Source organism: Cinclus cinclus, chromosome 11, assembly GCF_963662255.1.
Source record: "Cinclus cinclus chromosome 11, bCinCin1.1, whole genome shotgun sequence".
Lineage (NCBI taxonomy): Eukaryota > Metazoa > Chordata > Aves > Passeriformes > Cinclidae > Cinclus > Cinclus cinclus.
The window spans coordinates 9,457,640-9,590,983 of record NC_085056.1 but is presented as its reverse complement, the minus strand read 5'-3'; the positions used below and the strand labels follow the sequence as shown (position 1 = coordinate 9,590,983).

At 40.2% G+C, this 133,344-nt stretch overlaps 3 protein-coding genes across 3 annotated transcripts; all 3 read left to right on the top strand.

Moving 5' to 3' along the window:
* Positions 1 to 21,445: 21,445 nt before the first annotated feature.
* Positions 21,446 to 51,284, top strand: LPCAT2 (lysophosphatidylcholine acyltransferase 2). The gene is made up of 14 exons (XM_062499915.1): positions 21,446 to 21,559; positions 27,026 to 27,165; positions 28,183 to 28,400; positions 29,679 to 29,791; positions 31,986 to 32,046; positions 32,705 to 32,763; positions 33,940 to 33,974; positions 35,950 to 36,004; positions 39,101 to 39,183; positions 39,727 to 39,852; positions 40,927 to 41,080; positions 47,622 to 47,720; positions 49,406 to 49,547; positions 49,809 to 51,284. Exons 1-14 carry the CDS (start codon positions 21,452 to 21,454, stop codon positions 50,051 to 50,053), a joined length of 1,638 nt encoding a protein of 545 aa, XP_062355899.1. The 5' UTR covers positions 21,446 to 21,451; the 3' UTR covers positions 50,054 to 51,284.
* CAPNS2 (calpain small subunit 2) lies at positions 42,466 to 43,328 on the top strand. The gene has a single exon (XM_062500141.1). The coding sequence runs from the start codon at positions 42,582 to 42,584 to the stop codon at positions 43,326 to 43,328; it is 747 nt and encodes a 248-aa protein (XP_062356125.1). The 5' UTR covers positions 42,466 to 42,581.
* Positions 51,285 to 70,041: 18,757 nt separating the features above from the next.
* Positions 70,042 to 126,417, top strand: SLC6A2 (solute carrier family 6 member 2). Its single transcript, XM_062499700.1, has 15 exons — positions 70,042 to 70,071; positions 72,215 to 72,521; positions 93,708 to 93,839; positions 97,563 to 97,800; positions 105,383 to 105,521; positions 106,258 to 106,392; positions 110,085 to 110,188; positions 110,869 to 110,993; positions 111,737 to 111,849; positions 114,397 to 114,525; positions 117,319 to 117,418; positions 120,795 to 120,895; positions 122,862 to 123,029; positions 124,743 to 124,814; positions 126,394 to 126,417. The coding sequence occupies exons 1-15, from the start codon at positions 70,042 to 70,044 to the stop codon at positions 126,415 to 126,417; spliced, it is 1,917 nt and encodes a 638-aa protein (XP_062355684.1).
* The last annotated feature ends 6,927 nt before the right edge of the window (positions 126,418 to 133,344 follow it).

Here is a 133,344-nt window from a genome sequence, read left to right as displayed (position 1 = left end):
AGTTATGAGCAGGATGGGCTGCAGGCCCCCAGCAGGGCAGCTCCAGTCCAGCAGGGCAAAGGGCAGTGGTTTAGCAACTGCTCTATCACAATACATAAAAAGCAGCCAGGGCTATAACGAGATGCCACTGCTTAAACATTCAATAGACAATGCAGCCTGAACTGTGAGTCATGCCTAACAGTTTGTGTCTCACTAACACTTTGCATTTGCTAAAAAAACTTTTTCTTCCTGCTACTCTGTCTTGATTTTACAAAGCAGCAGATACCCATAATTTTAGCCATTGACTAACTGTGCTGTTCTTAAAAGCCAGAGGAAATAGGCCCTTTGGGTCCATTTCAGACAAATTATTTCTGTTTACAAACTCAGACATGCAAGCTTTCAGCAGCAAAGACTAAGTAAATGAACATACTTCTGTTTTTTGGGAGCTGAAATCAGTAAACAAGCAGGCCTTGAGTTCTGTGGACTCACAGAGATTGGTACATGCAAGGGGAAACTCTTGTTCCGGATTGGTTATGTAAAACAATCAGAAGTATTAAGGTGCTTTCAGGTAGGAAACTGTAGTAAGAACAAAAACAAAATCAGAAAAAAAAACCTCAACAACTAAGCCAACAATTATGTCTTCAGTTCAAAACTCCTTGCCTCTTCAGATAATATCCTTCATCAGACATATTTTTCCTGGTGCTTTTTGGGAAAAAAATTCCTGGCCTGGATCAAGTAGGGAATGGATTAAGTCAACCAATAGCATCTTCTAGTCTTGAACTGCCTTAGGCCATGAAATTAATTTCTATAATTTAAGATGTATGTAACAGCTTTTTCTAAATTACATATTAAATATATGCCTGCCTGCATACATTCATATGCACAAGAAATAGCTCATGGCAACATTCTATATTAGAATATTTTATTTAATATAGATGTCAGAATACAATATTTGGTTTGAAGAGACCTATGACAATCAACTAGTCCAACTGTCTGAAGGCTAATTGACCTAAACCTGCTTAGCCCATAATATCAGTTCTTCCCTTCTCCAGAAAATATATCGCAGTCTGAGCAAACAACAACACAGTGAGATAGAGCACAAGTGTTCAGTCTGCATGGGTGTTCTTCCCTGGTAGCACTACTGGAGATAACAGCCAAGAAATCCAAGATAAACAGTAGTTCATTTGCTTTATTGCTGAAACTCTTTCTCCATAACTGCGATATCTGCATGAGAGGTCACACCAGCACTTGCAGGTTGGCCAGCCTAACCAGCACTGGGAAGGCTGTATCCACACTCCCTGCTTATGTCATCATTGGATCATTCTTTCACCTCATTTTGCAAATCCCCAAACTCCCAGGAGGCTTCTAAAGTTCAGCTTCAGCCAGATTCACCATACTCAAGCTCAGAATCTTCCAGACAACCAACAAGCCAGCCTGGAAGAGGGATACAAGAATAAAAGGCCTCGTGACACTACAGGTCTGCATTCCCCTTGCAAACCCTGCCACAGATGCTCTGCACAATGAGACAGAAGGTGACAAAACATAATCTGTTGAACTTTCAGCTGTCTTTTACTGCCCAGTCCTTTCCTCTGGGACTTCTCAGAATTACTCCCAAATGATTGACTTAGTTTGCTGTTAAGAATTTGTTAGCATTGCCAAAATAAACTAAAATTTTAAGAGGATAATTGTTTTAATTTAGATTAGCTTGGAGTTTGGCAGTCCTTCTCTGGAATTATGTGGAGGTGGTTTCCACTTTCTAAAAGAGGGGAATTCACAATATTTAGCTATCCAAGTGGCTAATTTTCCATGTCTTTTACCACTGCTTCAACCTTGGACTGCTTCATAACTATATTCTATGCCTCTTACAGCACAATACTGCTGCCAAAAGGGCTGAAGCCTGAAAGCAGCTTCACACTTTGCAGTTGGGTGCCAGACGATGCAGACCCAGAACTTCCTCTGCACAACATTTCCAATCTCCACTAGCCAAGGAATTGGGAAATTCAACCACGGGTCTCCCATCCGGTATCACATCATACAGTTACTTCAGCCATGGAGACATTATTTCTTCTGTGGTTGCACCTAAACAATTCTGGCCATGGCCACTCTCCACTGCTCTCCTTTCCAGCTCCCTGAATCTGACTCAGTGGAACCCCCACAGCAGAGTTCACTGCCTCAGAACAGCAGCAAAGGAGTGAATAAGGCAAACCAAGCCAAAGCACTTTACCAGAGAGGCGAGTCCTGCATGCAAAAGGAAGACAAGGGCTCTGCTTCCTCTCTGTGTTCAATGCATTGAGTGCTGAACCCAGGCCTCCAAAGAGAGAGTCATTTCTCATTAGGTGAAGTGGCAAGGCAAGGCCCATTAAATTCTAGCATTTTCATGCTTTTCTTTTCCATTAAGAAAATGTACTTTTCAAGACCACTCAGAATTTTATTCATCAGCAGCTCAAAAGAATGAAGTAGGAGGACCTACACTGAAAATCCTTTTTCTGATGTTTCTAATGTTGTCAAAGGGGCTTCTAAACTCCTCATTTCCAGGACTTTCAACCATTCTCACATTTAGATGCCTTTCTATGTAGCACTGCACAGCATTATATTTCCATATAAGATTTTTTGCCAATGCTAAATTTCTTAGGAATTATATTTAAATAATGAAGTATGATGTGAATAACTGTGACATGATCTAGGCTGCAGAACACTGTGAAAAGGCAAAAGGAGGCTCTGCAAAAATTATACATATAATTTGATGATAAAATACAACTAAAGTTTGTGAGCCTTAACTTCTCCAACGTTTGGAATAAACTGCATCCTCACTAGCGCTACAAACAATCCCAAAGTAGCCCACATACAGTCCCAAAAGTAGGCTAATAAAGGACATTTATGAAATGTGGATGTAAACTAGAACCATTCCTGGAGTTCAAGAGGATAAAAGCCACTGTAGAGCCAAGAAGTGGCTTTACAATAACTGACAGCTTTAAAGCAAACCGAGGGAGAGTTATTGCACTTGACACAGCACCGCTTCCAGTTGGATTTTCCTTCCAGAGTCAGCAGACGGGCTGTCACAGACAAACATTTGGGAAGGGGAGTTATTTTGCTGTTCCTCGCTGTGGGCGATTTCCGCCCTGCCCGGGCTTGGAGCGGCCCCTGCGGGCAGCGCGGTCGCACCGCACCCGCAAAGCATCCACACAGCATCCCGCAAAGTATCCGCAAAGCATCCCGCACAACATCCCCACAGCATCCACACAGCATCCCCACAGCACCCGCACAGCATCTGCAAAGCATCCACAAAGTATCCGCAAAGCATCCGCACAGCATCCCGCACAACATCTCCACAGCATCCCCACAGCACCCGCACAGCATCCGCAAAGCATCCCCACAGCATCCACAAAGTATCCGCAAAGCATCCGCACAGCATCCACACAGCATCCCCACAGCACCCGCACAGCATCTGCAAAGCATCCACAAAGCATCCACAAAGTATCCGCAAAGCATCCGCACAGCATCTGCACAGCATCTCCACAGCATCCCCACAGCACCCGCACAGCACCCGCACAGCATCCGCACAGCATCCGCAAAGCATCCGCAAAGCATCCCCACAGCATCCGCACAGCATCCCCACAGCATCCCCACAGCACCCGCACAACATCCCCACAGCATCCCCATAACATCCCCACAGCACCCGCACAGCATCTGCAAAGCATCCACAAAGTATCCCCACAGCATCCGCACAGCATCCGCAAAGCATCCGCACAGCATCCCCACAGCATCCCCACAGCATCCACACAGCATCCCCACAGCATCCCCACAGCATCCCCACAGCATCCACACAGCATCCCCACAGCATCCCCACAGCATCCCCACAGCATCCCCACAGCATCCCCACAGCATCCACACAGCATCCCCACAGCATCCGCACAGCATCCACACAGCATCCGCACAGCATCCCCACAGCATCCACACAGCATCCCCACAGCATCCCCACAGCATCCCCACAGCATCCCCACAGCATCCACACAGCATCCCCACAGCATCCCCACAGCATCCCCACAGCATCCCCACAGCATCCCCACAGCATCCACACAGCATCCCCACAGCATCCCCACAGCATCCCCACAGCATCCCCACAGCATCCCCACAGCATCCGCACAGCATCCACACAGCATCCCCATAACATCCACACAGCATCCGCACCCACAAAGCATCTGTACCCACAAAGCACCTGCACCCTCATCCGAATCGCATCCGCATTCACAAAGCACCCTCATCCTCACCCGCACCCGCCCCGCGGAGCGCCGGCACCGGGACAAGGCCCCCGGAGCCCTCAGACACTGCTCTTCCCCCTGCACCAAGGGCAGCATGGAATACAGCCCGACTGCCAAGCAGGAGGTTTGAAGGATTTTGCTCTTTGGGCCAGTTGTTTTGGGGTAGTACCAAGCTACTTAAAAAGATAAAGAGTGTTTAAACATCAAAAGGAAAGCACGCTTTGTTGGGAGTAAGTGTAAAAATCCTTTTACAGAAGCAATTCTGTAAAGAGAGGAAGACTGGTGCGTCGTGTTCCACAACTCCCATATACACTTTGCCACATGTACAATCCCTGCTCATTTAGGGAAAGCTTTTTCTCTGAGTTTCTCTGTCTCTCCTTCCTCATGTCCCTCAGGCTCTTCATTTAGTCACCATCCCTTCAAGCCAAATGAGGAAAGTCATCCAAAGCCACACAGCCTTCAGCCAGGACAGGCTGGGAAATGACTGAGCCAGGTTCAAGGAATTTCCTCATTGTAGGAGGTGAGTCCCCCACAGCAATTCCTGCCAGTCTGAAGAGCAAATATTGTCTTTATAGCAGCACAGTGTGCTGCCAGTAGACCTCTGGCCACATCTCAGCACTATCTCCACCATGCACTGTGGGTATTCCAACCTATTATCTATATTTTTTGTTGGTCTTTGTTCTTTAAACTGATACCACCTGAATGTAATTTTAACAGGTCACCTTGGTGCAATTCTCTGGTGTAATTAAACACCTGAAACTGTTTATTTAACTCTAAAATTTTCTTTTAAAAATAATTCTTTTTAGATCTTGGCATGTGACTAGTATGTCAACTTCCCCTTTCAGAGAATGGGAAATTATGCAGGCCTTGCCTCTGTGGATAAAAGGTATGGCAAAACTATGGTATCACAGTGAAAATATAGCCTGAAATATCTTGGTGTGCTTGAGAACACAGGAGATAGAATGAGAAACCTTGCCAATTAGGAGTGATGACTTCTGCACGTTCACACCCCTAAAAACACAACTTCGGGAGACAAACCAAGGAGGATGGGCACTGCCACCCAGACTCACATTAACTGTGCAAATACAGAGCTACCAGCCAGTAACTCCATGGGAGTTACTAATATGTGAGAATGGGCACAGCAAAGACCAAGGGAAGTGCTAAAGGAGTAGCTATGTAGCCACATGGTTCATCTTCACAGAGATTATTGTTTCACCCTTGGGAAGCCAGCACTGGCCTCACCTCCCCTGTGCCATCCCATCTGAACATCACTCAGCACTCACTTTTGGAGGGGCAGAACACAAAGATATACTTTGAATCCAAAAACTATTCTTCTTGACAATGCAGCTGTTACAACTGCTACTACTCTTAGGCCAAAACTCCAGGCATCATGGAAATATTAACAAAGTATTGACTTTGCATAAAATAAATATGGAAGCAGCTCAAAACTCTGAGATGAACTAACTTGTCATTAGAGGGGCAGTGGAGGTCTTCCTTCTGCTATTATTTACAGGGGGGAAGGTGAGGGATCACTAGAAGAGGAATAATCATATGCAAGGTAACAGATAAATTATTACTACAGACAGAACTACTGAATTCCATTCCAGCACCTGGGTATGTTTCACACAACTATGGAGAGTTATTGGGATATAAAATCAATTCAAACATAGACCATGCTCCTGGCAGGCTCTTTACTGCAGCAGATGTCTGTCAATAAACAGAAATTTAACTGTGCCTCAATGGGATTTCATTATCTGGAGGAGAAGAATACCAGTAAATACTTCACATTTATATAGATTAATCTATTCTCGCTTACTGTCTAATATCCATCACAATCTAATCTATGCTGGCAAGACCTCTCCATTTCCCTGATGGGATGGGTGTGTACCATTAACATGAACAGGTTTTATCTGTATCGCAGCACTGGTGGCTATTCATAAAAACACTTTCAGTTTACCAAAATGCAAGATGATCATATTATTACCATTATTAAAAAAAAAAAAAAAAGAAGAAAAACACTGACCTGGAGTTAAACACAACAGCACTGCATTGTGGATAAAGGAGGAATGTTCTTTCCTTCCTATTTGCAAGGCACTTTAAAACTGCTCAGCATTCAGGCTGAGTTTGGGGAAGGGAGGGTTAAAGTGAAGGCCCCTCCTCCCTCCTCAGAGCACTTTAGAACAGTAGATAGTCATTTCAACATAAATGTGGTACATAAAATTCTGACTGTGCGTATGCTCAGTAGTGCTTTTGTAGCTTTTACTTTTGAAGGAACATTGTGATAATTTAACTTGGTCTCCTTAAATGTCCCCTCAAATTCAACCACTGATTGCTACACTGATCAGTCACTTTTACCCTTGATTTAAGGGCTATAAACAACAGAAAATTTACCACATTTAATGACTGTCTTCTTAAGTAGTTCAGTTTTCACAATACCATGAATGACAGCTTATTTTTCATCCAACATAAAGGATATGAGGAAACCACAGGACACGACTGGGTTCCAGATCATGTTGTTTACGAGCTATGTGCAAACATACAAACCCTGCTAGCTGAGTGTCTCTCCAAAGCCCTGTATCAGACCTCCAAAGCACAGGAATTGTGCTGTTTATCCATGGGCACAAGAATTTCATATCCAGTATAGAATATGTTTTCAACAAATCTGTCCATAACACTTCTTACTCTTCAAAATTATTGACTGCAGATGTGTTTTTGAAAACATGATTCAGGTTAGTTCATTGATGGAAATTTTGTTTTATAATATTCACTAACTCAGGCTAACCCTACTGCCCTAAGCAGAAGCAAGAACTTGGTCTTCCTAGAAAAAAAGTGTTTAAGAAGGTTAAATTCACATTTTCAGAAGTTAAATTAGAAAAAATTAAATAAGACAACTATTTTTTTAAGTATTTCCATGATATTACTCTGCCTGTCTTTTCAGGACATGTATGTGGTCTGGACTTGTTAAGTTCCAGTAAGACTCAGAGCCCATGAAATGATTCCTCATTAGAGGAAGAAGAAAAAAGCTCTTGTTTTCGTCAACTTGCAGTGTTGCATGTCATCAACAGATCGTGGAATGCAGAACTTGAAAACAATCAGTTACTCCATATTAACAGAGGTTCATTTCACCAGTTACATCATTTGCCCACAGCAAAAACTACATCAAACCCATTCAAGGCTTCTGACACAAATCAACACAATGAATGAGAAATAATATATGGAAGTTCATTTTTACTTCTTTTTCCTTAGAATTATTTGTGAACGCAGGAGAGTTTTCTTTCCAAAGTTTTTATACCACATTTACACTAAAAAACAACAAAAAACATTTTCATTAAGTGCATTATTGCCAAGCAACAGAGACAGACAAGGAATTTCCTGAGGAACTGAGCAAAAATACAAATACAGCATATTGGCAAGGGTTTTCTCAGTCTAAATATTTTCAATCAAAGCAGTGCTGTATGCAATTAAAAATAAAATCAGAATAAATCCAAATATTTTAATGTCAGACAACTTCCATTCTAAATTTTTAAGAAACTCTTTAAAGATTGTATGTTCTTAAAAGTCAACTGAATGGTAACAGGAAGCCATGAAGAGAAAGTCACTGTAATTCAGACAATGGAATTGTTTTTCTCAGGATACACATTTTTTATAATTAAAGGTCTTCTATCCCTTTACCAAGAAGATGTTCAAGAGTATTAATACCAACACTTTCTACATCAAGGCACATTATAAACACGAACTAGCGAACCCATGGGACACTTCTGTAAGCTGGGGAGTTTGTTGTGGAGCTGGGGAGTCAGAGCTGGCACAGGAAGAGGCACCAGGTCCAGAACGTCACCTTCTCTGAAGACCTGCAGAGCAACCACAGGTACCTGCTAATCCCTCCCCCTTGCAAGATTTGTAGGGCCAATACCAGGCAAGGCAGAGTAGAAGAAAGCATGACTGTACTCATAATTATAGAGCTTCCTAATTTTGGTGTAATTATGGGCTGCTAGCTGGTTGCTCCTAGTGCCAGCCCAAAAGCCAGCAGCACCAAAGAATCTCACTGGGGTCCCAGCTGCCTTTGGAGGAGTAGGAACAACAGAACACAGCCTCCCTTTCAGAAAGACAAGATCAGAGTATCCAGCATACAGCATTATTGATAGAAATTACACAATTATTTCCTGGCCTTCTATCCAGAAAACACAATAGGAACTTGTGCACCTGCGGCAGTATGTTCCACCCTATTACATAAGACATTTCCAAATGAATAAATCAATCAACCCAGCAAGCAACTGTGCGGCCCAAAGTAGCAATTAGCTTTTCCTTCATTCCAGTAACACTTCAGCTCTTGCTGTACCAAGGCTGTGCCCAGTGGCATTGGATAGAACACCATGCCACAGGACATCCTTTACATTGCTTTATTGAAGCACAACAAGCTGCATGCTAAAACATTTGCTAAAATTTTATCTCAAAAACATGCTAAAAATTTTATCTCAAAATTCCTTAAACATGTTTATTCTCCCTTCAGGTACTTTTAAACTCAGCCACGAACTTTGTGTTCAACCATGCTATGACACAACCTGTTTGTTTTAAGCTATCCAAGGATATTCAGAGGTCTTAACATCCAATTGAGCTTACTCGTGCAAAGACAGAACACCTACTTTGGGACAGAGAACAGGAAGATGAAATTTCAGAAAACCCAAAGAACTCTCAAATGTTTCCATTCATCCTTCATTAAACTACTTTCTTCCATGACATTATCCCCATGGGAGATGTGACCTAGGTCTCTGTTAAAGCAAGCAACTTTGTTTTCATGGATAAGCATTGCAATTGGCAATTTTAGCCACAGCGTAACAGATCTAAACCAGCTTGAAGAGATGCAAAGGAAACTTGTTGAAATTTAATTTGCAGACATTTGTAAAAACAGTTACAGATACATCTTCAAACTTTCACGATTTTAAGCCTGGTATCTTGGGAGACTAAAAGTGGTGACTGGGAGAGTCAGTAGAGTTACTGAGGAACACTTCAGAACGAAGGAAGGCTGGTCTGGCACTTAGGGAAGGAAGTCCTTTGACACGAGAGACTGCCGCTCTGAAACACAACTGCCAGCAAAGCATTAACACCTCCAGCAGCCAACTTTAATGCACTGATGGTTACACTAACCCTGCCAACCTCTGAGCACCATTCCAAGTGATACCTCAGGGTAAAGTAAGTGGATAAAAATGCTGTCAAGGAAGATATGAATAGAAAGCATTCTTATGGAAAAACGTAAATGCTTTCTACTAAGGAGTGATAAGTGCTCAGAAATAAATCCTGTGCTATACCATCTCCGTTGGAAGTGAAGCTACAAAACCTGAGGCAAGGCATAAAACAACGAAGAGGCAACATGAGTTTATTAGCACCCTTTCATGGGTTTTGGCTTCCTCCCTTCTCTCTTATTTTCAAAACTTGAACATACATAAAAGTACTGTAAAATCAGTTGTGTAAGGCATTCTTGCCCTATAGCTGCAACTGGCAACTCAACAAGCACAGAGAGACATTTCAGTGATTTTATTTCATATCTGATGGCCTAAACTGTGTTTTAGTTTGCTTGGATTTACTACAGTGGAATACAGTTTTTAAAGAAAAGGCAAACACTGCTATTTACATAGAAAACACATCTCTGCCTACTAAAGCACAAGCTCTTAAAAAAAGTGTTTATTGAAATTTAAGTATAATAAAAGCAGTGGTTTGGTAGATTTCAGATATTCATGGCAGTACATTTTCTTTCAGAGGTTCTTGGTTTTGCTTTATAATTTCTGACATTTCATAGAGCACTTTATAAGCTTTTTGCAGGGGAACAGCACTTTTACTAGAGCAGCAAATTGCACAGGTGGGAGAGGTTGGATGCTAAACATTATTGAAAGATCTTCCTTTCCAAAACAAGAAATGAATGCAAAAGCATAAAATCATCTGGGAGCACAAATTCTTTAGAAAAACATGAGAAAGAGATAAGGGATATTCTGTTCTTTAATAAGAAAGTCACCTGTGCATCTGTCTGTTAACTTTGCTTACTATACACATCTTCAATGGTCAGATGAAACACTGCACTGTGATTTTACAAGACAGTACATATAGTTTAGAAAACTTTCCAGATTTCTGTCATTTATATGTCAAAAGACTCCAGCTGACATGGCTACAGGGCAATTTTCCAAGACCATTTCCATGAAGTTCTAAGGCCCCATAATAAAATCAGAATCAGATTTTATTTAAAATACAGACATTAATATTCACTTTTGTAACAACACTGAGATAACCACTACTTCTAAATTCTGACAATGGCAGTTTCTGGAAATGATTTGCTGTTCTGCCTCTCCAGCCCATTTGGTGACTGCTTTGATATATAAATTGTTTGCAGATCTATACACTGTAAAATTCTTCAGAGAAATATCTATCTTTCCTGCTTAAGTTCATTACTATCAGAGGCATCTCCCAAATATCAATACATTTTCAACTTGATTTACCTTGGGGTAAATATCCACAAGTATTTTTTTATTATTATTTTGTGTTTGTGGAGATTTTTCTGTTTCTTTTTCTGTTGGTTTCTCCCCATCTACTGTCTCTTTTCAGTTTCCACTACAGTGGTGCACTGTGTTTATTTCTAAGTTCTTTCATGGATCATATGATCCATTTTAATGGCACACATCTTTTTTAATTACTGTCCTCTGTTCAATTAACACATTTTGTGTTCACTTTCTGACAAAATGCCTAGGGTATACAAACTTTTTTCACTCTTCATGTTTTGTTTGCAGGCAGCAATGAAGCTAGCAGTTTCCTTAAAATTTCAAGTTAATAAATCCCTGAGTAATTAGTTGACATAAAGTGTCTACACTATACCATTGGACCACCAAGGCAAGGACTGACACTGCACAATTTAACCTTCCAAAAACCCCAGGTCCTTAGTCTTGGAAAGTCCTGTGTTTACCTAAGGCCTCTTGATAAAGCAGCCTGATCCTCTTCCTGCTGAAATCAGCAGTGGAATTGCCAGTGACCTCAATAAGAACAAGGTTCCAACACCACCACCCCAAGGCTTTATTATTTCACATTGTCTTGGTACACAACACAGGCATTAAGAAATGTGTCTCCACCTCAAAAGCAAATCCTTTGGGTGTGCAGCAGTAGATAAAACCACTTTGCACTGAGATAGCACTTTCTGTTTCAATACATTTTACAACTGATTGTGCCTTTCAATCCCTCCAGTAAATAATTACTTCATGCTACAGACAGGAAAACCAGCACAGAGTTACTGTCATTTGCCCAGTGAAGCATGGGTGAAACTCCAACACCCATCCCCTTTGGGTCCATGCCCTCTGCTGCTGGGAAGGGAGCTCACAAGTCTCTATAACTAATCACCATATCTCTTCATGAGAATTGAGCTACAGATTCATAATCCTTTGCTAACATCCACATCTGTGATCTGATTCCACAACAGAAAAAGAGTTATTTTACTATTCAAGGCCAAATCTCTGTTGAACCTGCCTTACATATCAGTGTCCAAAAGCTTCTCCAAGCCAGCTGGGTAGATCTTAGGCAGTGTTTCTAATCCCACAGCACATTTCCAGAGTCAAACCTTCTTTGAAATACAGAATGAAAAGCTTGGGCAAATCACCTGTAATCAGCATCTGAAATGTCCCTGTTAGACACATACACTTCTCAGAGCTTCCCTTGCCTTTTCACTGGCCACAAACTTTGGCTACAGTCAACAGAAAAGCAGAGTGTTTATTCTTCAGGCACAGCTAGAAGCACATCTCTGAAAACTGCCAAGTTACAGCAAGCCTGTTTCCTAGCATTCACTCCTCTTTTTGCAAGACTCATTGTTTCCACCCTTTCTGCCCTTTTCCTCTAGGAAAATATTTCTTTTAACCTGCATTCCAAAGCTTACAAGCGATCACTGCTTTGGACTTTACAGCAAATTTCTAGGCTGGTCCCTATGTCAGATCAACCTTATCTATGAGTACCTGTGCAGAAGAGACACTGCCGTGGTCTTCAAGGGTCCTGACTGCTAAATAGCAGGAATACTGGTCTTGCTTTAAATTACCCCATATCCTCACCCTCAGTATTTGAAAATGCAGTGTAGCTCAGGAAATATTATATTAGCATTAACTTAGCTCACACACCTGAATTTTGCTGCTCTCCTTACAATCTTGCAGTCTCACCTGTCATATTAACAGCATCAGAATGGCTTCAGTGTTAGCACTTAAAAAAGCAGCAACTGGTTTTAGCGAAGCAGATGCCTGTTAACACTACAGAAGAAAGAGGTAGGAGAAATCTTCATCCAGTTGCTAAATCAAAAAGAATTATTGTATGCCTCCCACTCCCCCCTTAATTCTAGTTACCAAGTTCTTGCTCTCATCAGATACCTCAGCTAAGTCACAGTTAGTGGGTTAGTTGGAAATGCCTCATACACTTGCTTGCTCACTCTCAACTCCTCTTAATTTCTTGAAATTACATAAAAAGTACTGACCCATCTGCATACTTACTCTCCTACTATTGTGGTGTACTTAAAACTCTAAATAATATGAGAAAAATATGACTTAAGTATCTTTCTGACATACAGATGGCGTTTTGGAGAGCGCATTTTTGTGGTAAGAAGAGTTTGTTTTCCTCAGCTGGAAACATACAAGTTATACATTACTGGGAGGCAGATCATATATTACTGAATGTGCCTGTTAACATTTTCATACCCCCAGACACACAGCAGAGCCAGGGCTGCATCTGCCAAGGCAGTCAGGAGACATTAAAGGAGTACATAGAACTCTGCTGCTGTCCAGAGGAGCACTGATAGTAAACCAACAGACAGTCACACGGTTTGTTATACAATTTTTGTCTTCACTAAACTAGCCAAAATGCCTGACCCCACTGAGAGAATCTCAGTGAAGGAGCTTGTGTTTACAGAGGTGCTCCCAACCTGGGAACTACTGACTGTAAGACACCCATTAAAACACTCCAGTTTTAGAGTTGCAAAAACCAGTGAAGAGGCCATAGACCTCATCCGGTGATTAGGAAAGGCATGGGCCAGACTCTAATTTCCCTTAAACAGGGTAAATTTTCCTCCCCAAAGCTCCAATCTGCACCTCTCCCCAGCTGTGTCTGCTGCCCAGTCCTGCTCCTGTTTGCATCACAGCTGCCAGAGCACACAACCAGCCCAAGGACAGGGGGCTGCTGCAGCCCCTGCAGGCACCACTGGAGGAGAGGGAGAGGTGATTTGTGAAGTTGTTACAGGCAGGATACTATCGAAATGAATAAGCTATTGGTAGCCCTGATTTCTAGCAGCTCCCTCCTACCGGAGGCCTGAGGTAATCAACAACTGGCAGAGGGGCCAGGCAAGACTGAGTGTCTGCAGCCAAACACAGCTGAAGTTGTTGAAAGACAATATGGAGGTGTTTTTGTCTCAGCTATCTGAGACAGCCCCAGAACTCCTCTGAGACTGTAGAAGGAACCTCAAGAGTCATGGACTCGTCTTATTATTCAAGGAAATCACATCACCTGAGGCATTGAGCAAATGCCTCAGGGTGTTGCTAGAGACTTTTAGCATGTATTTATTTTTCATATTAAGATAGAAAGTGAAAACATTCTTCAGAGGCCATACGACATTCTAAATTATTAAGAATTTTGTTCTATACTGACAGCTTAAAAACTGCATGGGCTGGGTCATGGAGATTTACAGCTGGAAGAAATCCAGTTCCTTCAAACACAGAAGCTGGAATGATCTTAGACAACATCAACAGAGACATAAAATTTAGGACACTGGACCAGTTGTTCTTTTCCTTATTCCATGTAAGACTCCTGAAACCATTCTTATTATACAATGTGAAACAGAAATTATTGAAAAGAGATAGTGAATGTAAAGAAATATAAATATTGGAAATATAATAGCAAGTTAATAAATTACAAAAATGTCAACAAAAATAGAGAAATCACAGTTCTTTATGGCAGCTGTCCATACTGATATTATCACCACAAAAAGGCTTGGCTTTTAGGTGCAATAACATTGTATTTAAAGGGAAGGTTCAAAACAAAACATACTTTAATTCAAGAAAAAGATTAATGTCAAGAAACTGAAGGTTCTGATTACCAAAGAAAATTTTACTATAAGGAAGAAATAAACATACTCAATGTTTAAGCTATGAGAAATTCTCCTGAATACTGTGCTCAAAACTGCTTTTTTATTATGGGCTTGACATTTGTCTGCATTTAATACCTGTCTGTATACCATGAAGAAAATATTTGCCATGTGTGGTGGGGGGATATTATATATAACTTTTCAACATCTAGTTTCTACTCATAGTAGGATCTGCAGTGGGATGAAATAAACAGAGCATAGCTTAAACTCCATGTAAACCAAAACAAAAGGCATCACAATACTTCATACAGATCATATACATATATATCAGTTTTCTGCCAGCAAGCTGGTCTTTATGACATTCTGGAGCGAGGTTCTGAACACTTTCTAGAGGCCGCATAAAGATGACTGGGGATTTATCGCCCTCTTGTGAATAGGGGAAGAGTTACAAGCCACCTGAAAGTGAACGTGCAGCTGCTGCTGCTGCAAAAGAATCCTGTAGTAAAATCACAGCTGTATAATTGATAAACAGAAATTCAGATTACTAAAAAGGTAGGCCTACTGGTTACTTTAATAATCTATAATAATTTTATCACAAAAGGATAAATTTCAAAATTAAAAAATAATTCTAATTCAAATCAGAACCAGCAAGATATTTTTCTATATAATCAGGAAGACAGTAATCGAAATTCCTCAAAATCACTGCCTAAAGCACTGATGTCAAATGCACAGACTAGCTCAAAGGTGTTTTAATCCCCCCTGATTGCAGTCCCAAAACATCCTTCAATTGCAAACAGAGCAGGAGAAAGAAAACACCTATTTTTGCCAGGCAGAAGATGTGGCCTTTTAACTGCAAAGAATAATTGTGGGTGTAAATCCAAATTTGTTTGCAGATGCCAGTGATGTTTGCAGACAGGAGCGGGTGTGTCTTGGTCCAGCAGTCCACAGCAGCTCCAAAGGAGACAAGCTAACTCAACACTGGGAAGCCATCACACTTCTGAGTTATTCTTATGGAATTCCTCTTTGTGGTACTCCTTTCTTCCCTGCTGCTCTGCACCCACTCAGGGTGCCACTGCTCCTTTCCTTCTCCATCTCTGTCTACTGTCCCTCTCATTTACCAAGAGACCGCTGAAATCAAAAGCCATAAAATGTTCAGGCAAAGTCACCATCCCTCATCTGACAAAACTCCAAGGCTGAGGAGCAGTTGGACCAGGATTTCCATTTCACACCTTGCCCAAAGGATGGGCAGCTACATCATCCACTCCTGCTACCACTCCCTTCTTCACGCACCCCTCACTAACTAAAGGAACAAAGGGACCCCTTCCAACCTAAAACAACTCTACAGCTGCTCGCTCCCACACACTTCCCTATGCCCCTCCCAGACAGAGTGCCCACCATGCCCTACCAGTTTCCTCTCAGGCTCAGCCTAGGATGTCAGCACATAATCACAGGCTTTCCTGGGCTGGCATGGGCTTTCCCGGGTGCGTGCACAGGACACCCAATGCGTTAACACAAATTCCTTCTGGTCTTCTGTCACCACACCTAGTAACAAGATGGCTCTCTCCTGTACATCTGAATAAAGAAACCTTAGCAAAACTCTCTCCTGAGATTATTATCATGGTATGATATCAAGAAGCTAAGTGTTATTTGATCACGACTAACAGAGGATCCTCATCCTGAGAAGTAATAATAACACTGCCTCAGAGGAATCCAAGAGCTTCTGTTTGTTTGTGCTGCCTTCCCTTATTTAAAATAAATAAAGCATAAATCCTATCCAAATGAAGATATCACCAAGCCCTACTAGCACAACATAATAACCATTTCCCTGAAAAAACTGCATTAATACCACTTAGCATAATAAATATTTAAAATTTTACTACAGTAAATGTAAAGTCACCTATGTCTTTCCTCTTCTTAGTAGTGACTGTTAATAAACAGCTTTATAGCTACTATATTTAAATGCAATTAGTTCCATACATTTCCAGCTTAATAAGAAATAATACATATTCATTTTTGCTCATTAACAGTCAGTATATAACTCTTAGCTAATGAACATTCAATTATGTTCTCTGAATACATTGTGGGATAAATTCTCTTTTTGTTGCTCAAATCAGTTCAATTCAGTTGCTGCTAATTAAAATTCTTTTGCTTCATGTAGACAAACCTGGGTTTTTTGGAGTCCCTGGAGACTTTTTTAAGAGTTCTGTTTTATCTTTATGTACAGTCAGCTCCCTAATTAATGTTTTAAATAGGGTAAACTTTACTGAGGCTCCTGGGTTCAGTTCAAAGGAAAAAAACCCCAACCAGTAATTTTATATCTCATTCTCATACAAATCACTGGAGTCTCTCTTTTTCTTGTAAATCTACTTTTTTCTTTTGTTTTCAAGTGATTTCAATAACCTGGGAAGGTGCCAGTTTGAGAGTACTGGGAGCTGGAGATGCCCCATCATTAGTCGAGAGCTTTCCTTACCCAGAGGAACAGAATTCTTGTCAAGGTGTCCAGTTCTGCAGCCAGCTCAGGTGAGAAAGGAGGAATCTCCAAGGGCACATACCAAATGGACTCCCTGAGATAATACCACCTTTATTTTCACTCAGCATCAGCAAGATTCAATGCTATTTTTTCTTAAATTATTATCAGATCTGGCTCAGCAATCTATCTGCCTATCTAGGATGAAAAGTCCAACCAAGTCCTACCTACTCCACTGAGACTAATACCATGCAAGCTAAGCATTTACTGAAGCATTTACTGATAATTTTATATTACTCCCTTTGCAGAGGTCATTATCAGGCATGACCTGCTAAATGAAGTGATTAGGTTCTTGCCTCTGATTTATTTGCCTTGTGTCTTGCCTTGTGTCTTTATGTGCCTAAGTCTTGCAAAGAGAAAGGAATTTAGCAGAAGAAGCTTCAGGGAACTTTCAGCATGAAGTTTTCCTCTTTGGTCCAGCATGCTAGGGCTCTTTTACCTGCACTTATGGGTTGGCATGGATAATAAACTGGGGACAACTTCTCTCTGACACAAACAGCTAGAAAAAGCTCACAAATTGAATGACCCATTTGAAAACTTACCAAACAAACACTGTGAACCTTATGTGCATCAATATAATGAATATAATACAAATACAGGAAGTCTAATATTTAGGGAAGATGGGACAGAGGCAGATAAACAAATGTCTGTAAGAGAAAACATCTAGGAATACCCAAAAGAAAGATTAGCTTTAGGGGTGTTTCAATTCTATTTAACATTAAATGAAAACTCCAAGATACATCTATCTCAGCACCTGTCTTGGAAGAAAAGGTATGTCTGGGTTTGTGTATACATGTATGCCCCCCTGTGTGCCTGCTTGGACAGGTGCATGCATGCAAGTCAGCACCTCCTCCAGTCCCCAAGTTCCTGAGCACTCTGAAATGAGCAGTCCAGAACTGCTTTCCTTGCTCGAAGTCTCAATAAACTAATGAATTCTACTGAGGGATGAGCAGAGCTGGATTCCCAGGAGACTGCAATTGATTGACAGAACCCTCAGGACTCACACACCCACAGTGCCATTTACGTGGCATCACACTGAGGTTGTGTGACCCTGGTGCATGGTCAAGTCATAAAGACCTTTGAGTATTCACAGCTTACCAGGATAACGTTGGAAGACTGTCCCAGGTGGAGAAAGACAAATTTCATGTGACTCATATCACGCTTTTTGGCTGCCCTGATGGCTGGAGAGAACATGCTGACAGCTGGGCCCAGATGGGCACTTTGAAGGTGTTAGCAGGCATTCTTCCAGGAGAGAGGCACAAACAGAAGCAGCATTAGGGGACCACGGCCCAGACAGCAAGCAAGCAAGAAAGCAAGAAAGCAAGCCAGAAAATAAGAAAAAAAGCAAGCAAGCAAGCAAGAAGGTGTTGAATTGAGAACAGAAACACATGGCATTCTACTGCTGTCCTCATACACATTTCTCACAAGTAGTTTGCATTTAGTACTACAGAAAGAAACTGGAAAATCAGAATGGCACTTTGCATGAAGTTTTTTAGCTAGTCCTTGAGAGGAGCTGTTTTTCTTACAAGCAGTGAAGTGATGCTCCCCAACTGCTGTGTGCAGCAGTGTTACACAGCTGGGCCAGGAGATGGCAGATTTTTGTCAGACAACAGCACGGAACAGGTCAAACATGAGCAGATTTTCAATTTCTGTATCAAAAAATGTCTCTGTACACATGTTTTTATAAAGGTAAAACAGCCCTGGTCAAAAGAATTAAACAGAAAAACGTTAAAAAGGGCACCTTCTTTTAGCCTCTGGTTCAGATTAGGAATTACTGACAGAAGAGTTTAAAAAAAAGTTTGCAAATATTTTATATTCTCCAGTATATGCTTTTGCCTACCTCAAATTTTATGATTGGAAGATAAATTAGAGTATATTTTTACAAAAATCAGGAAGAGTAAACTGTCCCAAAGGCAGCTACAATAAGGCAGATATCTTAGTTTTTTAGACTTTTTAGACTGTATATATACAATTTATATTAAACACTATAAAGCTGCTTACACTTAAAAAAAAAAAGCTGTGTTTATGAAAGAGAAAAATTCCTGTCTTAGGGAAATATGTGCTGGATTTTCATGTGCCACTAACATGATTCATTTGGATTGTATACAGAAGCTACACCTGCTCCAGAGCCACTTTTCTACAGTTTCTAGGCAGAATCAAGGTATAAAGTAAGCTCCTCAGGAAAAACATACATTCTCCTAGTGACCTGCAGAACCGAAGCTGTAGTTTCAACCAAGAAAAATAATGAGTAGCAAGCTAATGCTACCTATTCCCTTGATGTCCATCTTTAGCTTTTGTCCATATAAAGCTCTTGGTGCAAGGTTACAGATAGCAGCTTTGCAAAAGCTTGGTGGTGTTTTATGTTAGTAGGCCATTGATCAAGATTCAATTTACCACAGATTCATAGACAAAAACAGAATTATTATTCAAAAGAGATGCTGAGCCTAATTTAGCCAAAGAATTAAATATGATCGCACTGTCCCACGTGTTCTGAACATTAAAGGGTTTTTTGCACTGTGCTTGCATTTTGGTACTTGTGATGTTAAGCCTTTCAAATGGTGGTATAGCTAATCAGCCTGAGTAGAAACTTTATAACCAATATTATTGCTTTTAATAAATGTACAAGTCACCAGAAACACTAATCTATATATGAAAAGCACCATGTCTGCAAAGCCACAGTGTGAGTCACAGGATCAAGCTAATGGCAGAAGAAAAAAAGAAAAAAAAAGAAAAAAAAAGAAAAAAAAAAAGCAGACACTATTATATAGTGATACAATAATATAATTTGTCAGACACAAATTAATCCTTCCTGTCCACTCAGTTGCACTGGTCAGGCCTCCTAGCAGTAGTATTTCCTGTTTGGGAGCCTCAAGAAAGGTGTGGACTTATTGGAAAAAAAAACAGAGGAAAGATTTAAGAATGCTATCACGTGGGAGGGAAAATCTGAAAACATTCTCTTATAGAATCATAACACTACACAAGTGTGCAAAAACTAGCTGCAGAGAGGAAAGGGACCAGTTCTTGCATCCACTGAGGATGGATGTCATCTGCAATGAGAGAGATTCTTCACAGATACAGAAAAAAATAATTTCAAGACATTACCAGAAAAGTGCTGGAACGGTTCAGCTAGGGAAGTCATGGGCTTTTAAAAAGAGCTTGTAAAATCATCTGCCAAGAGTGGTGGAGGTAGAATTGATCATTTTCCTCTGGAGTTCCCGCCAGCCTTACTTTCTGTGATGATTGTGCTGATCCAGTTCGTTCACAGCTCTCCGCTTTTTCAGGGGACGGTGCTGGTTTCAAGGACTGGCACTCACAGGGAAATCCTGGAAACCAGCCAAGGGAAATCCTACACTCATCAAGCTTCCATTACAGGCAGGCTTCAGTTAGCCCAAGTATATGATTATGACTACTCCTTAAGGACATGCAGTTGCAAAACACAAATAATAATTTTATAATAATTAAGTTTTGTGAATGCTGATGGTATCTTTGTGGAAGCAGAGACGTCAAAGTGGGAACTGAACTACGAGATGTTTATAATTAGTTTCATTACAGCAACACGAACAGTCCAGCAGCATACAGACAGCTGTTGTGCCAGGAAGTACCAATAATTTCGTGTGAAGGAGAAACTGGAAAAGCACCATAGCAAAACAAAGCGTTTGAACCAATGTCACACAAGAGGCCAGCACTCACTGCACAGACAGACTGGCAGCTCAGCCCCACCACTGGACCGGATTCCTGTGAGAACCCAAAATCCTGCTTCCTAAATGTGGTCAGCGTGGAACTTCCCCTTGGGTTGAAAGCAGCAGCAGCAGGCAGGCAGGCCGGCAGAAGGTGCCGGAAGACAGTATTTTACTGCTCCTGGCGCATCCCTCCAGGCACGCGTGCGGGAAGGGATCCCACGGACATCCATCACCTCAGAAAGGCTGCAGCGGATCTGTAGACCTCACGTGTTCAAGAACCAGAACCACCGTACCGGCCTTGCGCAGTGGTGAAAATGCACCATTCTCCTAGAAACAACCTCTGCCGTGTGCCGTGACCGCGCTTGCCCCTCTCCTCTCTCAGACACCGGCCCGCGTTGCTCCCAGGGCTTGTGAACATCGCCCTGCGACCGACCCCGGCGAACGCGGCTCAGCTGCACAGCGCTGGTCGGCACGGGCAGGGCACGGGCAGGGCCGGGGGACACGGACCCCAGCACGGGGCAGAACACGGGCAGGGCCGGCGGACACGGACCCCAGCACGGGGCAGGGCACGGGCAGGGCCGGGAGACACGGACCCCAGCACGGGGCAGGGCACGGGCAGGGCCGGCTGACACGGACCCCAGCACGGGGCAGGGCACGGGCAGGGCCGGCTGACACGGACCCCAGCACGGGGCAGGGCACGGGCAGGGCCGGGAGACACGGACCCCAGCACGGGGCAGAACACGGGCAGGGCCGGCGGACACGGACCCCAGCGCTGCCGCTGGCACCGCCCGGCCCGGCCCGCCCGCAGGCCCGGCCGCCCTCACCTGCCCGAGGCGGGGCTCCCGCGGTGGGCAGGGCCGGCCGGAGCCGCTGGCCCCGGGCCCCGCCGCCGGCTCATGCGCAGCCGCCAGGGATCGCGGCGGCGATGGCGGCGCGGGTGCTGCCGCTGCCCAGGCAGCAGTCCTTCAGCCCGCCTACCGTCCCCAACCCCTTCGTGCACCCGGGCCGCCTCAGCGCCGGCGACAAGCTGCGGGTAAGGCCGGAGGGCGTGCGGAAGAGGCCGCCGGGCCGGGCCGGGATGCGCAGGGCAGCGCGGCGGGGCGGGCGCGGCACCCCCGGGCGCGGCACCCCCGGGCGCGGCACCCCCGGGCGCGGCACCCCCGGGCGCGGCACCCCCGGGCGCGGCACCCCCGGGCGCGGCACCCCCGGGCGCGGCTCTGGACCGGCGCTCCGTGCCTCGCCCCGGGCCCCCGCGGGGCTGCCAGCGGTGCGGGCCGCGGGGCGCTGGTCGCTTTCGAGCCCCCCTTGCCGGGGCAGGGCGCGGTGTGAGCGATCGAGGTTTGAAAGTGCCGCCGGCGGCCGGGGCTGCGGGCCCGGCTTGCCCAGCACCGCCCGCCGTTGAGCGCAGCAGCCCGGCTCTGCATCGCATCTACAGCTCCCGGCTTTGCCGGGAACGGGCTGCTCTTGAGAACGTTTCCTTCCCCTCTTCGGCATAGCTTGCCGCCTGATCTAATCTAGAGAGGAATAACCACGAGGAAGTTGTGTAGACGGTCCAAGATGCAAAGGGTGATCAGCGTAAAAAAGCCACTTTTTGAAATTAAGTTCTTCCATCTTTCAGAGTCCACGAGCTGCATGCATATGCAGAGGCTTACTGACTTCAAACTTAAAACGTTTAGCAGATGACTGAAAACAAGCTTTTGGAAACGTTTGTGCAATTATTGCTAATAACACATCACTTCTAGAGAAAACAGGGTCCTGTTTCAAGAATTAAATACTACTCATCAGTCAATCTTGTCAGGTCTAGAGTTAAGATGCCAACTTCTCTCTGATATGAAAAGATAAAACAGAAGATAACTTTTTCAGTCCTGCTGTTTCGGATGCTTAACTGGCTTTAAGCTGATTTCAAGCCTGGGTTGGGGAGGGAGGAGTGAATCTCTTGGCTTCATATTGTAGGGTGTACAACAGAAAATGGTACCCCATATTTCATGGATCACTTACTGGTGTCACTGTGTGAATTGACTCAGGCTCTGAGCTGAGTGCTGTCCCAGTATGACTTGTGTACAAGCACACACAAGACTTACAGGATACTCATGCAACTAAAAACGCTTTGATTCTTAAAAACATTATTTAAAAATTAGCTGATGAACCAAACATTAATATGTTATTGAGGACAATGAGGACATCAGCATTTTTTGCTGATGGCTATAAATATCTGAAGCTGACATACAACTAAATATGTTTCATATAGACCTTCCTCAAGTTATAAACAATGTTTGCCCTGAAGGTAGCTGCGTAGAGGAAACGTGAGAAACCTGGAAAACAATTTCAAGTCCTTTTATCCCCACTGTTTTGCTAGTAGCCTGGAACACATTTCAAATGCTTCTGAATCAGTAGCTTTAGGCATGAACCCTGAAGAAACCAGTTTCTTAGTGAGGTACCAGAAATGGACTGCTTTCTGTGCTGGCTGTCCTTTCTGGAGGATGCACAGATTAGTTTGAAAAACTTGCACTTTTAAGTTACTCCATAATGTACCTGGAAGGAAAAGCACCCATCTAGGTTAGGGTCTGGTGCTAGTGAGCTGAGGAGCAAAACAGTCACAGAATTGTAAAGCAGAAAAGCACACAAGAGAGAACCTTTTCTGTATTGTGGTTTGCTCCCTTCTGTTCTTTTCCCCCTGTGGTCATAAGGACCGGGATACTTCCTACTGATAGCTTTGTCCTGTAAACCTCTGCTCCTCTCTTGCTCAGCACTGCCAGTCAGCCCTGCTGGGAATCAAGGCCTTACCAGACAGTGTTGCTATAAACTTCAGAAAAGAGAAGTCTCCCTTCTCTTCCTATTCACGTCAATTGTAGTGTTTCTCCATTCTTGCATGTTAGGGATAGTCTTGTTATGTCTCCCCATTCTGCACTATTCCTTTAACGTGCACCAATACAAGCATAGGATTTCAAAACCCTCTTTCTCTGGGAGTCCACAGCAGGATTTCCATGTGTCAGTGACCTTGAATGTAAAGGCTGCTGTGTGCCTGATGAATGAAGCTTCAAAGAGAGACAGGGTAGCTGTTTGCATTTCCTTCAGCTTCAAATATAAAAACAGCCAGACTGAAAAGTGGAGCGAGAAAATTTTACAATTTCTTGCCATTCCTTGTTAATAGTTTACAAGCCATCCTTTATTTGTCATTTTTAGAACTTGCAAAGCAAGGATCAGTTGTGCTGTGTTAAACATCTTTATGTGCCAAACAGTTTTAAAAGAGTTGTCAAATACTTCTGATTTTCATCCTCTGACAGAAGTTGGCTGCAATTCATTGTTGAGCTTTTTCCTGCGTTTTAGTTTTAATTCTTTTGCTCCTGATATCTCACTTGCTGTCCTAACTTCTGAACTGCAAATACAAAGCACAGTTAAGTCATTACTAGTCACTAGTAATGACTAGTCATTACTGGATCCAGTCATTACTGGATTCCAGTTTATTCAGAAGAGATGCTCAGTGGACTGCTGCAATGGTGAGCTTTGCAATACCACAGCAAGCATGCTAAAAGCAGTATTTTTGGAAGCAAGCAGCTGGACTTGGAAGCAAGAAGTGTGACATCCTCTGGATGCTCGTGGAACACCATCTTGCCCTGTGTGCACTGCTGTGGGGGACCATCCATCTGATCACAGCTGCAGGTGTCAATGTGTTTCAGTGGGAGTGGGGCTTCATTCTGGTCCCCAGCACGCTCTGCTGCTGCTTCCTGGATAACTTGACAGCAGCTAAAGTTGAACAAAATTTCATATGCGGTTCTGTGGCTTTCTGATAGACCTGCTTTTCCACAGGTTCCTACCATCAGTGGAGGTATAATCCCATGTATTGATCAAGGATCAGTCAGCTATGGGAGTGGGACCTGGACTGCCAGGACTGCTGCAGTGACAGGACATGCAGTTACTGCAGACACAGTAAACAGAAAGTACATGGGTGATTCAGTATGTGGGAAAAGGTTCTTTGGATGACTCAGAATAATTCTATCTCGGTGATTACTGCACGGAAGCTGGAATGGTGCTGGTTCTACTGAGTAGTAACTAAACTTAGGATTTTTTCTCTGTATGTTTTTCTGCTATGCTTTCCCTTTTCTAGTCTACCTTGACCTTTCTCTTTTCTGTCCTTTTCTTACCCTACTCTGCAGCTGATGGAGCAGAAACCAACTCTGCCTCATTACACAGTGACCTAGAAAGCCAATAGCTTGCATCAGCAGATCAGTACCACCTGTGCATCTGCCTAAAATAGATTAATGAATTTATTAAAGTTTTGAAGAAGAGATTGTTTTGGTTTTGCTATTGCATCCTTTATTTTTCATTTTAGGTCAGTATATATATATTCCTTTTTTATGAAGAAAAACATTGTTTTAAGTCAAACCACACTGATTTATGCTTACACTGCCCATTTTGGAGAATTGAATGCAGCTGAAATGTTGAACTGGACTATAGATCATACTAAAAGAAGATGCATATAGAGAAAAAAAAATCTAATTTTGGGAGATAAGCAAGGAGTCTTTGTTGGTTTGTCTTCCTACTTGACTTTTTCAGATTTGCCACAGCTGGTACCAGAGTGTGTGGGAGCACTAGATCTCTAGGGTCAAACATGTTGTGCTCATTTCTGTGATCTAGAGCAGTCCTTTGCCTGTTGTCCATAAAGTTATGGTTAAAATTCCATAGCTAGTTACACAGAACTGTTAAATAAAAGAAAGAAACAATCAGACCTAAGTGTTCAGGTCTCTCCTGGAAACTCACTGTATGGCAGTGCTTGCAGAACATAAACATCAACAGAGTGTACCTGCTTATCATGCTTATTGTAATTTACTGTGTGTATCCACTGTCGTGTTTGGTCTGTTGTCACCGTGCCTGTGGTAACACAGAAGTGAGTCCTGAAAGCCCCAAATTCATCTTAATCCTCATCAGTGTCAGAGGGTTTAGAGCCAGATAGCAGAGCCTCTCCTGAGTATTGACAGGAGGAGGGTAAGAGGACAGTACATGAAGATGGAAGGGATTTGGGGGGAGGGAAAGGCCTGTATTGGTGAAAGGAAAATAAGAAGCAACTGACTGTATCAAAAAAATTGGATAAAGTATACACTGAGGTGCTTATTTTCAAATATACTACACTTGTTCCATTTAAAAAAAAAAATGTAAATTTATCATTCACTGTGATGTTAATAATCGCCAGCTCTAGGAGGTTCAAACTATTTTGTAAAATTAACTTACAAAAAGCCTTGCTTTTTCTGTACAGTAAGAGGCCATTGTTATAGAGCTGACTAGAAAGGTTGATTTTGAGAGAGGAGCAGTCTTGTTCAGTTGCAGATTTTCTTAAAAACTAGTAAAGCATAAAACATAGTAAGCTAACAAGGATAGGTTAAATTCTCTTAACTCTCCTTCAGTAACTTCCCTCATACCCTTGAACTGGTGGAGCTGTCAAAGTCTGTGATACGCTCTCAGATAAGACTTGAGGCACTTGAAGAAACAGCCCAAATAAATTTTCAAAAATCACTATTACAGTTCTTTTGGGAGGTGTTTTGTTTTGTGCATAGGTTTGCACACAAACTGGTCCTCATCAGTGAATGGCAGCTGAGCTGGATTAGTGCCAAAGGGAGTTGAACCCTTTACTGGTTTCCCAGGAATGCTGGGTTCTGCTCACACAGCTCCCAGCCCCAGCCTTGCTCCCTCTGCACAGTGCTTGTTGCACCATAAAGGCCAACCTTCAGGATACAGTTTCTAACCTAATGTGCTGGGATAAAAAAATTAAGAATTTCTTCCTGCCCTGCCCTGTAGCAGAGCTGCCTGTGGTCCATCATGGTGCCAGTACACCTGTTTCCTGGAGCTGTGCATGAAAATACACAAGGTAACGATTCCTTTGGGAGGGCTGGGGATGGTGTTTGAGGATTGTTTGCAGTCAGGGCAACTAAAACCTTGGTTTTAGTCCCAGCTGGGGGAAGTGACGTTGTGTTGTGTTGTTGTGTTGTGTGTGCACATCTCCCTGGAGAGATCTAGTGAGGATCACTTGCAGCAATTTGTGACTCAGCACAAGATTTGGCACTTGAAAGGGCAAGAGTGCAATTAGTCATCTTAATGATCCCGCTTGACTTCTAGATAGGCAGCTGGTGGTAGAGAGCTCTGTAGTGGAGGTACGTGTCAGCTGGGCAGACTCATCTGGGCTGTTGTGTGCTGCAGACCAGGACCAAATATAAACTGGAGCCAACAAACTTAGTTTACCCTCTGTGTCTAGCTGCATCCAAGCCAAACACATAAATAGTCAGATATTCCATTTCTTCCTGAACTCCAATGGGAATGGGAACTCAAAAGTGAAAATGAAATACCACTAATTATTTTCCATAAGAGCACTGGAATCATTAAAGCTTTCCTTACTAAATCACAAAGCAGTAATGGTAGTACTTTAGAATCCTTGTAAAGCAACTACACAGATAGCAGACTTATTTCTGTTGATACCATTTCTTAAGATTTTTCACCTCTTTTTTTCCAGACTGTTCTCCAGGGGATTATTTTGCTTCCCTTCCGTGCCATATGCATCACATTCATTTTACTGCTAGCTTGGCTGTCTGCATCAATTGCAACTTTCTGCCAGCCTGGAAGAGGATTTCTGCCACTGAAAGGATGGAGAAGGTGAAAAAGTGACCATTATTTGTGAAAATTAAGTCGTTGGGTTTTTTTTTTCCTAATAACTCAAAGCTAGGATCTAAAGCTTTTTTCCTTTCATTCTTCCTTTTGATTAAAGAGGATTCCTCAGTTACATAAAGCAAATTTTTAATGCGTATATTTTACAACAAGTGGGCCTTTTAAAATGGGTAGATTTTCAGTTGTCTTGAGGTTAAAAAAATTGTATAAAAACATTTATAGGCTATCTGTAAGCTAGGACTTACTTCAGTAATAATCCTAACAGGAATATTTGAGAAAAGAAATTAATTAAGCAAGTATTTTGTGACATGACATAGACTGAGCTCTTGTGTAGCCTTTGTCATTTCTGCTATGCTATTATTCTATGACAAAACTGGCTTTGACATCTCTCAGCTGCATTGCCCTTGAAGTGGTATTTCACAGCTGCTTCTGTGGGTTCTGGGTTTCAGTCACGCATTTCTGACCTCAGAGTACTGAAGTTCCCTTCTAGCCATGATGCACTGCAGTTGCAGGAGGAGAAGGAGACAGGGGAAGTGAATTCTAACAAGACCAGAAGATTAGGGAGAGGTTAGGAGCGTGTCCCTTACTGTGGGAACACTTTCCAGTAAGGAAACATTGTCATTTAATTTTTCTTGCTAAAATCTGATATTAAAAACCAGTATCAGTTCCATAAATTGTTACAGAATGGACACTAAATCTGCTAATTAATTCCCTCACAATAGTGTAATGGTACAATGCCATAAAATATGCCATGAGAAATAGTGTACCTGGGAAGAGGGTTTCACAAGGTGCTGTACATTGCCTTATCTTCCTTCCATCAGGAAAGGTGATGTCCCCTTCCCTACTTCCCCTTTAGCCCTACATTCTGCTGGTGAGTAGCATTGCTACCCTGCGTGGAGCCCTCTTGCTGGTTAGAGCTAGGAAATCTGTTAGGGGCTTTGCTTTTGAAGCACAAAATAAATACTGACTGTAAGCTGGACAAGATTTTTGTGTTTGTGTTTAAAGGAGGATGATCCAGACCACCCTCTCCAGCCTGACTCGCACAGCGTTTTTTGTGATGGGATTCCAAGTGAAAGTGAAAGGGAAAGTAGCAAGTCTACCAGAAGCCCCAATCTTTGTCGCAGCCCCTCATTCCAGCTTTTTTGATGCCATTATTTGTGCCCTGACTGGGATGCCATCAATAGTGTCTAGAGCAGAGAATTTGTCAACTCCAGTATTTGGCAGTAAGTATTTATGAAAAAAAAATTAAGAGGTACAAGTCAATAACTTGACATTGGGCCAAAAATTTTGTCTCCTAAAGTAATTTAAGGGCAGACTTTTAAGCTCTTTAGCTTCCAAAGATACTGGCAAATTATTTCCAGGTATTCCTATGACACATTATCTTTTTGGATTGGTAAAAAATGCTTAGAAATTATGCTGTTTCTTTTCAGGTATGAAATACAGTATAATTTTGAACTTGTTTTATAGTGAAAGCATGTTTTGCAGCTGCTCAGCTTGGAAGCTTTCTCTTTTATTCTCCTGGTAGTAGCTCAAAAAATCTGTTCCACTGCTGTCTTTTAACAGTGTGGTCCACAAATGTGAGTGAAGGTTATTTCAAAACAGACCCAAAGTACAATAATCTGGAAAATACCACATTTATAAGATTAAACCTGCAGGCACTGTTATGGATTTTTTTTTAATGGGAGCAAGACCAGGAAGAAATAAAAGAGGAGTTACTCAAAAAGGAAATGCAGGGAATGGAAAAGATCAGATGAGTCATGCTTCTATTATTTTCTCCTCCTTCTGGCACAAAATGAGTCCCCATTTGCATTATTGCTAGAATCAGCTGTAGACTTTCTGCTGGCTATACAGTAACCCAGAACTAAACACAGTAAGCAACATAGCAAAGTGTTTTTGTAGAAAATAAATGAACAGAGAATATATTGATTTTAGCTTAAAAGCAGAGGATTGGGACAGAGAAGATAATTCTTTGCCAGGTTTCTCATCACGAAGGTCCACACATTCTCATGTAGACTTCTGATTAAATGAGGGTTTTTTCTCTGTAATTTACATTGAAGCTCTGCATGCTTTGTTACAGGAAAGGGAAGGCTAAAACCACACTTTGGGTGCAGTCTGCATAAGTTAGGCCTGAGCATGGCCCGTGAGCAGATCCAGTCAGGTCACTGTCTAAGAATTGTGTGGAAATGCTTAGTGGAAAATAACAGCAATATTATTAGAATGTGTTTGGGTGAATTTTACATGTTTATATCTACTGTAAAGCTCCTCAGCTGGCAGGCTGGGTATACCTTCTGTGTCTTACTTCCCATGTTGCAAAAAGAGAACAGTAACACTCTTATCAATTTAGTCTGAAAGTTGTTTGTGTGGAGTCTGTCTCTAGTATATGAACAATAAGTTTTTGCTATAAGGAAGCCTTGAATGCAAGGCTAACCCCAACCCAACCCTTAAACCCTGTGTTTTCTAAGCACTAGTATAAAGCTGGGTTTTTTTCATATGTTTCACAGCAATCTTAAGATCCCTTCAGCCTGTAGCAGTTTCTCGTCAAGACCCTAATTCCCGGAAGAACACGGTTGCTGAGATAACTAGACGGGCGTTATCAAGAGGCCAGTGGCCACAGGTAATAAATACACTGCTAACTTCTATCATATATTCCTATTAGTTGTGCATCACAATATCACAAGTGACCAGATGGACAGGATTCTTAAAATGTACAGAAATTAGGTCAGTTCTCAGGTATATGACTGGGTTAAGGGAAAAATCCGGTGACCAGAAGGAGTTTTGTTGTGACAAATGGATCAGTTAAATCCAGCCAACACCAATTGCTGTTGCAAATGCAGATGCTCTTGACTCTCTCTTTTCCCTTGTCCAATGTTAACATGCTGCCTTCAGTGTAGCAGATGAATTGCATTGCTATGTGTGGGTCAGTATTCTGAAGCTAGGCTTGTAGCTGTTCTCACACCACGCCGAGGATGGGACGGGTAACCCAGACTGTCCAAGATCAGTAGGAGCAGTACTTTAGCTCAAAACTTGAGTTTCTCACATATAGTATGGATGAGGTGGAGCTCAGTTCATTCTTCAGGTTAATAATGCACTAAACCCAAGATTTTTAGATTGATCTGAACTGTGGAAGGGTTTTGACATGGAAGCTATAGTTGCTGCTTCTGCAAGTGTTTCCCATGGTTATTCCTCAGCAGCAAGCTGCCGTTCTGCTTCCAGGTCCTGGATGGCTTTCCATCTGGAAGACCTAATGGGGCAGGGGCTGATCAGGAGGGAGGAAAGTGTTGAGGCAGCAGCTCTGCTGCTTATATGAAAAGCAAAGGCCTGGGATGGAAATCCACATCCTTTGGAAGAAGAAAGACTGGGAGTAGTTGTGCATCTCCAGACATCTTATGTGGGACTGCCTTTCTGGAAGACCAATCTTTGCTACTTTTTTTTTTTTTTTGGTAATGGCATTATTTACACATTTCATACCTTTTTACTTCATAAATACCTTTCTAAGAGCTTTTTTAACATTTAGGTTACTTTGACTCATAAATCTGTTTTTCTAAGCTGCTCTAAATAATTTTACATCCTCCATTATTTTTTTAATTTGTCAGTTCAACATGCACATGCCAAATATTTTTAGTACTGGGCTTACAGACTACACTGGTGCTTATGTTTTGCTAAACTGTTATGGATGAATGCCCTGGTAGACCTGATCTCTGCTGAAAGCAGCATGGGGAGGAAAGGGAAGTGGGTTCCTGCAGCAGTGCTGCACTTGGGATGAAAGCTAGATATTTATTGTGGCATAAATAGATTATGAGTCAAGTAATCTGGGAATCTCCAAGACTGAATCAGCAGTGCAGCTGAGGGTGTCACTGAGTGGTTTCTAGTCCTGTGCCCTGGCCACACTTTCTGATTACAGGATGTGTCATGGAGAACTGGCTGTAACTTGCTGTGTGCAGTTGCCCCTGTCATACCCTTGAACAGTCCGTGTCCCTTGGGTGTGACCTACTGAGGCCTCTTTCACAGCTAGCCTTGACCTGTTCATTCAGACTGAAGGGAGCACACCTTGAACACTTGATCCAGACCATTTTGTCCTAGGGTGTTTTTAGAATGCTACTTATGATCCTGTAGTGTTGTGAGAAGTACAAAGCTTGTGTTCCTTCCACAGGGGGCTGGATTCAGTGCGTCACACTGCAGTTCACAGTGCATTTAGTGTACTATCTCAGCCAGTAATTCAGGAACCTTCTGGGTGCTGGTGTGTCTGAGTCACATGGTGTTCAGAGGCTGCTATGGTGTGTAATGCCTTCAGAGCTCTGTCTCACTGCACATGCCTTCTCTGCCTTTTGCTCTGCTGCTCAAGCTGTGATCTCATCACTGCTGGCATCTCACTGATAGCATCTCTGCCTGGAAATGCCCAAGTACCTCATGCATTTCCTTTCAGCCCAGACTCCTGTATTTATACACCCAGCAGCTCAATAAGGACCTGCTGTCAGAGGAGCAATTCTATTATTTACCAACACTACAGTTACTAGTGAAAAGCTTAAAACCTTTTGTACCATATTTCTGAATTGATAAACACCTTTTCCCAGAACTCCTTTCTTAGAAAGCATTGGCTTCCAAATCAAGATGGACCAGGTTAATAATAGTGTAAGCATCCTTCATTAATATGCTTGTTTCCTTTGGAAACAGTAATGATATTCCTGTGATACAGTGCAGCAGGTCACAGAGCTTGCATAATGTCAGCTTGTGCATAACAGATACTAAAGTATAATCCTTTTATGAAATATATGTGTGTGTTTATATTTTTCTCTCTCTTTAAATCCAAGATACTGATTTTCCCTGAAGGCACCTGCACAAACAGATCCTGCCTGATCACATTTAAACAAGGTGAGAGATTTTATCACATTGTTGTTGTAAAAAAAATATGCAATATTAATTTGATAGTTGTAATAAGGACTGAACTTGTGAGGTACATCATCCACAACAGCACTGTAGTAATCCCTTACATTATTAAAGTTTCAGTGGCACTAAACCCACTCTTTTATGCTAATCAGCTACTTCTCTGGTTTGTGCTGTTGTGCAGGATGCAAAATATCTGTGGCATATATGATTAGTTAGTTGGGGGATTTTTCTGGGTACAGTTTTCATCTAATTTATTTACTCAGAAACTCAACTGGGATTGTTGAGAGATGAATGTATGAACTTTCTCATATGATATTCTTTTATCCCAGCTAACAGTTGAGTTTAAACAGTCCAGGGATCTTAGGCAGCTTTCTCCTTGAGATGAAGTCAGACCAGTTTCTGTCCTGATATCTTGCTGGTTGCTGATTTAAAAACAAATAAAAAAACCCCAAAACCATCCTACAGTATGCATAAAACCCAAACCAAACAACAAACAAAAAACTGAAGTAGAACACTTCTCATTCTCCTTGCTTTTTTTAAAAATGTCTCCTTCCAGGTACTGTTGTCTGAAATGAATCACTTACAGCTCCCAATTGCTGTATTAAACTTAGTTGTAACAATTAGTTCTAATTTGTGGCTGCAGGTGCCTTTGTTCCACGAGTCCCTGTCCAACCTGTGTTACTCCGATACCCCAACAAGCTGGTGAGCAGAACATTCTTCTGTTACTAACTAATAATACAGAAGGCAAAACCCTGACTTAAGTGGTACCTACAATAAATATTTTGCGTTGTCACCACAGAATATATTGTCCTGAATTTTAGCACTGAAGAGCTCCTGGAAGCAGCCAGGCTTCCCAAGTATCACCATGGTGTAGTTGCTATTCTGACTGTGAAAAATTACTGCTGGGCTTCTTAGCTAAAGAGGGGAGACAGGAAAGTGTTGCAGCGGAAGTTGGAAACTTCCTGCAGTGTCATAGTGTCTGTACTTTGAAGACTAAAATGGACACGACTTCCCTAATAGTCACCATTTTTTGGTTAACCTCAAGATAGCCTTACTGCAAAGGGACTTGCAAAGGTTCTGAGCAGAGGCAAAGCTGAGCCATGCAGTACATGCAACACTCCTGCTCAGGAGAGCAGCTTTGCAGATGTTCTTTTCATGCAGCATGCCTTGTGCAGCTCCTCTCCACCTGTAAGGCTGGGACCTTTTCAACTTTTTTTTAAATTACCTGGTCATCCAACAAATCCAGAAAAGACCAAACTTACACTTCCTAATGGTTTTTTTATGATTAAAAATATGGTTGTTTTTGTTGTTATTCGCAATGACTCCTTTGTGTAATCCTTTTACAAATGAATGTCAAAAGTGAACCACTCAAGGGGATTGGTATTGCATTTCACTGGTAAGATTTAAGGATCTGCCAGTACACACTGTAAAAATAATGTATAAGAAGTAATAAATACAGAGAGAGAAAAAAAAGAAAATGTCAAAGAAAAAGCATGATAAATTATGCAGAAATGTCCTTAAAAACTAAATGAGACATGTTTATGTGAATGCCTCTCTAAAGGGAGTAGTAAGGCCCACTGACAAAATCTTATTAATTTTTTCCCTACTTCTGTTGTTTAGATCAGAGTGAAAGATTTACAATATCTAACTAACTATAAATGTTATTCCCAACTGTTCATAAAACTCTGCCATACTTATTTCCAAATTTTTAAGGCAAGGAATCGTATTTGCCTTAACACCTTTATTTATTTTCACTACAGGCCTATAAAAACATCGTCCACTTTTACTAAACTTGTGCCTGTTTTAAATTGTAACTTATCTGCTCGCTAACTTTCATCTGGTTTTGTCATACATTTCTGTGTTTTATTTTTTCTTTAGGATACTGTGACCTGGACATGGCAGGGCTATTCATTGTAAGTTTCTTAATCCTACTGAAAATTACATACAGAAATTTTTCCCCTGTTGATAAACAGTCTGCCAAACAGATTCCACTAAGCCAAGACACATGTTCTTCTAGATCTGCTTTTATGAGGGGGAAATACCTGGGGATAATGCTGTCATGCAGTAGATTTTGTATCTGAATGGCTAGAGAAAGGGTTAGCAAATAAAAATATTACTTCTACTTCCTCTACTCTTTTTTCTTTTTTTTTTTCATTTTCTTCTGATTAGCACATTACACTAGAACAAAGGAAAGAAAAGTATTCAAGAACCTTCACAAGTGCACTGAAATATGTCTGGAAAATACTTTTCACTTTACAAACATTTATTAAAGTGTGTATTTTCAGAATCCATATACGTTTTCATGTGTCTAAGTACAGTAGTTCTGATTTACTAACATTTGTGAGGCAGCTGATTTTTAAGCACATCTGGACTTGTGGAGCAGATCATAAGCACCTTTTAAACTGTCTTTATAAATTATATACATATAATAATAACAACTTGCATATGATAAATTATATATATTATAACACACTTTTTAATATATATAATCCTAACATCTGCACACTTAGACAACGGACATGATGAAAATGTCCATTTTGGTTTCCCAAGATTTTGTGCTGTTACTGCTCTTTCTGATACATTTATCAGCACACTGAGACTAATAAACATTGCAATTTCAGTACATACTACAGGTTTCCTCTCTGGAGGATATATGCTGAAAGATTAAAATAGAGCTACATCTTCAGTTACGATAGATGGAGTAGGAATAGGCAAAGAAAGGACTGAAATCAGAGGTATTCCCATGGGAGGGAGGATGCTGCCCATTCACTCAGAAGGGAGAAATGCTCTAAGCCTGGTGGCTGGATGGTGAAGGCTCACATCAGAACCTGTGATCAGGTGAGAGGAACTGCTTAGCAAAAGCATTGAGGAGAGAAGGGATCAATGGAGAAGAATCCATAGATTCTTAACAAAACTAACTGGAAGCAGGAGAAGAATATTCCCTGCACAAACATGCAGATCACAAAATGCAGAACTGGTAAAACTTCCCGGATATTGCGGCGGGACGGGACAGCACCAGTGCCCTTCTCAGAAACCTCCTGCCATACTTCCTGCTTTCACTTACTACTCTCTTACTTCGTGCCTTGCTGGGAGGAATACCTGATGTTATGTGTTAGAAAAGCAAGCATTAAGAGGGGACTCGTGGATAGGCAGGAATCCCATAGGTTCTCTTGCCTTTTCCCTTTTAGTTTTTTATTTTCTCCAAAACAAGAACAGAGAAAGACTGCTTGAAAGTTTTATGTTGTAATACACCTGCTGTAAAGATCAAATGTTCATTTCTGCTTAAAAATCACAATGAAAAGAGCAAGTCAGAAGTAAAAGTGACTGTGCTTATCCTCTTTAGCAGTTTCTTCCTCCCCCTGGCTTATCTGTTGACCCTAAAATTTGTGACTTTTTAAAAAAGCACTGATGGTCGTGACCCTACTGGCATTTCATAAACACATCTGTCTAAATGTTACTGTAATTTGCAAAATGATTAGCAAATACTAATAAATCCAGTTCTGCATAAGGAAATTACTGGTCCTATTTTGCAGCTGAGAGAATAGAAGATAAAGTTAATCTACTTCTCAGAATCAATGCTCTTAAAGTTTAAAATCCAGTATCCATGAACCTTCTTAAAGAAAGGGAGACATTTTACTGGCCAAAGAGCTGTGCAGAATTGTTAATGTGCATGAGAGCAGACAAAAAGTGCCTGCCCTGTGAGCAAGCAGCAGCTATATGCAGAAGCCCTGATGGAAAAAATGTGAAAAGTAACTTCTTGGGAAACATCACTGCAAGGTGCTTAAATACCTTGCCTAATAATGGCTTAGAAAAAAATTTAATCTACTGACATGCAAATACTTTCATTTTAAATAAGTAAAAATTATTTTTCTTCCTCTTTGCCTGCAGTAAAGAGCTATGCATAATGACACTGTGTCAGATCTTCACAAGATTAGAAGTTGAGGTAAGAATTGGAAATTTTCGTACTAAGATTTAGCAACCGGGGAATTTCTGCTTTAATATAAATGTATGATTCACATTATTAGTTATTTTTAGAGAACAGTAAATAAATGTCTCAGAAACAAGCATCACAGTAAGTAATAGATTTAATTTGTTGTCCATATGTATGTAGCATTCTGATGAGTTTCTAAGATGGCTGCCAGAAATGTCTTTATTTTTAGAGCATTATAAAATCACTGTTAATTATCACCACATGAATTCTACAGATGTTAAAACTAAGAATTAGCATACATTCTGTCAAAGGCAACAGCTTCTTCCCACCTCCCCATTCCTCTGATCCCTTCAAAGTAACCTTCTCTTCCTCACCATCTTGCCAGACTGGACTCTCATAGATTTCTACAGCTAAGAGCTCACTGAAGTACTTGTGCTGAGCTTTATGTAAGGAACCAGTTCCCTTGTTAAAATCCACTGTACAGCACAGAGACAGATGAACAGCAACTGAAACAACATCCACACTTAATGTGAGCACCCACACCAACTGCTCCCTGTCAAAGAGGCAGCTTTCAAAATACATTCCTTACCAGACCACAGAGGATTGTCAGTGTGGATTAAGTATGTTTAGGAACCTGAGGAAGGGGAGAAAATGACATGTTTTGCTGTTTATTTGCAAAACACGGATTTTAGCTGAGTCCAAAGTTTTGTGAATGCAAGCACTGTTACTGCTGACAATTAGCAATGTAGTCTGTGTTGTGGAACAAGGATATTAATTTTAAGGGAGCATCTTGTTACTGTGTAGTGCATGCGTTAGATACATATTTGTAGAAGGTGTAATCAAGAGATAATTCTCCTAATAATTTTGTTCAGTAGGGCATAGCTATGTGATTTGTATACATGGGAGCAAGAAACAGTTAATGGAGCCCTTTCAAAAGAAGGAAGAGGTTTGATTTCCCCTACTTCAAAACAGAACTCAGACTTGTTTGTTAGAAAATTAATTTCATGTTCCAAGAGATTAAACTGAAACGTGAAAAAATTTGCAGCTTTCACAGCAGCATGTGTCCCCAAAATGAAACTAATTTCTTAGCATCAGTGCAAAAGACTTTCAGTTTCTAAAAAGAGAAGGGACGCATTTTCCTGTGGAAGGAGGAAATCCAACTACTCCTTTTAGGAGTGGACATTTCTGTTGCTGTCCCATCCTGTGAGCAAGTAGCCTGTGCACTCCCACTAGTCTTGCACTGCCTCTGCCTGCTGTGCAGGAGCAGTGATGGGCTCCAAGGCTGTGTGTCCATGTCCAGTCCAGCTCTAACACACTGGGATATTGAACAAGAAAATGAGCCTGGCAGTGAGTTATAGGGCTGCAAAAAATACAGCATTTGGCAAATTCTGTAAGAAAAGAGACTAAGTTACAAGCAGATCACAGAAATATTTTTGCTGCTGAAAGAGGTGTGAAGAATTTTTCTTACAGGACTGAGTTTGTCTGGGAAGATGTACTTGCCACTCTCCCAACAGACAAGCAGCTGAGGGTGTGAGATCATGTAGCCACTGAAGGAGGTCAAGAAACCAAATTCTTGCTCCTCAGCTGTTGTTTCCGGCAAACGGGTTTATGAATAATTGTAGGGGGTTTTTTGAAGGTGATGAAGGTGGTGTTTAGGCTGACAGGAATTTGTGTTGCTCTGTGAGCAAGACCTCAAATGAAGTAATGGCCACTTTCAAAACCATGACCATGTTTGCATAGATAAACCTGGAGTTACGACTTCAGCTCACCAGGGAGTCAGAGTTTTGTGTGCTGTGTGCCTGTGCTTTCTCAGTTTAAGAGTTATGTGACTTCTGAAGGAGAGTTGTAATAACCAGGGACCTGTTTCAGACCTTGAACAAAGCTGGCAACTGCTTCCAGAAGGAATAAAATCCTCGAGTATTCCTGTGAACAGCTGGACCTCTCCTCTCCTTACAGGGGGGACAACTTTTCATTATAAACAGAAAATTGTTGTGGCTACTGCACAGATAACCAGTTCCATAAACTCGCTGGTTTTAATCATAAAGAGAAAGCATTCTTTAAAGTCAAACTTTAAAGGGCTGTTAAGGACAAGCTGTTTATATGGGACAATTAGCACTATAATAATGCATCGTCAGCAACTGTAGTATAACTAGAGGAGCATACTGACAAATAATTAACAACTTTCTTCCTATGAACCTTGAGCAACACCTTATTTTGGAATTGTTGCATTCTAGGAATTAAGGGCAGGGGGCAGAGCAGCAGAACTCAGATAAAAGCCATAGCTAGGAAAAGGAGCAGTAAACAAGGCTGTGAGCAAACACTGTGGACTGAAGTAGAAAGAGCAAAACACTCCTCCACACACATTACTTTGCAGACAGGTGCTGGTTCATGCCACAATAGATAATAGTTCATCCAGAGGCTCTTTTAGTGAAAAGGTACTTCCAACTTTTTGCATATTAATGCTGAATCCTCAATAGTAAATATGTTACCTTTTAGATAGCCGGGGTGTTTCCTAGATGTGGTAGGAGAGGGGGTTGTTGGGAATTTTTTGCATTCTGTTTGGTGTTCCAAAATTGCATCCAGTCAGTGTGCTACTTTTAGAACTATGATTCCTTAATGTTTTTTGTCAGGGGGGGAAAATGTACAGGAAACTTATCAGTTACATGCTGACAGATACAGTTAACAGGTACGAGGTGGGACTGCAGTATGTATTTAAAAACATTAAAACTCACATACACTAGTCCAATATATAACATCACTTAAAAAGGATCTTTGAAAAGAAGTGTGCAGTGTTTCAAACTCACATTCTTACCCATGCAGCATTTAATCTTCTAACTAAGTATGTATTTATTATACTTTCTTTCTTTGGGGGGGTTGATTTTACATATTAAAGAAGCTCCTACCATTCCTTAAGAGGTAGTTTTGCAGTAAATCTCATTTGTGTGGGGAGGGCAGAAGAGCCAGAGCAGCTTCTAAGGTGACTGAGACCTCTAGCGCCCATTCCTTTCATTGCATGGCTGACGTTTTCCTCCACTCAAAACAAGAAATTACTCATGTTCCTAATGAAGTGGTAACTATCGAATTGATTGGATAACTCATCCCTTTCAGTTTCTGCCTGTTCATGTTCCTACTGAGGAAGAAAAGAATGATCCAATTCTTTTTGCCAACAGAGTCCGACAAACCATGGCAAAGTAAGTAATCAATCATCAATAAAACCTTTGAGAACTGTTCCTTTATATCCAGCAATTCCACGTATAGCCTAGCAATAAAGTACAAGTTAGTCAAGTCCCAGGTGCTATACATAAGCATGGCTCTAGATTTTCACTAAGAGGTGTCAAATTCCTATTCTAGATTACCCTGATTGTTTTTACATGGGACATAAAGAAGGTTGTCTTATATTGGAACAGTATGTTCTATTGATAGAAGACTGGAATAAAACTATCTCTTCTTGCTTTGCAAGGATAAGTGGGTGATGGTTTGTTCTCCAGCATTACTGGGCTGCATTTACAAGAGTGTAAATCTTAAAACCTTGTGGTGCTGCCATAACGTAGTTTCGCAGTGTGGTTTCACAATTTCATGAAATGGTGGGGATTGCTTTGTCCTACTTGCAGCAGTGCAAGAATGAATTACCATTTGTTTCACGTATCAGAGAAGGGAAATGCCAAAAAACCAAATGTCAACAAATATCATTCATATAAGAAATTGATTTTCCTTTTTCTTTAATTTTATTTCAGTGCTTTGAATGTGCCTATCACTGATCACACTTTTGAAGATTGCAGGCTGATGATTTCAGCAGGGCAGTTGACTTTACCCATGGAAGCTGGGCTGGTGGAGTTCACCAAAATTAGCAAGAAACTCAAGTAAGGGACGTTTTATCTCTTGGTAGCATAATTAGAAAAGTGCTGCAGGTGTTGATGGCCTTCTGCCAACGGTTAAATAACCAGAGAACAGACTTGGCCATGTATATTATAGTGTATTTTTGCATATAACTTACATAAATTACGAGGAAATCAGAGATGAGGAGAATCACAGTAGAGACTAATCCTGAGTAATTTTTGTTGCCAGTATTGCAGGAGAAGAGGTTGTTCTCACCGAAGGGTGAGAAAAGCAGAGCAGTGTCTATTTTAAGCACTCAATGGTAATCTTGGTTCAAATTTAAATTTCTTTAGTGATGAGGCACAGGCAGCTTGTGGCAGGAAGTAAAAAGCCTTTCCAGCCTGAAACTTCAGCTTACTGTTCTTAGTTTCAGTGTGCAGCTATGTGTCACTAGTGATGTCAATTCTTTTCTGTCTGGATGCAGTGGAATTTGAGGACTGAGCCATGTAACCATACTCCATCAAATAACCTGGCATGGCTGTGGTGAAATCTGAATGTGTCCAATAAATCATGACTATTATGTGCTATATATCCACTTATGGAACTTCATCTGGAAGAGTTACATGGCAATCCTAATTATTCTTACCAAGGTGCAGTGGTGTACATCTGCAGAGATCTGACACTTTGGGGCTCTAGCAATACTGGTGCTTGGGTAGAGAGTTTGCTAATAGAACTGAGACCTCTGTCAAGGAAATACTTACCCTAGAGCATGATGCAGCAAAATATTGCTACACCTGAATTTATGGTAATGAGAAGCTCTCTGCTGGAGCAGCCTAGTAACTGGACAACAATTCTAAGTTTGAGAAGTTATTCTATGGAAGTCTGACATATTCAAGCATTGAATGGCCTGCTTTTGATATTAATAACCAGAAGGGAGCAGTCCTTAATTACTGATTTAAAGTAAAATGTCTGGTCTGAAATACAGCATTAGAAATGCTGTACACACATGCCCTGAGTGGCAGTTTTTCATCTTTGAACACTGTAATAACTCCTGCTGAAATTCCATCTGTCCGAGAACTGCTGTATAGAAATATCTCCTCTCTCTCATGTTTGCATAGCCTAAAATGGAATCATGTCAGAGAGCAGTTGGATACTTTTGCTGCTATTGCAAGTGCATCCAAAGGGGGAAGAATTGGAATTGAGGAGTTTGCTGAGTACTTGAAGCTGCCTATTTCAGATGTCCTCAAAGAGCTATTTCTACTTTTTGACAGGGTGAGTAATTGGTTAACTGACTTGCTGACAATATTTTGTTAGAAATCATGTACCAGAAAGATATTTATTATAATTAATTATGTCCAGCTTAGTAAATGCTTCTTGGTTAACAGTTTCTGTAAGTAAAGTAAGTGACTCTTACAGTTTTGTTCATAAGTTTCAGTGGAGAAAACATTCATTAGATTCTGCCTTGTGAGATGGCAGAACTTGGACCACGTTGCTGCACCAGTATCAGACAATAATCTTCATGCTGGTAATAGCTGAATGTTTTCTTTTGCTGACTGCAGATTTTGATCTTACGTACATTTTCTTATGTACGTAGCTTAGTTAGCTGTTGTCATTAATTAGATCATTTAAGGCAGAGTGAAGCTAGCTGGAGTGTTAACTGGAACACTGGAGTGCTGTGCTTGCGAAGATTTTACAGAGGCTCCTCTTCCTTCTCTCCAGCCATAGAGGGGACTCTGTGTTTACAGGATCATTTAGGCTTTACCCCTAGTCAGTGCTAATCTCTCCGACTCTCTGAGCATGACAAAAATGGCTGCATTTCTCTCTATACCAGAAGCATCAATGAATAGAGCAGAGATGGAATTAATCTTACTTCTAGGCCACCACGTGTGCTGATGTGCACACAGTCTGTTGTCCTGCAAGTGTCTGTGGACTGGAGGTTTTCTTTTACCATAAGAGCTTTCCCAACTCACCATCACTCTCCTGATCAGTTAGCCTTAGCAGTGCACCTGTCCTTGGGAGGCCATGGTATATGCTGATTAAAACTGGTTCAGGATTTTTCCACATGAAAAGTATTTACATGCTCTGAAATAGGAAGGAGTCCAACATATTTCCTGAACTGCTGAGCACCTTGAAGCACTAGCAGAGCTAGGTACTCATTCTTTTGCCATTCCTGCCTCCCCATCTTGGACCATTGATCCTGAGGCATGTAGTCTGAGTCCTGAAGCACAGGATCTACATCAGAAATCTGCTGTGCCAACCAGAGTAATTAAGGTAATCGTACTCCTTTCACTTTCTTTATATGGCACAACATCAACGACTAGAACTAGCAAAATAATGCTAAATTCATTAAAAATTTGAGGGAATAAAAGATTGTGAAAACAAACAAGCGCAAGGCTGCATTCACCTTTAAGGAGATCAGCACAACTGAGGAACAGTCAAGCTCATCTAACAGGGCTGTTTTCAAATTGCTTCAGGTATGAGCACAGGTATTCTGAGACTTCTGCTTTGTGGGTTTCAACGTCATTATTTTGTTCAGTAAAATGGTTCCTCAAATCACATAAACATAATGCAAAGAAGAAAAGAAATAGAGGCGTATCAACACCTGACAGAAACTAGTGAGACATAACTGGCAGCCAGAGACATGCACAGACCTGGTGAAGTCTGAGCATGCAGATTAGCTGTGTTTTGCCCACACCCAAGTCAGACACAAAACAGCTTTGGAGACCTACGGAGCAGTGGATCGCCGAGTAACTCCTTCAAAAAAACCTTCACGATGTTCCTTGCTAAAGCTTTGCTGAGTGGAGGAAGTGGTAGTAGTCGTGGAGGAAGCCTTGCACGTGGCCTTGGAGGGCTCCTGACAGGAGGTGGAGGTGCAGGGAATATTGGAGGACTTGTTGGAGGTCTCGTCAACTTTATAAGTGAAGCAGCAGCTCAGTATAATCCAGAGCCTCCTCCACCTCCTCGCAATCATTTCACAAATGTGGAAGCTCAGGAGAGTGATGAGATCAGACAGTTTCGTCGCCTGTTTGCCCAGCTGGCTGGAGATGATATGGAAGTGTGTGCCACGGAGCTAAGGGACATCCTGAACAAAGTGCTTTCCAGACACCAAGACCTGAAGACGGATGGCTTCAGCTTGGACACCTGCCGCAGCATGGTCGCCGTCATGGACAGCGACGCAAGCGGCAAACTGGGCTTTGAGGAGTTCAAGTATCTGTGGAACAACGTCAAGAAGTGGCAGTGTGTGTACAAGCAGTACGACACTGATCAGTCAGGCACTGTTGGGAGAGCCCAGCTGCCAAACGCCTTGAGGGCTGCGGGGTTCCAGCTGAACGAGCAGCTGTGCCAGGCGATCGTGCGCAGATACGCCGCCGAGGACGGCAGCGTGGATTTCAACAGCTTCATCAGCTGCCTGGTGCGGCTGGACGGCATGTTCAGGGCCTTCAAAGCCCTGGACCGGGATGGGAGTGGGCGCGTCCGAGTCACCATCAAAGACTGGCTGCAGCTGACCATGTATTCCTGAAGGCACGGCAGAGGAGCGGCTGTGTCTGGAAGATACGTGTGGGGACTGCCATGCAACTGCAGCCTTTGCCTTTAGTCTTTCTAAGGCAGATGTAGCTAGTGGTAGATGGCTCAGCTTCAGGTGCAGTGATTTCTTCTTGTGCGTGCACGGTCTGCTTTTCTGAGGGGTTTGTGTAGGTTGTTGATTGGGCTGTTGCATGTCTGTCTTCAGAAAATTCTAGACTCTAAAGTTAGTGAATATATTGGAAAGATCAAAGCTTCGTTACTTTTTCATGTAAAGTGGCTTGTATATGACTATAATTATTATATAAAAAAGCTCCTAAGTTTGGTGTTGATGTTGCTGTTCTGATTTGTCAGCAGTCACTAAACTGGAATAAAGGCCGTTTGCCTGAAGGCAGTCACTGGTAGACTCTTGTGCAGTTATTTTCTGACAAGGGAAAAATATTAGAGTTGCAATAACTGTTGTGATCAGTGAACTTACATAATCATTCAATTTCCTTTCTAATTCTGCTTTTTCATGCTTGGCTGCTGAAGCAAAACCTCAGTGCTACTGTCGTGGCAAGGACAAAATTGAAGACTTACACAAGGCTACTTTTGCAATGGTCTTCTCCTTCGTACAGTTCTATGAACTAGTCTTTTCTCTCTTTCCTTCAAGCCTAAACATAGTTATAAAGCAAATAACTTAAAATACTACATTTTTATTTAGAGGAACTTGAATTAATTATGCAGTCACATAGCAGACAGCCAAAGTCAACCTCTGGCTATCTGGGTGAAATTTCATCACAGTGCAGCATCCCACTCAAGTCAGTTATGCAGTTCTGGCTAAGATGTCAACTTCTGAGTAAAAAAAAAAAAAAAAAAATAATGTGAACTGTCAAAAGTACATTTTTTTGCATTAAGGATTACGTTGTTGATCAAAACAGCTCTTGCACAGGGCAGATTTCTTGGCAAGGATCTGATGTTTTAAAGGAAAATTGTCTTGGTTGTGTTCTAGCTGGCTGGAATATGAAATGATGAGTTAAATAGGCAGTCTGGCTCTGGAGGCAGTCTCCAGATGTGAATGTCCTCATGCCCCTGCCCTTCCCCAGGGACACAGGAGTGACTCATTGAGAGATACCACACAATACCTGCAGGCCATCTGCATGTTAATAGGATGCTGTGGTTGGGTTTGGTCTGTAAATTTCCATAGCTTTGATTTCTAACACTTGCACTTACACTTGGCAAAGAGTATTTTTCAAACTGATGAGATATCCTCCGTGGTATACTTGCAGAAACCTTTTACTTAAAACTAACTTACAGTTTGTGCCCGGACTTTTTCCTCCTGCACTTTTGATTAATAGCAAACAGAAGAATATTCATATTGTCCCGGAGAAAAGAGGCAAGTTCCTTCCTAATGGCATTCAGCCTCCTCCCAGTTCTTCAGTGGAAAAGCACTCAGTTATCCATTGTGCCACATTGTGCCATTTGGGCTCTGAGTAATAGAAAAGTGAGCAGGAGGTAAAGTGTGATACCTCCTCAAAAGTATTGATGCAGTAGTACTTTAAACTTTATGCAGCATCTGGCTTGCAGTCCCTGTGCAAATCTAAATGGGGAATGCTTATGATAGTACAACTTTCTTGTTTTCCAAAAATCTAAGATTTACTGTGTTACATTACAGAAAATAACAACAAAACACCAGTTACCATAGCATGCTATAGGGAAAATAGTAGCAGAAAGCTGGCTTCCTTAAAGAAAACAAGAGTTGTTAAGGTTACATTATGTTTTGATTGTGTTGTGCAGCATAACTGCAAATACCCAAATCCTGATGTTCTACTTTCCCATTTAGAGAACTGGAGCTCAGCTCACACATTGCTTCTTTGAATATTCTTGGGTACATAGGTGCAAACACTGTTAGATATGCATAGAAGGACAATTACAAGTGCTTTTTGCTGTGGTGTTACACAAGCACTGAAGGTTTTCCTGTATTTTCAGTTTAACTTCCATTTCTTTTTCCAGGCAGCAACCCCTTCATTTCTTGTCTACCAGAATGCCAGAGCATTTGGAAGTTAGCCAGCATCCTAGAGTTTAGTAGAACTAGTCACAACATGATTTTGCAAGCATAGTAATTTTGTTTCTTACTAAAATTGCTGGAGTTCTGTCTATGAGACTGCACTCAGTTTTGATTACTGAGTTTTGCATTTTAATGAAACTTTTATTTTGTATTTTTTCCTGTCATATTTCCATGCACAGCCACATCTGTGTTAACTTCTTTTAGAAGTTGTTTTTAATTAAATTATTTTTAAGCTTACTTCCCGATTCTTTTATTGTGATACATATTCTTAACTTTGAAAATAAATTTTACAAATATTCTAATCACATAAAAAAATTCCTTGCTAAGAATACAGTCAACAAAACTGTCCAAAAGTAATATTCTATGGAACTTTGAACAATTATTATCTACACTCTTGCTTCAGTTGTTTTAAGACTTTATGTTTGTAATGTTGCACTTTAAAGTTAGAGCTCTTATCTCTGAGAACTACAAAGTGGACAAAATACTGAAAGTCAAACTCTGTTTACCACAATGAGAGCACAGATTTGTAAATAAAACTACATGTATGGGACAACATTGTCCTTTTTCTAATGATTAAAAACTGTCAAAAGTTATAACCCTCAGACACCCATGAAAGTAACTTAAGACTTCATATCTTATTTGTATCTTTGCTCAAAAGTTTCCCTGAAATTCACAGGTTTCTGAAGTACAAGATGTTCAAAGTCAATCAAAAGATCAGTGAAAAAGATTGGTTATACCATCAATATAAAGAAAATAGCAGTTGTCTATGCAAGAGAGTCCTGCATTGGTTTTGAAGGCTAAATGAAATTATATCTTGGAAGTTTTAAATCCTGTTAAATGTCTAGCTTGATGTTGACAAGTTAGTAATACAGATTTCATTATATTATTACACATATTTTGTTAATCAGGAACTATCTCCAGATCGAAATTCAATTACTAAAATCCCTGTTTCATAGCACCCAATGTTTTCAAAGCACTCTGCAGAGCAGCCTTAGTATTATCCCCTGGCATATTGCACTGTTCAGCAGCAGAAAACCAGAAGCAGAAAGGTTAAGGTTGGTATGCTCAAGTGGACATGAGAAGTTGGTAGGAGAGGGAGAAACAGAATACTGGTGTGGCTCTTTGCTGCAGATTCACCCAGCAGACCACTCCTCTCTCACTTGGCTGAAAATGTTTTGTGCTGTTCTCATATGTAGGGGATTCCACTTTTTAAGAAAACGTTTTTCTTTCTGAAATGCAAAACACACTATCCACAAAGGGAATGCTGCTTTACACTTCAGTTTGCTTTTAAAACATTTTTGATTAATGCCCTTACTGTGAATATTCAAAATAATGAACTACTTGTCATCTCCATCATGCTGTCCTTACCTACTCTGTGTTCCACCATCTGAGACTTGCAGATGGCTTTTGCCCAGACAGATGTTTCCCAAAACACTCAAGAAACTTCCAGTGTGGTGACAGAAACACTACTGACATAAGCATAGATTTCATCAGGCATCTGCCACTCTCCCTATCTGCAAATATAATGCAGCTTACACAGAATTAATCACAAATCCCATCAAAGCAAGCTTCAGATGTTTTGTTGATGTAGCTATGTAGTTAACACATTGAAATGTTTGTTCAGATCAAAACTGGAAATATTACAGAGGCTGTTCCAATGAATTCCTTGCCTTTCTGGCTTTAAAGGTAGGACAGTGCATTGGCCTCCAAATAGCATTTAGGGCAGTGCCTAGGCTTCAAAGGAAAGCTTAAGATAAACCAGGTAGATTTGGTTGTCCTTTCACTGACATATTTTATTGCTGAAGGTTCCAACTCAAAGCAACAGCCTCACTTTTGGCCTGTTAATTCTGGATTGTTGCATTGGTGTCTGAACTTCAGCAAGTGCCAGTACTGCATGCATTGCTACAGTTACCTCAGACACCTGGATTCCAGTTATTCTTAGGGCCTTCCTGAAGGCCGTGTACTAAAAGAAAACTTTAAGTTGTTTTAAATATTTTTTGTGTTTTGTTTGTTCATGAAATGGAAATCTGTGCCCAGTTCGTAGCTATTGAAAGCATGTATATTTGCCACTCCAGCCTTATTATTACAGATTGAGTGAGCTCTTAGGCTTTTTCCCAGGAAGAACAAAAACCTCTAGTATTGTAAACTGTCCTAGTGCATGTGATGTGTTTTGATTTACAGAAGAGCTTTTAAAGTGATTTGCAGTATTAACTATAACTACTGCCATGCATGTTTGGGTTACAGAATGGAGATGGCACCATCGACTTCAGAGAGTATGTAATTGGTTTGTCTATTCTTTGTAACCCAGCCAACACAGAGGAGACTATTCAGATGGCATTTAAGGTAAGTTCAGTTTAGTATAAATCTACAAACCTGACAAATCAAGACTGACTGTAAGTCTGTTAGCTTTCAAATCATAAGTTTATAGCTTCAATCTGTTATGCAAATGTGAGTAATTCTCTTAAACCAATTGACATTTAGAATGTGAAAGGGAGGGGAAGGGGAGGAATTGCAGGCATCATAGAGAAGGGCTTCAAAAGCCATCTGAAGGCACTAATGAATATGTAACTTGGCAGGCTAACTCCAAAAATGATTCAGCAGCACTTGCAGTTTTTTTGCCGGAGGTTTTTTTCTGCTGTGATTCTTCAGTGTCACAATAGATGGAGTAATATCCTCTTGTGGGTCAAGCCTCACTAGAGTCATAGTTCTTGACAAAGAGGAGGGGGAAAAAAAAGCAAGGGCTGTTCAGGACTGGCACATGCAAAATTGGGCTGCATCTGAGAACTGCAGGCTTGTCCTGTGGTGCCCTGATAGTACAAGCAGTCAAGGTGCAGTAGCTCCTTTCACATCTCAGGTACATGCAGGCAATACGTTTCTGGGGATGCCCATGTTGTGAATCCTTGGCTCTTTTTTAGTATCTCTGTGACACAGATCCAGTTGTTTTACCTGTTAATCTGGGTTTATGAACTCTATTGAACAGCATACTGAGATACTGCTCTTGTTCATTGTAAACTGGGTGCTCCCCAGTACTGATGGGAAGTACCAGAGGTTTTCTGGCAATCTGTTACATCCACTGGCTTCTTTTCAGATAAGCACTAGAGCTTTTCTAGGTGATTGGTTCATCCTTAGGGATGTTTCATCAGTACAGATTCCTGTGAAGAAGCAAGCCTAGCAGCTGGCGTTGCTGTTCGTTATATTGTTTCCTAGACCATAGTCTTCAGTAACTTAACAAGTGTGCTGTTTATAAAATCAAAAATTCATTTTAAAATTTCCAGTTTCAGCACAAAATAACTAGTTCAGCTGGTAAAAGCCTGTTTCAGTGTAAAATGGAGTTGTGGCTTCCCTTTGCTACTTGTTTTCTGTGCCACTAAATGTCTTTTCCTTCATAATGGCAAAGTTTGCCTGTAACAAGTATTTAAGAATTACAGCCATCCATCCCATGTATTTCTCCAGGGGTGATTCACAGGAGGTGGTTATTGTCACTGCACTGGGAAGGATGGGATGATCAGTGTACATCAACTGCCTACATTCCAGGAACCAAAATTCCTTGTTAATTACAATTAATTCCTTAGTGAGTGATCAACCACATACACTAAAATTTAGGTATGTCAGAGCATAAACTATGATAGCAAGTTTAATCTGATAGAAGATGTGCCATAACCTAATAAAAATTGAGACTAAAACCTAAGGTGTTCCAGTATAGACTGGCTGAATCCAGTAGACTCTTAGCATAGCTCATGGTGACAAAAAACATACATCTTTGTTTATGTTTTATCAGTTTTGTGTTGTTTTTATCAGTGAACCAACGCTGTGAGGTTTGTTTGTTTTGGCAGAATGTTCTATTCCCAGTTAGGGCATGGACATTGCTGTGCAAAGTGTCTGCCTAGTCTTGTTCCAGGCTCTTCAAATCCCAGGCATTGTTCACAGAGCTCCTGAATGCTAGAAAGCCACGATGAGTGGCTAATGTGCACAGAGGGTTCATAGACAAAGTGATGCCAAAGTATTTGTACACGTTCTGTCTCTTCCAGCTCTTTGACATGGATGAGGATGGCACTATAACAGAAGATGAGTTTGCTTCTATCATTCAGTCAGCACTGGGGCTGCCTGAGCTTGATGTTTCTGTGCTCTTTAAAGAAATAGATGCAGATGAAACCGGGAAGCTCTCCTATGGTAAGTTACATCCTTTTGTTAGAAAGAATACTCTGACAGTCCTATTGACAGGGAGTTTCCTTTTTTAATTCCCTCAAATTCCCTGATGATTCTCATACCTTGTTTCTGGGGAGAACTGTTGAATTATAACTTTGTGTGATACTCCTGGGATTTTTTAGAGGGAACTAACTGGAGATCAGCTTCAGTGAAAGAAGCAGGCACTGAAATTGGCTTTGACTCTGTTGCTGCACTGTAGCATCTCTGTTTTTTAATGTTTTTCAGAGGAGTTCAAGAACTTTGCACTCAAGCATCCAGAATATGCCACGTTGTTTACTACATACCTAGATCTACAGAGACACCAGTTAGGGATGTTTGAGGAGCATGACACTGAGCCACCCAAGGGCAAACACAGCCCAGTTAGGAGCACAGTCTTGGCCTCAGAAACAACACCACTTGCAAGAAATAAAGTCTGTCCTGAAGGCAATGAAGAAGATAGCTCAAGTACCTCTGACAAAAAGGATGACTGAGAAGAGTTAAATAATTCAGCTGTGAATTCTACAGGATTTTTTCCCCAGCTGTTCATAAGCACAACAGATGTAAAGTCGAAATGGAAGTTACAATTTTTTAGAAGTGTTTGTTTTATTTTTTTTTTTTTTTTACACTCATATCAGGAGGAGTTACTCCTTTCTGATTGTAAGGGAAAAGCCACTGTTCAGTCCTTAATGTCAGTATCAGAGTACTGGGAAGGTTGGTTGTTCAGTGTCTTCCAAGTTCATGCTTCCACAAAACTATCAGGTGTACTAAGAGGGGTACAAGGCTACAGCACTGCAGTGACCTCTCAGAGTGGAGACTGAGGAGACAACTTGTCTAAAAACTAGTGGAGCTTTTGGTGCTGCTCAATTCCTCTGCATCCCCAACAGGATTTAAGGGGAAAAAGTTATGCTAGAGTGTTTTAATTTGCAATATCATTTAGTTATTCTCAAGTTTCTGAGACACAGGAGTGTCATGAGTTACAGGAAGCTGAGAGTTGAAGATTATGGTTTTTTGGCTGTCCTTAGATTGCCCTTAACTTCTTATGAACCAGAAAGCCTAAGCTTCTGAACAAGACATGCTGGTTCACTGATGTTAACAGTAACCACTTTAGGCCTAAAGGCTGGTGACAGATGGAAATGGCTGCTCTTCTAACAACAAAAGCTAATTGGAATTCCAAGATAGCAGCTTACAGTCTAGAGGAAAATGCAGACAGTAAGACCTACGAGTTAATGGACTATTTCAAAATAAGTACCATGTTGTTTACAGTAGCAACTGTTCAGGATCACAGTGGGAGGAGCATTTCAAACTTCAGTGTATTTTTTATTCTCGCAAATATCAACAGAGGAATGTGACCTTGCTCTGCAAAGCTTGAAAAGCAAATATGCTGTCAAACCATAGTTCTAGTACTTAGTATCTGCTCTAAAACTGTCTCCTAGAAACCAAGTTTGCATTACTGTGCCATTACTCACTGTTCTTGGGGTTTGGTTCAAAACCAAGCTCTTTCTTGTCAATTATTTGAATATTTTTTGCCTCGGTCCTCTCTAATGCACTGGAAATTGGTCCTTTACCTTTTTCCATCCTTCATCTGAAAGCACTTTATGCAGTATTTAAAATATATAGCTACTTAGGCAAATATTTCTCAATAAAACTTTGAAGGGATGAAATGAGCAGGTATTTTCAAATTAAGACTGAGATGAGCAAAGCCTAGACTGTCTAGTACCAATAATAACCAACTTCCAGCAGGTTTTCATGTGTGAAGTGGTAACCTCTGCCTCTAAGTTATTGCTTGCAGTCTGGCCACAAGCTCATTGCCATGTTTTGCTTTCCCTGTTTATAATTGTGCCTCTCCTCATGTTTCATGTGTTTAAAATAAATCTATATTTTTTGAAAGACTTTACTTGAACAACTGAGTCTTTTTAGTATAGTGAGAAGGATACTTCATCTACCTTAAGGAGCTGGGGGGAGTTTCCAGGAAATCATGCTGAAGATGTCTTACCTTGGTAAACTCAGTGCAGCCTGAAGTTGGCATTTTCAGTTCTTTATATGATGGCACTTTGCTTTATGGTAGGGCTGGAAGAGTAGGACAAGACCAATGCTCTTCCAAAGAGTTACTTTTGGTGACTGCCTCAACAAGAGGGATTATGATACAAAGGTCTGCAAGTCCATGGAAAGAGGCATCCATTTTTTGAGGGAAAATAAGGCATCACCATTTGCATGTAAAATGAGTGACCTCAAACACAGTTGAGATACAAAAATCATGGCTTTGAGTACAGTGAACATTAGGAGAGTATTTTTTCCCAATTAGAGAAACAAGAATGCTGGAATACATGCTAATTCTTAGCAGGGATGCTTTTACCTAGCACAATAACCAAAGTCTCAGCTTTTCAGCCAGCAGTAATCTCTTCAAAGATAGTTTATGTTCGTTCCAACCAGTAAGAAAAAGATGGGTGGGCAAAGATGACAAAGGAAAGCACTTCAAGGTCTCAGGATGCAAAGGCTGCCTTACACACTGCTGCTGAATCCAGCCATGTTCAGGACCAGGAGCTGTGCTGTCCAATAGCACAGCATGTTTAGTGATTTTATAAAAATCTGCAAGTCACACAAGCCTTTTGCAGTTAAAGCTAAAAATATTGTGTATATAAATCTACCTATTCCTGCAGTTAGAGGAAAGGCCACAAATGAGTTTGGTATGTAGCAGTGATTCAACCATGCTCTGAAGAGAAATTAGCTAAACACTAGAGACACTAACTCAATATACACACATCTGCTGGATGTGCGGGAAGGGAATACATTAATTTCTAGGCATCATTGTGCCTCAGGGAGCTTTTAAAAGGACCAAACTAAAAGCAGTCTCCAATAAACAGGCATTACATTAAGTGGCAGAGCAGGAACTAAACAGAAGGCGAAGGTTAAAAATACTAAACAGAGAATGGCTCTCAATCAGGCACTGAGGGATGACACCTTTCTGCCTCAGACTTCCTGAGGTCTAAGTTCATAAGTCTATGGGCTGCTTTAGGATCATTGTGAGTCCTGCACAGCAGAAAGGTATAACTGGCCCCATGTCACCCTAGAAAACATTTATTTCATCAGGACTTCTCTGTCTTGCTTTGATGTGGAATTGATGGTAAATCCTGCATGGATACAAAAATAAGACACTTCAAAGTATGGAGAAACACCAGCAATCTTAACACAGGTGAGAATCAGACAAGGACAAGTCTGTTACAAGAGGGAACCACAACTTATTCACAAGAATACAGGCTCATGGGATGCTGCTATTCATGAGGCTTGATAACTATGCACACTATGAATAAATCTCATTTACATTTTTTAAATCTAGGCTCCTGTTTCTGAACACATGAAAGGCAATGCTGGGTCACCTAGAAAAGTGAACCTTTTCTGTTCACCCTGGAACAATGAAGACACAAATACTATAAGTTTAAGGAAGGTGAATTAACAGAGTCTCCACTGGCCACACCAGAGGCTGATTTCTGAGACAAAGGTCTTTCAATCCATGAAAATTAAAACCATTAGTACTTCTTTGGAAGCGGAAACAGAGATGACACATCCAGGTTTCATGTCAGGTTATACCTCTATAAGATCTGGTACTAAACTGCCAAAGTCACATAATTCCTGATTGTTTACTGTCCACCAGAACTATGAGGAGCAGTAACACTTTGATAGAAAGCATCTGAAAATGGGTCTCCTTACACTCAGTATCTGGGCAGCACCAATCAGAGGCACCCAACCATCAGTGACTGCTGCTCCTCAGCTCCTGTGCTCTTCTGCATCACAACAAGCAGGGTGCCAAATCATATTCCCACATTTTTCCTGTGAGTGTTAGATCCTCTTCCTCATCAGCTTGCTCCATGGCGTGGGGGTGCAGGGGAGTTAAGTGATTCCTAAATGGGAAATTCAGCACGACAGCTGTGTGCTCTGCCCATTCATCCCTTCTCAAGACCCCAGCAGGACCAAGAGCCCCAGGAGTGCAGCCAAGGGCTGTGTTGTGTGATGGCTCTATTGACCATTCACAGAAGAGCTGCCCAGAGTAAGGGCTGCTTGGCCATATCTGCCATCTCCCTTGCAATTCCCATCTAAAACAAAGCGTTCCCTGGGTATCAGAAGTCTGAGAAACATTTGTTGAGACCTTTCTTCTATGGCGGTCGGCCCACCAGGGCCCTATCCCTGGGTAATTCCTCAGGCACCTTGCCAGTGCAAATAAATACATCACTCTGCATGAGCAGGCTCCTGGTGGTGTTTCCATAGATGCCAGGAGCTACTCAGAGCCCATGGATGTGGAAAATCAGGGCCTGAAGCTTAGAAACTGAATGTAAAAAATGTCCCTACATATAAAAACACACCCACACCAGACAGTGCTGTGAACTGTTTGACCACAGCCTTCAACAAGGAATGCAGCCTGAGATTTCATGCTGAGAATTACACAGCTCTCACTTTGAGAATGCCACAGGAGAAATTCTAAAGAAAGGCTTGGGAGGTTGGTAGCTACATTCTGTATGGTTTGTTGGAAAATTGGACTCTGGTCACTGCCCTTTGGCTTACTACTTCCCTTCTGTTTTGCATCTCTTGAAACAACCCGCCTTTCTCTCCACTTTCTCCCTTCACATTTTCACCTAAAACATAGCTACTGCCATTAAAAGTTATATTCCACAATAATTAAAGTTAAATTTTAAGATTAAAATATAAAAATTACCAAGTCTGGTGGGATTCAGGGACACATGCCGTATTCAGGTAACTACTTTTACTGGCCTGCAGTAAGTGCAAACTTGTCAAAGGTTGCAAGGGATTTTAATGACATTGAATAAATTAATTTTAAATCTTTACTCAATGAAATAACATTTATTACACTGACTAGCAGTAGGGAGACGTTTGTCAGCAGTGCTTAAGTTGGCAGACTCTCTGTTACTATACATAGCCAGAGAGGCAGAAAGTAAACATCTTATAGGATTAGCAGCTATGTTCATAGCTGAGATGAAATTTGAACATTTCATTAGTATAAGATTAATTCTGACATTTCATAAAGCCAAAATGCAAACAATAAAATGTGTCTGATATAAATACAGTATGCAGCACTTACTCAGATAAAGTTCAAGAAGCGCAGCAGGTTTAGTGCTATGACAAAGGAAATACAGAAGGGTCATTTAAGGACCCAGCTTCTGCTAAGCACTTCAGTGTATGCTTAATCCTATAGGTATCAACCAGATGCTTTGTATTTATTAGAAGCAGAAGACAATACTAATAATCAGAAAACAGGAAAAAATCCCACGGCTAGTTGCTGTAAGGATGCTGAGAGCTGCATCACCATCATCAAGGAACACAGTACCACAACTAATTAAATTGTATTTATTATGCCATCCTCTTAGTTTGTGATATTTTGTAACAACTATAGCTTGACTGGTGAGACTTCTAGGACTCATGACTATGTTATAATAGAAAATGCTTCATTACCTTGGCTAGCACTACTTTTGAAACCCCTTCCTCTGCAAAAGGTTGAAAGTAAATATATGTCCCTCCTCTATTCTCACATCATGATTATTCTTGGTTTTCATGTAATGAAATGCTTTACCTTGCTGTTAATAAATCAATATTAACTTTTTGCATCTGTTAACTTACGTCACAAGTTTTATTCCAGGAAACAGTCTGTTAAAAATCTTCCTTTCAAGATTGAAAATGATATGTTAAAAAGAGATTCAAGCAAGGTTCATCTCTAAAGCTACAGCTGCAAGTGCATTGCTTTGTTCTATACTGAGCATAGGTAAAAGCATTCATCTGAAGGAGTGAGCATTCACTAGATTAAACCTAACATTAAAGGCCTCCAAAAAGGAACACTGCACACCCTTGCCCATCTAATCCATTGCTCAATAATATCTGCTATTAAAAAAGTTTTTCTTCTGGTCTAGCCTGAATAATTTTGCACCTGAAGTGTTGTGTTCACCTTGCTCAAGGAGAATTGATTAATTTCTGTTTCTCTGCTGGGTAACTATTTATAACTGCACATAACTATATCCAGATCTTATCATCATGCCTGTTTCACTCAGCCTGCCTTCCTTAAGTCAAAAAGCAAAATCTTTTTTTTTGTTTGTTTTTTTTTGTTTGGTTGGGTTTTTTTTGTTTTGTTTTGTTTTTGTCATGGGTTGCACTTTCTAGACTACTGATTATTTTCATTTAGGTTCTCCAGGGAGAGAAGCTCTCAGCTTCAGCTCCACACCTACCATTTGTCAGTAGACAAGAAGACTTTCTGTAGTTTGTAGTCAAAGCTCCTGTTCTCACACTCAGTGCAAAGCTAGGCTTTTTAAAAACAGCACAGCACTGCCCACTGTAGAGCTAGCTCTGATCTAATGAGCTGCTCCCCCCTTGCTGTCTTCCTACAGCTGCTCATTCCTGCCTACTGCAGTATCTTACTTTTATCTTCATGGAAGTTAAAAGACCAGTTTATCGATAACATTTTGATCAGCTCCAATTATTGTTAAAAAGAGCTTTTTTATTTAAAAAACCCTTAATTTCCCTTTTGTTAAGGACATTATCTTCCAAAAATTTCACTAAGCATCTGACAGCGCACTATAAGCAAAGCTTCTACAGATTAGAGAGACATGATGAAAGCTTAGAGGCTATAATTGTCCAAAAAGAATAATTTCCTTTTCAAAGGTAAACATCAGCCTTGCAGACAAAGATAAGGCCAAGTGCACAATTAGATACGCAAGTCTGTGTTTCTGCTCATATCTCCTGATATCAAAGATTGTAGGAAAGTTCCAAGTGTTTTCTTAAAACGTAAAAAAGAAATGAACAGGAAAAAGTGTAGGAGACTAGAAGGAGTCATACCAGAATTGCCAGCAGCTTTTAGAAAAGCTGTTTTCCTCAGTGCCGGAAGTCTTTGAAACAGGAGATAACCAGCCATGATCTACAGCAGCCATTCAAAGCAGAAACCATTTAAAATGTGCACATTTTGTCCACTGGCCTTTCGAATGAAAGCATGCCAAATTCCATAATGTTATTTAATCACATCCTTAACAGCCCATCTCTTGTAAGCAGAAAAGTATATTGTCAATATACACAGTGGAGATAGAAACAGTGTCATTGTCACCTATATGGTTTAAGTTCAGGTTTGAACTACTATTAACTCAAAGCTGCACAAAACCTAAAACAACCTTTGAAATAAGCATGGGCAGGAGTCATTATTTCTACCCTTGGTACTACCAAATTTAAGGCAAAAGCCTATGCTTTATATAGTGCAAACTCCTCTTTTAGTAGAAAAGATACCTCGTGGACCAAGGAGAACCAGCCATTTCGGCAACAGGAGACACCTTTGACAATATTCTCCATTATTATTCATTTTATTAAAATGGACTTTGTAGCTTAAGCAGAAGAAACAGCCATTGAAGTAATGTATAAAGCACCTAAGAACAGCTTCTACCTTTCCTGGCTATTTAACAGTTCATAAATAGACAAAGAAAAAGAAAGCAGCTACCCCTGCCAAAGGTTGCACTGGAAGGCACTGATGTAGCAGACATAGAAACACAAGAGGTCTGACTCCTGAATTATCTATGGATGCTCATGGTGTTCCAAACCCTGAAGTCAAATTAGACATTCTTTGTTTTAACACTCTCACTATTTTTTTTTTAAGATGCAAGAAGGTGAACTCAGCACCAGACAATGAAAAACACAGATGAAACAGATTTTGTAGTTATGGCAATATGATGCATTTAGACTCTTCTAGCATCTTTTTCCCTATCAAAATACTTGTACCTGTTACCTACAGCTAGCTCTGACTTGCTAACTATCACTAGGCATTTTTGTGATACCAAGCCTGGCTCTTTCCACCATGACTCAGGGCATGCCAAAGTGCAAGAGAAAGAGATCTCAATTCTCTGTACAGTTACAGGGGTACATCAGCAAACTCTGGCCCAGCAGACAGGTCAGTGTCTGACCTCTGGTGGAGTCAGTCAGTCTCCATTTATTCTTCTTCCAGCTTAATCTGAACAATTTCACAGCAGACAAAAAACCCCTCCCCTCCATCTAATCTCTTATTATTTTCCCTAGTGGAGTCCATCTAGCTTACATCAAAGAACTGGTCTCATTAAGCCATTGTTTTATAAATCTGCTAATATTTTTCCTATCCATAATACAGAAGACACTGCTGATAGAAATATGTCAACAGGAAGACAAACAGGCAGCATTTGACATGCTATTAGTCCAAGTCTGGGTGGATAAATAAATCATAGATCACATATTCACAAGGGGGAAAACACTGTTTATTTCTACTGGATTTATTACGCACATATCTCCCATACAGCACAGTGACAAAACACACCCCACAAAAAAGGATGTACCCGAGAAAGGACTGCTGATGCAACCAGGACAAAGTATTCTCTCCTTAGAAAGGACTTCAGTCTCTTGGGAATATATATATCACAATGGTCACACAAAATGAAGCCAGCTGGAAGTGTCCTTTAGCTGTACCACTGTAAATGGCAGGGTAATTCATCAAGACTGAATCATTCCTAAACGCTGGATGATTCTCTGGAAGTAGTTTGTTCTATAAGTGCAATAAATATTAAGTATTTCACCCCTTTCTCTAAAATATTACAAATTCCCACACAATTCTTAGATGAAAAAGACATGCTAATCCTAGTCTGATTCTGAATCAGGCCTATGCACCAGTGTATCCCACCATCTCCTAACTGAGAAAATACAAAATAACTTAATGATGTTTTTAGCCCTCTACCTACATTTCAGCTCACCATGGTCTCCATAATAAATGATACTGATACTGCAAAACTAAACCAAATTTATTTTAGTGGCACTTCCTAATTAAGAACAGCAGTAAAGAAACTACCTTGGCAATTGTTTCAGATGAAACCTTAACTATAAAAAAAACAGGATTATGAGGTTAACATCTCTTCTCTCTTGAAAGGGGCACTTTGCAATCAGGTTACCCAAAATCTAAAGAATAAAATATATACAGATGTGCAGTCTTCAGTTAAAACAACTTCATACCTGGAGTCTTTCCTGGCATAATAGACCATCAAAAGAAAATATTTACTTTGGTTAGAAGTTTGTCATTACACAGGTGCCTGTAACCCACCGGTGCCATCCAATTTCAGACAGTGGGGAATGATTTAAAAAAATCAAAAGCTCTTTATTTTTCCAGAAGCAGTTACTACAGAGGAAGTGTCTCAGGTAAAAGTTTACCTTGATCTCTAGATAAATGCTGTGTGGAAGTATTCAGAGACAGAAGGTCATTTTGTTTGAAGGGCAAAGGTGCCTCTGTGCCTAATGTACCATGTTCCAAAATCTACCTACAGCTCAGAGAACCAAGTATCAATAAAATACATTTTCAGTCCGTTTCTTCAGAAAACATAGCCCAGGGCACAGAGTCGGTGTGATAGAAGAGGAGAAAATCCCTATTAAATCCATTTTAATTGTGAAAATAAGCTCTCCAGAGGACCTAAGCACCAGGCTGGTAAGAAAGCACAAACCTCTCTTCCTCCACTGCTTTCTTAGGGCAAACAAAGACTGATGAGAAGCCAGGCATCCTTCTCGGTCCTGGTGGAAGAACAACTTTCATCCTGGCAATTTGGCAAGTGCAGAGGCACAGCAGAGCAGCACGACACAGACTTGTGGTCTCACAGGAGCCAGCCAGGGAATTTCCAGTCAGCCTGCACTGGGGTGGTGGAAGGGGTTTGCAGCCAGCGCAGGGAGCCCCGAGCACTTTCTGCGCTGACAGCCTCAGCAATGCCTGAGGAAGCTCATCTCATTTGTATGGCACAGTCCCACACTGGGCTGGTTTTTGCTGCTGAGGGAAGGAGCTGCTCACAAGGCAGCTCTGTGTGGTGCTCTTTCCCAGCAATGGCAACTTCTGCTCAATTCTGCCTCTGTTAGGGCTGGGTGAGGGAGCAGTGCCACGGTGCCATGTTGTGCTGTGACCTCCTCTTGCTCACAGGCTTCTACTGTAACTAGTCAATGTTCACCACCATGCTCTCCTCTCTTTGGGTTCTCATTAATTGATAAATGGTTCCAAACCAGGGCTGCTGATCTCTGAATCCACTCAGCACAAGAGAACACCTAATGAATAACTTTGATGGAACACATTCAGCCCTGGGTTACACCACAAACTGTCTTCCACAGCTCAATCCTCACTTACCAGTCTTGCCACATAGCTGCAATCACACATTGTTTCCCCTACACTTTGACTGAATAAAAATATTTTTAAAGATCCCTCACCATCCCCTTACCCCCCCCAAAAAAGAGGAAATACAAATCACTAACCTAAACAGCAGCCTTCCATGGAATATTAATACTCTTCCAGCAATATTAATACTAAAAACATGGTGACTTTAGTTGCATAATTATTTCACTCGATGTCTGACCATTAGCAATCTGAAGCTTTCTCAGAAGCAGATGAAATGAGATATCCTCACTACAGGAAAAGGCATCCCTCATTTGTTTGTTTTAGATATCATTAAACAACCCTAAAACTCAGCTGCATCCCTCTAGGGAAAAGTTAAAGGTGATTTTTTTTATACATATTACAGGCAAATGCTCACCATTACAAAAAAAATGTGGGTTTCTTCTAAGAAACTCTAAAAAAAATCTATTAATTATGTTATCAGGATCATTCCCTTATGGCAGTTCAATAAAGATAACATAGCAAATTTTAACAAATTCAGCAAAATTCAAGGAAGATTCAAAGAATGGCTGCTACATTCCTGCAAAATGAACCTATTAAGAACCCAGCACCAAAAGGAATTTTGAATGTGTTGCTCTTGAATGAAACAATGTTTGAAGAAGGAAATGAATTTGTTTATGAGACACATTGTTGGCTTTGCTGACTTTTACTACTGCAGTTTTCCTCCAAGAGGAAATAGATTATTAAACAAGAAAGAAGAAAGCGTCTATCAATCCCAGTAAAGCAGCCTAGTGCTAATGTCAGCAATGACATGGCAAGGCTTCTGCCAGAGTTTTATTTGGTGTTCTTATAGTTATAAATCCTCCAGAGCTTCCAAGATCCAATTTAGAGCCAAATTCCTTCCAAAAGTTTGGGATTTTGATGTGAGCTTATTACATGTTCTTATCTGATTATTTTTTTAAAACTTGAATTCTTTAGGGTTTGGACTGGCCTTTCTTTTGGGCATTTTATAACAACAGGGGCCAAACCCCATCAAAATACAAATAATAATTTATTCACCACAGAAACCTGACCTTTTCCAAATGTACATTTCTGGAAGCTGCATTATCAGGTAGATCTGCCAAGAAACAGAACCCAGAAAATAGGTCCTACAAACTGTATACCAGAATCAGAAAATTACATTGTATGATAATGAACTAGCACAGTTCAGGAAGTATCAGTACTGCCTTAGTGGTTCCTAAAAGTAAAAAACTGAATTAGTGTGCCATCAGAGCTCTGCTATTATACCAGAAACACAGCACAAAGCTTCCAGCACTTCTCTGTTCCTGGCCTCAGACTTGTTCCAGTAAGAAGAGTGTGCCCTGCTGCTGCCTCTGTAGCTCTGACCCATTTTCTCCTTCTCCCTGTAGGGTCTGGAACAAAGTTTTGCTGAGATCAACGCAGAAGAGGGAAGAAAGAATGAGGATAAGAGAAAACAGGGAACAGTATAAGGTAAATAATAGGAGAGCCATCTCTGGTCAATGTTAATAATTAATTGATTGAGAAAGAGAATACTGAAGTGCTGTCACTGCATTAAACCCTGCTTATGCCTCCTTACAGACACACAGATCAAGAGCTGTGGGGATGAAGCCCACAGGAAAGAGGGATATTGAAGACAACTACAGCAATTCTGTACCAAAAAAAGCAGACAACCTAGTCACTGACCTAGATGTTGTAAAATATGGATAGTTCTGCTTTCAGTAGCCTCCTCCCTGATGAAGCTATTGACCATACCAACGTCATTTGGTTCTATCTTATTCTTTCTCTTCTAGCCTTGCTAAATCAGCATATACTGGCATAACTATATAAACAATATTCTCTCAATGTAGATTTTGCCTTCCAATTTTGACCTAGGGTTTCTTAGAGCACAGCCCTGATGAAGAAAAAAAATATGGAGGAAGAAACTTCCCACTCTCAAACTCATCCTCCCATCCTCTAACTCCACTGTGATTTTCTCCCTACTTATTAAAGGGTTCCTGTGCTAACTGGAGATCAGAATCCAGCAAATACACTCACCTATTTCTTCTTCCAGCCTAAATAAACAAGCCAGCCCTTAGCTGCCAACACACAGAGTCCTAACCAAGCAGTACCTACCCCTATCTTCTTTTTTCTTTTTTTTTTTTAAAGTCCCTAATAAAGGAAAACAAGACAAGAAAACAGGAGAAGCCACGTTGCTCAACCTCCTCTGAAAGTTCTGAGTCTTGCTCTGCTCACTTGCTGGGGCTGCCTTAGCTCAGAGCCCTCACTGGAAGGACTCAGCACCCCTGGCTGGAGCTGGACTCAGGTAAACCATGCTGCTGTGGGACCTCAGAAAGAGGCACTGAGTTCCACATTCCCTGCTTCAGAAAATCCACAAACTGCTGACGAGATGCAGAAGCCAGGAATGAAACAGGACCATTGACTTCCTCCTGCAGCGAAAGCTCAAGACTGATCCTTGCCCAAACTTTTAACAACAGCCTGCCATCAATCTAAAAGCTTCTTTGAACAATTAGGATTGAGGATGTACAACTTACTATTCTGTGATAATTTTAGACCTTGACCACAAGGAATTATACACTTGGACACCAAGAGATTGCAGCATGAAAATCTTAGAAAACCGGAGATATTTTTCTATGTTGAGGATACACATGAATGTTCCATTTTTCCTTCAGAATATAAAGTCTCACAAAGAATGTCTCATGGTGATTAATCTTCTGGTATCACTACTATTTCAGTACATAAACAAAAACTTAATGTTTAGCTGGCCAAATTAACATCATATTTTTAATTACATAATATTATGCTTAGACATTTCTATGGCTGTCTTTGCTAAGATGCAACAAAAATACTTCGATTAAGAGCATCTTGAAAACTAAGTAATCACAGCAAGGAAGGATGACTGCACGTTTACCTGCTGGTCACATCTCAGCTCATTTATTTAAAATGAAGTAAGAAGCAACTGATTCTTCTAATCTATGTCTAGCTTCAAAATCAGAATTTTCATTCCACTTTCTTTTGCAACAAAGATTCCTCCCTGCTGAGAACAAGACACAACAAGGCAAAAATTCTTATTAGCTTCAGCATATCTGCATGAAATTAGTAGGTCACAAAAGTTTCAGTTCCTGGAAGTGGCAGAGACAGAAGATGCCTGGTGTGCAAGAGGGTGGCTGTGAGAGGAAGGTCACAGGCAGAGCCATGTTCTAATATCGGTTCTTCTATTCATTTGTGCCACAGCAAAATCTTAACGAGGACATTATCTTAACAACCTTTCCTAACCTTTGATTGACTTTGCTTCCAGAACTGACCTTTAGCATTGCTATTCACATGCTTTAAATCGGCGCGTCTGCTGCACCGTTAAGGAAGTTTGGATCTTCCTCATTTCCAAAGCAGAAATCTCTAATTCCTGTGGAAACTGCTGAGCTCTGGTCCTTTCGGAGGCGTTTTCGGAGGTGTTCGTCCGGAAGGAGACCCCAGCCCCAAGCCAAGCCCCGGCTCCCTGCGGAGGATCCGCGCAGCAGAGCACGAACCGCGGCTGCTCCCGCTCCTCCCCGAGGCTCGGGGAAGCTCATCCAGCAGATGGAGCTTCAGGGCAATCCATCCGAAGGGCCTCTGGCTCCCCGCCCTCCCTGCCGCCCATCCGCGGGGAGCTGCTCTCGGCTGCATCCCCGCATCCAGCCGGGCAAGGCTCCCTGCCTCAAGCGCAGGGCGCTCCGAGCCCGGCACGGGCACGACTCGGTTCCTTTTGGGCTCCGAGGGGCCCGACCAAGCCGCTCTGGACACAACCGAGCCCCTCCCCGGGGCACCTGGCGCTCCTGCTCCCGGGACACCGGCAGCGCTCCCGGCTCTGCCGCCGCCACCTCGGTGTCCCCTCCTCGCACATGTCCCTCCCAGTCAATACAAGCACAAGATCGTGCGAGTTTGAGTGCGCTTCGCTAGAGCTGCAACTAAAGCAATGATTTTTTTATATTTTTTTTTAAATACGTCTTTCCATTCTTTGCAAAACAAGGTTAATTCCTAATGTAGCTGTTTGTGCTTAGTTTGGAAACGGACAAATGGAATTAGGAGCTGAGCGAGTAACAACAGGGAAATCCTGTCTTCTTCTACCCCGCAGTATTTCCAGCTGCATTAAACACATACACAAGTTTATTTGAAGTTGCTCTCACCTTGTAAAGTTTCTCTCTGACTTTTCAAAACAGTTTGAACCAGAAAAGTGTGTTGTTCATTTTACAGCCTCCTCCTCCAGTACCTCTGCATTTGCTAATGTTCAGGCACTGGGTGTCTCCAGAAGGAATTTACTGTGTTCTGCTTTACTGGCCAACATTTTGGGCTTGCCTTCTTCTTTTAACACACTTGCACATGCACACTGCGCTCCAAAAACCTCACTGCTCCGTGTAATGTGGTTTTTATGATGCAGCCTTCCCTTTGAATCCTTGAGCTGAACAGCAGAAATAGATACAGGTACCTGTGAGTGAGCCCTGTGGGTCACCTGGGCTTTTCAGTGATGAATGACTATAGGTGCACAAATTAACACGGAGGTGGCTAATTATAATTTTCTGTTTATCACATAGAAAATGCAACCCCTCCTTCACGTCCCCCAGCACTCCCCAGGGCTCTGCTGATTTGGAAATTCATGGCCACTGTATTTAGAGAAATCGAGGGTCCATAGTCCCATATGTACCATATTTAGGACATAAAAGTTAACTTGTTTTACTTAGAGTTGCTTTTTTCCAAGTCCACCTTCCTCCAATTCAGCTTCTTGCTTCTAACCTTTCAGCTTATCAGCATTGATTTATTTAATATAAAGTAGTGAGGTTACCTTAGATCAATTATACCTTTTTTTCTGTGCAATTTCCAATGCTTAATACATCTGTTACTGCTCAGCCGCAGGGACAACTTGTCCAGCTGGATCCTAAATTATTTCAATCCTTAATTCAATTGTATTTTTGCCACAGCCCAGCCAATGAGCATAATTCTTTTATGGCTAAGAAGCCTCTTTAGAAATAATCCAATAGCCCATATTAAAATATAGGTCACTGTGAAAACTGCCAAGTGCCTGACTTGTCATAACTTTGAGGACAGGCTCTGAGTCTCCTTTGGCATTGCTGATTCTTTCAGTGCTTGGAGGCTTAATTTTAAAACAATCAGCTCAACAAAAACAATTTACTTAGAACTGTCCAAACTACTCAATGTTAGCTGAGAAACTAAATTGCTACTTGGTGCTGCACTTGGATAAATGCTACAACTAAGAGCAACTGGAGGTTTCCAAGTACTAAATCAGTTCACAACTTGATGTGCCTATTGCTGTAGAACTGCAAAGATTTTGGACAGTAAAAGTGAGTAAAACCCACTCAAACCTATATATGTGAGGTGAAGATACTTGTAAGATGAATGTGTAAACTTTCATAAGGCAAAACATACAAAAATTTCTTAAGCTTTTTGGAGAAACTATTTTTCACTCTTAAACTAATAGCTGTTTTGAGGGTTGAATCCTTTAAAAAGCTTATATTTTTAGAGATTCACCTTCTCTTTAAAGGATATAAAACATTTGTCTTTTTCAGTGTTTTTGAGGAGACTATTTTTAATTAGCTGCTGGATTTTTGTCTTTTCTGTCTCAAACACATGGAATCACACTATCAAAACTTAAGGAAATGAGTTGCCTTAGGACCACTAACAGCCACAATGATCCTTTCTCTCAAGTAACAGCAATAGAAAGCTCATTGCTTCTAGGCAGATCAGATGAATCTAACTTCTTTTCTGTCCTTGTGGATGTCCAGCACCTAGCACAACAGAATTCTGTTTTGAATATAGCCACAGTGTAAAACTTGGGCCATTGTAGTGTGAACCTATTCTTGCATGCCTTCTGTTACTCAAAAAACAACTTTATTTACCATAATTTGATTGTTTCTGAGTACTTTTAAAAATGAGAATTCTCAAAAATGAGAAACAGAACTTAGATAGATGAGGCTTTCATTTCGACATCTCCTTTCCACATGTCATTCTCACTAGCCACAGGGAGTTCTGTTTCTGTATCAAAGGAAGAAATTTGATCCCAAATATTACGTCCAGTAGAAAGCACCAGCCATTAATAATGAAAAGGTTTTCACTCTTTGTTTGGACTTTATTGTAATCAGTGAAACCAGCTGTTTTGCATTTGGAAAAAGAATTCATCCTGTTGTGCCTTTAGATACAGGTACATGGTCCCTCTTAAACTGAATGAGGCTACATAATGTTCAATGACCAGTATAGTACACAATAAACTGAAGATCAGTAACATGTATTAATGTACTTATTGTTAGTTCAGCAAGATATCAAGCTCATTCTCAGTATTTTTTTTTTTTTTTGCAGCCTGTACAATTGGACATATTTGCTGTACAAACAGAGATATCAGCAAGAGACTGGCAGCAAAAGATAGGACAGGTCCTCCCAGCCAGTAAGAACAGATTGCTTCTAGCTTTTTGTTTAGTCTTTTCAACAGGAGGAAAATAATACCCAGCACCTTGCCATCAGCAGTGCAGTGAAAAATTCATCTTAGGGTCATATGCAATTCAGCAAATTTTTTAACACTAGATATTTTGAGTCATATCTCAGTCTAGCTTTGGACGTCAAGTGAGGTGTCTTGTTTGGGGTCTGCAGATGACAGAAATGATAAATACAAAAACCTTGATTTGGGCAGATGCAAATAATGCTATGACCACAAGGAGTTCCCAAGTTAAAACACTTTTCACGAATTCTACCCACAGGTGTATAAGCACAGAAAACTCCTACATGTGAATCCAGCTTCCCAAAGGAATACAGATTAATCTGGTACCTTTTTCTCATAACTGCCTTTTATAAAAGCGAGGAAAATGAGGTAGATATTAATCTATCACGACTTTACAAAAGTAGCTGTTACAATGACATTTGTAATTGTTAGTCTGAGCAGAAGACATGGAGATAAATAGAATTGTTAAGACAGGAAAGGAACTGACTAAAGAGGATATAATACTATGTTGTGCTTTAAGGATAATTACAGGCTTGGAGTGAGATTACCCATCTTGAAAGACCTGTCAGTGGGAACAATCTTATTAAATATTTGCATTAATAATATGCTCCCAAAAGTTTGTGTTTGCTAATGAAATTTTGAGATGATTAAGTTGAGGGGCAACATTTAATCAGTGAAGAATGGGACTCACAGGGAAAAAATGGAAACCCAACGTAACAGAGATGGGATGGAAGCAAACAGAATAAAATGGTAAACTTGGTTTTGAAGAGTTACAGAAGTGACAGAGAGGAATGACCTGGGTGTTTATAGCCTGTCTGTGTACAAACATTTAGTAGAGATGTGAAAAAGGAAAGTGAGATCCCCTTCTCATTAAAATCTTGGCTGATAGTCCTGGGAATTGTTACTATTTCACTAGAGGTTGGTAAGACTTCATCTAAAATCTAGGCCATTTTTTCTCAAGAAAGGTTCATTCCTACCAGAAAAGAGAAAGATTACATAGATGTATAACCTGGTGAACTCGGAGGAAGGACTACAGCAGAGCCAGCTGTGCTGGTTCTCCTACTGTTCAAAGCAAAGACGAGGCCAATGTGTGCCCTTGCTCCCATTTGGACCTTTTGCACCCCTGCACCCTTTGGACCCTGCACCCACTTGTCTCTTGCACAAGCCAAGATAAGGGAGGAGGATGGAGTGCACCTCATGCACAGTCAAACTGAAACTGGGAGTGCTCCCAGTTCCCCCCCACTTACATGCAACTTTGCAAATCACTCTCATAAAACTATCTCTAACACAGAATAAGGCTGATGCTAAAGCAGCAGCAGGAGCTAGTTATCCAAAACAGGTAGCAAGAAAGAATATGCTGAAGCTGAAACTCAGCTACTGTGGGAAATGTTACAAAGGAGATTTAAATTTTTAAAAGACACTAAGCACTAGTAAACTGGAAAGAGGTCAGAGGGAGGTGAAAAAGCTATGCCTGTAGAGAAGGAGCGCTGGTGTAATTATGAGGGCTAAAACTCCTGGACTTTAACGTCATCCTCTCCACACACACATATTCTATACATTTTAAAAGGAAAAAGATGCCATGGGATAACTTGCTTGGGTGACACTGATGGTCTCGTGAAGGTCCTCTGATGCCAGAAGTAGCAGATGCCAGGTAAAACAAGCTTTGGAGGTGTGTATTTGTGACAGTCTCAAGCAATGTGATAAGGAAGTTACAAAAGCTGCTATGACGAGAAACAGGGAGAAACCTTGTCTTCCCCTAGAACTTGGCATTCTTACATGAACAGAATACCAAAATACTGCAGTGTGTTTCTGTAATATTTCTTTTCAGTCTGAAGATAGTTTGTAACATGACAGACACTTGCCAAAATGCAGGGTTGGACCAACCCAAACACACCCTTCTCAGTGAAAGAGATGCATTTCTCTAGCTCTAAGGAAGAGGTACTATGACAGCAGCCTGCTAACAATAAAACATCGAAGTTTTAAATACTAACTAAACATTACATTTGGAATGGCATTGTGATTTTAGAGACACCATGAAGCAAACCTACCCAACCCACTCTTAAAAGTCCAAGAAGCTGGGGCTGATATATCCACTGTCATTAAAAGATGCCCAGTATAGTCTATGGCATGACATTCTTTACCTGCTAACCTAGAAAGATGGGCACTCCTGCCAATGCCATGTTCTTATCACTGTGAAATCCTTTTAACATTGATTTAGTCAGAAGGCTTTGTTCCCAGTTCCCGCAGCAACTGGCTATTCCCCAAGTTTCTTCTATTACAGAATAACCAAACCTAACTTCATTCAACTTATGCACTTCATTTGAAAAATGTTTAGTCTTTCATGCTGGTGAGCCTCAAGGTCAGAATGAGTTTCTGTGGATGTACCAGGACATGAAATTAAATACTTGGTGTATATATTCATTGCCCCTTTTACTCTTTGCATTGCATGTTGGATTAGAATAAGAAACTGATGTCCCAAGTCTTCAAGTCTGAAACAATTTTGTCATAAAAATCTATTCATTAAAAAAATATCCCAAACCCCAAGCTTTTAGTTCCCATTGCGTTCATTGCTTTGATAGTTAGAACTTTTTTAATTTTCCCACTAAATTTATTGTGATTCCTTTGGTTTAAATAGTGGTGTGTTTTTTTTTTTTTTTTCTCAGTGACATGTACCTCAGTTTACTCATAAAACAATTACATCCTTTTTCAGTTACTGTTTTGTCTGGCTCAACTGCCAAACTCTTGCACCAAGTGTATCAGACACTTCATGAAGCAAGACTCTTACAGATGCATCAACTGTAAAGTGCAACTTCCAGCAAATTTGAACACAGTTTCACACCACCCTCCTCAGATGATGTTCCTACATTCATAGGAAGGACTGTAGGCAGCTCCTGTAGTTCTGTAGTGTCAGTGGCAGAGGGCTGTGCTGCCAGCACTGGAGAATTCACACCCTGCTGCCAACAAACACAGTGAGCCTTCACACTACCAGCAAATCGAGCTCTGAAAGCACACACAGAATTTTTGTGCATTGGGTTTTTTTCTTCCTAGACAGTAATGTGTGAGTGGCAGCCTCAGTTTACTGTTACAGCACACAGTATATTCTCCCATACATCACAAGCAGTGACAGACAAGAATTTGAATAATTGATGACTAACCTCACTATAATGCCTGACTATTTTCTGAAGTAAATTACAACCTATTTCCCGGCCAACAGTGGTATATCACTAACATCCTACCATCTTGCCTGGCCCCATTGAGGCTTCTAAATACAATATTCTCTTCTCTGACTTCAACTCTACCCACTGTCAGGCTACATTAGGCATAACAAGATCCAGACAGATTCAAGATTAAGCAACTTTTTCATAAAATCCAATTGAGGACTTTCTTACCTTGAGGGTGCAGCAGATATTACATTAACCAGATTGTGCACACTTTCCATGCAAGAACTAAAGCATATATATATACACACACACATAGATATACACATATATGCAGAGAGACTTAATTCTCTTAGGAAATAAGCGGGGGCTTTCTAGATTCCTCCCACCACAGACATCATGATCAAGCTCAGCTAATTGAGACATTGTGGGGAAAAGGGTGTTCCTTAGCAAGGCCTTATTTTTCCAGAAGCAATATGGGAGTGCCACTGTCTAGCGTAGGAAGTCTGTGCAGATCATTAAAGCAGTAATAGTCACGTGGAGAGAGGGGTACCAGGTTTAAAAAGCTCCTTACTGGCTAGGCTACCTCTTCAGCTCCCAGAGAGACTGCAGTCCCTGAGTGGTGGAACCAAGAAGGAGCAATCTTCCTTCATTCATCTTCCCCCTCCCCAAAGGTACCAGGGAATGGGACAGAGACACCCCCAGTGCTATCTGGTGAGTTTGTCAACAAGATGCCTTCTGGGCTGTGCAGCCAAGAACCTTTGTTTCTTAAACAGAGCATGTCCTTTATTTGCTGTGGGAGAATGGGGGTGCAGACTCACCTAAACTTAGGCAAGCCAGGCATATTTGGGGGCAGTGCATGGAACACGTTTGTATTTGCTGCATTTGGTGCATGTGGTGCAGTGACTGATGGGTGGTACGAGGAGGAGGCAGCAGCACAGCTGCGCACGAGCGCAATCCCGTGGGCTGCGCTGCACAGAACAGCAACGGCTCCTAGGGCATTATGGAGTAGTCATACAGACTTACAACATGCATGGCATGGAGGGTCAAAAAGAAGAGAAAAAGGTCTCGTGTGGTGTGCTGGAAAGAGATGAGGACAGGAAATTACAGAGTAACCAAAAGAGAACATATGAGCTGCATGGTCTGAGCACCTAAGTGTTCTGGAACAGTATAGCCACTACTCAAATACCTTACCCAAATGAAGGCTTTAGGATTCAGATCAGAGCTTGGATGCTGAAGCTTGAATCAAGTGGTTTTTTGTGAAGGCATAAAATCTGTATATTGTCACCAGTTGTCTTTCTAGCATCTTTTTAGCCTGTGGCTTAAAGAGAGATGGGGAGGATACCAATATGGGAACTTTAAGTCTGAGGTGATATTCTTTTTCACATTCCAAGTTTGCAGAGAAATCTGGTATTCTTTATGAACTCTGACTAGCGCCTCTTCATGTATTACAATATATGTAATAGTATTTTATCAACCTTAGCAGAGTAAATAAGTATGGTAGGCTGTAACACCTTTGAGAATCCTGTGTGTCTTGACCTGCTCTCACTGATGCCAGACAGAAGGGAAGCTATTTAATACTGGGGAGGGAGAGCTGTTTTCTGTCTTTTGTGGACATATTTTATTCCCTTAACTGACATGGAATGTAGAGTTACTATTCACAAGAAGAGTCCCTGAAAACCCCTTTCTGCAGCTGTACTGAGCCAACTTCTGGCACCAATCACTGTTCTGCCAGATAATTCTTTGCCCATTTTACATGTAAAAGAATCGGGTTCCATTTGGAATAGCAGCAAATAGCTAATGTCCCAGAAATGCCTCAACCTGACAACTGAATTCTACCAGCCTCACCCTTGCCACGAAAGAAGAAGCTGGGCATCCATTAGCCCTGGCACAGGAGCATTAGCAGTGTCCAGCTCTGTCATGCAGCCTGCATCCCATTGGGTTCTGATGTCAAAAGCCAAAAATTCTGCTTTTTAACTAAAGCCACACTAGCGGACAGGGGAAATCAGCCGAGAAAGAAGGGAAGTGGGCAATCCAACCTGTTGCCTGCTAACGGCAATTTCAGCTGGCTGGACGCGGGATGCGTGTTTTGCCTGGAGGGAAGCAGCCGCTCCGAGCGCGCCTTAGTCTGCGGCGGGACGGAGCCGACCTGAGTAACTGGGCGGGGAACCAGGGCCAGTGCGGGCTCCGGGCAGTGCGGGGCTCCGGGCAGTGCGGGGCTCCGGGCAGTGCAAGGATCCGGGCAGTGCGGGGCTCCGGGCAGTGCGGGGCTCCGGGCAGTGCGGGGCTCCGGGCAGTGCAAGGATCCGGGCAGTGCAAGGATCCGGGCAGTGCGGGGCTCCGGGCAGTGCAAGGATCCGGGCAGTGCAAGGATCCGGGCAGTGCGGGGCTCCGGGCAGTGCAAGGATCCGGGCAGTGCAAGGATCTGGGCAGTGCGGGGCTCCGGGCAGTGCGGGGCTTCGGGCAATGCAAGGATCCGGGCAGTGCGGGGCTCCGGGCAGTGCGGGGCTCTGGACAGTGGAAGGATCCGGGCAGTGGAGACTCCGGGCGGTGCGGGGCTCCGGGCGGTGCGGGGCGCGGGTCGAAGCCGGCGGGGCCGGGCGGCGGCCCCAGGTGCGGCCGCTCCCCGCGGAAGAAGGCGCGGGCAGCCCCGCTCCCCGGGGGCGCCCCGGAGGGCGCGGGCGCCGCGGTCCCCCCTCTCCCGCCTCATTTGCATGGCTCTTATTACGGCCGTGCCTCGCTCCCGCCGCGCTGACACCGCCGGGCTGAGTGCGGAGTCGCCTCCAGCGGGAAGCGCACTTCCGTTTATCTGCGCGCCCGCGCCCCCTCCTCAGCTCGCTCTCTCTGGATGTTTAAGGCGAGGATGAACAAACAGGTCCAGCCCGAGCGCAAAGTGTCGGTGGTGGCCCCCTTGCCGGACCGCGCGGGGCCGCCGCCGCCGCCGCCGCCGAAGAAGGACGTGGAGCTGATCCTGGTGAAGGAGCACAACGGGGTGCAGTACACCAGCAGCAGCCTCCTGCCCGCCGCCCCCGCGCCGCGCTACGGCACCCAGGACAGGGAGACCTGGGGCAAGAAGATCGACTTCCTCCTCTCCGTCATCGGCTTCGCCGTGGACCTGGCCAACGTCTGGCGATTTCCGTACCTCTGCTACAAAAATGGAGGGGGTAAGAGAACCGCTTTGCGAGGTGTTTTTCCCCTGCCCCGCAGCCCCAAGCCGCACCGCCGCGAGGGTGGCATCCCGCTGCTCTTGGCGGAGTTTCTGGGGCAAAGCCGGGAGCCGGGCTCGCCCCGCGGTGCCGGACGGCGAAGGGAGGAGCGGCGGCACCGCCGCGCTCGCCGGCTCTCCGCGCTCCTCCCGGGCAGCGGGGACCCGCTCCCAGAGCACCCGGGACACCGCTCGCGCACTCCTCGAAGTTTAACTTAGTTTTTGAGTACAGGCGTATTTGCCTTCTGCTGCCGCTCCGGGCTGCTTAACGCTTTTTTTTTTTTTTTTTTTTTTTTTTCGTTCGCAAAAAATAGCTCCAAAGGGGAGGGGGCGGAGGAGGGGGAGAATGGCCAAACCAAAAACGCTCCAGCAGAAAAACAGCATCCAGAAGAGCTAGCGCCAGACCACTGAAAGGTTTTCTGGGGGCAGTTTTAATGTGCGATCGTGATTTCTGCCCTCGGTTCTGCACTGTGGGGGTTCTCCCCCCCTCCAAAGTAGGTAGGAGACTTGTTACAAACAAAACCTCACCTCCTGCGCAGTTTGGCAATGGCAGCAACAAAAAATTACACACAGTAACTATAGTTGGCTCAGCTTGTCTGGCATGTCTTCAGTAAGACCTTAACTCCATCATCCTCTTTCATCTCCCTGAAGTACGCTGTGTTGTCAGTGATGACTCCAGACTGTGATGGAGTAACACCATCTGCAAGCCGGGCAGGTGCCTGGGGTGCTTTCAAATCACACACAGAAAGAACAGACCCTGCCTGGCAGATGGAGAGCTGTGTGTGAACGGTGAACCACACGGATAGATCTCACAGAGAGAAAGCACGTTCTAAAAGGTAGTTATGTATGTAGGTATGTATGTATATAGGGATGCTGTGGTTGCCTGGTGATAAAGGCTAACAGTTCACACTTCTAGCATAAAATAATTGCTTCCTGGGAAAATAGGAATGCAGGGTGAATGGGAAAGTCCCTAACAACTGACATGGAATTATGCCTGTCCTTGGAACTTTATAGGACACTGGTGCTAATGAAACACTCGGTCGAGCTTGGTACCTCCAAAACTTCTGAGAGGAGTCAGAAAACCTCTCTGCTCATCACCCAGACAGACTGAAGAAAGTAGTTAGTACTGAAAAGTAACCTCCATCCTTATTTCGTTATGTCCAAAAATAGTCCCAGCCACTCATACTACAGCTGCACAGTGCATCAGGAACCCAGCAGGCTCCTGCCGTGTCAGGTGCAGGTGTGGCAGCAGCATCATTCATACCGCTCAGGACAGATGCACCATTGCCACATCTCCACGTCACCTGGCAATTCTCAGGAAAGGAGATATATTACCCTATCTGAACTTGCACAAGGTGACACCCAGAGTGCCTGAACTCTTTTCTGTTGTAATTTGGGTCATTTAATTTCCTAACCTACTTCCTTTATAATTTACTGCCAGCTCAGGCACAGAAGGTAACAGCCTGCAACTCTTGCATTTTGCTTAGCCACCATGTATTATGTTATGTCAGTTCAGCTAGAAAAAACTGACTCTTCATTATCGTCTCCTGATTCAAATACTTCCAAATGACAGTGAAGAGAAAGCCAACAGCTACAAGAGACACATTTCAGCAAAAAGTTTGCAGTAATTCTTCCATATCATTAAAGCAAAATCAGACCTTTAGGGCACAAGTGGAGAGGCCCTTTGCTACCAAAGTCCACAGAATGACCGAGAGCACTCTGATATCCTAAGATTTTTCCATCCATTGCCTCTTATGTTGGACATACACATCAGTTTTAGTCAGTAGAAAATCTTGTGAGAGTTTCAGGCTCTAAAAGTAGTTTACTGAGTTTCAAGCCGGATCAGTCCCTTCTTTCTTTCAAACTGTGTTTGGGAGCTTGTTTGTTTTATGCGTAAATTTTCCTACAAGACCAAAAACCATAAGGCAACAGGCAGAGCTGTGGGATATTGTTGGATTTTGTTGAGATCTTTCCAGTCATAAATCACAGATATTCTTAAATATTCCACAGATATTCTTAAATATCTTTAATAACTCCCCCTGCCACCACCACCACCACAGTCCTATTGCATGAGGGAACCTTTCTAGCACTAATTTAACTTTTGCTGCCTCAAAAGGATAACACAATGGGTTTCATATAATTGCTGTGTTTCCCCATACAGAAGTTGGTATGTGGATATAGACATGGGGAAACCCCAATTTCAGTATCTTAGCAGTTTTTCTGGAATGCTGAGCAAATTAAAGGGATGAAATCAGAAGCTGTTTTCATATTTCTCTACCACGTTCAGACTTAACCTATAAGAAACATTTACAGGATGCTCATACTAGGATTACAGTTTGCCTTTTGATATTTATAAGTAAATAGATGCTAGGTAAAGAAGAAACCAACAGAACAGATTAAACTTGAATTGGATAGTATGCATAAAGTAAAGCAGTGGAAGGTAAAATGTTTCCTTTCCTCTTCCTCCTCTAGTTTCCCTTTATTTGGAAAGGCTCAGCACTTACTCAGCCTCAGTAACTTAACTAGAGCTGACTTTGGACAGTCAAACGTGTGGGTTATGAACATGTTATCAACCATTTGATAAGTCCTGGGTCAGCATAGCTTGTGCTACCTAACAAAAAAAATTCTGCTATCCTACCAAAAGCTACATCCATGAAGGTTCTACAAATGTTCTTAGAAGTTGAACAGCAACATCAAGGACACGGAAGTAGTAGAAAATGGCCTCTTCCTTTACATTTCTTACAAAAGTTAAGTGGTTGACATATGGACTGCATCCTAAAACTAACTATGACTAATTCAAGATGCCTGCAGACACACCAAGGGCCTTTCCATGCTTGTAAAAGTACGTGGTTCTCAATAAAGCATGGAAACATACAAGAACTGAAAAGGAAAATATAAACACACACGGTATTCCCCCATTAAAAGTTGAATTTTATGAGGACATGGATGCATATATACTCCCTTCTTTTTACTAGCCAGGTCCTGGAGTTTCTTTCTTTGATAAACTCCAGAGAAATTTTCTAGGGAAAAAAAAAAAAGCAGGCATGGAGGCTTTTGGATTAGATGTGGAAGTTCCATTTATACAAAACAAAACTCTGATAGTTTACTTTAGTATGTTTTACTTACACAAGTCATACACCACCCAGTGGCCGCTATACAGACTTTTTTTTGTTAGGTAACTTCGGAGACAGCACTGGTGGTGGTAACAAAAAGAAACAATTATATTTTAACAAGCTCCCAGTAACAAAGAAGCTGGAGAGTAAGAAGCATCCAGCTGAGCTAAAACGCTGAATGAATAGCCAGAAACATCTGTGTTTTTGGGAGTAGCCTGCTGAGAGACCCCAGTGGGACTTCTGCACAAAGATAGATGGCAGAATGTAACCTTTCTGTAAACAACTGTAATTTTTGGAATCATTCTTCTGCTATTAAAAAAAAAAAAAGAAAAGAAAGAAAATCCTAGTCTTTAGTAAGATCTAAAAATCTAGAGCATTTATTTTCCTATATCAGTTACCTACTTTCATAGGACTTGACTGCCTTACAAGGGCAGAGACAGATCCAGTGGCTGTATGGTAATATGAAACGTGCCATGGAAAGCTTACAGGACAGTTTAGTATGAACAGGCTGGTGGAGTTCTTGCCCTCACTGACTTCTTGGAACCATGATATGTCCACTGTGTGCTTTAAAGTAATTATCAGGTGATAGGGTAGGCACTGAACAGATGGGGAAAATCTGCAAGCTCCCACCAAGTACAGAAGGCAACATTCCAAAAGGGGAAATTCTCAAATATCACCTTGCCAGCCCAGCCGATCAAAAAAGACCACAACTTACATGTATTTGCCAGCTGCTCACAGCACAAAGGAACAGCACTGTTTGCAGCAGATGGAATACTTTTTCTGCAGTACATTTGTGAGACTTGCAAAGGAGCAGGGCTTGTCATGGAGAAATCAGCTATGATCATTTCTACTGGCTAATCTTACAAGAGCTATATCCTCATTATAACCTTCCTGGCAAGAGCACTATTTTTTAAAACTATTTTTAAGAAAAAGATTCCCTAGCTGTATAACTCTCCCTGTAAGTAGTCAACATCAATGTAGTCCAAAGAATTCTTTATAACACAACTAACATTATAATTGCTCCCCAGCTCTACAAGAGGCTATGGTGAATTAAAGAAGGCTACTGTTAAAATTATACTCTCATCAAATTAGAGAAAGATTTACCCTGATATTTGGATTACATCTGAAATTTTACTGATGCCAGATGAAGTTGAGTAATGCCTACTATGATTAACTGATGTGCTCACAGTGGGGGAGGATGATGCTCAGTCTTAGTTAACAAGCTATTGTAGTTTTTGTACAAGACACTTTCAGTATTAATGTTCATTTTTGTTTCCTGTTACTGCATAGTCATAGGCAGAATTAATATTTCTCTCTGAAATTTGGGGAAAAGGAATTTACCAATATAAAGTACTTCTTTTGTGAGCTAAAATATTTGCAAGGTCAGTCATGTTCAGACTACTCATTAGGAAGCATGTAATTGTCAGATTAGTCACCGTAGACTTACTGTATCATAAGAATCAGATTAAGTTTTTAATGAATTTAAGAATAGTGGCAGATAAATATTTTAACTTTACTCTAGCTACCATAATACACACTTTAAATCTCCCTTGCAGTGTTATTTTGAAGTGTTTTTGCACCACAGTTTTTCCAGAAGAAATTGTTTGTTTCAACAAGCCGTTTGCCAACAATCAGTACAGTACACTGCAGAAGTACCTTACAGTTTATCCTAATGCTCCCTGTCCAAGTCATAGTTGTGTCAGCTGTGATATGGGACTGAGCAATCCTCAGCACAGGTACCATAGACAGCATAAACCAGATCAGAACATCCCTGAAGAGGCCCAGCAGAGTCAGGAGCCCAGAGCTGTCACCCATGGAGCTGGCACGGGGAGCTGTCACCTCCCACAGGGCTGGGAGCCTGGCCACCTCACCACTCCACTGAGAGCAAACTGGTGCTGACAGCACCACCTCGTCCTTCCACTACACTCTGCCTCCTCAGTTTTGCAAAGTGTCTGCCACCAAATTTAATCACTATTTTGGGGAAGAATATAACCTGGCACATTACAGTTCAAAGGTGGATGGCCTTTGCCTTACAATATCAGAGTTTGTATTTCAAAATAGCATTGATGATGATAATAAAAAATCAACTTTGAAGTAATCTCACTGCAAAGCCTACGCCAAGAGTTTGACTCATCAGTCAATCAAAGCTCAGATGCAAATCGAGTGATCTCGGTTTCCTAAAAAGGGGTTTTCAGTTCTCATTAGCACATCAAACCACTGACCTCAGATAGGTTAAACTGCTAGCTGATCTCTTCACTGTGGTCATGAGCTCTGGGTTCTCAGCCATACTGTGACACTAGGGACAGTGCTCAGTTGTGTGCTGTGGCAGTACCCCCTTTCCCAGATCCAGAGTCAGCGTCCAGCTCACAGATGCTCTGTTCCCTTTCCCGCTCCATCTCTTCTCTTTCCCTTCCTTGATCAGCCACTAATCACCTGGTGCATGCAGGGCATGGATTCACCCAGACTCTTCAGCACTGGAGCTCACAGGCCAGCTGCTTCTCTGAAATTCCCTGTTCTGCTCTACATGTCTTGGCTCCACAAAATAAATCTTCAGAACGGGAATTTCTGCAGGGTTATAAGCTACTGCATCATACACCTACAACATATGAAGTATTAAGAATAGCTGAGAGGGAAGAGCTGAATCTCTCACCCAAATTTTTCATCAATTGTAAACCTGGTTTTGACTCTGAGGTATAATACCATGTGGCACACTATATACCCTCAGCTAAATACCTGCCTGTGCAGAGATGTTATTTGTCCCTGAAAAATTCTAGCAACTCTTAGTGTGTCAAATTTACAAAGGTCTAGAGATGCACCAGCATAGAAAGGTTCTAGATGAGATTCATAATATTCAGATTGATGTTACTCCTTAAGAGGACCATCCCGTGACTGATGCATGGCAAGTATTCAGAACTGATCTAAAAGGTGCTGCAATCAATTACCAAAACTGATTTTCCAGCTTTACTGACAATAAAAGAGCTGATGTGGACCAGCTAACAAAAGCAAAGATGCATCTTTGCAAGTACAGTGGATGCACATTTTGATTACCACTTGAAGTACTTTGTTCTAAACTAAGAAGTAGAAAAGGCTTCAAGAAATAAACTTAGTTCTGGTTTTGAAAATTTAAAATGTCTGCTTAAGGTTTTCCCATTCCCTGCCTCCCCCCAAGCCCTCTTCCTTCCTGTACACCCTTCTCAATTTTGCCAAGGAACAGAAATACTGAAAGATCCCTAGTAAACCATTCCTGCACAAGTAAATTCTGCAAGTCACATTAGGGAGCCTTCAAAGCTCATATTAACTCCTACTGAAACAAATACTGGGCTTTCTTACAGTTTGACTTGAGGTCCTAGGTTTGGATACTCATTCAAGCTGAAACAGCAGGCACGTGAGCTTCATGTGTCTGCTTTCTCACTCACGTCTTCTTCACCTCTGGGAGTAATGGAAACTAGAAAGGCCAGGTTAGGAGTGCAGCAGCCAACAGCCCCTCTTTGCTGAAGAAACCAAAATATCTCTAAAGAGACTGAGACATGGTCTACATGATCTGGGGGCAGAATTTCACTTTCATTTTTAGGCAAAATACCACAAACCTGTCTGTCAGTTTAGTGAATATGTGAATACAGCTCCAGTAGTCTAAAGATATTATTTCCAGGCAGGTACTTCTTCTCCATGCTTAGACCAATATGAAACAGAATGATAATACAACTGTTTACACATGAGATCAGGAGGAACAGACAGCTTCAGTAAGAGTTTAGATATACTGTGAGGGGAACGATGGATTAAAATCAGTTCATAAATTACTGAACCTCTTGCCGTGTATTAAAATGGAAATGAATGGTTTAAAGAATTTTGAGCACTATTGAGAAACAATATCAAATAGCCCATGTCTTCATTTTTGCTGTCTGATGGTAAGCACGTCAGCAACTCCCAGTTGTAAAGCCTTTGTCCCAGTTTAACCAATTGATTAAATATTCAAGAACTGCAGTGTGGTTCTCTGATATTGGTCTGCACTGTAAATTCCATAGCATTTACATACATTGCAGTTATTACATGTAGTTGTTAGACACTGTTGTATCTAACTGCTCTCAACATTATTACAAAATAGTAAACCATAATCAAATAATTCTACACTTGGAGATAGAGTTATACTAAAGTATTGCAATTTATAAGTCAAGACACAAATTTAAATGATGTATCTTTGTAAAACAGTTCTGGGTCTTTCACTACACCTCACTCTCAGTACTTTCCATTTTCTCTGTACATATGGTAACAGAGACTTATTTGGGTTGAAAGGGACTTTAAGAATTGTCCAATACCCCTGGAATCTTGCAGCTGACTCTCAACTTCTTGACTTGAAATGCAACAACAAGAAGAAAGTAATTATTATTGTTGTTCCTATTATTATCCTATCATTATTAAAGTTGAAATAAATTGTATTAAGGACAAGTCCACTGTCCCAATCCATTTTCAGTGAAGAGTATGTAAGGAATCACGGAATATCACACTGGTTATAAACCTTGAGTTTTCCTTCCTTAAGGCTTTTGGAGACAAAGGATTCATGCTAGCAACCCATTACCCATGTCTTGACAACCTGTAATTGCCTCCTCCAACTACAACTCCTTAATCATCTGCTTTCCTTCTCCCTACCTTTGTTTCAAGTCTTGAACCTTTGATGGAGAAGTTTCATCCTAACTGTGCAGATCTTATATACTGATGCCAGGTCAGAATGCAAGGCTTTATTGACATTCACAATTTGATTTCCTAAAGATGCATATCTGAGTCCTTCAGGAACTCGGCACCAAAAGTGCCTAGATCCCCTGTACTGTTGAATAATTCCTGTTCTCATGAAAATTCTGGGAAACTGTAGCATAATTCAGCATCCTAACTTTTGTATAATTCTGTATAGATTTTAGCCACAGAGCCTTTGAAACCTTTAATCCATAAAGAAGGGAGGAGGCAGTGAGAGGCATGGAAGGAAAACAGTTAATTTCCTTGCCTTATGACATATTCTTCAAGAAAACCATAGGAAAGGACCTCTAAACTACTTATCAAAACTATCCTTTGTTTTATTTTCACTCCTCCTTTCCCCTATTCTCTATTCAAACAAGTTTTGCAATCTTTCCTGAAGCATGACAAAGGGGACAGCACAGAACAGCATTTTAGGAACTAGGTCTACCATTCAGAAGCAGAAACTGTCAGCAAGGAGGTCTGGCTGTGTAAGCCATGCCCTTCTCTACACTCATATTCATCTAAAGAACACTACCAACTTTCCAGTGTACAGAATTCTGTGATAACATATTACTAAGCAAAATTCAGGCAGGATTGGGCAGGCAGTTTTTTGTTGCCAGTCCATAATTTTTTTTATGACAAGCATTCTGACTGCTGGTATGTAGTAAGACAAACTGCCCTTATTATACAATAAGTCTTTTTATAGAATATGGCATTTTTATAGAATATGCTCCTACTCCCTATGAACACAACCACTCACTTCCAAAAGCACAAGTGGTTACAGAAGCTGTGTTCTTAATGTAGGTATTAACTGATTGCTAGAGTTTGGTACTATAATTGTCTAAGAATGTATACTAGGTGTCCAAAACGGGATCCAACCCTCCCAGACTGGTGGTGTTAAACCACACAGACATAAAGTCTTTCTTGCAATGCTTTGTTATAAACTGCTTCCCCATAACAAACCCAGCATCAGAAGAGCAGCGCTGGTTTGATCCCACCCCACTGAAGTACCCAGGAATTGCCATTTCCACAGCAGAATATTACTCCATTGCAGTCTTTATTTCAGAGCTGGAGAAAGCTATTGCACGATTCCAAGCACTGTCCTGTTCTGCTACAGCACTCTTGCTGAAGCTTTTTGTGGTATTGATGTAGGGTAAGGATTGTGGCTGGGCAATTGCACAGCATTCATCTTTACTGAAGACTGCAGGACTGTGGGAATAAGCTGATTTTCTGGCCCAACAGCAGCATGGAAGGATGAACCCTCTGCAATTGCCTCATTGACAATCCAAATCAAGAAGCTGAGTATTGTGCATCCTGGGTTTTGCCATCTATTTTTAATTTAGTCTGCACCTCCTGTCCTATGTGGGTATGTGTGTACAGCACTCTTCACTGATATCTTCATTTTTATTTTTCTCTTCTGTAATGAAAGACCTCTTGCAATGTCTATCCTGAAGCATGCCAAAGGTGACAGCGCATTACTTGCCCTTAAGATCCATATCTCAAGGGAAAGTATGATACTGATTCCAGTCAAATTCCAGTTAAATAAAAAAAGGGGAAAGAGGCTGGACTTTTCCTGGCACAGCACTCGGTGCAATAATGGAAAGCGGTTTCCAGACCACAAGGTGGAGCAGTAGATCCTCACAGGTCTTGGGAGATCCCAACCTCATAATTAATGTCACATTCATTGGAAAAAATAATTTCATGGTGGCTCATTACTTTTTAATACAGAGCTGCCCAGTAATAACAAAGATGGTTCCCAAGCAAACCATTCTTGGATTTCCCACTTAATTTTATATATTAGGATATTATAGGAGTGGCAGCTTTCAGCAGTGCCTAATTAATTGTAGGACCTCACTTGTCAGCATGGCCACAATGACAGCAAGGACACAATCCATTGATAACAAGAGGTTAAGCCTGAACTTTTTTAAAGAGTGAAAGAATAAAAGTGCAAGAATAAAATGGAGATACAATCTCTTCTTTCCCCCAAGGATTGATACAGGAGAAAACAATTTCTCAAATCCTAAATTTAGAAGGTGCTCCAAATTCCCTCAGAAGATTTGCCTTTGGGGAAAAAAAAAAAAAAAGAAAAAGAAAAAAAAAGAAAAAACAAGCACCACACAGAATTTCAGGACTCTACATTCTACAGTTGAAAGATTTCCTTTTTCTTCTTCTATGTTAATGTGACCCACATTTCAGGAGGTCTCAGCATCTTTCCTTCTCGACAGAGGAATCATTATTTCACAACACAGTAATTTCACAATTAAGTATATTGGACTTACTATGATATTTGAAAGTTCAAGGCCAAATGTTATGAAAACATCAAGTTACAGCTTAGAAGCCACTCTCCAAAGTGTGTTTGGTACATGACTCTTCATCAGCATGCAGGGTGTGTCTGCCTACTGAGGTGCAGCAAGACTGATGCTTGAAGAAAGCTCCCAAGCTCACACCCTCAAACTGAGAGGAGATTAGAGCCATACACAGGCATCTTAACTCTACAGTTTAGCACAAAATTAAGGAATCGTTTGTGCCATGCAGTGCTTTGTCTCCTTTCAGAAGAGAGATTCAAATGTGCAAATCAGTTTATGAAACAGGTGACGCTGATATCAAAGTCAGTCCAGGACTTTGTTTTGGGGAAGAGTTTGATCATTTGCTTCTTTTCTGCAGTTTGTTTCTCATGTATGTATGGCTCTAGAGCCTTAGTTAAAATCAATAGAATCCTAAACCACATGGGAGAAATCCTGACCCAGCTGAAGTCAATGGGTGATTTTTTTCCATTGACGTCAACAGAGCCAGGATCTAAACCCAAATAACAGACTTCTCTCTCTTAAGGACTCCTAAGTAGACAGAATTTTCAGACTAAGAATTATGTGAGAAGAAAAACAGAGTAAAGTAACAAAAAGCTATTCAGACTAAACTGATACAGAGGACATCCACTGAGTAGTAACTGATCTTCACTCAGTACAATAGCTCAGTACTTTACCTAAAAAGCAAACTCTCAGGATTACATAAATGATGGTGATTATTACACAAAATAGATTTACTCTGTGAGAGTTAGACTATGACCTCAGCATTCGCCTATGTTGGGCTAAAAAAAGTACTATTTTAAGAAGTGCCTTTTACTCTCACAGTTTCATAGGGACAAATGATTAGGCAAGAATCTCTTTCTAGCTTTCAAGGCTGAAAAGAAAACCTGGGAAAGTACAAAGTAAATTCAGCACTAAAAGCAAGCAGGCAAATAAAGGGATTGTAGTAGAAGATCATACATTATAAAATATTCTGGGGCCTACTTCATGGTTTTTGAACTTTTGAAATTGGTAGCTACAAGAATACAGTTAGTCTCTAACAAGTTACTCTCTTGACTCTACCCTAAAAGAAAGGCAGAAACCAGTTACCAGGCTCTTCCTGAACAGCCAGTTAATCCTCCATTGACTCATACAGAAGCTGATGACAAAATCTCTGTGTTTGACCCTAAATTAAGAGATTTTGAGATCTTCAAGATCACCTATATTTTTCTTTCTAAATACCATTTTACAGTCATGATGTATTACGTGTTTAAAGTTGTTTAGAAAGAAACAAACAAACAAAAAAAACCCCAAACAAACAAACAAAAAAGCCACTGTGTGACAAGTTCAAAACACCAGAACTCAGCCACTGATTTATCATAAGGTCTGAGTAATCAGTGAACAAAACTGCCCTGCAATCTGCCCAAGCACAAGTTTGCACTGTGATGAAACAAGAAGGATTTAACTTCAAACTGTTAATAGGACTCTGCCTCATCTTGGCAGGGAGCTATGATGGGCCCTGGGACAATTTCCACATTCTTCCATGGCATTTCAATCTAGGAGGCCCTGCAGAATGGCAGTGACAAAGCATGTACTGGACAGCTTGGACCGAGGGGAAAATTACATTGCTTGAAACCTATTAGGAAAACAGTCCACTAAGAGCAAACATAAGGCTCAAGCTGCAGACTTAAAGAAAAACTTTGTCGTATTAATTTCCACTGAAAAAGCTGAGTAGTTGGAGGATGGGAAATGAAAGAAGGGTGCTGCTACCCAGTGCAGGTAGATTTGTGCAGCATCATTGTGATTTCATACTGGTCTAAATAAGACTTAGTTTACCCTTTCAAGCAAACTGATGTCAACAGAAGTAATTCTTACAGTCCGGCTGCAGGAAGGATGATACTGAGAAGTTTCACTTTGTGTTCACAGTACCCAGATCCTCAGAGAGCCCACTTAATGGCTGGCACACAGAGTATTACCAGCACTACCCTGTGCCAAATACAGATTTTTCCCAAAAGGAAAATTTTTCTGTGAAAAATGCTGTGACAGGTTTTGTGAAATTCCTGTGTTCAGTGCTAACAGAAAGGTACAAAGTAAAGAAGCCACACCCACTTGGAAATTACCATTGCCCAGGCTTTCCAAAATATTAGCATAACTATATAACTATAGTAACTATAATAACTAAGTAGCTATAAGTTTGATAAGAGTACAGGATTTTCAATTTTTCTAGGCAATTATGCATACAGTAGCCATGACTGCAATGGTAAATTTGCCAATATCATTGTTAATAGCACCGCACACAGCCATTAAAGTTTACAAATAAATTAAAATGATGCAGCATTTGTATTCTATAATATTCTTTATGGCTAGATAACACACTATTCATTTCAAATATGTCCAATATCTGTAATTTAGAAAGCATATCTAAGAAATACCAGAAAACTGCACATAGTGGGTTTTAAGAAAACATGGAGAATGGCTTTATAGGGTATGTAACTTTTTGCCTTCTGCTTTAAAGCCCTGTTTAAGCCTGCATTATATGTAGTTTTACAGTACAATTACTCTGCTTCCTTTAGTGGCATCAGAAAGAACATTCATCCTGAAGGCTTCATTTGTAATGACCAAGAGTAAAAGTTAGTTTAGTAGAGTTCTTATAGATGGGAACATTGGTGGTCTCACACTTTTGTAATAGAAATAACCCTTTACTGAGGGAAAGAATTTAAGGAATTCTGTTAGGCAAGAGTTTGTAAAGATTAAGATAAAACAGATACTATTACACTAATAAAAATAATTTTCTAATAAAGACTGGAAGGAAAAGGAATGTTTTGCTTTAGTCCTTGAGTACAAAAATTGAAGTTACAACTTAGATTTGGATTAATCACTAAATGGTGTAAGGAAAGTTTTAAAGAGTACCACAAATTGTTGTGCTTGATTCTTCTTTAATAGAATTTCAAGTCATTTACCTCCTATTGGTTTGTACATTAATCCTCTTGAAAGCTGCTTGGCACTTGTCTGGAGCTGATTTAAGATGTCTTGGGCACTTTGTTTTACCCTGGCACAGTTATGAATCTCATGCTGCCTAAAATGGGTACTGCATCCTCCCCAGAGGGTGCTTAACTTGGAGGCTGCAGGCTGGTTTTTATTTTGAAAACGTGCAAAAGAAAAGCAGTCTTTAAGAGCAACAACCTCCACCCCAGATTGCTGAGAACCAGGCAAAGCCCTGCTACATGCACAGCACAAAGCACATCTCACACACCTTGCCTTGCTGTGTGGCTACTGATGTGATCAGATCAGCTCTGCCAGGGGCATGGCTGCGAGGGAATCTCCTCCTGTACAGTGGTGCAGGTACAAGGACAGTGAGCAGCTCCCACAGGGGCAATCCTGAGAAAGCAAGGACAAATACTCCCTAAATGAGGGGCTCAGCTCCAGAGGACTCATCCCAGGCTTTTTTTTATTAAGGTGGGAAAACATTTCAGGGATATAAACTTGGCATTCCTGATGCTTTAAAAGCATAGCTCAGAAAGTGGGTATCATAACTTAATGTCAGTGCCAGAAGTGTCTACACAGCTCTTCAACCTACCAGTGCATGAGCATGCCACACCAAGAACCACCTGTAGGGTGGCAATTTCAGACAGAAAAGCAGGTATCACTATTGCACTGTAATTAATTAGTGTAGTTCACACAGTCTCTCTAGATTCTAAAAAGAAGGCTGAAGTTCTTGATTCAAAAAACAAAACACAAAAAAAAAATCCAAACAAAACAATATTAAAACCTCCAAAACAAACAACAAACAAACAAACAAACAAACAAACAAACAAACAAACCCCAAAAACCAAACAAACAAATAGCAAAGGATCTGTCTAGTATCTTCCAAACAGGTTTGTAAGTATTTCTGTCTGAAACTCTGTTCTGTGCTAGACAGCAAGTTAGATCAAATTATCTCAAAAGACATTCCAATATCAAAGCTAGATTAATCCATGAATTTTGAAAACATTCATTTTAGCTTATAGCTGACTGAGGAAAAGAAAACCCAGAAAACAAGTGAACATACAAATTCTCTAAGAAGATGAGAAAACTATGACTAAGAGTCTATATCTGAACCAAAGTAGAACCGTAGTTGCCAAAATCTCCCTGGCTCCCACTTTCCCTACATTTAAGAGACAACTAAGCTGATGAAGTAGTATCTCCTTTTGTGTACATCATGAGGTTCCACATATCACAGAAAATATCTTTTCGGTACTTAACAGTTCAAGGAAAACTTATCACATGAGGCTATGCTGTTATGGATCTACTGCTGGAATCTAGGAAAACCTTCTTATCTTGATCCACAAGCTCACAGAAAATACCTTCTGATATCTTCATTCAAAAATATTTTTAGCCATGGATGTTCTGCCATCAATAAATCAGAGTACATTTTGACAGGCACCTTGCTCTCGTATATCTGAAGTGCAGCCTACACCTTACCTGGGTGGTTTTGTTGATATGCAATTACAGGTGAATATATCCTCGTGTCACCCCTAATAATTGCAAGGTTGGAGAAAAAATGCAAATTGAACATTCCTATTATTAAATGCTATAATAGTGTTTTTCCCTCTTAATTTAATATCTCTTAAGCTTCCAGTCATGTCGGTTGTGAAGCAGCAGTATTCTCCAGGGAGGTATCTGCATGCTGAGCCAGTAGTCCAGCACTACACATCTCCCCAGCCTAGGACCTTCTGAAGAGTCTCTGAACTATAGTTTGCTGGTTTGTTCCCAACAGGGCTGTCTGTCCAGGAAAGGAAACTACCACTCCTACAACCCCTGTCCTATTGAGCATTAACAATAGGGATGGCATAAATAACAGGACAATCTACAAGCTGGTAACACAGAGCCCAGCTCACTTACTCTCTCATTTCTTCTTTAAGCCAGCCAGGTATTTAAAAAAGAAAAAGGCACAAAATCAAGATGGTGGATTTGGGCAGGAATGTTAGTAGCTAGGCTTTCATGCTGTTACAAACTCCAAGTTTTTACTTATCAAAGTACAGACAAAACTCACTATATTGCATTGATCTAGAAACAAAAGATTCAACTCCAACAGTACCTGTGCTATAGAGGCACAAAGTTAGAAGCTATCACTGCAGCACATAAAGCACAGCTTTGGACTTCCTACAGTCACACTCAGGTCAAATGATGGGAACTGCTCTTTTCCTAAGCCAGCCACAGTGAGTGTTGTGAAGGTCAGCAGCAGAAAGCCCCCACAAATCTCCACAGCTCCCACTGCCACACTGCCCATCTTAGATCAATCTGATTTATATTCTCTTATACCCACCACATCTCTTCACTTATTCTTTAATTTCCTACCAAACAACCCAGGCCAGAGTCCTGTTCTTGTATGTGCCTGCAATTATCTTTAAACTACACATTGTTGTAAATGTGATCCTTTCATTAATTTATGTAAATAGGACCTTGGCCAATGATTTGGCTGTTATTTATGAATGAATCATGCTGCTCTGAGTGGCTGGATATATTTAACTCTCATTAATTTGTTCAAAATAGCTACTAATGGGTTTCTTTAGCTCATTACTCTTGCAACAAAAGGCAAAAGGATGATTGGATTTGCAAGGGAAGGGCCTAAGTAACCCTTTCTGTTACTAATCAGTGACCATCTTCTAAATACACTGCACTTCAAGTTACTTCAAGTGATTTTAAGGCAGTAGCAGGTTAACAGCTCAAGATAAAAAATGCAGGCTCCAGTTGGCCTCAGCCAACAGCACTGAACCATTTCTGGAAACTATTTGTTTTCACTTTCTTTTGAGTGAAAGGAATGCTGTTAAAATTGCAATTCTGAAAAAGTGGAGGCTCTGAGCCCAAACTGAGAGTAGTAATATAAATAAGTTCAAATCCAGCAACAATTTGTTAGAGGGAGTATCTAGATGTAAAGGGTTCAAGAGAAACATGCCAGTCACAATGATACAGATCCACTGTTTTTATGATTCAGAAATATTTTCCATTTTAAAAAGCTACTTACTTGGAAGATTTTATTGTATACTTGGAGAATTTTACACGTGTAAAGTGCTGCTGAAGTTTCTATAGTATGTCATGCGATTTTTGCAGAAAAATGTTGTTTTTTACAGCTAGAATCTCTTGCTAGCTGCTGTCAACATCATACAGCTGCTGTTATCATCATCTTGTCTTTGACCTGAGGTTCCATCATGCTCCTTTGTAGCTCTGACTTCTCTTTGCTGTACCACGCAGGCCCTCATTGCTTTTAACCTCAGCTCAGTAAGGTCCTAGTGTTTCACCCCTTCTCCCCAGCTGTCTGCAGCAGGCTCCAGCTCCCCTCCTTCAGAGGTGCCCTTGGGGCTCTGCAAGCTTGCTGGGCTGTCTGCTGAAGAGCCACATAACATCCATGTACTAGAAACACCTGCCTTTCCAATTAGCTCATTTTCTAGCCATGGTGACCTTGTACGAGCTAGATTTCAAGAACTCTGCACCAGTGACTTTGTTTTCCATTCACAAGAGTCTGCACAGATCGCAGTTTCCACCCATTTTCCTTGTTGTCCAAGCAAATGTACTACATTCTATCAACGGCTTATTGATATTGTTTGGAGTACTGTTTATTCTGAATGAAAAAAGGTATTGATTAATGTTAATAGAGATATTAACTTGTGTTTAAGTTCACCAATTGGGAGATCTCTGCTTTTAGACTTTTCCTGCACAACTACTGGAAACACTCCTCTTGGAAAATATACAGCAATATTTGCTTAAAGTTTGTTGTTTTAGCAGACACCCCTGCCAGCATAACATTTTGACTAGAAATAACCATGGTAACAAATGCAGGAGGCTGACAAGCACAAACAGTTCAAAATTATTTCAACTACCCCGTGTATGTGCATCAAAAATACTTTTAGGATAACCAAAGCTGTTTAAATTATATTTTTTTCAGCCATTAGTTAATTAATTATTCTTTCTTGCTGGGATTTTAAAGTGAGATGAAACCTCCTGGCAGGACTGAGAAGAATATTTAGAGACTTTGTTTCCCATCCTTTAGGATGCTGGGAATGCTGACCAAGAGAGGAAACACTGTGTGGATTCTGGTATACCAAAATTAAGAAGGCATTCTGGCACTGAACACAGGAATGCAAAGTCTGTCTTGTATTTTATCCTTCATTAATTAAATGCAATAGCTTTTCAAGAAAAATCTGTGTAAGTTTCCACTTGAAGTTTCACATAGATGGCTCTTGTAGCTTTGCAGAAGACTTAAAGGCTGTCTTAACCCGGTATGTGCACTGGTACCTTAAAGGGACGTGAATGGATCCTGGGAAATCTGCCAGGAGAGAGATGCAGCAGTTCACAGCAGTCTAAGGCCAACCTGTGGCTTTCGAGCTTCATGTGACTCAGTAGAGAGTCAAGTAGGGCCCTTGTGCCAGAGCTGTAGTACAGATGTTAATGACCTCAGCTTTTTAGCTGTAGAGGGAAATTAGGAACCATTAAGGATAGCTGAAAGTAGCGTTGCCTTGTGGGATGCAGCTGTGGGCTCCCACCGAGGGGGAGTGGAATCCCCTGGCCGCTGTCAGCGTGTTACTGCCAGAGCAGCGAGCGCACAGACTGTGCTCCCTCAGCTCGCTGGGGTAGGGACATCTTGGCAAGCCTGTCTGAAGTCTGAGCCAAGCTCTGCTTCCTCCGAGTTCAGCTGTCTGGCCCATCCCAGTGTGACACTGGATTCATGCAATTAAAGCACTGCACTTTCTGTGGCCAGTGGCAGAGGCAGGAGCGGCACACCGTGCCGTGCCACCCTTCCTAACACACTCTGACTTCCTTGGCAGGATAGGCATTAACAGCAAGAGAAGTCTGGGCTGATGCTTCAATTCACACCGGTGGCTCTAAAGCGAGAGGCTCACCAGGACGGCTTTGCCTCGTCCCTGGCCCACAGGATGTTCACACCAACAGGACTGTAGGAACTTCCAAACAGCACCTCTTGCTCACAGGACACTGCTCCTGAACAGCCCAAGACAGAGCCCCTGTGCAAGCCCCGAGTGACATTGGTCAGCTCTCACGCACAGGCTTTTTACAAGCATTTGCAGATCATTCTATCCTATATCTATTTCATGTGGAGATTTGAATGATATTTTGACCATAATTTATTTTTCTTCTAAGGGGTATTGATCCCAGAAAGGGTTGAGCGAACACCGTGAAAATTGATTCTGGATATTGGCAAGGAAAACAAGAGCAAATATAAAGATACTTGCAAAAAGTACCTGACTTTTTTGCTATTTTTTACCTAACCAGAAGCTGCTAAACAAGAAGTTTCCAGAAGACTCCAAAACATTAAGTCAAACTAATATGACTAAGCACCCTTACTTTGGTATTTATCTCAATTTCAAAATACTTCAATCACTTAGCACCTGAAAAGTAACCCAGCTACAAAACCCTGCCATCCTGTGTAACTGCTCTTTGATGAAAATTACACCACACCTTATTAATCCCTTGCGGGGGTAGGGCAGGGGAAGAAAAAAAAAGAAAGAAACCTTCTTTAACTACAGCCTGGAATGACACGCAGCCAAAGAGATGACACTTAAGCAAGTGTGCCTAAGTACAGTACACTTCACAGTTCATCTTGGTATTAGTCATACTTGAAAACTGCGTATTTTAAACTAGCGTCTAATACGTATGTCCACTACACAGCTCCAGGATTAATCTTCTCAAATAGAGATTTTCCTGAATAGGCATCATGTTTTCCACAGTCTCATGACATTAATCAAACATCACTCCCTGCAAACTCCATACCTCCCAAATACAAGCCAGGTTCGTGAGTCAGCTCTACACACTGTAATACAATCAAACCAAGAGAAGTACAGCACTTCAAAAGCTTACTTGAAGGAAATCTGACAGTAAAAACACCTAAAATAATTTTTCAAGATACTAGACATAATGAAAACAATATTTAGTGTCCCAGACTGATTTTTCTGAGTGTTTCAGCATTGAACACAGCTCAGAACTGCAGGGTATTAAGTATCTGTCAGATAGAATTTTTTTTCTGGACGGTATGCAAACATACAACAATTCAACATGATAATCATACAAAACAGATTACAAACACTAACATATTACCAAAACATGTATCACTGATACTTCAGTAGCTTATGCCAATGCAAGTTGCATTTACATTACACTCCATCATGAAGATTCTTGCCCCAAAGTGATACAACCAGTATATTCCAATTTTTAATATGCATTATCAAAGGTTTAATCTATTTTTTTTCTTTCTGTTGGTATACCTTCTGTCTGTTTCATTGCAAGGTTTCAACTTTCAAATGACTAAACTTATGACTGAATGCTGAATACATTGTCCTTACCACTATGTTACAGCACGTTACTTTTAGAAGTAGATTGGTGGTATGACTAAGAGAGCAGAGTTTGTTTTTCCATTCTATTCTCCAGTATATAGTCAAAATTCCCTTTTTGAGCAGTCATGCAAGAAAGCCAGCTTACACCAGTAACATCTGTGAAAGGCAAGCTCAAAAAGTAAAAAAACAACCATTCAGACATTAAAAAGCATATTGAAAGCATTTGAAACAATAGTTTCAAACACACTTTTTAAACATGAAATTCATTCTGCTTACTGGCAAGTTTTAAAAAGCTACAGTCCTGCTTTCAGCTTTTTACCTCTTATAAGTGTATAAATTCAGGAGCAAAGCAAACTTAATTCCTTTTACAAAAGAACCTTTCAAATTACTAAACCAGCACAACAGATTTTAAATGTTTGCAAGAGTTTGTACTACTTACTGTTAGAAGAAATAATGAAGCTACTGTTTCTTTCCTTTTGCTGAGAAATTGAGCCATGGTATTCACAAACTAGTTTCCTTTCCACAGGTAACTCCTAAGGACATTAGTCAGTTATTCAGTGTATGTCATTACTCTGTCAGCTCTCTAGTTATTAAAGCAATCCAATAACATTTTTAATACAGGCCAGTTTAATCTTAATTGAACTCTTCTTGGCCAAGCAAGCTGGGCAATATAATAAAAGCTTCCCTTTGCATGTACCACAAAGCAGAGAAGTGTCAGAGCCTACAGTTATTAAACATGACATCAGCTACAATTGCTTTATAGCATCACATGTATGCATGCACTGGGGCAATCTTCTCTCTGTGACCTGGATCATATAAAATAACTAAGAAATTTTCTACATTAGGTGATCCTTTTGTATTTCAACTGGCAATACTTTTTTTTGCTATAGTAGCTGACACATCAGGATTTTTCCAAAGGTGACAATTTCTCAGCGGCAGTACAAACTCACATGAGAATTCTCAGCCTTGTGAAGTGTTCCAGGAAGGTGCCAGCAGCCCCAGCACTGTCCTGCTGCAATATCAGGATGCTCTACTGGGGCCTCCACAGCAGGAAATCCTCCACAGTAATGGCCATGAGCATCACTAGGTTGGAAAGGGGTGTGTTGTCTGACCCATTTCATAAGAAAAAGGGAATTTATCATAACAAAATCCAAAATACATCATGGACGTGCAAATTCTATATAATTAGCCAGTAGTAATTAATTTTCAAGCCAGAGATTCCTGCAGACACTTCACACAGAGGTTTAAGCAGCTCTTAGAGGATTTCACATTTTTCTCTTCTGTTGCTGGTTCCATGCTCCCTTCTCAAAATACTACACTAATAAAAACAATAACAACAACAACAACAATTTTTTTTTTCATAGCCCCTTTCCCTTTCAGCTGTGCAAGTGGGTTTAACTTTTCTTCTTCAGTTAGGCGTTAATTTTCAGGGACACAATTTTTTCTTTTTAAAGCCAAAAAGCAGAGGGGAAGTATTAAGGGGAAATAGGAGTTACGGCCTATAGCTTATTTCAGGGATTCTGACTCTGAAACCTTTAAAAAATACAGAAAAGGGATGAGAATACATGGGTTATTCCTTCCTGATATTTTCTTTCTATTTCCCAAAAGCAGTGGTTCTGTCTTTAACCAGTAAAAGGAAACAACAGAAGAAGAAAAATGTGACCAATACAAAGACTACAATGTCTCCTTACTGTCTTTTCAGGTGCTTTTCTAATTCCCTACATCCTCTTCTTAATCATTGCTGGAATGCCCCTGTTCTATATGGAATTAGCTCTGGGACAATATAACCGAGAAGGGGCTGCCACTGTGTGGAAAATCTGTCCAGTTTTCAAAGGTGAGTGTTCCTCTGCTCCCTTGAGCAGCCCCTGAGGGTGCCACACATGTGTGATCACAAACAACAGCAAGACCTCTCGTCTTTCACAGACAGTGTAGTATTTGGTGACCTTTCCCCAACCCTTGAAGTCAGAAGCCTTTATGTTATCAAAGGTGAAGAACAAAATGGGAAAAGCCACAGAAATCATCTTCAGGGTGATTGTTGGCTGGGTGTAGCAGAGGGCAATGAGCAGGAGCATTCCAGCCCTGTGTGCTAGGGAGTGGGAGGAACTGGGTATCTCTAGGTGGAGGAAGGGGTTTGCCAGTCCAAACCTTGGAAATACCAAATCCCATCCCTGTTACTTCAGCCCTGTCCTCCCCATTGACTAAGGTAACCACTACTCCATTCAGGGCATGCAGCTTTCTCTGCAGAAGCCAACATACCACGGTGGCTACAGCACTAAAATGGAGTTGTGAAACTGCAGGTTCTACTAGACTTGCAGCATCACAAAAGTTTTCTGTGGAATCTCTGTACCTCAGTTTTCCTGCTTGTGAAGTGGGAGCAATGATTCTGATAGTCTTTGTAAAGTGTATTTCAGGTTTAGCAATGAAAAACACTTACCTAAATCTGAACATTATTACTATTGAGTGTTTTCCACTAGGACTAACTCTCCAGAATCACTGAACAATAGGCTGTGGAGTGTTGTTTGTGCACTGCATCATTCTGCAAGTTAAAAATAGTTTAGGTGCTTCAGGGTGTTTGGCTTTGATCAGGAAATGATCAACGTGTGAAAGAAGCCATATCTGTTCTGTACATGAAACAAGTACTTGTTAAGGAACCTCAATAATTTTTTTAAGCATTGCTTGCCAGCAAAAAATGCAAGTTCCTTTGTATGTATACCAGACTGGATCTAAAATCTTATGCAAAACCCTTTTCAGCACAGAGATATCTGAAATTAAACCAGGCAAGCTCAGCTGACCTTAGAACCTTAAAATTCAGATCATGTTCATCCTGGGACTGACAAAAGCTGAGGAGCTTAACAATAGCAATCCAAACTTGATGGATCCACTGCTTGGATATAGGTTACACTGAGTAAATGTTAGTCTTCTTTCTCAAAATACAGCTTTCCTCTTCAAGCAGTCTAGCGCTGCACAACAAGAAAAGTGAGGGGGGTTTTTCTCACCACTCTAACCCAAAATTCACAGCAAAATGAGTGATATAACAAAAAAACAAGTAAGTGAGCCAATGAAATAATGTGCCTCAAAAATTTAAAATTAATTAATATAGATTTACCTTTCCCTTCTATAATCCCATCATGGGAGAAAAAATTCATCCCAGCACTCAGGAACCTGAATACCCTTGCTCAGTAAAAATTCCTGTTGGCATTATTTCTATACCTTCGGATGACAATGAGGATTTTGAAAACCTAAATGCAAAAATTAGACCTTCAGGATCTCAAAGCATCTGAGCCAAATACCACTGTGCTCAGAGGTATTCTGTGTTGACTTCAAGATTGAAAAGATTATGAGAAAGGAAAATAGAACTTATTTCATGTATATTCTTGTTGACATTCCAGCTGTGTTTTTAAGCTGACATTTTCAAGGTGTACTAAACATACATTACTGTTGATTTTTAAGGCTTCTTATTACAAGAGTATAGAATAGCATAAGTTATTTGATTCTCAAAAAGTAATAAGCATTGAGACATATTTGCACCTCAGTATAAACTCTGTACTTTTAAAGTTTTGACTAAAACCTCTGATAACATGCAAACACATTTTATTGCTAGTGCTTTGGAGCTGTTTCTGGGACAACTCAAATCTCTCACTCAAAAGAAAAGTACACAGTCTACAAAAATTTCTAACAGCTTCTCTAAATGAACAGCACTATAGTTCTAATTTTAGCTATGAATATTATTGCCATGAACTCTAAGCACTCTACTTCTAATGAGATGCTATCATAACACATGCAATTACAAATATACCCTGTAACCTTTGTAACATAGTCTGTTTTCATCCCTGCATTTTTTTACCAGGGTCTATTTTAGGCTGTGGGTGGTGCAGCATTACTTTTAAGAAAACCTAGAAACGTAAGAGCAAACTCATTCCTGAACATTCTTAAGATCACAGAGAAGAGCTATTTAAAGCACATTTGATCCAGCATTTTTAAATCTTGATATTAAACATCTCTCATTGCCCTCCTGGACTGGAGAAATTTCAGGAACACTTCTTTAAACAGCAATCATCTAATTTTAGTATTTCATGTATTATCCATACCTAGTGTTTTAACATTCACCTAATACTTAAGAATTAATGTTTTGGGGGATTTCTCTCTCCTGTCCATTCTATAGATCATAGCGTATCACTAGAGTTTGAGTGTTCAAGTACTAGATTCATTTCAGCACCAAGGATTTGAAAATACTCTTTCATTTTTACTTTCACAATTATTTCCCCATTGTTAGGGATGAGAAAACTGCTTTATGGATTAAAAGCCTCCTGCAGAGCACAGAGTAACTTTGTGCACTCAGCAGTCTTTGAACTGCCAACTCCTTCAGGGTCAGCATCTGTTCCTTATGCAAATTTTAAACCAGGATTAATATTCACAGTGTTTTCTACTTCCTCTCTTTATAAAGAAATACGAAAGCGTAAGAATCACCAACTGCTAGGTCTCCAGTACAAAAAATTTAACTGAAGAAAACTAGAAGTAAAGGTTTGCACCTAGTTGCTGTGACAGTATCCAATGTGACAGGGATGATATTCATAAAATAACTGTATTATATGCAGTACATATAACTTTGAGGGAGAATTCAAAAGCTGCACACACAGTAAAGAAAGAATGATTGAAGTCAAGGCAAAGCAAGATTCCTGAGCAATTCTGCCAACCAACTTTTATTGCTCCAACATTAGTATCAAAATTTCCTCCCAAACTCTTGGAAAATATCCCTTTTCATGAGGAGAACGTGCAACTTTCTGGGGCATTCTTACTAAAGAGACCCTCCAGCCACACTTCATGATAAGCAAAAATACAAAGAAAATGTTCAAAGTTGAAAGAAAATGCTTACAGTCTGAATTCTGTAATCATGGAGAGATAGCAAAAAGGGTTGAATGTCGCACACAGCTTAGCCCCAGCTTGATATTCACCAAGTTTTACTGGCATGCCCAAAAACCACCTGGAGACCTCAGTGGAGCAGCACAGATTTTTTCATGCATGATTTGGAGCCAGTTACTGATGGAAACTGATGTAAAGAGTAGTAAACGGAAAGGAACAAGAGAGGGATCAGTATTTGTTCCAAACTAGTTCAGGGTGGGAGCATGAAGCATAGGGAAACTTCATTTAAGTGTTGAGCTTTACTTTTCCAAGAGAAGTTGCCAAGGTCCCTGACATCATGAAGATGAAGTGAGTTTCACTCCTAACATGGGCTTGCAATCTTCTGTATTGGAAGCAAATCAGCAATGGAGTTGTACAAGGACAAATTTTGACATCGCACTGCTTAATTTCTTTTTCTGACAAGCAACAGGATTTGATAAAAGCCAGTCATTTTCCAGAACCATTTCGGTAGATTTTTTATTTAGAGGTCAAGTACATTGTGTCCGCATATGTGTATGCAAATGTCAAAAATTCGTTTTTATTTGTGTGAAGACCTAAAATGAATTTGCAATCATGTATGTTTGAGTTTAACTCCATTGTTTGTGTATACTGTTGCATGTCAAATGCAGTGTATAATCTAGTTTTCCTTTGTCTTTAGGTGTAGGCTATGCAGTGATACTCATAGCTCTTTATGTGGGTTTCTACTACAACGTTATCATAGCTTGGTCTCTGTATTATCTATTTTCATCATTCACATTTGAGCTTCCCTGGACAAACTGCCACAACAGCTGGAACAGCCCAAACTGTACAGATCCCAAACTCTTCAATGCATCAGCGCTTGGCAATGGTACTAAATACTCAAAGTACAAGCTAACTCCTGCAGCTGAATTTTATGAGTAAGTGTCGACCTGACTTTGTTATTTATTCAAAATTCTATGTCTAAGGGAGATTCCTCTTGAAGGTAAAATCATTTGTATCCAGCCTCTAGAATGAGAATCAGCAGATTAAGGTTAAAATGGAGCTGTAATGTTGGTCTGTATTCCTGGGTGACTAAGACTTTTGCCTCTGTGACCTTTGGTTTCTCCTGTACTAATGCAGTACTTGCTACTGAGCAAAATGGAATTGGACAAGACACAGATCTTCTCTATGGGCCACTTTTGTTTGTACCAGCTTTGCTAGGGAGAGGGAACACAGCAATATTCTGACAGAGGTGATTACATGCTAAACTGAGCTGAGTTTGAGGCTTTAAAATAACCATTTGTTCACAGATTTGGGCTGTTTCTCTACTTGCAAAATATTTCAGAGCAGCAGCAGACCTCTGTTCCACTGCTTCAATAGTTCAATGAAGTGAGATGAAACCCTGAGCAGGAGGAAAGAGCCAGGTTATAGAAAGACAGACTTTTTTACCAATGCTTAAGCAAAAGAGTGTTCTACAACATGGGCTGAGACAGGCAACAGCACACTCAAATCAAACAGCTGGGATCAATCCTTAAAGGTATATAAATTAACAACTGAACTATAAAACAAAGGCACCAATCTCTGTATAAATATTCTCATTATGGACTTAACAGGGGAAAATGGGATTTGATGAGGAGAAAGAAAGGGGATGAGCATCAAGCTATTGAATCAGCTGTTGAATTAATCTGAATAATGAATTAATTAATATTTTTGTGTTGGGAATAGAAGGATATCAGGGCGCACACCTGCTAAGCAGTTAGTCCAACCCTGGAGAAACAAAGGGAAAATACTGTTACCATAAATAACCAGTAGGAATCTTGGGGTCTCTGTTTACAGCTCTTTAACATTTGTGGCTGCTGTTTCTTCTCTGAAGACAGCACAGTGAAAGGCCAGTAGTGATACACAAACTGCTGGCAGGGGTTTGGGTAAACGAAACTCACTGCTTTGAGAACAAGATGGGGGCTTGAGTTCAAAGGAGCTCACTAAAATGGCAAATAATGACAGCTGTGAAATCTACTGCCCTTACAACAAAGGGCTTAAGTCTTGGTAAAGTAAAACGCAATCTCTGTGTTCTTGCTTTGCCTTTTTATTATTTAAAATGGTTCTGTGCAACTTCTGCTATCACAACATGCTTGGGTAATGATTTTGACTTTGAAGTGAGTGAGATTTTAGTAAAATCGAGTCATGATGTTTTGATTTAGTTCCCCTGATTTGGGGAACAGCTCAATTAATGATTGTCTGTACACTGAAACTTGAAATATTATGGTTCTTTCCTCATCATGAAGTAGATTCAAGGTGCAGTGTTCAAGAGGTAAGAATAAAAATGGAATTTGACATTTTGTTATACTTTGATCCCTGAATTTTGGGGTTGTAATTAGGTCACTAGGCCGTGTACTTATTAGCTACTCGATTACATGGCAAAAATGAGAAGGGCAACCACTTAACCAAAACACTCTATAACATCTGTTTTCCCAGCTGTAAAAACAGGGAATCACAAGGGGCATTATATTCACTTGTCCAGTATTTGGATGAGCTCATCAGGTCCAGCTGTACAGCTCAGGTGTCGACCCAAACTTACACAAAGTCTTAGTGTATTCAGATCCAAGCTAATAAATGAAATCAGAGAACAGTTTCTTTCTTATGTTAAATAACCTAATTCATGCTTATGGTCTTCTTACAACAAGGAGAGTCAAATCTTTTGATTATAAAGTTTCACATTTTGTGCCAGAGTCACAAAAGGAAATGGGAAGTGATACAGCTTAAACTTGGTTCTCTAGGTTGTGTAGTTGCATCAGAATACTCACACAAACACTTTTGGCCTCTGGTGGGCAGGCTGATGGGAAGCAGGAAGACCAGAAGCACCACACATTTACTTTGCAGTTGTAGAGTGACTGAAAAGAGATACTTCCAAGACAGGTCTCAAGAAAAGATCTGGTATGGTTATTCTAAAAACACACAGACACTTCTTTTTGGGATGTAATTCCTTCACACTAAGCTGGCCTGACCATAATGTAGAGTTTATTATTTCCAAAAGCCCTGTAGCTGCCAGAGCTGACTGTCTCCATCTCCATCAGCACAGGAATAAACTGTAGGAGGAAGTGGGAGTATTGTGATGTGACAGTTCATCAAATACTACAAGAAAGGTACCTCAAATTCAGCAGAAATATGCTGGTTGTCACTATTTATATTGAGTGAGAAAAGGGAAAACTTGCAATCTAGGCCAAATTTATCAGCTGTCCAGTATCTGCCTGGGAGGAAAAGCAGAGAGAAACCTCTAAGCCTCAGACTTGGAAGAAATCATTTCAAGTTGCAAATTCCATGCCAAGGCAATGACAGGAGAACCTTGAAGAACATACTTGGCTTTTTTTTTCAAGCCTGAAGAGCTGGGCAGAACTTAAGGTTGAAGTGCTTCTACACTGAGGCCTTGTAGAGAGTTTCATTTTACTAAGCCTAGTTTTAGTTGTCGTGGCTTAATTCAGGCTGAGGTGCCACTGATGTCATGGGGACCTCTACAATACTTCATTAGAGAGGCTTAAAATCAACTATAAAGTATTTGTTCACTGCAAACTTGGCAAACCAAGCTAAAATCTAATAACAACTGGGGCCTTTCTCCTAAGTAATAGCCAGACATAAAAGAAATCCAGTTAGGAATAAAATGCCAGCTCCTCGTTTCTTTAGGGACACATATTACTTTAATTCCTTCCCTCTTCAGTGGTTTGGAATTGAACACATAAAATGGAAGGAACCTTCTACCCTTTCCACAAAAATAATTAAATATAAACTTTTTTCCTTTGGAAGAACAGAAGTACATCACAAATAAAGTTCCCCTATTTACTCCATATTGCTTCTATTTAAATACTTTATCTGAACACAGCCATACTTCATATTTGTTCTCTCCATTCTTGTGTCTGGGAAAAGTCTGTAAACATGTTGCTTTCATTTATGCTGACAATTTAAAAATACCAGTTTAGAGGAACGACAGCATTATTCTTCTCACAAGGTACTGTGCCTGCAAAAAATCACAATCTGTTGTAGAAAAAATATTGGAATTTTTTAGAAAAAAACTGAAAATGTCAACAAACATTGGGCTACAGCTATTTCCCTCTGACAATACTTTTTCTCAGGGCTGTAATCCATTCTTTCTGCATGAGAAATTTTACAGGGAAATTTTCATGCCAGATTCAGTAAAGGAAATTCACAGAATTTACAAGTCTGCCCAGCTGTGAGCAATTGCAAAATCCTACTTAAGAAAAGGAATGAAACCAAGATTCAGTCATGGCAGTCTACATTTGTCATGTTTATAAGCATCATGTTTATGAAATTTATGAGAAGAGTGTGAACCAAGAACATCCTGAAAAAAACCCACATCCTATATAAAAAGGTTACTTTTATAAACCAATAGGTTTGTGCTTTAAGGTACAAGTCTTCACTGGAAATGCCACCCCAGGCAAGGAGCCCACATAGTTCAGTATCACAGAAATGGATCACAGAAATTATCAATGCTGTGGACCACAAAGATGCAGGAACCCATCCCCATTAAACAATTGTGAAGCAACTTCTCCCAAAAGAGAAAACGTCACTTCAAAAGTCAGCCTAAGCAATTCTGCCTATAAATGCCTATAAAAACTGAATCAGGCCAAAAAGAGCTAATGAGAATGGATAGCCCTATATTCTGCTAATCACATCTGGTCTTTCCATTCAGCTCTCCTGAAGCAGTAAATTTTGGAGAGTCAGGAACGTGCTGAAGTGGGGCACAGTAGCAAAGGAGGTCAGAATTGCTAAGTTAGTAGGAGAATAAAGTTTTCAGTGTATTGAGATAAACATTCTCTGTATTATAGTGATTCAAAAAGAAATTTCACCTGCAATGGGGCAACCCTAAATGTACAGACAGACGGGGAATGAGATGCTGGAAAGCAGTGCCATGGAAAGGGACCTGGGGGTGGTCGATGGCAAGTTGAACATGAATCAGCAGGGCCCTGGCAGCCAGGAGAGACATGCAGGTCCTGGGGGACATCACGCCATCAAGGGGGCAGCTGGGCATGGAAGGGGACTGTCCTGCTCTGCTCTGCACTGGGGTGGCCTCACCTCGAGTGCTGGGGCAGTTCTGGGCACCACAAGAGAAAAAAGATATTAAGATGTTATAGAGCATCTAAAGGAAGGCTGTGAAGATGGTGAAGAGCCTTGAGGGGAAGCCCTGTGAAGAACAGCTGAGGTCACTTGGTCTGTTCAGCCTGGAAAATAGGAGACTGAGGGGAGAGCTCATTGCAGTCATGACTTCCAAATGAGGGGAAGAGGAGAGGCACGCACTGATCTCTTCTTTGTGGTGACAGTGATAGGACCTGAGGGAGTAGCCTGGAGTTGTGTCGGGGAGGTTTATGTCAGATAACAGGAAAAGATTCTTCATCCAGAGGGTATGTGGCCACTGGAACAAGCTCCCCAAGGAACTGGTCACAGCCCCAAGCCTGCAAGAAATATTTGGATAATGCTCAGGCATGGGAGATGTGGGCATTTCTTAGAGATGTCCTATGGAGATACAACACTTGTACTCAACGATCCTTGGGGGTCCCTTCAAACTCAGTATATTCTGTGATTAAGTACAAATAATAGCTTATTATATGCCAGTCAGGTTGCCACTGGTAAATTAAGTGATTCCCAAAATCTAGCTTGCTGTCCATTACATAGCTCCATTCTCCAACACAAGAGGGAGCTGAAATATCTAGAGAAAAACCCAGGTGCTGCAGCATTCCCCTGGCATCCCCCTGGATTATGCCCAGCCTTCCAGGGTGGGGGTGAGGCACACAGGGCACCTCAGATGGCTCAGCTGCTCTCCTGTGCTCTGGCTGTAGCACTGAGCTGGCCCCAGAGCCGGGATATCCTTCAGCATTGCAGCTGTGCCTACTCGGCTCTTTACAAAGCATCCACAGACACCCAAGCAGCTCAGGCAGCAGCCCTGGCTATGGCAGAGCTGGGCCAGACCCTGCACATGGAGCCAGTCTGCTTTGTGTGCCCTGCACCCCCAGCCCAGGGCTACAGAGAGGAGACCCTGGTGTCCAGCCTGCATGGAGCCAGCTCAGACCTACAGGTTCTGTACCACAAGCTCTGCCTCCCACAGAGGACAAAACTGTGCTGTGTGGACACAAGATGCCACGAAAACTACAGCTGAGTGTAAGCTGAATGTAAGTAGTGCTATTTGTGAAATAAAAATTCCTGGAGTTTGGCAAACTCTGCAAAGAGGGCTCCATCCACACCAGCTTGATGCAGACAGCCTAACCCTCCACAGGTAAAGGAAAACCACATTTCATGCTCTGAAGGAAACTGGCAGCAGTGATGACTGAACTATGGTTGCCCAAATTTATAACACAGAAGATGCATGTAGAAGAGCTTTCTAATTGAGCACAATTATCATGCTTCAAATTGCCTTCTAAATTGAGTGTGCAATTTACTTTCTATAGATTGCACATTGTATACACTGACAGTTCTTTTAGCATCTTCAATCTACAATTTGCATTAAGTTTTAAATCATGAAAACATAGTCTAACTACCAGAACAGGGAATAAACTTTGGACCAGGACTATGTCTATTTATACCTTATCCATTTTGCTGATTCTTAGTTTATGCAAGCCATTTGGGTTGGATCTTATAAATATGACTACTAACTTTTAGAAGTACTTAGATGTTCCTAGAAGTACTTAATACATTAACTAACAAATGCATCTGTTAGTTAACATACTAATTTACTGACAAGTGATTGCATTTTTGAATTCTAAATCAATATGATGCAAGGCATCTAAAATTTAGATAAATGCCACCCTTATATTGAGCACATCAAATTTAGGCAAGTAACTTTTGCCTCTAATAAAAAGAGAAAGAATGAGCCTATAGACCTGTGTAAACATATTTGGATTGAAAATGAAAATTATGACTGATTTTGGATTGAAAAATTGAGGTCTACTCCAAGACCTTAAACTTGATCTATTTATGCAAAATGTTCTAAATTTCTAAAAGACAATCACATAAATCTGTCCAGGGATGACTAATACATAAAGCTCCCTAGAAAGCACCAGTCTGACAAAATTCTACAGAGAATTCTACACCTAAAACTCTTAAATCCTGTTTTCTGGCTATAGCTTAAATGTGTTGGAGTGAAAATGATCCAGAGTAATTTTCAGATCACAACCCTTGGCATTTCTTCTTTCCTGCTCTGATTCTCTGTTTATTTGCAAATATTCACCACTTCCGTAAAAAATATGTTCTGAATTGCTCAGAGACAAAGCACATATTTATGACAATCCTTATTTTACAGATGGGAAAGCCAAGACACAGAGAAGAATTTATTGGTTCCAACATTTCCTGTTATTAAAACTATGACTGGGTCCTTCATTTACTGAGTCCTACTGAGCAGCTGCTCCACTACCTCCTCAATAATTTGTTTTTAGTAGGGTTTATGTGTAAGTACCAAGCAGCTGAGCTGCTTGTTGGCTGTACAGGCTCTGATGCTAAATTAGAGGGGACCCAAGTGCTTCACAAAGACTAATCAGAGTCAGAGGTGCTAACAAACAAATCGCTGTTTGCACATTTCAGTGGAGGTGAACTATTTCCCTTTAGCTGAATGCAGTGTGGAAGTAAGGCAGGAACTGGTGCCAGAGTTCTTAGGTGACTGAGAGAATCTTCCCAGCAGAGAGCACAGGGAAGGAGAGAACGAGAAGAAATTTCCCTTGAGAGGAGCCACAGTGTGTGAATGAAGCTTCAAACTGTGAGCCCTACACATTCCTGCCCCTCCTGCAGATAGGTGGACAGACTCTTGGAATCTGGATGTACGACCTCAAAGTAATTGCAAATGTGATTTACACTTCCTTACATAGAATGCAGTCTTAGCATAATAAGCCCAGCTCCTTTGCACAAATCCCTGATTTCTAGTGCATGTAGTTTGAATCTTGGTGCTGTTTTAATTAAACGTTTCTAGAGCTCTGTCTAGAATAGAAGAAAGCTTAAACAATTTATTTGTTTCTCTTGCATATTGTCCAACATAATAGAACAGATCCCTGTTCTACTGTCAGCTCCATCTGTTAATGTTTATTCTCGGTCTTTCTCCCCATAACATTTTCTCATTTTTGCATGTATTTCTCATCTACTTTCATTCTTTTCTCAATAACAACAATCTGCAAGTAAAACACTAATTCTAGTTGTTTTACTACCAATGGCTTTTCCTTTCTTTTTGACTCATTTGAATTCTGAGAGTTTGTTTTGTTAGCAGAATTGGACAAACATCCCTCTACTTATGAAGCAAGAATTGGTTTCAGAAACTTTTACTTATGACATGCTTAAGACATGCTCTGGACATAATTTGGAGGAGTTGACAGAGAACAGAGGCTTCACAAAGCTTCTTCACTGACTGCCAGTGATGCCAGTAGTCTTCTACTGCTGCGGTGAAGCACCCATTCCTGATGCCCACAGCATGAGGAGTGCAAAAGCCTTTTTCCCCCAGTGACTTGGCTTTGTTTCTGTATATCTGGTATGCAGGCGAGGAGTTCTGCACCTGCACGAAAGCCGTGGAATCCACGACCTTGGCTTGCCTCGCTGGCAACTTTCCCTCTGCCTCTTGGTGGTGGTAATCATTCTTTTCTTTAGTCTGTGGAAAGGCGTGAAGACTTCAGGAAAGGTAGAGCTAATATTGTGTTCCTATCTTGAGTACATTCTTTGTCTACTTTAAGAAGTCTCCTAATTTTAGAAAGCAAGAAAATAAATTACTGATTTTGAGGCATCCCCAGGGACTAAAATGTCACATTTCTTGTGTGATATTCCAATTGAAATTTTTATTAATGTATTATTTTCAATTCAACATGGGTGGGTTTCATCCAGAAAATATTTCTAAATACTCAAAATTGTCTTAAATGTGCATCTTCTTCTTAGCCAAATATACTAATACTTCAGTGGTATGAGAGGCTTTGGTTTTACTATAAAAAATGCCACCTCAATAGAAATATCTGATGAAAGTCATTAGAAATAACTCTTTGACATCCCTCAGAAAATACTTCAACAGAATTCTATCTCAACAAATTCTAGAGTTGGATACCTCTGAAAGCTTTTCTACATTTTCATGAAAGTATCATTTAACATCAGGCAGTGACTGCACTTTTTAGTAAACAACATAGAGATGAGGAGCAATGAGCAGTCTAACACACACTGACACTGTCTTCTGTTTGTCAAAACTGTTTCCTACTGGTATCTCTAAACTTATATATGGAAAGACTCATGACACGTAACAGCATTTTCCCTCATAGAACTTCTCCATCAAACTGAATGGACTAAACCAAGAAAATGCCAGCTGCACTTATTACATATCCTTAAATCTTCTGTAACCTCTGATTGACCTTTGGGATCTCTGTTGTCTGCAGGTTGTTTGGATAACAGCCACTTTGCCTTACGTTGTATTATTTGTCTTATTAATACATGGAATAACCCTGCCTGGTGCATACAATGGAATAAATGCATACCTGCATATAGATTTCAGAAGATTAAAAGAAGCCACAGTAAGTGCAGTCTTCTCACTTCCTAATTATTAATCCTGTTGCCCTTGTTATTGAAACTGAAAATATTACAGCTAACTTCTGAAACTAAATAGCCACGCTTCTGCTTCTGCCTAAGCACTGGTCCCATTTCTCTGACAGCTTAACTTCCCAATACTCTCCAAAACAGGCTCATCTCACACTGAACCCAAACAATTCAGATGACAAAACACCTGTGTGAAGGCACTTAGAGGCTTGGCAGACCCTTAAAAATGTCCTTGCTTTTACTGTGCACCCAGTAAACTGCAATATCCTTTATACAAGAAATTGGAGTCATGCAAAAATTTCATTCTTAAAAGGCTAAGAATTCCCTCAAGAAGAAAATCTTGTTTTCTGAATTGATAGCTTAAATATTAACCTTATAAACAAAAGGACTGGCCTAGGCAAACCTTGCTAAACTCACCTAATCAAACCACGGTCCTTCATACAAATAAGATTTTCAAAAGTATGATGTTCTTATCTCACTATTGAAAGGAATATACATTTCACTGTATCACTGAACATATCCAAACCAACCCAATTTGTGGAGAAAATTGGAACTAAGATTTCTTTCATACACTGTAAAGCAAAATCTACACATGTAGTCCCTAATACATGAAGTACTAGCAGCATAGAGCAAAGACTATAGGGATATTTTACCCTCCTACTATCCTAAAAATAGCATAAATCATTTATAAGACAGTAGCATCTCTATGGATGGGTCTCAAGGCCATTCAAATGGTTATAAATCAGAAAAGACACAACATCATTTTACTAAAAGGAAATGCATCATCTTGAAAAATTGCAGCTTTCAAAAATGTCTGTAGTCTGTCCATAGTTGTATTGTACCTTTCCTATGATTTTTATCTTGATTTTTCCTGAATTATTAAAAAAGACCTTAAGTGTTACAATACAGAAGTATTTTTTACATTCTTAGCCAAAAAATACATTCCTGGCTTTTTAATGCTAAATTTGGAAACAGACATTTCTTCAAAAACAGATCCATACCCCGTGTCTATTTTGAAATAATCCAGTCCAACTTCAGATATGGGATTTTCATTCACCATTGTCACAATGCAGTAGCCACCCCAGTAACTCACATTTATGCATACACATAAATTAATAAAGCATTTGCTTATATCTTTCTTGTATATTTTATGTGCTGTTTGGAAATAAACACCACAACTTCAACTAGATGTCTGTTGAGGCATACTAGCTGTACCAGGCCTCCATAATCATATGTGCCTTCAGCTTCTGGAAGGACATTCTGTGTGCTACTCTTTCTTGGCTTAATATTTCTGCAGCTGCTATTTAGATGACCCTAAAATTGTTTGTTTCTAAGACTAGATTTTTCAGACAACAACAAAAAGTTGCACTAGAATAATAAAAGTCTAGAGATCACTTATGCTGAGAAGTACCACTAACTGCTTTGTCATGTCAGCCCTTCCCCTCTCGGGGTCTGGGTTCCTGCTGCTCAATAGCCTTGTGTGTTTAATCTTTGTTCTCCAAAGAAGGAGCCTCCAAAGAATAGAATCCCACTTCATTTCTATATCAATGCATCCCTGGATGTGATATATAGTTTTTTTTTATTTCTTCCGAGTGAAGAATCTACCAAAGAAACATCCTAAGTCACAAACAGTAATGGCCCACAGAGGGCTCTGCCAATGCTCTTCTAGAGCATTCTCTTAGAGCACCCTAAGCACTGTCAAGGTGTGCCCCAATTTGTGGAGACGCAAACTATACTGCACTGAATATGCACAAAAGTCATGATAGCATAAATACTGGAAGAAGAAGGCTGGAAAGACTAATGACTACCTACTGTAAAATGTTCCTATTTGTTAATTTTTAATACATACAAAACCAATATTCTATCATAAAATAAATTAGATTACACATCGATCAGAAGCCGTGAAGATGAGGAACAGGAGCATGAACTGCAGAACGAGCCCTGCTGTCTTAAATCCTGCTTGTTTAGAACAAAGAGAATGTTTTGCATTCAATCTTAATTATAAAGGAATTTCTGGTTTCTTGTCTCCTTTCCCTCCACCTTAATCTTTTCAATTTGTTTCCTAATCAGCTACTATGAGCCAAGACTCTTACTCAACAGATACTTCAGCATGTGCTTAAATCCTTTGGGAGGCAGCAGGTGCTGATCTCTTACTTGAGTCAACAGGACTTAAGCACGTGCTTAAGGGTGTTTGAATAGTGAGAAAGGGTGAGTGGAACTGCACTGGCAAGATACAAAAGAGAAACACTAAAAAATTATGGTGGCAGTATGCAGATCTGATTAGAGTTTGACAAAATCGGTGTTAAAAATATTCAGGAATTTTGTTAACAAAAAGTTATCTGAATTTTTCAAAAAACAAGAACTTAGGAGACTTTGCTTCCCTCCTTCTGCATTCTTATCCACATAAATGCTCTTCAGATAGTACAACCCTATATGACCTCAACCTTTCTGTGAAAATATAATATTAAGATATAACTGGTATACAAAAAGAATGAGTAAGGAATTAAAGTTACAGGATTGTTTTGTTATTCATTTAAAGAAATTCATGATACCTAAAAACTGCATGAAGTACAATTTGAGAAAATCAAATCCTCCCATCCACTGGCTGGCAATAAACTCGCCATAGACTGCTCTTCATATTATCTTTCAAGTAATCAACTCTCCACAGTTCATAAAATTAAGCTTTTCCACAAACCCAGAGTACCATAAGTGGTTCACAGTGTCCATCAGGCAGCAGTTGAAAGCATCTATCATCTATGTTGATAGAAAAAGAGATCACCAGCCTAAGTGCTTTCATATATCATGTCAGCATGGGATAAGGCACTTTCTTCCTTTCCACTAGGCCAAATATAAAAATGTACCACTAAAATCCCTATGCAGATGGAGCTTGTAAGCTGCTTAGATCTGTTAGAAAGTTTGCTTGTTTAAAAAATCTCTGTGTAACAACAGAAAAGGGGAAACCCTCATTAACCAAGGCTATTTTGTGGTTTCTGGTTCAGGGAACCAGGACTGTGGCATTGTTCCTGACTGGTTGAATGGATATTGGTAGGATGGAAAGCTTCTAAGATGCTTTCCCTGGTGGCCAATCCTTAAAATGATCAATCTGCATCTAAACTGAAATTTAATGATCATCACAGAAAGAACTCTTTCTCCAACTAAGCGAGAAAGCTGAGAGATAAATCTGCACGGTTCTGCTCACAGCACATCAGTCATGCTTCAGCTCCTGAATCAAGAAAGTATCACTAACAGTCACACAAAGGAAGCTCTAGTATGGGAAAGAAAATGTCCTATAACTCCTGACCTATTAACTATTTTTAGTTTTCTGGTTGTACATTCCAAACTAACTTGGAACGAGAACAGTTGGAAATGTATTTCTGTCACCCGGGAGAAAAACCCTGCAATCATTTCAGTGCTGGGCAAAAGCTCAGAAGTACCTGTCCCACTGCAGAGCCCACCAGGGCAGCAGTGTGTGTGTGTGCTCTGAGGACTTGTCCCCTGCTCCAGTCTCACCAGCTCAGGTCAGGCCATTCCAGACCAGGGCCTGGCTCCATGTGACACACTCCCATTAGCATAAATGCCAATTGTTTTCCAAAAGCAGGTTGTCTTGCTTTTCTCCTGCTGTATCCTTGTGCACTGAACTGACACTGGCAATGTTGGTGTCATTATGCAGGTATGGATTGATGCAGCTACTCAGATATTTTACTCCTTAGGAGCTGGGTTTGGCGTTTTAATTGCATTTGCCAGTTACAATAAGTTTGACAACAACTGCTACAGGTAAGAGCCTATTCTTCCATTACCGCTGCAAAATTATACTATTTTAGTCTGACTGCAGCTGAAATAAGTTTTAAGCTATCTTCTTCTCTTCAGTCACATATTAATGATGGTGAGTTTTATGTAGGCATAGTAACCAACCCAAATCTTGAAACACTGAAATTTTAGTAATAGGAACCTGCCAAGATATCTGCTGCTCTCCAAAGCAGAATGGGATTAGGTTTGGACTTTGGACAGCTGTGTAAACTGTGCTGGTGTTTGCCTTTAAAAAGTACCATTAAGTGCAACAGTGAGCACAGGATGAAATCTTATCGGTGCAGGAACTAAAAGCAGAAAGATTCCAGCTTCCCTAAGGGTTTCTGTGCTTTGGGATTGTATTTCTGATATTTTGCATTGCGCTCCAGATTAGGAATGCACTTTAAATCAAGTCAGTTTGTGTTTTGCTGAACCACCAACATGGAAATTCAACCAGAATCACTCTGCACCTTCTGAGAAATTCCAACATTTAGAGGTTTTGTTAACATTCCATTTTGGAATGAAAACAAACATCACTTTTCCAATGGAATATAAATTCAGAAAGTACTTGTATTAAAAATGCATTGTGAACTGGGAAATGTTCAAGAAAATTCCCACCTAGTTCTTGAAGTTTTTTCTCACTGGGCTGTTCTTCTCTCCATGTTTAGGGATGCTTTGCTGACTAGCACCATTAACTGTGTCACAAGCTTCATCTCAGGATTTGCAATTTTCTCCATATTGGGCTACATGGCTCATGAGCACAAAGTTAAAATTGAGGATGTAGCTACGGAAGGTAGGAAGTTAATTCTATATTGATTTTAACCCTTTACCCCCACCATTTCTTTGTAAATGTATTGATATTTGTTTCCAACAAGTGTGTGAAAATCTCATGGAAGTGAACTGACAACTTACTCGGAACTACAACTCTGTTTAAATCACTTGCTGAAATGTGAACTCTAAATTATATTGATTCATTTCACCTCTACTGAATTGAGGTTCCCCAGCATCTTGCCCCCACAGGTTTTGCCTATTCAACAAACAGGTATTGACCATTGGACAGTATCTTACAGAAGCATTGCTGATCAATGCCACAGGTGACTGGCTTTGATGGTTCTGCTAAGCTCAGCTCTGTAGCCTTTTCACTGGGAACAGGTCACCCATGGTCTCAGCTCCTGCACCTCTCATCATGTCCCAGAGTTCTCTTGCCAAACAGAGGAGTCTACATCCACATAATTCCTTCTCCACTACATAGCTGAAAAATAACTAGTAAAGTTGCAAATCCCATAAAATATTATTCAAAGTGGAAAATAATGGGATAGGTTTGGTTTTTTTTAATACCAAACCATCATGAGTAAATAAATAAAGCATTTTAGATATATTTTGGCACAATGCAAATTTTGTTTTAAAAGTACTCATAGAGTGACTAGAACTGAAATGAAAGTCAACTTAGTCATGACTTATCTTATTAAAATGAACACTTGTGAAGATAAGAAACATCATGTAGTGATACCTTTTTTTCCCCCTTTTCTATTCCAGGAGCTGGTTTAGTTTTCATCCTGTACCCAGAGGCAATTTCAACTCTTTCAGGATCTACATTTTGGGCTGTGGTGTTCTTCATCATGCTCCTTACTCTTGGCATTGACAGTTCTGTGAGTATTTTTTTCCTTCTAGCCTTGGCATTGTTCTTTTCCTGTCTGTAACTAAAGAGGCATCTGCCTTAAGCAGGGGGTTACATTTCAAGTAAATATTCTGTACATTTCTTAAATCTGTTTTCACAGTCATAGACAACATAGCAATACTATTACTAGCTGTTATTATGGAGACTCTCCATCATTAGGAGGTTTAGGAAAAGATTAAGTCTTTGACAAGCCAGTAAATATTTACTCCCTGCTACTTTTTTATGACTTTACAGAGGGGCAGTTCATCAACAGTTATTACTATTTAAAGGTATGACCCAACAACACTACTAAGAACTATTACTACTATGAACCTGCAAAAAGCTTCTGGAGCCCTGCTTGCAAAACACAAGTAGGACATTGAATAGAGTGGTTTGTAGAAGGGGTTATTATATGTGCTGAAATCCACTAATCTGATCAGGACAGACAATGTCAGAAGGTACTCCCATTGTTTTTCTACAAGTCAGGATACAGAATTTCCTGTAAATTTAATCACAATTTAAAAGTCACACCAGAATATTTCCATAGTGGTTTCATTTTCCTGTAATCTTACAGTAAAATATCTAGTCTAACAAGTGTATTTGCTCTTTAATGTGATAACTTTTACAACAACAAGATATTCAGGATCACAGAAACTTCAACCCAGAAAACATACCCAGAAAAGATTCCAAGTCCCCAAACAGCATTTGTACTGTGTTATTCTACCAAAGAGGCCTCAAGACATCTTGTTATATTTAAATTAAAGGTTGATAAATTTCTGGAAAACCAGATAGGGTCTTTAAGGAACAGTTAATCATGGACAAACTTTCATCCTCTTTGTAGAGAAGGGGTTTCTTACTATTTCAAAGCATAGAAGTCTCTTCTGAAGTTCAGAATGTACGAAGTTGATCCAGGAATTTCTTGCTGTAAAACACAGTGTTTCCATTGCTTACAACTTCAGGAAAATTCATTTCTTTTCAAGGACAAGAAAGGGAAAGAATGAATAGACATGGAAAAGAGCAAAACTAAAAAAAAAGAAAAATGGGGTTGCAGCAGGAAGTTTTGATAATCATTGGCAAATAGTTGAATGAGATTTTGTGAAGTGAGGTCTGAACTGTAAAGGTCAGATTCAGGTCTAAATATTTCCAAAGTGTTTGAATTTTTGGATTCCAGCTGAGGTCCAATGAGGTTTGTCTATACAGACTAAGATCTGGATCCTTGAACAAAAGTTTGAGGGAAGATTATATCTGGGATTGTAGTTTCTCCAATTTTTACATTTTTCAACTGTAAGCAATATAAAGGATTGAAATGAAGGGTTTAGCACAGTGAAAGGACATGAATGAAGAAGAAGAAAATTCATGACCAGATGTGTCTAGATCCAGAACTAGTTAATTTTGCAAGAGCAGTAAATGTAGGGCAGTGTAAAGAAACAGGAGTGAAAAAGACATGAGGCTTTAGATTGCAAAACACAATTTTCCTACAAATGGAGAAAAGTCTTTCTTCCGGATCTAATTAAAATACAGTGAACTAGTGAACTATGGCCACGTTTAGTTCTTTCCTTCTAAAAGGGGAAGGATTTACTGGTTCAAGATTTGTCATAATATCCCAAAGAAAACTCAGGACCTGTAGTACTTTTTATGGTGATAATTCTCTGTTACTGATTTCAACCAGGAATATTTTAATCAAATTTTATAGGAAGGGGAAAGGCTATGTCAGCACCTGCTAACCAACTATTGTATTGCACCAAGCACTTCAGGTCTTGCCGTGGTCTTTTAGCATCACAAAAAGCATAGAATTAAGACTTTCCAAAATATTAAATAAATTTGTTTACAATAATAAAATATTGAAATTAATTTTTGTAGCTTTTTATTGGAGTGGGGGCAGAATGTTTTCATTAATGGAAAGAAATTAAAATTCATAGCCACCTAGATAATCCAACAATTTAAATGAAAATTTGGAAAGTAACTTTCTTGTGCTTCAAAACAATAGCTAATGTTCCTCATTAACTTCTAGAAAGCAAAGTAAAATTCTTTCATGTTGTCAACAACAACAACAAAAAAATTACAGCAAGCTTCCTTTGTAGTAATACTTCCAAGTCTGTGAAGATTTTTGTCAAACTGGATTTCATTAATCAGTGGCTAAAGTGAATCTTTGTTCAGTAGATTTCCTTTAGGCGCTTGTCGTGCCTGTCTTTATTTAAGGAATATCTTAAGGACTTGGTTACTTAAGCTAGCAGCTTTTTCCCCAGAGTACATTCAAATGTATATTCTTTTCCCCAAAGTGCTGTCTAGTTATTGTTCTGAGTCAGCAGAGTCCTCAGGGGATATGGCTATGGAGGCAACAGCCACCCTTCTTGATGTTCAATTTCCTGACCCAGTCCTTCACCAGAAGAAAACAAAGCCTCATACCACCAGTGACTTACAGCTGGAATGTCAGAAATCACAGAGTGGTTGGGTATTAACTACACAAAGTGCTTTGCATTCCGCAGCCTGTATTTCCAACCGGAGTGTTTAACCAGAGTTTTTGCCTTCCCTTCCTCAGATGGGTGGGATGGAGGCTGTCATCACTGGCTTGGCAGATGATTTCCACCTTCTGAAACAGCACAGAAAGCTCTTCACCTTTGGTGTTTCTTTTGGCACTTTCCTACTTGCCCTTTTTTGCATTACCAATGTGAGTACAGCAAAAGTTTCCATAATAGTGTTACCTTAAAAATGCCATTAACCTTGTCAGGTGAAATATGGATACGATCAAATTACTATTTTTATTATAAATATTTAGTTCTTAAAGAACTTCTGTTCTGAACATCACTGTTAATCTTACATACATGAAGTTTCTCTGATTTTGGTACAAGATCATTTCCTATCAACCAAGCCTACAAGTCTGTTCCAAAGAACTGTCTGTGCTGCTGCTGGGTTATTTGTTTCTGTGTGCTTTCTTATTTTTTGTGTTTGTTTGTGTTTGTTTGTTTGTTTTTTGTTGTTGTTTGTTTTGGTGTCTTTTTGTTACTTTTTTTTTGCTGTTTTTCACTTGTTTGGGGTTTTTTTGGTTTTTCTTTTTCTGTTTTTGTTGTGTTTGGTTTGGTTTTGGATTTTTTAGTTTCATTAAATGGAACTTGTGGAGTGCTTATTCCTCTGTGAGAAACTGAGAATTTCAAGTGACCATCTGGCTGTTCTCTTTTTGAAGAAAGTAAGAGACTCTCACTCCTTATGGAAGAAGGAGTGTAGAATACTGACCTACTCTACCCACCTTGTTTCCTAATGTTTCTTCATGTACCTAGATCTTAACATCTTTTAACACCATATAAAGCACGTAGAAAACTTATGCTGAACATTTTGTAATCTGTATTTATCACTACCATCAGACTGAATGTTTTGCCTCATCTGGATTTTTACAACTAAGGAATGAGAATCACAGTGTACTAGGCTGGAGAGAATTTTTTCCTTTTTTGACCATAAAAAAAAGCAGAGAGACCTGTTAACAAAGATGCCAAAACTGTCAGAAAACAACTGAAATTTGAGGAGACCACCATGAAAGCAGATGTGCTGAACATCTCTCCATTCCTAGAAATGGTTTCCACATCTATTATTAAGATTACTGAAATGGCATAAGTTTATAAATAACTAAGTTCTCTTTACATTAAAATATCCCAATATTTTATTGCTCATTTCCTCAAACTGAAAAAGATTTAAAAATCATTTAAAATACCTATCCTATTAATACCATACTATTTCTACTGCTACCTAGTAACTGAATATGCTACTTTTTATTCAAAGTTTCAACTGGAATAAAACTTCCTGAAGCACAATATCAGAAAAAAATTAGTGTTGAGAACCTGAACAGATGTCAGTGGATGCAATTCATAAAGATCCAAGATAATGACCTAACTCTAGTTTTTAAATAATGTCACATGCTTAGAATTAAATTCACCTCTCCAGCTGGAAATCACAGAACTGTCCAGAATAGTCCAAATGCATTGGTTCATGTAACTAAAGAACAACATTTCTAATGTATGAAAAATAAAAAGGAAAACCCTTGTGAGAACATCGCATGTTTGATTTTGCTTCCTGGAATTTAAGGCTATATTTTCAAAAGTAGCTGTTTCTGAAACAAACATGTTTCTTACAAAATCATGTTAGTAATTCACTTTGCTAAGTTTGATTGCAAAGGCATTCATTTGGAGCAGGTGTAGAGCAAAAACAGGAGGTCAAACTCAAATGTCATTCAATAAGCAACATTTTCTAACACAACAACCAAAGTTCATTCCATTTCCGGACAAGTCCCCACAGAATAAAAACCTACACAAGGCCTAAGTACTGGTCTCCTATTTTTGTAAATATGCACAGCTGTTTCAAAAAAAAAATAAATCTATCTTTAAAAAAAAAAAAGGCAACTGATTACAGAGACTGAAATCACCTACAGATTTAAACAATACAAGTGTTATTTATACCACTGGTGGTAAAAACTCAGAAAATAATTCCTTTGTTCCTCCCCTTCTGAACAGGCATAATCAGATTAAGTTTGGATGCAAAAAGATGTTTTAACAAAAATCTACTGCAACTGCAAACATTTCAGTCATTTACATGCGACAAAGAGTTTCCTGACACACTTTATCCAGGTTCATTTTGAAACAAATCTGGATCTAATGGTTTTCCATTGCTTTTTAGCCCAAACTCAGTAAAATGAGCAGTAATTTACACAAATACACACCACATTGTAAAACATGGCAAAACAAGTAGTCAAATTGCAGATTAAAAATAAAATCAATGAAACAAGACTTCAGTAAATGCATTTCCAGCTCTCAGTCATGAACCACTGAAGCACAAAGTGTGCTGCTGCAAGGGAAGACAATGTTTGCTGTCTGCACTGAGCAAAGGTTTGCAAACACCACAGCCCAGAGACTGAACAGGGCACAGCAGCTTCTTGCCATGCTGGTGACAGAATTAACATCATCTTCTGCCTTAGGAGCAACACTGGGCAAGACATGCAGGCAGTCAGGGAAAAGGGAAGTCAGACCGACAGTGCAGATTCACTGGCCTGCAGAACAAGTGGCCTGAGGAACAAACTGACTGATAATGGCCTATGCAAACTCTTGGAGTGCTTCATTCCTGCCATTCATTTAGGAAGTTCTTCACTAACTGCTGCAGACAAGCCCTGCCTTACAAGCTGCTGATCATTTCCCCCAAACTTCCAGTGAACAGAAGTGCCAAGAGAAGTCATTAATCTAACCTGAGGTTCCTGTTTCCCAGTGAAGTGAGGACATGGGTGAAAAGAAGAGTTGCAAGTCTGATTCCAATTATTTTGTATTCAAATATGAACCTGTGTCTGCAGCATCAGATCCATATTAAAATACTTGGGTTAAGATAATGCTTCAAATAGAGCAGATTTTTGCTAAGTGGATACTGAACTACTGAGATGATTCTATTTGTAACTTCACTTTCTTGCATTTTTAACTCCTCATTGCAGGGTGGAATTTACGTGCTCACACTTCTGGACACATTTGCAGCTGGGACTTCAATCTTGTTTGCTGTTCTAATGGAGGCAATTGGAGTTTCCTGGTTTTATGGTAAGCACTTGCTTTTGCATGTGCAAAAGCTTTTCTGAAATTCCAAGTGCTCATGGTAGGCTTACACATAATTTTAAAGGAAAACAGCATAGCCTTGTATACACGAAACCATGACAAGTCAGGTTTCATAGAGTGATTTTTACCTGATTTATGAGCAGTGACAGGAATGCAGACATTCATTGGGCCAAGCTTTGAAACCCTGCACAAAGCCAAAGCAAACAGCCTTGTAAAAGGGACAGTGATGGGATGGAAAAGTTTCTACTTTTGCCAGTATTTTCCAACTCTCAGTCTTGCTGATAACTTGTACTAGCAGGTACTTGGTACTTTCAAAGCAAGTAGATTAGCCTAAATACAGACTTACCTGTTCCCTCTTCTCATTATTCCCCAGGGCCAGTCTCAAGCACTCCCCACACAATACAAATAAAAGTAGGGTTTAGAGAGTTATAATAATTCCTTCATTCATCCCTTTTGTTTGAGACAATATTTCATTGTAAAACACTAGTGGTTTTATTCATTTTATTTCATAGAATGGTATAAATACCCAACATACTAGATACCAGCGATTCTATTTCTAGTATTTGATACTAATTTGTGCCACGAAAAGAGAGTAGTGATTTACTTTATCACAAATATGTTAAGCTTTAGGAGTATTTAGTTGACCTCTGGCACTGGACTGGAATCATTTCATGCCAATCAGAGTGTAGTGATTGTGCTATAGTCACCTTAAAAAATTATGACCTCTTCTTTTCCTTCCTAATCTCCTCCATATTCTCATGCTTAAGTTCCTGGCTGATCACAACTCTTTTCACTATTACCGGATTTCAATGTCATAGCAGCCTGAAAATCTTCTTTCCTTTAAGTCTGTATTGAATTAGTTGCCCTGATTCCCAATAAGATTATTCTTCTCTTGAAAACAATCTTCATTTTATTCAGACCTAGTGTTTATAGTTAATGTATGATTCAGAGGATTCATAGACATTATGATTCTTATTGCTATTTGCCTCACTCAGTCACTTATTTATCCATCCATTCTGCCTTACCATGTTCTTCTAATCAAACAAACTTTATCTTGCAGTTAAAAAAACTGTTGAAGAGTGAGTGAAGTGAAAGAATGGCATTCATGCTGTTCAATCTGCCAAAGGAATAGTTTCTAACTTTAATGCACTCATTCTGTCACCCAACGTCAGCATGGAGCAAGCAGCACATAGGCTGCTGTCTCTCAAAATCATGGAGGCACTTCATTTCACAGACAGCTGTCTTTAATCCCTGTAAAAGAGCTGCATGTGGATGAGTGATCACAGCTTAGCTTGGAAGCAGAGGCTTCTTCAGCTTCTAAGGACAAGTTACTTTCTGCTAATATTAAAACAGTATTTTCTGCACTTTGCAGTAGCTAAGATTTGTATGTCGTTCACAAACCAGGCCAAAGTTAGTCAAATTTTATTTTGCACCCTCTGTCTTTTATAATTTTTTTCCTTTGCCCCCATAATTGGGAAAATATCTATTCATTTTTCTTGAGCAGCTGACAGATGTTTCTACTGACACAGCATGACCTGTTGCTTTATAAAGAACTTATTACAGCCCCAGGTGCTATTTAATCTTATTAAATCTGGCATGATCTTGTCTGTCTCTTTTTTTCTGATAGACCCCTCTTGCCTTAATGACCTAGCTGAATATTAAGCCAGCCCTAAAGGCAAGCATTGACATTTTGGCACAGACTAAAAGCATGGAAATTTAGTTCAAAAGATACCTATGACAATTTACTGTGAAGTTTCTCCTCGCAAAGGCCAACTGTATATGTAAGAGAAGGGAGAGCTGGTTTGCTTTACTGTGTAGATGGACCTTAGTTAAGACAGCTAAGTCTTTACCAATTTTCCTGATGTGCAACCCTGATATCATCTTTCTGATGAATATTATATTTTTGGGTATTTAACCAGCTCCTGATAATAAATTTGAAGTATCTCTAAAACCAAGCTCTACAGGTACCATCATCTGTAGCTATAGCTGTGTTCTGCTTAAAGATTGATTCTTAGAAAAATATTTGAAGACATGCAGTACTGAAAAAGCACATTGTGGGGAAGTGCAGTCTGAGAGCATGGCCTACTCATCCCCCATTTTCAGCAGAAGCTGAGCACCAAGCACTCTCTGAGCTCCAAGTGCATCTAGCTGGAAATATATTAATAAAATTCTGATATAACTAGACCTTGTCTTTGACCTTCTACAGAATGATAAATTTCAGTCAGTGTTCATAACAGTTAAAATTCAGTCACTTTAAAGTTCACAGAAAGCACTGCAAATAGAATCAGATTAAGTTTAAAGAGCATCTGAAGATCCTTCTTGGCTATTTCTCTTCACCTGGACATAATACTGGGAGCCGGAAACTTTTTGAGACATTTGCGCTCAAATGTCCACACCCTAAGAATACTTTGCATCCTATTATGTACAATGAACTAATTCAAGTTGTCCCAATTACTTAAATTAATTAAATAAAGTGTACTGAACTGATCCACATAAAGGGAAATAATCTTTATGGAAAACTATACATTCTCTCTAATAAACAAATATTCATGGTAAAAAGCTGCATTTCTGCTGGTTACATAATGAGTTCATGATTAAAAGTAAACTTCCTGAACACATAGCACAAAATAAATTATAAACAAATAGTCTGACATGACAGAAGGCACAGAGTCAATGTCTCTAAGGTGTAAAGTCAGAGACTGTTTTCTTTTCACAGAAAAAAGAGAAGGATACTTTTTCCCCCATTTTATATCAGTGTTAATCACCCCATTCTAAAGTGATGTGCTTTTATACATACTTGCAATAAACAGAAGAAGAATTGCCCAAGTTTTCTGGAAAAGTCATAAATATGAAATTATATTTGTAATAGATACAAAGAATATTCTGTGGTGTTCAATAAAACACTCTAAGGTAAATATGCCTTTAAGTGGAACAAAGAACTCTCCTTTGATAAATTAAGAATTGTTTGAATCTATCTAATTATCAGCAAGCAGTTTGTGTGAACAAGGATTTACATTTTCCTGCAGTGTACTCATAACAACATAGAGGAAATAGGTTACAATAATCCACAACTTATTTTAAAAACTGCATCCTATTTACAACTTAAATTCTAGATATTTGTGAAATTCTTCTTTTCAGTGGTAATGCTGCTGTCTGCAACAGGCCTTAAGTGCTTACAGGCATTTAAGTGAGATACAGTGATGTCAAACATACATCTAGACATTGAAAGGAGATTAATGTTAGTTCTTATGTCTTCTGATTTGGAAGTCATTCATGTCTGGTTTCTGAAAAAGATATTTTGGGTATGCCAGCATCTCATCAGTTTAGACTGAAGTCAGTCTCATGCTCACATTCATTCTAGGTGTGGACAGATTCAGTGAAGACATCCAACAAATGATGGGCTTCAAACCAGGCCTCTACTGGAGACTGTGCTGGAAATTTGTTAGTCCTGCTTTTTTATTGGTAAGTGTTGATAATTATTCCATCATGGAAAGAATATTAGTGCATTGCTTCCCAGAATATAAAATACATACCAAGAGCAAGATACCTATTGCTATGCCAGTGACTGTTGGAATGAATAGGAGACACTCCAATTTAATTCTTTTTTCTCCTTGAGATTATACGCTGGTTATATTTTGGATAATACATTTCAGTTGTGAAAGAGAAGCTAATGGTGGTTGTGGTCTTCTTCTGTTCCTTCATTTTAGCATGATTCTAAGAAGGCAGCTTTTCTCAAGGAACACTTAGGCAGTGTCCTCCCTGTCCCTGCAGCACCTCTGCATATTAAACAAACCATTCCCTTGGGAAAATAAGCTAGACAGGGATAAGAGATTGTGTTAGCAAGAATGCATTTTTGATTGGAGAATAGCAAGATCCCCCAAATTGTGGAATGACACCTTAGAAAAATTAATATGCAACTACACCTGTGATTAGATGTGTCTAACACTGAAGAATTGTATAAAATATACCTTGCAAGCTGCCTGTTGGAAAAAAACAAGAGTTCCATTACATTAGGGCAAAAAAATCCCAAAGTGTGAATTTGGTTGCTTTGTAAAGGTTAGATTCAGTACTAACCAAGAGTTTATATTGGAATCTCTTCCTATGCATATTTGTAAATCAAAAGGTCAGGATAATAACACTGAAATTTGACCTCATTATGATTTTAGGAGACAATTGCTTGCATTAAAGCTGTGCAACCTTAAAGCAGCACTAGTATTGCAAATATGTGCTGGATAGGCTTTTAGGACGGGTCCACATTTCCTTTAGATGTTAAAGCTATGACCCCAATTCATTCATAAGCACCTACCAAGCCTGTATTAATTATCCTTTTAAACATATATCCTGCAGCACTTCCAGAAGGCTGACTCAAGCAGAACAGGAAAATGCTGGAGCATCCTTAAGTTTTGCACACAAGGAGACAGTTGAAAATTTACATTTTGTCATGAGCATGGTGACAATCTAGCTAAAGGTGGAGAGCCCATCAGTTTAACCTTCAGGTAGTTTAAGATGTCTCAGTGAAAGAGCCTCAGTACCTTCCTAGAAAAACCTGAAAACATGAGGGTGAGAAGAAATCTGTAGATAATGCATCTCTCATCCATCAGGATGCATACTTCTTTTTCCATCTGGAAGTTCTTGAAATTCTTTCTCCATATTGACTGCAACCAAAAAAATTTACAAAACAGAATTAGTATTTTTCTAACTAGATTCCACACTATCATCTTCCTTTAACCCATACTATCCTGGTGTAGTCTTTGAAACCCTAAGCTCAAAATATTTTCATTGGAAATTTAAATAAGGAGCAGAATATATAGCCCCAAAGAACCAAATCAACGTTATCTGCATGTTACACAACCCATAGAAATTCAACACGACAGAAGCAGGGTGGTACCCTACCCTTTCCTTCTTGCATCTACCACTGTGGCCAGGGAAGCACAGGAAGCAAAAAAACCCTTTGTTTTCCAGGTCATAAGACTGCTCTACCTTTCCTCAGTACATGTATCATGTTTGAGTTTGCATTATGCCTCTCATTAAAAAGTGTATACAAAGCTTCTGAAGGAAGTCTAATATTCCTGGAAAACAAAGAAAGTAAAAACAATAGATCCTGAATAGTTATTTCTTGACTACAGAGTCCCTTTTCTACATCTGAAACACTAGTTTAAATAAGGCAGTAGTGGAGAATCACCTGATCTCTCTATCAAAATTTCAGATAATCTGTGTCCACAGTAGCTAAAATGAACTGTTAATACTAGTAAACACATCAAGAACTTCAACAGATTAAGCAGTAAGAGGCACAAAATAAACAGGGTGAAGGTAAATCATAAACCTGACTTCAAATATACTGTAGGGCTGCCTAATAAAGCACCTGGAATCAGTTCCAGTGAGGTTCTTCATCTTAAAACTGTGGTTCATTTTCTACTTTCTTCTCTAGTTCGTCGTGATAGTCAGCATAATAAATTTCAAACCTCTGACCTATGATGACTACACCTTCCCTCTGTGGGCAAACCGCATTGGCTGGGGAATAGCATTATCCTCAATGATCCTTGTGCCTGCCTATATCATCTATAAATTTATGAATGTGCGTGGGACCTTTAAAGAAGTAAGTGGAACACTAATCAAATGTCATGAAATGTTGCTGTGAAATGAAATGGCTGGGTCTAAGTTGGCAGTTTATTTCTCTGCCAAAACTTATTACTTATGAGTGACCTTTTGAATCCATCTGTCAGGTGGATCAGTAGGATTATTGCATTCTGTTTGAGTTTCTAGAAAAAAAATAGCTTTCTAGACAGCAGCATAATAATTGTGAAAAACTATTTTTTATGCATGTAATTGATCAAATTTATGAGATTAAATTTTTGTTATTAACAAAGAACATACAAATTATGGTATCTTCATATTCAGCCATGAGGTATGGTCTTCCAACTGTTCTGTACTTTTCTTTATTTATCAGGTCAAAATGGGACATGATTAAGGTTCACTAACCATATAATTTTTACGATCATATTAACTTTAACTTCACTGTCTCCATACCCTCACTATTATTTCTACTCTTAAAACCTTTAATGGTGTTCAGAAGCCTCCTCACCATTATACACAACCATTTTTTTTTGCCATATAATGGTAATTTTATAGCCTTGTCTAGACCCACTGACTTACACCTAGTTCTACTGCTCTCCTTTCCTACAGCTACACTTACACAATGGTGTAGCAAGATTTTGATGCTCTCAGGCAAATCATTGGACCAACACCACACACAGAACTAAGCAGAAAATAGGATCTCAACCTTTACATAGATAGGTCACATCCCCCTCACAGTGACCCTGCAAATCCAAAGGACCAAAGGTCTTGTTTCTGAAACATTACAGGGATCTCATGCAATGTTAACCTCAGAAAGCTGCCCCAAAGTTGGACCTCCTCAGCTGCCCCGTTTCACCAGCTCCCACTGAATGTTATGCACAATTTCTAGATCTCATTTTCAGCAATTCTGTAAGCCTTTTGCTTTGTTCCATCCTGAATGAGTTACAAATACATTTTCTAGGAGCATCTCAAGGAATAATTTGTACTGGCCCATCAGGCTTTTGCCCTCTTGCCCAGGTTTACTGATATGGGGATGGAAAAGCCTTTGACCAAAACCACATTCTCTCATTCATCTGTATTGTTAGCAAGTTCTGGGTTGTCTGTTACTGCCCCTGCAAAGAGCAACTCCCCAGTTTTCCCACGAGCATCATGGCAAAAGGCTAATACATGACATCCAAGTAACTAGTTTGAGATATGATGCCCCAAATTGAGGCTCTTAAAAGAATGAGTAAAGGTACGAACCTAATCTAATAGAAACACCTTCAGTTGTTTGAAAGTTCCTAATAAACCAAAATCTACATGTGACCTCAAAGGGCACAGCACAGGGTAGACAAGGGAGATGAGCTGGAAAATACCAATACCCCGTTCCTCTCTCACTCTGGGGCTGGCCAACCCTCTTACAGCACTAACAGAAAAGCATGAATTTAGGGCATCTAAGACCTGTGATATCAACTTGTTCCTAAAGTTCTTTTCTATATGCACTTGCTAAATATTTGGACTTAGTATTTGCATAAACTCTCTGCTGTTTCTTCTTATATTAAAGGCTAACACCCAAGGGCTTATAATAGGCTTATTCTCTCAGTGACTGAATAAAGGCACATGATGCACTGATATTAAAGATTTAAGTTACCATTTTGAATAAAGTTCATGCTACTTCCCCACTATAGATTGGGGATTACATACATAATCCCACCTCATATGGCTGACTTTTTCCTCTTCTTCCTGTCTGGTTTAGAGACTAGCTTACTGCATCACACCTGAAAATGAGCACCAACTCGTGGCCCAAGGAAATGTCAGGCAGTTTAAGGTTTGTACACCTTTCACGTGCTTCTTCTCCTGATACCAACCCTTTCCTGTCTTTAGCAACAACTACAGGTTTGCACCAATCTCCTCATGGTCTTTGCAGGTCTGTAGTTCTTTATTTCTGCCAGCATGACAAGATGCAGGAGGCTCAGTACCACATATATCAATGCTTTTGGAAGGCTTTTGGGACCTTCCTTCTGTGACTGAGTAGAGGCAGATTTTCTCAATTTTCTCAATTTTAAGATCACCTGAATCTGGTATTTTAGATTGTCTTTGAATACAGTGAGATCTCACCAAGAAACAAAGGTATTTTCAACTATCATGTGCATTTGAAGAGGTCATGGCCTCTCACTACTCAGTACTGCACAGCAACCTGAAGTCCTGTTTCCAAAACTGTATTTATATCCCACAGCACATGGTAAACAGCAAAAAAAAAATCCAGTGTCAGAGCTTACCTATAATGAATGTCCTGAAATGATGGACCAGGTTACATGGAATTGGCTTTCCCCAAAGGACTAGAGTTGATTGAAAACACTGAGACTTCATAAGCCATGAAAAATATGCTATAGATTTCCAAATACTGCTTTCCTTTTAGCAAATAAAATGAGCTTATTGAAATAAACTCCTTTATGTAGGAGATAAAGAGGATGCAAATGCAAAGCTTGTTACACTTATCAGCATTCATTCTGGACCACTTTCTGTCTTCAAAGTTGAAAGCAACTAGAATTATGCACACCTCCACAAAACGTGACCCAGATTTTATAGTGATGGTTTTTATGTTAATACTGAAAAAATAAATCTGGCTTTTGCTTATTCTGAAAGATATTGTTTGAAGTAAAGTTTGGCTTTTAAAGGAAATAATCTGTGTAGATTTATATGATGCAGAATGAAAGCACAAATAGGCTTCCTGTTTCATGACCACAATTTATTTGATGTGGCCAAGAATATGAAATAGCACAGCACGTCTTCCTGCCTTCTCTTTCTTCTGTTTCTGCCCTCAGTTGTCAGATGATTTACTGTTCCTGCTGTAACTCAGTGTTTCCAGGGGCAGATGTTCCTGTGTAAAAGGGCTATCAGTAGCCATTCCACAATGCTGGTCTTCTGAACACAAATCTATGACAAGAAGATAGCAAATTAATTTCACATAAATTAAAAAATGCTGTCCTCTGAAGTAAACTACTAAAGTTAAACCATGCCAAGCATAAGAGCATTTTAATTTGCTCCCTTCTTCAATGAACAGCTAGAATGACTTTGTTAGTGCTAAAGCATATTTAGTGTTTTGTTTACAATGTTTAAGATTGTAAACAATAGACTGCCTACTGTAACCAAACAAACACAAATATTTTATTCCCATATATGTCTGACAGTTCTGAATTTTAAAACTGAATTGAGATCTAAGCAGCCTTTACATTGAGTGCATTTCTCACTGCAGTCTGGACTACATGGAAATTTAATTACTGAGTGGATAATCTATCCATTATTTGAAACGTCTTTGTAACTCTAGACTTGTCAAAAAATTTATCTGTCAGCATCATCATTTGAATCAATGATGTAATTTGACAACCACTTTTGTTTCCTTACAGCTCCAACACTGGCTAACAATATGACAACCAACAGATCAAGGAAAAAGCCCACGTTCAGCTAAACTGAGAATACAGAAAAGTCAAGTTCAAAGCTCCCTCACTAATGCTTGGACCAGAGCTTATCTACTGACTCTTTGAGGGAAGACATCTGCTCTCTGTTGTCAATGCCTCCCTTCTATTACTTGGCTTCAACTGATCTTTAAAGACTCCATTTAATTTTTCTTGCATCCTTTGGTGCCATGAGATCCCTTCATGACCAAAACTTGTGAGTTTTGCTATAGGCAGAAGTGGAGGAGGGGGGAGCAGAGGATAAGAGCAATCAGCATAAGTTAAGTGCTTTTTTATTGTGAAGAAGTGAATTAAACTTTTCTGACAGTAATAACGTCTTCAGATATTCATGCCACAACCTATTTTAAACCAACACCACCTGAGCACTCTTAGATCTAAGGAAAGAGTACACCTCGGTTATGACAAAAGATCAATTTTAACTATGTACTCATGTCATTCATTAGCTTTCTTGCCATACTGTCCTTTGGGATGTGAGTTTGCATCCTTCTGAAATGAAGACTCAGTACTTCATTTTCAGTGGTTTTGTTATTAGTTCCTTCTCTTGGTGAAACACATTGTCTTTGATGTACATGTCCATTTTCTGACCAGTTCCATTACAATGAAGCTGAAGAGCAGCAGGAAGAGAATTCCTGTTACAGTTACTAGTGCAGAATACAGCTTAATATCACAGTGTACTTCATGAAAGAGAAATTCCCTTAAATCAACAATTGAAATTGCTTTATCATACGATCCACACTCTGCAGACTTTTCCAGCTAAGCATAAAAGTTACATCCAAATAGACAGACTCTCAGCTTTTTCTTGTATTTTGTTCCAAAAAAAGAATGTAAAATACATAAGAAGAGATAATTTTTAGAATTATATATTACCAAGTGGCACAAAAAACCAAACTGGCTTTATTGCCCTCCTGTGAACATGTTATTATTGTAATTTAATCAGGATTTACCTACCAAAACATAGTAAGATTTTGATGAATAATTTAAAAGTATATTTTAGGCACAGTCAGCTCTCTAAACCTATTCCAGCTCTGTTCTCTAGTAGTATTATGCAAAGTAGAAGACACAGAACAAACTCTGCATTTGGGTGCTTTTCTTATTCTGTGGTCACTTGTCACTGTAGGAGCTTTCAAGTGATCACTACATTCAGTAGCTTTGAGTTAGTTCTTGTAATTATTTATGACTAGGTCTACAGTAATTTTCAGAGTCAGTAGCTTCTCAGCTGGATCCAACCCACAGTTTACTTCTAGACATTACCTCTGATATTTTTTTGTCTCTATACATCCAACTGAGCTTGTCTTTTAAATGTATGTAGTGCTTCCTCTTTTTAAAAAAAGACCTTTTAAATGGATGGGCCTTTTTATTTGTAAAACATTTTTTGTTGAGTTGTTCTCTTTATTTAAATAGTCAAGTTTTAAAGTGCCAAGTGCTTTTGGGCTTTTTCTATTTAACATTGATTTCTGTTCAAAATAATGAAAGGGAAATTTCTCTCCTTATTCATTCTTTTCCTCCAACATATTCAATACTTCAGAACGAATCAAGTGTTGTCCTTCTCTTGAAGAGTCTCTATGACAAACAGTAGTTTAAATTAAATAGGGAGTTAAACCCAAAGAATACTTTCTTCTAATTATAAAGGAAGTCTTATTTTCTGGCCCAGCTGATGGCCAACAGCTGCTTAAACCCTGTTATTAAATATATTTCAATAATAAAGGAATTCCAAATGTTGCAGTTCTAATGCCGTAATTACACAAAAGGCTAAATAGTGAAAATAAGTTGAAGGCTTCAAAAAAGTCATCCCACCAACTTCCCAGTTAATCTCATTTTTATTGTTTGCCAAACTACATGAGAATCTTTCCACTGTTTTAAAGCCTGCTTTTCAACAATACAGCTGCTTCAGTCACTGTCTTGGCACGGCTCAAAAGCTTCTTAGCATAGATTTAATTACCAAGTTTTGAAAGTTCTAGGGGCTGCTTAACATGGAGCTTTAATAGGTTGTCACTTTACACATTGTTTGGCTGGCTCACGATTGGAAATGCTAAAAACCCTCCACCAATATTCACTTGTGACACAGTCCATCAGCACCATCCCTGCAGCACAGCCCACAAAGGAAAAGTTACATTTCCTCACTACTCTGCTCTGACATAGGAGTAAAGTTACCATAGATGGGAGTGAAATCAGCTTTAGCCAGTGTGTTTGGGTTTGATTGCATTTTTAGTACCAACTCCCAAGGCAATTACCGACTGCATTATTTTTATTCCTGTTACTGTGTAACTTCTTGGGTTTAGTGTAGTATTTATAGCTCAGGACTACATTGCACTATTGCCACCTTGTTCTGAGGTTTTCTAGGTAAAGAACTTGCAATCTATACAGAATACAAAAGTCTTATCAAAGAGAGTAGGAATCTTAGTACTAGAATTAGCCAGGATGAGAAAGACAATACACAGTGCATGACTGCATAAGTAGACTTTAAATTCAAGATGTTGCCCAAAGAAAGTCTCCCCCCAGATAATATGACTTCTGTCCTAGAGACAAATGTCTTCAATTCTCCACAGAATAAGATGATGAACTACCTCATGCCTCTTGGATGATGACTAACTAGCTTCTGTACAAATGACAAATACTTCTGCAATGACCAGGTTATGTTCATTTCCTCCACTCAGTGATATGGTACAGACAGTCCAATAAGAAGCCATAGCATGGGCACCCACCTCCTCTTACACACCTGCTTTGGGTTCCCAAATACATTTTCAATATGGAAAATATCAAATGCCACAAAGATATTCATCTGCCTTCAGTTATAACACTTGCAGTTAAAATCAAAGGTCTTTATCATCCATGTCTCCATGACTGCAAGTCTTCCCCTAACTCTATCTTGGCTTTCCAGCCCAGCAGCTCACCCTTCCCCTCAGCTGTAGCTATTTCCAAAACAGATCCTCTCTGGGGAATGCCACTCTCCCAGATATCCCTGTGGAATTGCAAGCATGTGCTGACTGAATAGGCAGCTCACATTTAAAGAAGAAATTTTTTGGTACAAGCTGCAGAATCATCTGCTTGCTAATTATGTTTGCTGTTTGGGTAACAACCCATGGGAAGAGTTCAGTGAAGCAATTAAAGAGCTCATTTGACAGTTCCAGAAAATATTTCCTTGAAAGCCTTTTCTAAATCTGATAAAGGAAGAAGCTGTCATATCCCAGTATCTCTCCTCTGGCCTTTCTTTTCACCAGTGAAAAGGACCAGCCTGTGATCCATAATGTTTCCTCAATCCACAGAAAATTAGGTAGCACCAAGGCAAGAGCGGCCCCATTCTCTCTTTGAACCCCTACCTGCCATCATTCAGACAGACAATTCTTCACATCCTTGGAACTATTCTAAAGGTACATTACTGAAACTCCACAGATTTAGATTTCTGGAAGAAACAGTGGGCCTTTCAAGGCAATAGTCCAAAAAGCCCTAGTGCTATTTGTTACTGGGCCCCTGTTTGACCCACATCTTTTTATCAGTCCTTCTTGTGTTCAGTCATGTCCTGAGACATACACCCTGGCAACACTTGAAAGACATCTTACCATAGTTAGGGAATCTGCAGGATATCCAGGATAAAACATGATATTTTAAATTTAGAATGCGGGAGAATTACTTGGCTGTTACTACTGTGCATGTTCCCTAACTGCACGTGCAATGTGTGTTGTATGTACTTTTCCCAGAGGAAATCTCCTGTACTTGTTCATTTCTTTCCAGCAAAATACCATTTAAGTGCTATTATTTAAAAGGGTCAAGCCCAAAATTTTTGTATATACATTTACTTCTTATGCTATTGTTTTGACATGAATTAAGTTTATTTTGTATTGTTAGGTTGTAGGAGGCCACATCAAAGTTCTTTTGCTGTTAATGTCTCTTTTGCAGTTCTTCCAATTCATACAGCATTAATTAGCAGATATTTGTTTTTATGAGAGTAGATAGTTTTCATTCATATCCTGGACTGCATCACTAAATTTCATGAGGAACTGGCAAATGTTTAAAAATTTCTTTCTTAAGAATGAAATTAAAACTGTAGCTCAATAATTTCAAAGGAGGTGAAAGTTAAACATTTTTTATTTGCAGTGCCATGTTTAAACATTTTTAAATGAGCCTGAAGGGCTCACTTAGAAACTGTGATAGAAAGCTATCACAGTTCAATCAATGACAGTGTATAGCCCTACCTGCAGAAATAGTGTGAACTCTGAGCCTCTTGGAGATGTAAACTTAGACCTTTTTGTTCTAACACATTTCATTTTCTCAGTTCTAGGAATAATTGTGGTCCACAGATCACCTCATGTAAGAACCCGATTTTCTTAATGTAAAGGCCAGCATGATGTTTCAGATTAAATCCCTAAACAACCTGGGAGACTTTCTCAGCTACCTTCCTCTGACTCATATCCATGTTCCTGTTGGTGACTGTGGGCTTACCTAGATAATCAGTGCAAAGTGATTAATTTGTACAGTGGTACTGGTCAAATTTACATCAAATTTTGGTGCATCTAAATTCATCAGAGACCGCTACAGAGAGCTACATTGGCAATAAAAACATTCCATCAGTAAAAGAACACTCATTACAGGGTAATACAGTCCCTTTTAAGTATAGCTTTTGATTGGTTTTCCTTCACCATTAAAAACCAGAATGTGCTTAGACAGATTGCAGTCACTGTGTGACTGAGGAGCAGAAGCAGGCCAAGGAACTGGAGACACCACAAGAATAGAAATGACACAGATTTGATTGTGCTCAGTGAAATTGTGCTCTCAGAAGGACATGGAGGTCTCTAGGTCTGAGTGGCTGGGAAGAGCAGGGGATAAATGGAGAGGTTTGAGTCTCAGTCCAGCACGTGACCCTCGTGTACATTAACCATGGCTGCATTAATTTCCACAAGAACAGGGGCCCTCTCCTGCCCAAGCACTGACAGCAAGATTGAGTCACCCACGTGCTTTGCTTTCCTCCTTTCTTAAGGTGTTTCTTTAGCTGCTGTACTAAACATGAGTTGCCTATTTTCATTATAAGGAAACAGAATAAATTCAGTGAACTAAGAGAATTACTAAGCCTTAAGATGGCTTTCTTTTGAAGGTGTCATGTTTCTTGGTCACTGCCAAGAGGCATCAAGCTTGCAGGTGACCTGCATTTGTAATTTACCTTGCACTCTCTGTGAACCTTTCTTCAAGACTTAGCTCTCCTTAGCTATGGGCAATATCAGTTAGAAAGGGAGAACCTCCAAACAGTACATTTTGAAAATAAATCCTAATAGGTCTGATGAAGATTTGCCTTACAAATAAAAGCTTTACAGTGAGCATTTACTTGGTTTACACCAGTGTTTTACTTAATTTTTAATGCCTTTTTATAGCAGTGACAAGAATTTAACTTAGATAAGGGTACCTCTGTATAGGAAATATTTTAATATTTTTACCAGTTTTTTTTTTTAATTTTCATAGAATATATGTATATTGTAAGGCGAGAAAATCAACTTTGATGTAACAAGGTTATCACACAAGACCTATCTCTCCATTATAAGATTTTGTAGTCAGCCAGTCTAGTTCATTAATATGTTGGCCTTTGACTATAAATGTAAAAATGAGATACAGGAGAATAGAACATTACCTACAGCTAATGCACATTGTAGCACAATATTCTCCATTGCTGCCTTAATCTCATAGAATGAAGTCATGTGTTTTTAATTTATATTCTTAAAAAAAAAAACAAAAAAAAAATCCAGAGTATCCTTTGGCTGCAATTTTGTGTTGTTAGATGACTTAACAATAAACCAAATGTGTTGGTGTCCAGTAGATCTACTTACAAAGCAAGGGAACACATTGCAGTTTTCAGGAATAAGTCTTCATAGGAGCTCAAAACTTGCCACTAGTAAAAATACTCTCCAAAGTGCCCCAGTGACCAAAAGCGTCCAAACACAGCCACCATGTTTCCATGCCTGATTCCATTAATTGTGCAAACTGCAGGTCGATTTTGCTTTTTTTTTTTTTAAGTCTTTGGTTATCTGGGGAAAACGGCATTTCAATTTTTTTTCATTATTTTTATTTTCAAAGGGAGACACCTACATGCCCATGTGTATAATTAGAAACAACTTATATTTCTTATAAATATGGATATGGATGTGTGTGATGTGTGTTGGTTAACTATAATTAAAATGCTGATAAAGATGGTGAATGTAAAGTATTTGTCCTCATACCTCTGTCTTTCTGTGATCAGTGTAAATAAGAATTGTTTTAAGCTGTGCATTAATGTAACAGATTATCCCAATATTGTGTATAAAATTATTTAAATAAAATCTGACAAATATGCACATAAAAAGAGTATAAAGAAAAGGATTATGTACCAAGAATTTACTTCTGTCAATTAAAAGCTGAAATGAAATTTTTGGGTTTTGTCAATACTATTCAAGCTACAGCTTTGCAGAGCAGCTGGTCCTTGGCTTGGCAGACAGCTGAAAACAAAATCCTAAAAGCTGGAAACCTACACGGCTCTCAACCTTCTCAACCTTCACATCCTTTTGGTGTCCAGTGGATGCAGTGGGCAGATTAATTCCTACATTTGTACTCCTTTCAGCAAAATAACTACAGTAATGCAATAAAACTTTCAAAACCATACAGTAAAAGGAAATAATCAAGACCTTCTAGGAGCATGAATCAAGCTGCATAGCACAGATACCCTAATTCTCCAAGGCTACACTGGTCTCCTTTTTACAATAAATTCCTTTTGCCTTGTTAATTTTGCCATAAGTAGTAATAGCCATAAGCACCTTGTTCTTAATTTACAGATCAGCCAGGAAAAGAAGACTCTTAACCCAACATAAATGAAGAATAGGTAACAATGATTTTATTTAACTTTTTTTAGTGGAGCTGAAACCATTT

What these genes read in the sequence shown, in the direction of transcription:
- LPCAT2 (XM_062499915.1), top strand. Translation starts at nt 21,452, where the DNA reads ATGGCGGCGCGGGTGCTGCCGCTGCCCAGGCAGCAGTCCTTCAGCCCG. An exon ending in GCGCCGGCGACAAGCTGCGG is followed by an intron (nt 21,560 to 27,025) that starts GTAAGGCCGGAG and finishes CTTTTTTTCCAG; the next exon opens with ACTGTTCTCCAGGGGATTAT. An exon ending in TATTTCTACTTTTTGACAGG is followed by an intron (nt 41,081 to 47,621) that starts GTGAGTAATTGG and finishes TTTGGGTTACAG; the next exon opens with AATGGAGATGGCACCATCGA.
- CAPNS2 (XM_062500141.1), top strand. Translation starts at nt 42,582, where the DNA reads ATGTTCCTTGCTAAAGCTTTGCTGAGTGGAGGAAGTGGTAGTAGTCGT.
- SLC6A2 (XM_062499700.1), top strand. Translation starts at nt 70,042, where the DNA reads ATGGGACAGAGACACCCCCAGTGCTATCTG. An exon ending in GCGTGAAGACTTCAGGAAAG is followed by an intron (nt 105,522 to 106,257) that starts GTAGAGCTAATA and finishes TGTTGTCTGCAG; the next exon opens with GTTGTTTGGATAACAGCCAC. An exon ending in GAAATGTCAGGCAGTTTAAG is followed by an intron (nt 124,815 to 126,393) that starts GTTTGTACACCT and finishes GTTTCCTTACAG; the next exon opens with CTCCAACACTGGCTAACAAT.